Raw genomic sequence first — 144179 nt, forward strand, 5'->3', positions numbered from 1 at the left:
TCAATAAAATATATTTAAAAAAATAAAATTTCCTCAAATAAGCAAAACAAAAAACAAAAAACAAAAACAACCAAAAAAACAAAAACAAAGGCTTTTAAAGTTGATAGGTCCTTTCCAAATTAGCATCTAATTCAGGACCACAGTTCCACCTTAAATTTATTTTTCTCTGACATTGTTTTTATTTTTAAAAATTAAAAAAAATGACGCCAACTGTTGCAGAGACTGAGCCAGCTGTCTTGCAGAAGGTCGCCCTTTGGGCTGGTCTGTGCTGTCTGCCTTGTCCCTCGCTCCTGTATTTCTAACCCTTGTGCTTTCCTAATGGCAGCCTAAGGTTTTCCAGGTTCAAATCCAGCATCTCTGTCCGGGATGCAGCCTGTGCACTTCATTTTGCATCTCACCAGAAAACAGAGTAATATGTGGCTAACCCACTTGCCTCTGGTTGGTCTGTGTGTTTGAACACTGCTGATTAACATTCAGGTCATGCAGACATCAAGGAAGATTCTAGTGATCTGAAGTAATGGTCTTTTTAGCCTGTGAGACAAGTTCCAAAATATTAAACCGTTCACGCTGGTTGCAGAAATACATTACATGTTAAACAGGTAATCTCCGTCATTGATAATATCCTTCATTGATAATCTCCGTCATTGACAATATCCTTCGTCAAAAGACGAAGCGATTTGTGCAGCTGCCCTGAGTCCTGCCCAACTGGTCACAGAGGGTCACAGGACCAGAACCGAGAGCAGGCCAGCCCCCTTCCTGCCCTCCATCAAGTTTAACTCCACACACCCAGCAGCGCGGAGGCAGATCTGAGCATGTTTCCCGGGTCAGATCCCTTCAGTGCGTCCTCAGCTCCTGTGGGATAAGCTTCCAGGTTTTAACGTGGACACGTGGGTTTCCATGATCCGGTCCAATGGACGTCTAAGTCTCCCGGCCCACCATTCCCGGCATGCACCTTATGCTTTTTATGCCAGTGTCACACCCCAGACTGCAGACTCCTGGGGTCCCCCCCTCCACCCCACCCCTGCTGCCCGCTAGCACCCCTGCCCACCTCTTTGCCAGCTGCTTCCTTAGCACCAAGCGGAGGATTCACCTTCTCAGGTGCCATCTCTGATCTTGCAGACTAGCCTGTGCCCACACAGGACCCGGGCAGAGCGTCTTAGAGACCCTCCTGAAACGTTTGCTGAACACTGACCCCCCTTTCAACCGCCCCCCCCCAACCCCCAGGAGCGGACTTTGTGTTGTTCCTCTGTAGCTCCAGTGCCCGGCCTGTTCACACCAGACACTCAGTAAGTGTTCGCTGAAATGAACTCAGTGGGCCAGAGTCCTGCCTCTGGAGCCGGGCCTGGAAGGACAGGTCTGGGAGTCCTGGGAGGAAGTCTGCCATTCGGGGCAGCGACCCCAGGCCAGACTCTAGGAAGCGGGCAAGTAGCCGTGTCTGAAAGGCCTCGTTATGTTAACCATCAGAGATCCAAGTCAGGCAGGAGGGCCAAGCTGTCAGAATAAAGGTCAAGGGTTAGGTGTTTAGAACTCGCATGAGAAAAACAACCGAAACGAGAGAGGAGTACGAATTAGGAACCATCCCTCAGGAATCAGAACAGCCATCTAGTAGTTCCCCCCAGTTCCAAACCAGGACCCGACTGTCTATCCTCAGCCCCACTCGTCTGCCCTTTGTTATGCAGCTTCCTGGTGAGATCAGAGAAGGCGGGGCTCCTGAGGGGCTGGTGGGCCCAGCACAGCCGCCTAAGCACCTCCCGGTACCTCTCTCCTCTATCTGTCTGTCTGTCTGTCTGTCTGTCTGTCTGTCTGGATGCTGCCCACTCTCTCCATCCTATTTCCTCTCCTTCCCTCCTCCTTCCTGCTTTTCAGGGTTCCCCCTCCCTGCCTATCTATTCTATTTTTACTTTCTTTTTCTTTTCCCCTCTTCCCTCTTTCACACCACCTCTGGGCAGAATGTAGACCTGAAGTTTGTATTAATCTATCAGGAAATTTTATGTTTTGAATTTTCACTAGAAAGCGTAAATGTCACTCCCACATTATTTTTACTCTTAAAAGAAGGCCCAAAATTGCCTGGTACTCATTTAGACTTTTAAAAATATATTTTAAAATTGATTTTGGAGAAAAAGGGAGACAGAGAGATAGAAACATTGAGAAGAGAGAAACATCCATCAGCTGCCTCCTACACGCCCCCTACTGGGGGTGGAGCCTGCAATCAGGGCCTGTGCCCTGACCCGGAATGAACCTGAGACCTTTCGGTGCATGGGAGGACGCTCAACCAACTGAGCCACACTGGCAGGGTATACTCATTTAGATTTAATAGAACCTCTCTGCTAGAGTTTGAAGAAAAGCAAGCTACTGTGTGTGTGTGTGTGTGGGGGGGGGGGCGCGTGGGGAGTGGATATACTGACCCTGACACCTCCCCCACCCCCGCCCCACCTGCCCATCAAGAAGAGCAGCGCAGGGAAGGGGTGGGGCAACACAAAACCTCCCGGCATGCTGGGGGCCCTTTCACAAGAGGTGTCCCTCAGGGGACAGTGTTCTCCCAAAGGCTTTATTCCAACGTGCTCAGGTGACCATAAGCATCCCGGGAATTACAGACCTGGAATTTTACTCACCAAGGGGAGGCTCCAAACTGGTTTCTTCTTGAGCCTGGGATGCCTGGAATGCCTCAGATCACTCCCATTGTAGGAAGGATTTAGCATCTAACAGGGATGATCTGGTTAAGCAGGATCTTGCAGGGAGAGCTGGGCAATTTCATACCCGGAGAACATCTGTTGTCCCCCAAACTCACATTTTGCAAATGATAACCGTGAAGCACAGCGAGGTAAGGGACTCACCTCCCACTGCCCAGCTCATCAGTGGTGGAGCTTAGGCGAGAAGCCACCCCCAGTGTCCCATTAGGATGACAAATGGCCACTGAGCAGGAATCATGGACACATGTCTCAGCATCTCTAAAGAACAACCCATTTCATGCTCCAGAAATTAAAGATCAAAGCAAAGAGAGTCGGAGTGGGGCTTGCTGGGTTCAATTTAAGTGACGACATGATGCACCGACAACCCACGGCCTTGTCTCCATGTTGAAGTCTTTCCTTAGTAACTATTCTAGCCGGTCCCTGGGAGATGGGGGTCACCAGGTGCTCTTTTTGACGAATTCCTCGGCAGTACTCAGGGATTTGATAGCTTCCTTCTTTTCCCAGGAAGGGGAATTCTGTATAAAAGATCTTCCTCACGCTTACCTGCGTGCCATGTGGATGCTAGGAAGCGCACCGAGGGCCTCCCGCAGGCACAGCTATTGCTCTGCTCAGCAGGCGTGTCCCCTGTCTGGGTGGCTAGCTCCCTCGCTCCCAGCACTCAAACTTTCCTATTTCTCCCTCAACTTATTCATACAAGTCAAGCATTTGAGAGGCCGACGAATCTTAAGATGATCTATCTAGTCTAGTCGTGTTCAGACTCCGGTTTAAACATGGTCAAAACTAGTTTGTCACCAACCAGCACACACATGCACAGACACATTCTCCTATTATGTATGACGGACTTTGCTATTTCCTTTTACATTGTATTTAATTCCATTGAAAACATTTGTCTAGGTAGACATTCTAAATTGACTTTATGGTCCATTATTGGGGGTGTAGCTCACTGTGTGAAAAACACGAATTTAATTCAACTCTCTAATTTTACAAAAAAGGAACGTGAGCAGATTTAAGTAACTTATCCACACGAATTGGACCCAAATATGAATAGAATTCTCAGCCTAGTTATGCAGAGTGGTGAGTCTTGGTAGGTAGAAGTTGAGGCATCTAATTATTTTTTCCTCCTGATAGATTATTTAATATCTCTTTATGATGTCTCCTTTAGAAAGATAGATTCTCCCATAATCTACAGATAGTAGAGGAGATAATTTTGATAACAATGTTAAGAAGGATTGAGAAGGATAATTTAGTCAGCCAGTATTTATTCCTCAGGCATTTATTAAGTTTCTGAGATGTTCCAAGCACACTTCGGGCCTAGAGATACAAAGATGAGTGAGATATGGTGGAATCTTGGATCAGGGTGTGTCCATAAGCATGGAACTAATTTAATTTACATAACTAACTGGTCACGTGAAATTGGCAAATATTTAATGAATGCCTAAAATGGTGACTATTTTTGGAAATTCAACTTAGTCTAACAAGATGAGTATGTAAGGGGGCAATAGGTGGACGGTTCTAAGTTAAGACGGAAGGGGATGGTGATAATACCCAGCAGTAATTATGAATCCATCCTAGCAACCCAGGAGGCATCTTACTGCTAATTATGCACACAGCCCTATGACTCACCAGTGGCTCCAAGTTGCAAAAGTGATTATGAAGCATTTCTTATTTTGGCCAGATTTTCCAGTTGACAACGTGAAGGATGCTTTCTCTTTTAAGCCTTCACTGCGAGTCAGTCTATCGTGGGGCTTAGTGGTTTCAGCCTCAGCCTTTTCCTGTTCAGCTACATGCTTTTCTGCCTTCGCTGAGGGCGCTTGACAAGCACTTTGCCAAAACAAGCAATGACGGGAACACACCCCGATCTTCAGAGAAAGGACACCCTTTTCCATTCCCTGGAAACCCCATTCCTAAGCCAGTGGGAAGAGACAGCGGGGGGGGGGGGGGGGGGGGGGTGGGGTGGAGAGGAATCTGGGAGGAGGCTGCTGCCCCCTGACCTGCGGGGTTTTCCTTTCTGAGGGAGCCCGTGGCGCAGGGCAGAAAGGATCTGCTGACTTGGAGAGAGACAAGGGGGAGAGAGCAAAGCTGGAGCTGATGGAGGGCAGGTGTCCTGTTCCCTCTTTGGCCAGAGAACTGTTCCCTCTTTAGGTCCTTCCTCTCCGCAGAAAGCAAGGCTCCCCGCCGAAAGCCTGCAGGCTGAGGCAGGAAGAAAGGCGCTCACTACTTAGACTGGTGGGTTACCAGGATGTGCTAAAGGACATTCCCCCATTTCTTTAGATAACCAGTTATTTTCCACTGATGCACCTTAGGAAGTTGGGGAGGGTGAAAGGTGTTAAGGTCCTAGTTACCTTTCTGTAGCGCTTGCTGTGTGATTTGTGCTACAGATTCCAGTAGTCGGGCAGCGTCTGGACTCCTCCGTGCCGAGAAGCTGTGTGCTGTGTGAACAGAAATCACCCAGCAGGAAGGGTGAGTGACTTGTTAGCGTGTGATATTGTTTGGGGAGTTTGCACCCCACCTTATAATTGTTATGAAGGTGATTACTGTATAAGCCAAATGTTCCCTCCGGTGTCTAGCTCTTCCATCCTCCCAGTTCAAGGGTTAAAACAAGTCATTTTATTGTAGTTTTTCATCGTCATTTGTCACAGGAACTTCTCTCCTGCCCATATGTCAGTGCGGGTGAAAGAGAGGACATAAATTTCCTAAGTTAAGGGAGGCGGGTGAGGGGTGGAAACATTGGTTTGAAACTATGGAAACGAAGAGTAACAGGGAACAGGCAGGTACTTGACGTTGACAGATTGTGAAGATTAGTCATAGTTTAATGTATTCTGGACGGTGTAAAAATATCAATTTTTTTTGAAATCAAGAACAAAGATAAGTACTAAGTGCCATCTCAGGATGGGATCTGCCTTATCAAGTCAGATCATGTCCTCTTGGCTGGGAATATTTCCTCTCTCCCCCCCCCCCCCCCCATAAAGCATGTATTTAAATCTAAGGATATTTCTTGGTGGGTGTTTGACCCAGTTCTGTTGACCAGCCTACAGAGGTGCCTGGGAGATGCCAGTGTGGTCTGGTGGTTAGATCTTCTCATGCCTTTTTGGGGAAGAGACTTTTTTCAGTGTTCAAATTGTTGGATGTCAATTTGATTCTTTCTTAGAAAATTATAGCCCATAATTTTGGCTCTAGGATTATACGATACATAGATCAGGGCTGAACACATTACAGATAGCAGAGCCTGTGTTGTCTTCAGAAGAAAAAAATGAGTATGTTTCATGTCCATGAAAAATAACCTGGGACAAATTAAGTCTTGATAGCTGAGGGTGTCTATCTAAATATTTCTCTTCAATTCTGGCATTCTTACAAACAAACGTAAGCTTCATAATGATGAATTAAATCTACTGGATTCATGGTTCAATCTCAGAGCTGGGGGGGAAACTGGAACTCCAAAGATTTAAAAACCACATTACATCTGTGAGAATTGCACGTGGGAGTGTAAGGTGTTTTCACTGATGTTGGGACCATCTTGTCAATGATGAGTCGTCATATACAGATTCTTAAGCATGTGCTCAGCCTGGGACCCGCGGCTTCAGTTCCGATGGAGAGAATGTGAAGCCTGTGCAGAGCTGCACACCGTATGGACACCATCACAGGAGGGGGAGAACCCCAGTGTCCACTCATGGGGGAAAGGTCCTGGAAATACGTTTACAGAGCGTGTTCGATGGAGAAAGTAGGCACAAACTTTATACTTAACTAGTAGCCCATTTGCAGGAAGAATCCTGCAAGCAGCCGCTGCGGCCGTGTGCGCTGCCGCTGCCGCCACCATTGCGGCCCCCACGCCTGCACCCGCGTGCCGCTGCCACCCACCCCGCTCCGCCCCGCTCCGCCCCGCTCCGCCCCGCCCGGGCTTTCCCTCTGGCAGCCACCTTGCTTTCCGCTTTTCCTCCCTCTTCCTTCTAAGTTGTCTTCGGTCTTCACTCCTCCCTCCCTCAGCATATGCAAATTAACCGCCATCTTTGTTGGGGAATTTGCATACTTGCCCTGATTGGCTGGTGGGTGTGGTTTTGGCTGGTGGGCGTGGCTTGGGCGTAGCGCAGGTGCGGTCAATTTGCATATTACTATTTTATTAGGTAGGACTAGCGTTCCCATTGCAGGAAAAATCCTGCAATAGGGTTTCATGCTGCACTCTACCCCGCCCCGCCTCTGCTCCTCCCTTGTCCCCCGGCCCGCCTTCTCCGCCAGCCTGCCCACCAGTCCGCCCCGCTCTCCTTCCTTCTCCCCCGGCCCCGCCTCCGCTCCTCCCTTCTCCTCCCCCCGGCTTGCTTGCTTCTCCGAAGCTTTGCTCCCTTCAGCATCTCTTGGCTTCTTTCTAGGCTATCTTGATATGCAAATTAGCCGCCATCTTTGTTGGGGTAATTTGCATACTCGTCCTGATTGGTGGGCATGGCTTGGTTGATGGGCGTGGCTTGGGCGTAGCGAAGGTGTGGTCAATTTGCATATTTGTCTATTATAAGGTAGGATGGTCTCAACTTTAAGTGATACGTGACGAGTAAGGCCTAGAGAAAGGTGTAGTGACAGCCACCAATCTGGGTTTCTGGGGCGCTGTGCGTCAGCTGCAGGGTCAGCGGTGGCAGCGCTGAGCGAGAGGAAAACCAGCATGAAGTTGGCAGTAGTCCTCGCTGGGTCAGGGCCTGACTTCCATTTCCTTTTCCTGTTTCTTACATTTTCCACAACAAGTACATTACTGTGTTTCTTAACAATTCTCACCCAAGGATATTTTCCCATTGATTGTTAGAGTGGAAGAGAGAGGGAAAGACAGAGAGAAACATCCATGTGAGAGAAAGACATCGATTGGTTGCCTCTCGCACGCGCCCTAACCAGGGTGGGGGAGGAGCCTGCAACCGACATACATGCCCTTGACTGGAATCGAACTCAGGCCCCTTCAGTTCGCAGGCCGACGCTCTATCCACTGAGCCAAACCGGCCAGGGCAGCACACATCAGCTTTATACTGGGAAATAATCAGTGCTGGCTGCGCTAACAAGAAATAGCTTAGAAGCTTAACACTGACCTGTTTAAAATGTTTGTTTTTATTCCTTATAAATGTAGGAAGGCTGTTATTCCTGACGTAAAAGGCTGGGTCTTCGTCTGCATGTTCTGTTCCTCCGATGATCGTCCTCCAGGGAGAGTCTCTGTTTCAGGAGCGTTTGCCGGGCGTGGTGCTTTTAGGCTGCAGTGCCACTCGGCGTAACTGGTTGCCCTCGTGTGTCGTTGGCGCCAACGCTGCCGCAGTGATGATGCGAGTGTGTGACATGGGCCGTTCGTTAGCCAGCCGTGCCGGGGTTATGACGTGCACACGGAACGCCAGTCATTCCCGCGCTGCTGGGGTTCATCGAAGCAGCTTCCTCCCGGGTCTCCTTCCCAGCAGCCTCCTGCCCCTCCTGCCTGCGCCAGAGCAAGCTTCCGAGGGAGGCCCAGTTCACAGTTCTCCCGCGAGTGCCACCGGCTCTCAGGTTAGAATAAAGATTCCTCAGGAGGGCAGACATATGTAGGCCTCTGACTTCTTGTCTGTGCAACCAACTTCTCTCATCCTCCAGCCTTGCCAAGTACGACACAGTTTTCAGAATCCGATCTCTTCGTCCGTGTTCCCTGTTTCCCTCCTCCTCTCCCGCCTGTTCCATTGGCCTGGAATGCCCTTCGGCTTCTTCATCCGCCCGTTTGCTCTGGGCCCTCCCACCCTCCCACCCTCAGCCGCAGGTCGTTTCTTCTGAGCAGCCTTTGCCAGCTCCACGCGGCGGGCCCCTTCTCTTCTCGCACAGCCTCTCCCGGGTCCCCGGGGTAACACGTGTCACCCTGTGTTTCAGCGCTTCTTCCTGCATCTGCCGTGCCAGCCTTGGTGGCCAGGACCCTGTTCACCTCTCTCCTCCGAGCACTTAGCTCACGAGTAGCCAGTGAGCCGCTCAAAGCTCCTTAAAGCATGAACGAGCTTCGGCACCAGGCACAGGAGATCCCATGCCATTTTTTCCCACTGCTTCATCTGTGAAGGAAGATCACAAGGCAGGCCCAGGAAGAAGATGTTTGAAAAGTAGTTAGCATAATGCCTGGCACAGAATAATGCAGGTTTGTGTTTTGATTTTTAAATTCTTCTCTCTTTACCGCCTCACCTAGTTTTTATGTTCCCCGCACCTGGTGGCGCATGCCTCCCTGATACCAAAGTCCCCACCCGGTTAGTGCCTCCCTGTTAAACACACAATGAGGACTTGCCAGTCAGCCAACATTTATGCTGGTCACATGTGCAGCCGTGGCTTTTGTACCTACACCTCACCATCGCTCACCGCACAGTTCGCCTCCTCCCGGTACGTGTGCGTCCAGCTTGTTTCTGACCTTGAACTCAGTCATCTGCTAATCACAGAGAAACTATGACTTTCCAGCCCAAGGGTGGGCCTCCTTTTAGAAACGGCCTTCAGTGCTTCGAGCTGATCTGTCTGTCAGTAGCGGTGACAGGCGGCCCTCAGTGTCCCTTCAATGCGCTTTATCTGCGTTGTGTCTCGGTGCCCACGTGGCCTCTCTCCCGCACACTCAGCCCGCACAGGAAATCGTGCACAGGCACTGCGTGCTCACACGTGCCACCTGCCTGCCGCAGTCAGTGCCAGACAGTCGTCACCTTTATCTGCAACACAGACCTTGTTCGTGTAACCATCGGAATGGTTTCGTTTCCTTCCCCTTACGATTTCTGACAAGATAGGACATCCCCCAAGTTTGGGCTCATTAACTTTCTTAACAGTCCACAAAAGCAAGGGTTTACTGGCAAACCCTCGCTCGCAATTCTTTCTCAGTATAAACTCAGTTTCTTCAGATTCGCTGTTGTTTTAAATAAGCTGAAACAGAATGTAAAGAAGTTGTTTTAGCAAATCACTTTTTTGTCATCTGTATTTGATATTTAGTACATGTTTATTGTAACAATCATTTACACATTAACATTCAAGAAAAAAGTTAAAAAGAAATTATACCATATTTAGTGGCAGTAAGTGTTGGTTTTCTGGGAATTTTTTTTTTCATGTAACATGTAAGTAATATTTAAGGTTCATTTATTTGATTTTTTTGGTTGTTTTGAGAAATACATTATGATGAAGAGTCAAGATCTTTTATCTTACTATTGGAAACTCTAGTTTGCCCCCTGCTGTATGATATGTTTATTACAGAACTTAAACATTTCTTCAAGAAATCAAAGAAATGGTTTTGAAAAGGACAAAAAAACAAAAAACACCCATCAATCAACCAATGGCTATAATGTAATCTTGTTATCAGCAGTCTCTCTCAAATTTCCAGAAATTTTAACTTTCTTCCGAACTATTTTTTCTGCATAAAATCACTTTCTCTGTAACATTTTAGAATTTATTTTATTTAGAATTTATTTTTGAAAGGAATGTGAAGTTGTTTTCAGTAATTTTATTTTATTATTCTTTTTGCAAAAGGTAAATTTCTCCTGAAGTGCAACTGTCTTCATGAGTTATGCACTTGCATTTTTTTTGCTAAGTGTGGCATTTACACAAGCTTCTCAGAGAGCATTCAAAGGGCTGCTTTAAATCCAAAATTAGAGTGCGCCCACCAGCGTGGCTCAGTGTTTGACCGTCGACCAATGAACCAGGAGCTCACGGTTCGATTTCCGGTCAGGGCACGTGCCCAGGTTGTGGGCTCATCTCCAGTGGGGGGCGTGCAGGAGGCAGCTGATCAATGACTCTCTCTCATCATGGATGTTTCAATCTCTCTCTCCCTCTCCCTTCCTCTCTGAATTCAATAAAAAACACAAAATTGGAGTGCCTGCTCTGCACCAGACATTCTGTTTCACTGGAGATACACCAACGAGAAAAGCACGGTCTTTATCTCAGCAGCTCACGGACTGTCAGGCATCGGTGTGCTGAACAGTGTGCTGACGGTGGAGGAAGCCAGCAGGTAGGTCGTGGAGGACATAGCTAGAAATGCTCCCAGGAAGTGGGAAGCGCTCCCAGGAAGTGGGAAGCGCTCCCAGGAAGTGGGAAGCGCTCCCAGGAAGTGGGAAATGCTCCCAGGAAGTGGGAAGCGCTCCCAGGAAGTGGGAAGTGCTCCCAGGAAGTGGGAAGCGCTCCCAGGAAGTGGGAAGCGCTCCCAGGAAGTGGGAAATGCTCCCAGGAAGTGGGAAGCGCTCCCAGGAAGTGGGAAGCGCTCCCAGGAAGTGGGAAGCGCTCCCAGGAAGTGGGAAATGCTCCCAGGAAGTGGGAAGCGCTCCCAGGAAGTGGGAAGTGCTCCCAGGAAGTGGCAGAGCTTGAGGGAGCGTTGAAGGATGAGGAGGAAGAAGTGAAGCAGATGAGAGGAGGGGAGAGGGTTGCAGATGACGGAGGCAGGGTGGAGCAGAGGGACAGTGATGAGAAAGCAGGCCCTGCTCCAGAACCGCAGCTAGTCCACACGCCTCCCCTCCGGTAATAGACCAGGTCCAGGGCAGCCACTGTACACGTACTTCCCATGCAGAGTGATCGAATGGAGTCACGTTGGACGCGAGAGCACAGACCTTCTCACCTCAGGGGGGACTGAGAGGCTCTCCCAGGCTTTCGGCAGGGAGCTCACCTTCTTCAAGAAGCTCCTGCCCGCCAGGCTAGGCTCCCTGCCTTGGTGACCCCGCCGTGGCGGTGACTCTTGTCTGATGACAGTAGCACAGCAACGATCGTGAGGGCTGCCCGTGCGGTCCTGTGACCTGGGACCAGCCGGTCACCATCAGGAAGTGCCACTGGGTCTCATTCCCTACCGAGTGAAAGCCGCTCCTCAGGGGCCTTAGCTCCTCTGCCATGTGCCTCTCACATGTCCTTCCTTCATTAAATTTCAGCCATGTGCTAAGAGTACGATTTTTGGAGTCAGGCTATCTGGGTTTGAGTTTTAACCTCTGCTACTCAAGCTCTGACATAAAAATAAGTTTCCCTCAGCTTTAGCTCTTCGTCTCTGACACTGGTGTCATGCCACAGTGTTTCTGAGCATTCATAGGATAGTTATACCTTGAGTAATCAGTATAATAGCATTATATAAAAGGACGATGCAAAAATTTTATAATTCTTAATATGTTTCAGGCATTTAAAATATATACTTTTAATTTTAAAAATATTTAAGTTGAATACATAACGTACTCTGGATATATCCTGTGGTTTTGGTTTTTATGCCTTTCAGAATTGCTGTTAGGCAGAATTCTACTTGGCCTAGCTCAGATCTCACCATGTTCAAAAGCCTTCCGCAGTTCCCTAATTGAACTGATTATTCTTTCATTATTGTGACAGAAATTGGTGCCTCTGATACAGAACAGTATTACATCCAATGGGAAAAGACATTCTATAATTTACATTCAATTGACTTTTTAGTTTATAGTGAGCATTTACTAATAACATAACAATTATATTGAGAAATTCTATTATGGTCAAATAAATGAATTATTCTGAATTTAAATTTATGAATGAATCCATTTTCCTCTATTATATACATAACTAGAGGCCCGGTGCACAAAATTCGTGCATGGCGGGGGGGAAGGGTGTCCCTCAGCCCAGCCTGCACCCTCTCCAATCTGGGACCCCTCGAGGGATGTCCAACTGCCCATTAAACGGGCAGTCGGACATCTCTCTCACAATCCAGGACTGCTGGCTCCCAACTGCTCACCTGCCTGCCTTCCTGATTGCCCCTATCCGCTTCAGCCTGCCAGCCTGATCACCCCCTAACCACTCCCCTGCCAGCCTGATTGATGCCTAACTGCTCCCCTGCCAGCCTGTTTGCCCCTAACTGCCCTCCCCTTCTGACCTGGTCACCCCTAACTGCCCTCCCCTTCAGGCCTGCTCCCCCCAACTGCTCTCCCCTGCAGGCCTGGGTCCCTCCCAACTGCCCTTCCCTGCAGGCCTGGTTGTTCCCAACTTCCCTCCTCTGCCGGCTTGGTCACCCCTAACTGCCCTCCCCTGCAGGCTTGATCGCCCCCAACTGCCCTCCCTTGCAGGCATGCTCCCTCCCAACTGCCCTTCCCTGCTGGCCATCTTGTGGCGGCCATCTTGTGTCCACATGGAGGCAGGATCTTTGACCACATGGGGGCAGCCATCTTGTGTGTTGGAGTGATGGTCAATATGCATATTACTCTTTTATTAGATAGGATAGAGGCCTGGTGCATGGGTGGGGGCCAGCTGGTTTGCCCTGAAGGATGTCCTGGATCAGGGTGGGGGTTCCCTTGGGGCATGGGGTGGCCTGGGCGAGGGGCCTGTGGTGGTTTGCAGGCCAGCCACACCCCCTGGCGACCCAAGTGGAGGCCCTGGTATCTGGGGTTTATTTATCTTCTACAATTGAAACTTTGTAGCCTGGAGCGGAGCCAAGCCTTCTGCTTGCTTCGTGGCAGCAGCCATTTCTGTTGGGATTTATGTATCTTCTGTAATTGAAACTTTGTAGCCTTAAGCGGAGGCCTGGGCTGGCCAGGGTGTGCGGAAAGCTTGGCTTCCTCCATTGCCAGGGACAACCCTAGCCTCCTGCTCTTTCCAGCTCCGTGGCTGCCGTCATTTCTGTTTGGATTTATGTATCTTCTATCATTGAAACTTTGTAGCCTTGAGTGGAGGCCTAGGCCGACAAGGGCAGGTGAAAAGCTTGGCTTCCTCCATTGCCGGGGAAACCCAAGCCTCCCTCCTGCTCTCTGTGGCCATAGCCATCTTGGTTGGGTTTATTTGCATATTCGCTCCTGATTGGCTGGTGGGCATGGCTTGTGGGCATGGCTTGTGGGCATGGCTTGTGGGTGTGGCGGAGTGATGGTTAATTTGCATATTACTCTTTATTAGATAGGATGCTAAAGATGATATTCACCTAGAACACAGTGGGAAAGTTTTTTTCTGAAAGTGTGGTTGTGCATAGAATACTACATGCACCAAAGAAAAAACAAAACATTTTTTTCTTATCACATGTTTTATTCAGGAAACATATAAAACATCATTACATTAGTAATACATTGCATGCAGAAGCATCTAATTCAAAAAGGAGTTTTTGAAAATATTTTTTATGAAACAAGTTTATAAATACTCTGCTTCCTATAGTCTTTCTTTCCCTTCACCTGATAAAACTTTTCTAAGACAACCCATTTATTCATTTAATAATGCTGTCCCTTCAAGTAAACATGCAGGGCGGGAGATATGACCCAAACTATCTTCTGTTATACTTGATTATTTGTTGCATCTCCTTTCCCGGCTTCTGGATTTATTTTTAAGCTCTAACATAAGTGCGTGTCACCTTTACCTCTTAGATAAATCAGTCACGTAACTCTGAAGCAGTGAAGGGGAGATCTTGCTTGTTTGGGATGATGTTTTTAAAACACGCCCATTTCAGAGACGTGAGTCCCACGAGTGATGCTGACGGTCTGGGAGTGATGGAGGTTTCCTCCTCCCAGATGGCGTGGAGAGAAAATGAAATGGCTCTGGGTTTGCTTCCGGGGATTACATGGAGGGAGCATCCACCCGTCAGAGGGAGATTGCCTCTGCCAGCACCTTACATCGTTGCATATTGATAGACAGAAGAGAAAGCCCACAGAAAAATGTTCTCACCCTTCCCACAAGTGGTTTTTACCCAATTTGAAAATTTTAATCTGTCAGTACTATTTTATTCATAATTTTTCACACCTAATACTATTTTTAGTTTTAATTCCATCATCACCTCCATTTAATTATTTACTAACTAGAGGTCCGGTGCATGAATTGGTGCACAGGTGAGGTCCGGCCGGCCTGCCTGATCAGGCCGGCTGTGGGGAGGGGCCGCAGGTGGTTGGCCGGTTGGCCGGTTGGCCGGTTGGCCCCGCACCTTGGTCTAACTCCCGGTTGAACTCCTGGTCAAGGGGACAATTTGCATATTAGCCTTTAGAATATAGGATTGTTTCACAATTTTTGGAATGACTGGCCTATTAGAATAAAAATTCAGAAAAAAAATAGGTCAGGTTATGGCACGGGTCTGAATGCGCACAGGTACCACATGGCAGGTTTTTGGTCGAGTGTTAGAATGGCCACGACGCCAGGCTCTCTGGCTGTGCTGTGGATTTCATCTGACTATAGAGTCATGAAATGTAGCAGTGAATTGGCTGTGAATGGCTAAAGGAAGGAATGGCTGCAATGACTGGCAATGCATGTAATTTGGAAACGATTAGAAAACATGTAAATAACCTGGCAGTACTGTCTTAGCCATTCTACACTTTAACCTGTTTTATTTTCTTGGGAGAGACTTTTTCCTCCAAGTAGAAAATAGCAAAGACCATGCAACAGGCCAAATGAGATCTCTCCATGTCCGATGAAGTTCTGGTATTGAAGTTACAGTATTACATAGCACTCTGGCCAGAGCACCCGAGCGCTGGGTTCCAGTTTGTACCACAACTGGCTGGTTGTGGTCACTCAGTGTCTCCAGTTCTGGATTCCTTTTCTGTAAAATGAGAGCATCGGGCAAGAGTGTATGCGAGAGGCCCCAGATTTTACAACAGTTTTATTGTAAGGGACTAAGCACCAAAGTTACTTTCTTCCAGAGGAAAAGCCCCCGGAAATACATTTATTTCATTCACATGATCTTACGAGTCATCTTATAGTTACTACCACAGAGTTTACATAATTTACAGAACTAAATAAAACCATCTCACTAGAGCTTCTTTTCCTCAGGCCAGCTTTGAGCGCACTAAAAATAAGCCATCTGTACATGTGTTTCCCCGCACTCACCCAGCAGAAGTAGCAGTGTGGAAAGGAAATGCAGAGCTTGGTAATGGTCTAAATACTTTACTAATTACCTTGGGTGGGAACTCAAACATGTATCCCCAGAGTCTTATTCTAAGTCTTGATAGGAATTAGAAGCGCCATGAGACAGAAATCATGCCTGTCTCTTCCCTAGGTATTCACAGAGCCAAGACCAGCACTCAGCACAGAGCAGCTTTTCAGTTGTCGACTATACACACTTACAGAGGTGCCTTTGGACACGATCTAGGCACCAAATAAAAACTCTGTGGCTCCGGTCAATGGTACTTATTAAACCGTATTCCGTATGTTCTTCTGACATAAGTAGTGAGAGTAGGGAAAAAATTCTCTGTAATGGAGAAAACTCGGCTGCTCCCCCTAAGAACTATTTATACTGTGGTGTTTTCATTTTTTGTTTTGCTATTCGAATTGCTATTTACAATTAATGATACAAATCAATAAAGTGCAACAAAAATTAATCCATATTGATTTATGTATATATGTACAGATATATAGGTGCATATCTATACATATATATTGATAGCCCATTTTCAGTGATGCATTTAGCTGGCAAACTCTTTCCCTGTATTATCTTAAGCATGCCCTAAATATTTCATATCTTGAGAAACCGTTTGAAGAGACAAATGATTTTATTTTTTCTATTGCTAAATGCTCCATCTTCCTTTTCAGTTTCCTCTCAGAAATGTACACTTTATTCACTTTTTCAATTCAAATATTTAATAGAGATAATTCTCTAAAGACACAAATGTCTGGTGAATGCAGACAAGACTTCTTTTGCAACCTCCAAGGACAAGGGCGTCTGGGTTTACACGACCAGATGTACAGGCCCAGAGACCTCTAAGGTTCGCCTTTTGAGTATGTGCTCTTTATTAGGAGGTATCAAAGGACATAGCACATTTCTTCACGTGTTTTTGGCATATTATTGAAAGTCAGAAATAATTTTAAAAGGCTTATCTAAAGTTCTCAGCCATATTTATCCCCCAAAAAGATGTGATCAAAGAATGCCATTACATTTTAAAAATTTGAATATTTGTTGACTATTAAAATGTTAAATACAGTACATTATCCATCTTTGGTGGATATGTTGGTGATTCCAAGGGGCAAGGAATACTGACTACAAAGCGCTTACTGTTGGGAGTAATGTATGTTACTGTACCGTGTTACTCTATGTCGAGATGTCATTGGGGATGTGGAACCAATGGTTCGGCTTATGTGAATATCCGGGGGACTCACCATTTGTGTCACTTGAATTTCTGGCCCTACTAAAATGCTGCCACTCATCACAGGCCCCATGCAACCATCAGTCATGCTACCACTCCTCATGTCAGGCACGCCAGGACTAGACACTACTCTCTCTGTGTAGATGACGTTTTGCGCGTTGGCTAACTCAGCTGGTACGCAAAGATTCCCTTGAACATCGTAGACAGGTGTCATTACTGTTTCCGTTACTACCACATTGGGTGCAAGCTGCGGATCAAACACGATCGTGGTGGGCTGCATACACTGATCGGTGGTTGTGTAAGTCTCAGTCACCACAATATCCCCGTGCATCACGGGTTCAGGCATTGCCATTTCTGCTTGGAATTCAGCCTCTGAGAGAGTCATTCCTGAAGATTCATTCACAAAGTAATTAGGCCCGAGCAAAGGGAGATCCGTACTGATCGGTATACAGGCTTGGTGGGAGGGAAATGGTTCAATTTCTGTGTCTAAGCAGATTTCAGCGAGAGTTCTAAACTTGGGATCTAAAGTTTCCAGGTAGTCTTCATCTAGATCATCCACAATCCAACTGCAGCAGCCGATGGAGCCCACAGGCGACCCCACTCCCTCGTGGTCATAAATGAGCAAGCAGTCGTTGGCTGGTCGACCTTCATCTTCATCTGCATAGACATACGCTTTCTAAAATTAGAAGAAAAATTGAGAGTTAGAAGTTTCTCTTCCCTTTAAATGATCAGCGCCTTAGAGGCATCTGATTTAAGATTTTATGGAATGAACCTAGGAAAACCTTGATTCTTTGCTGTCTTGCTAAATAATTGGCATTGTTGAAGGAGCTCACTGTGCATTAATGGTGCATGGAAGTAGAATAAATGTGTATTTCTCTTATTTGAATGCTGACAAGTGATCATTTCTACATTTTATTCAGAGTATGAATCAAAGACAATGTGTTAACCATTTGGATTTGTAGTCTTTGTTTCTGAGATGGTCAAGAAATAATAAAACACATCAAGTTACATTCAAAATATTATTTAAGGAGATACATTTGATCAACTTAGAATAAAAGCAAGTATAAAGATGTAAATATCTCTGAGCTTCAGAGACTTGTATCAGAATGTCAGTGGAGTTTTATGTGGTCTGAGTGAAAAGAACTGGGATCTCTCTGGAGTAAGGCTAACAGGCGGAAGGCACTAGGAGGTAACCTACTGTGATTGTCTAATTATTTTGAATGACTGGCCCTTTAAGTGAAATCCTAGGTAGGAGCCATGAAAGTGGAAGCGGGTGGGTGGGAGCAGAGACCTGCCATTCCCTTCCCCTTCCTCTCATCCGCCATGGCCTTGGGTGGGTCCCGTGGTGGAATGCTACAGGGCCTGCCTAGCACCATCTGAATCACCTGATACAATCTGACCCCTTCTTTATTTTATTTACTAAAATGTTTTTGTTGGTTTTTAGATAGAGAGGAAGGGAGAGGGAAAGAGAGAAGAAACATCAATGATGAGAGAGAATAATTGATTGGGCGCCTCCTGCACACCTCTCACAGGGGATGGAGCCTGCAACCCAGGCGTGTGCCCTCCAACCCAGACATGTGCGCTGACCTGGAATCGAATCAGTGACCTCTTGGTTCTTGGGCTGATGTTCAACCACTGAGCCACACTGGCCAGGCCCCCCTCTTTATTTTATAAATAAGGATGCTGAAGGCCCAGAGAGGGGCAATGGCTTGCCCCACACCCAAGTAACTACAACTTTACATCCAGCTGTCCTTTAGACTACCTCATGCTGCTTTCCCTCTGGTCCGCGCCAGCATCTAAACGCACCACTAGGAATGGATGATTTTAGGTCTTGAAGTCCATTATTCATGAGATCAGCATCACCTTAGAACCTGGCGGGTTAACATTCTAAAAGGCAGGTGGGAGAGAGGAGCAGCCCCTGGCATGGGGCACGCGTCAGCTGCCAGGCGGGTGGTGCTGATGTTAAAGTGACAGCAAAGAGGCCTGGGCTTTGCTCCTCAGAGGCTGAGGGGGCGGAGGGGAGAGAGGGGCTGTGTCCCCCGGCCTCTGAAATCCAGGGCCCCTTGTGAGCGTAGAGCTGACATGTCTGGGGAAGGATGACCTCAGTGCTAAGAGAAAGGAGATGCATTTAGCTTTCGTTTGTCCTGCAAAGCACCGACTGTAGTGCAGGTGGACATTCATGGTAAAGCTCCTTTAATATTAATGAGATTGGTTAAACAGCATTTCTGTGACACGTGCAGTTTGTTCCCATTTGTGGAATGCACTCTGTAGTACTGATCACACGTTGAAATAATACTATTCATGCGCAGTCCGCAATCATATTTGTAACCAGCAATTTTAAGCCACCGCTCACAGTGACAACAGCACCCTTTTGGTGTTTGGTGAAGAGCAGTGATGCAGTTGGTGTGCTATCCTTGGGGCGCGAAACCGGCGGGGTGAAATCTGAGATAATGGACGGCTCGGTCAGTGACACAAACATGCCAAGTAGCATTCACAGGAGGATGTGTTTACCCCGTGTGCTCCCTGCTGGCCCAGCCAGTGCACGAGGGGCTCTCCCTTCGGAAGCTCATAGCCCCGGCCCTCCTCTAAGTGCGGGCCCTGGTGGCGGGTCCTGGGCAGAGGTGAGGATGGGCAGAGGTGAGGATGGGCAGGGGTGAGGATGGACAGGCGTGAGGATGGACAGAGGTGAGGATGGGCAGAGGTGAGGATGGGCAGGGGTGAGGATGGACAGGGCTGAGGATGGGCAGAGGTGAGGATGAGCAGAGGTGAGGATGGGCAGGGGTGAGGATGGACAGGGCTGAGGATGGACAGAGGTGAGGATGGGCAGAGGTGAGGATGGGCAGGGGTGAGGATGGACAGGGCTGAGGATGGGCAGAGGTGAGGATGAGCAGAGGTGAGGATGGGCAGAGGTGAGGATGGACAGGGGTGAGGATGGACGGGGGTGAGGATGGACAGGGGTGAGGATGGGCAGGGGTGAGGATGGGCAGGGGTGAGGATGGGCAGAGGTGAGGATGGGCAGGGGTGAGGATGGGCAGGGGTGAGGATGGGCAGGGGTGAGGATGGACAGGGCTGAGGATGGGCAGAGGTGAGGATGGACAGGGGTGAGGATGGGCAGAGGTGAGGATGGACAGGGCTGAGGATGGGCAGAGGTGAGGATGGACAGGGGTGAGGATGGGCAGAGGTGAGGATGGACAGGGGTGAGGATGGACAGGGCTGAGGATGGGCAGAGGTGAGGATGGACAGGGGTGAGGATGGACAGAGGTGAGGATGGACAGGGGTGAGGATGGACAGAGGTGAGGATGGGCAGGGGTGAGGATGGGCAGAGGTGAGGATGGACGGGGGTGAGGATGGGCAGGGGTGAGGATGGACAGGGCTGAGGATGGGCAGAGGTGAGGATGGGCAGGGGTGAGGATGGGCAGAGGTGAGGATGGGCAGGGGTGAGGATGGGCAGGGGTGAGGATGGGCAGGGGTGAGGATGGGCAGGGGTGAGGATGGACAGGGCTGAGGATGGGCAGAGGTGAGGATGGGCAGGGGTGAGGATGGGCAGAGGTGAGGATGGGCAGGGGTGAGGATGGGCAGGGGTGAGGATGGGCAGGGGTGAGGATGGACAGGGCTGAGGATGGGCAGGGGTGAGGATGGACAGGGGTGAGGATGGGCAGAGGTGAGGATGGACAGGGCTGAGGATGGGCAGAGGTGAGGATGGACAGGGGTGAGGATGGGCAGAGGTGAGGATGGACAGGGGTGAGGATGGACAGGGCTGAGGATGGGCAGAGGTGAGGATGGACAGGGGTGAGGATGGACAGAGGTGAGGATGGACAGGGGTGAGGATGGACAGAGGTGAGGATGGGCAGGGGTGAGGATGGGCAGAGGTGAGGATGGACGGGGGTGAGGATGGACAGAGGTGAGGATGAGCAGAGGTGAGGATGGGCAGAGGTGAGGATGGACAGGGGTGAGGATGGACAGAGGTGAGGATGGACAGGGGTGAGGATGGACAGAGGTGAGGATGGGCAGGGGTGAGGATGGGCAGAGGTGAGGATGGACGGGGGTGAGGATGGACAGAGGTGAGGATGGGCAGGGGTGAGGATGGGCAGAGGTGAGAGGATGGACGGCGGTGAGGATGGGCGGGGGTGAGGATGGACAGGGCTGAGGATGGGCAGGGGTGAGGATGGGCAGGGGTGAGGATGGGCAGAGGTGAGGATGGACGGGGGTGAGGATGGGCGGGGGTGAGGATGGGCAGAGGTGAGGATGAGCAGAGGTGAGGATGGGCAGGGGTGAGGATGGACAGGGCTGAGGATGGGCAGGGGTGAGGATGGGCAGAGGTGAGGATGGACAGAGGTGAGGATGGGCAGGGGTGAGGATGGGCAGAGGTGAGGATGGGCAGAGGTGAGGATGGACAGAGGTGAGGATGGACAGGGCTGAGGATGGGCAGGGGTGAGGATGGGCAGAGGTGAGGATGGACAGAGGTGAGGATGGGCAGGGGTGAGGATGGGCAGAGGTGAGGATGGACAGGGGTGAGGATGGGCAGAGGTGAGGATGGACAGGGGTGAGGATGGGCAGGGGTGAGGATGGGCAGAGGTGAGGATGGACAGAGGTGAGGATGGGCAGGGGTGAGGATGGGCAGAGGTGAGGATGGGCAGAGGTGAGGATGGGCAGGGGTGAGGATGGACGGGGGTGAGGATGGACAGGGGTGAGGATGGACAGGGGTGAGGATGGGCAGAGGTGAGGATGGACAGAGGTGAGGATGGGCAGAGGTGAGGATGGACAGGGGTGAGGATGGACGGGGGTGAGGATGGACAGGGCTGAGGATGGGCAGGGGTGAGGATGGGCAGAGGTGAGGATGGACAGAGGTGAGGATGGGCAGAGGTGAGGATGGACAGGGGTGAGGATGGACGGGGGTGAGGATGGACAGGGGTGAGGATGGACAGGGGTGAGGATGGGCAGGGGTGAGGATGGGCAGAGGTGAGGATGGGCAGAGGTGAGGATGAGCAGAGGTGAGGATGGACAGGGGTGAGGATGGACGGGGGTGAGGATGGACAGGGGTGAGGATGGACAGGGGTGAGGATGGGCAGGGGTGAGGATGGGCAGAGGTGAGGATGGGCAGGGGTGAGGATGGGCAGGGGTGAGGATGGGCAGAGGTGAGGATGGACAGAGGTGAGGATGGGCAGAGGTGAGGATGGACAGGGGTGAGGATGGACGGGGGTGAGGATGGACAGGGGTGAGGATGGACAGGGGTGAGGATGGGCAGAGGTGAGGATGGACAGAGGTGAGGATGGACGGGGGTGAGGATGGACAGGGGTGAGGATGGACAGGGGTGAGGATGGGCAGAGGTGAGGATGGACAGAGGTGAGGATGGGCAGAGGTGAGGATGGACAGGGGTGAGGATGAGCAGAGGTGAGGATGGACAGAGGTGAGGATGGACGGGGTGAGGATGGACAGGGGTGAGGATGGACAGGGGTGAGGATGGGCAGGGGTGAGGATGGGCAGAGGTGAGGATGGGCAGGGGTGAGGATGGGCAGAGGTGAGGATGGACAGAGGTGAGGATGGACAGGGGTGAGGATGGGCAGAGGTGAGGATGGACAGGGGTGAGGATGAGCAGAGGTGAGGATGGACAGAGGTGAGGATGGACGGGGGTGAGGATGGGCAGGGGTGAGGATGGGCAGAGGTGAGGATGGGCAGAGGTGAGGATGGGCAGGGGTGAGGATGGACAGGGGTGAGGATGGACAGGGGTGAGGATGGGCAGAGGTGAGGATGGACAGGGGTGAGGATGAGCAGAGGTGAGGATGGGCAGGGGTGAGGATGGGCAGAGGTGAGGATGGACAGGGGTGAGGATGAGCAGAGGTGAGGATGGGCAGGGGTGAGGATGGACAGGGGTGAGGATGGACAGGGCTGAGGATGGGCAGGGGTGAGGATGGACAGGGCTGAGGATGGGCAGAGGTGAGGATGGACAGGGGTGAGGATGGACAGAGGTGAGGATGGACAGGGGTGAGGATGGACAGGGCTGAGGATGGGCAGAGGTGAGGATGGACAGGGGTGAGGATGGACAGAGGTGAGGATGGGCAGGGGTGAGGATGGGCAGAGGTGAGGATGGACAGGGGTGAGGATGGACAGGGGTGAGGATGGGCAGAGGTGAGGATGGACGGGGGTGAGGATGGGCAGAGGTGAGGATGGACAGGGCTGAGGATGGGCAGAGGTGAGGATGGACGGGGGTGAGGATGGGCAGAGGTGAGGATGGACAGGGCTGAGGATGGGCAGAGGTGAGGATGGACAGGGCTGAGGATGAGCAGAGGTGAGGATGGACAGGGGTGAGGATGGACAGGGGTGAGGATGGGCAGGGGTGAGGATGGGCAGAGGTGAGGATGGGCAGGGGTGAGGATGGGCAGGGGTGAGGATGGGCAGGGGTGAGGATGGGCAGGGGTGAGGATGAGCAGAGGTGAGGATGGACAGGGGTGAGGATGGACAGGGCTGAGGATGGGCAGAGGTGAGGATGGACAGAGGTGAGGATGGGCAGAGGTGAGGATGGACAGGGGTGAGGATGGGCAGGGGTGAGGATGGGCAGAGGTGAGGATGGACAGGGCTGAGGATGGGCAGAGGTGAGGATGGACAGGGGTGAGGATGGACAGAGGTGAGGATGGGCAGGGGTGAGGATGGGCAGAGGTGAGGATGGACAGGGGTGAGGATGGGCAGACGTGAGGATGGACGGGGGTGAGGATGGGCAGAGGTGAGGATGGGCGGGGGTGAGGATGAGCAGAGGTGAGGATGGGCGGGGGTGAGGATGGACGGGGGTGAGGATGGGCAGAGGTGAGGATGGGCGGGGGTGAGGATGAGCAGAGGTGAGGATGGGCGGGGGTGAGGATGGACGGGGGTGAGGATGGGCAGAGGTGAGGATGGGCAGGGGTGAGGATGGACAGGGGTGAGGATGGACAGGGGTGAGGATGGGCAGAGGTGAGGATGGACAGGGGTGAGGATGGGCAGAGGTGAGGATGTACGGGGGTGAGGATGGGCAGGGGTGAGGATGGGCAGGGGTGAGGATGGGCGGAGGTGAGGATGGGCGGGGGTGAGGATGAGCAGAGGTGAGGATGGGCGGGGGTGAGGATGGACGGGGGTGAGGATGGGCAGAGGTGAGGATGGGCAGGGGTGAGGATGGACAGGGGTGAGGATGGACAGGGGTGAGGATGGGCAGAGGTGAGGATGGACAGGGGTGAGGATGGGCAGAGGTGAGGATGGACGGGGGTGAGGATGGGCAGAGGTGAGGATGGGCAGAGGTGAGGATGGACAGGGCTGAGGATGGGCAGAGGTGAGGATGGACGGGGGTGAGGATGGGCGGGGGTGAGGATGAGCAGAGGTGAGGATGGGCAGAGGTGAGGATGGACAGAGGTGAGGATGGACAGGGGTGAGGATGGGCAGAGGTGAGGATGGACAGGGGTGAGGATGGACAGGGGTGAGGATGGGCGGGGGTGAGGATGGACAGGGGTGAGGATGGACAGAGGTGAGGATGGGCAGGGGTGAGGATGGGCGGGGGTGAGGATGGACAGGGGTGAGGATGGACAGAGGTGAGGATGGACGGGGGTGAGGATGGGCAGAGGTGAGGATGGGCGGGGGTGAGGATGGACAGGGGTGAGGATGGACAGAGGTGAGGATGGGCAGAGGTGAGGATGGGCAGGGGTGAGGATGGACAGAGGTGAGGATGGGCGGGGGTGAGGATGGGCGGGGGTGAGGATGGGCGGGGGTGAGGATGGGCGGGGGTGAGGATGGACAGGGGTGAGGATGGGCAGAGGTGAGGATGGACAGGGGTGAGGATGAGCAGAGGTGAGGATGGACAGAGGTGAGGATGGACAGGGGTGAGGATGGACAGGGGTGAGGATGGGCAGAGGTGAGGATGGACAGAGGTGAGGATGGGCAGAGGTGAGGATGGACAGAGGTGAGGATGGGCAGAGGTGAGGATGGACAGGGGTGAGGATGGACAGGGGTGAGGATGGACAGGGGTGAGGATGGACAGAGGTGAGGATGGGCAGGGGTGAGGATGGACAGGGCTGAGGATGGACAGGGGTGAGGATGGGCAGAGGTGAGGATGGACAGAGGTGAGGATGGGCAGAGGTGAGGATGGACAGGGGTGAGGATGGACAGGGGTGAGGATGGACAGAGGTGAGGATGGGCAGGGGTGAGGATGGGCGGGGGTGAGGATGGGCAGGGGTGAGGATGAGCAGGGGTGAGGATGGGCAGGGGTGAGGATGGACAGAGGTGAGGATGGGCAGAGGTGAGGATGGACGGGGGATAGGATGGGCAGGGGTGAGGATGGACAGGGCTGAGGATGGACAGGGGTGAGGATGGACAGAGGTGAGGATGGACGGGGGTGAGGATGGGCAGAGGTGAGGATGGGCGGGGGTGAGGATGGACAGAGGTGAGGATGGGCAGAGGTGAGGATGGACAGAGGTGAGGATGGACAGGGGTGAGGATGGACAGCGGTGAGGATGGGCGGGGGTGAGGATGGACAGGGGTGAGGATGGACAGAGGTGAGGATGGGCAGGGGTGAGGATGGGCGGGGGTGAGGATGGACAGGGGTGAGGATGGACAGAGGTGAGGATGGACAGAGGTGAGGATGGGCAGGGGTGAGGATGGGCAGAGGTGAGGATGGACAGGGGTGAGGATGGACGGGGGTGAGGATGGACGGGGGTGAGGATGGGCGGGGGTGAGGATGAGCAGAGGTGAGGATGGGCAGGGGTGAGGATGGGCAGAGGTGAGGATGGACAGAGGTGAGGATGGACGGGGGTGAGGATGGACGGGGGTGAGGATGGACAGAGGTGAGGATGGACAGAGGTGAGGATGGGCAGGGGTGAGGATGGGCAGAGGTGAGGATGGACAGGGGTGAGGATGGACAGAGGTGAGGATGGACAGAGGTGAGGATGGGCAGGGGTGAGGATGGGCAGAGGTGAGGATGGACAGGGGTGAGGATGGACGGGGGTGAGGATGGACGGGGGTGAGGATGGGCGGGGGTGAGGATGAGCAGAGGTGAGGATGGGCAGGGGTGAGGATGGGCAGAGGTGAGGATGGGCAGAGGTGAGGATGGACAGGGGTGAGGATGGACGGGGGTGAGGATGGGCGGGGGTGAGGATGAGCAGAGGTGAGGATGGGCAGGGGTGAGGATGGGCAGAGGTGAGGATGGACAGAGGTGAGGATGGGCAGGGGTGAGGATGGGCAGAGGTGAGGATGGACAGGGGTGAGGATGGACGGGGGTGAGGATGGGCGGGGGTGAGGATGAGCAGAGGTGAGGATGGACAGAGGTGAGGATGGACAGGGGTGAGGATGGGCAGGGGTGAGGATGGACAGGGCTGAGGATGGGCAGAGGTGAGGATGGACAGGGGTGAGGATGGACAGAGGTGAGGATGGACAGGGGTGAGGATGGACAGAGGTGAGGATGGACAGGGGTGAGGATGGGCAGAGGTGAGGATGGACGGGGGTGAGGATGGGCGGGGGTGAGGATGGGCAGAGGTGAGGATGGACAGGGGTGAGGATGGACAGGGGTGAGGATGGGCAGAGGTGAGGATGGACAGGGGTGAGGATGGACAGGGGTGAGGATGGGCGGGGGTGAGGATGGACAGAGGTGAGGATGGACAGAGGTGAGGATGGGCGGGGGTGAGGATGGGCGGGGGTGAGGATGGACAGAGGTGAGGATGGGCAGAGGTGAGGATGGGCAGGGGTGAGGATGGACAGGGGTGAGGATGGGCAGAGGTGAGGATGGGCGGGGGTGAGGATGGGCGGGGGTGAGGATGGACAGGGGTGAGGATGGGCAGAGGTGAGGATGGACAGGGGTGAGGATGGGCAGAGGTGAGGATGGACAGGGGTGAGGATGGACAGAGGTGAGGATGGGCAGAGGTGAGGATGGGCAGGGGTGAGGATGGACAGGGGTGAGGATGGGCAGAGGTGAGGATGGACAGGGGTGAGGATGAGCAGAGGTGAGGATGGACAGGGGTGAGGATGAGCAGAGGTGAGGATGGACAGGGGTGAGGATGGACAGGGCTGAGGATGGACAGGGGTGAGGATGGACAGGGCTGAGGATGGACAGGGGTGAGGATGGACAGAGGTGAGGATGGACGGGGGTGAGGATGGGCAGAGGTGAGGATGGGCGGGGGTGAGGATGGGCAGAGGTGAGGATGGACAGGGGTGAGGATGGACAGGGCTGAGGATGGACAGGGGTGAGGATGGGCAGAGGTGAGGATGGGCAGAGGTGAGGATGGACAGAGGTGAGGATGGGCAGAGGTGAGGATGGACAGGGGTGAGGATGGGCAGAGGTGAGGATGGACAGAGGTGAGGATGGACGGGGGTGAGGATGGGCAGAGGTGAGGATGGACAGGGGTGAGGATGGACGGGGGTGAGGATGGGCGGGGGTGAGGATGAGCAGAGGTGAGGATGGGCAGGGGTGAGGATGGACAGGGCTGAGGATGGGCAGAGGTGAGGATGGACGGGGGTGAGGATGGGCAGAGGTGAGGATGGACAGGGGTGAGGATGGACGGGGGTGAGGATGGGCGGGGGTGAGGATGAGCAGAGGTGAGGATGGGCAGGGGTGAGGATGGACAGGGCTGAGGATGGGCAGAGGTGAGGATGGACAGGGGTGAGGATGGGCAGAGGTGAGGATGGACGGGGGTGAGGATGGACGGGGGTGAGGATGGACAGGGGTGAGGATGGGCAGAGGTGAGGATGGACAGGGCTGAGGATGGGCAGAGGTGAGGATGGACGGGGGTGAGGATGGACGGGGGTGAGGATGGGCAGAGGTGAGGATGGACAGGGGTGAGGATGGACAGGGGTGAGGATGGACAGGGGTGAGGATGGACAGGGGTGAGGATGGACAGAGGTGAGGATGGGCAGGGGTGAGGATGGACAGGGCTGAGGATGGGCAGAGGTGAGGATGGACAGGGGTGAGGATGGACAGGGGTGAGGATGGACAGGGGTGAGGATGGACAGGGGTGAGGATGGACAGAGGTGAGGATGGGCAGGGGTGAGGATGGACAGAGGTGAGGATGGGCAGGGGTGAGGATGGGCAGAGGTGAGGATGGGCAGGGGTGAGGATGGGCAGAGGTGAGGATGGGCAGGGGTGAGGATGGACGGGGGTGAGGATGGGCAGGGGTGAGGATGGACAGGGGTGAGGATGGGCAGGGGTGAGGATGGACAGAGGTGAGGATGGACGGGGGTGAGGATGGACGGGGGTGAGGATGGACAGGGGTGAGGATGAGCAGAGGTGAGGATGGACAGAGGTGAGGATGGACGGGGGTGAGGATGGACGGGGGTGAGGATGGACAGGGGTGAGGATGGGCAGAGGTGAGGATGGACAGGGGTGAGGATGGACAGAGGTGAGGATGGGCAGGGGTGAGGATGGACAGAGGTGAGGATGGACAGAGGTGAGGATGGGCAGGGGTGAGGATGGACAGAGGTGAGGATGGGCAGGGGTGAGGATGGGCAGAGGTGAGGATGGACAGAGGTGAGGATGGACGGGGGTGAGGATGGGCAGGGGTGAGGATGGACAGGGGTGAGGATGGGCAGGGGTGAGGATGGACAGGGGTGAGGATGGACAGAGGTGAGGATGGACAGAGGTGAGGATGGACGGGGGTGAGGATGGGCAGGGGTGAGGATGGACAGGGGTGAGGATGGGCAGGGGTGAGGATGGACAGGGGTGAGGATGGACAGAGGTGAGGATGGGCAGGGGTGAGGATGGACAGAGGTGAGGATGGGCAGGGGTGAGGATGGGCAGAGGTGAGGATGGGCAGGGGTGAGGATGGACGGGGGTGAGGATGGGCAGGGGTGAGGATGGACAGGGGTGAGGATGGGCAGGGGTGAGGATGGACGGGGGTGAGGATGGGCAGGGGTGAGGATGGACGGGGGTGAGGATGGGCAGAGGTGAGGATGGGCAGGGGTGAGGATGGGCGGGGGTAAGGATGGATGGGGGTGAGGATGGACAGAGGTGAGGATGGGCAGGGGTGAGGATGGGCAGGGGTGAGGATGGACAGGGGTGAGGATGGACAGAGGTGAGGATGGGCAGAGGTGAGGATGGGCAGGGGTGAGGATGGACGGGGGTGAGGATGGGCAGAGGTGAGGATGGGCAGGGGTGAGGATGGGCGGGGGTAAGGATGGATGGGGGTGAGGATGGGCAGAGGTGAGGATGGGCAGGGGTGAGGATGGACGGGGGTGAGGATGGGCAGGGGTGAGGATGGGCAGGGCTGAGGATGGGCAGAGGTGAGGATGGGCAGAGGTGAGGATGGGCAGAGGTGAGGATGGGCAGGGGTAAGGATGGACAGGGGTGAGGATGGACAGAGGTGAGGATGGACAGGGGTGAGGATGGGCAGGGGTGAGGATGGGCGGGGGTGAGGATGGGCAGGGGTGAGGATGGACAGGGGTGAGGATGGACAGGGGTGAGGATGGGCGGGGGTGAGGATGGGCGGGGGTGAGGATGGGCGGGGGTGAGGATGGACAGGGGTGAGGATGGGCAGAGGTGAGGATGGACAGGGGTGAGGATGGGCAGGGGTGAGGATGGGCGGGGGTGAGGATGGGCGGGGGTGAGGATGGGCGGGGGTGAGGATGGACAGGGGTGAGGATGGGCAGAGGTGAGGATGGACAGGGGTGAGGATGGGCGGGGGTGAGGATGGGCAGGGGTGAGGATGGGCAGGGGTGAGGATGGACAGGGGTGAGGATGGGCAGAGGTGAGGATGGACAGGGGTGAGGATGGACAGGGGTGAGGATGGACGGGGGTGAGGATGGGCGGGGGTGAGGATGGACAGGGGTGAGGATGGGCAGAGGTGAGGATGGACAGGGGTGAGGATGGACAGGGGTGAGGATGGGCAGAGGTGAGGATGGACAGGGGTGAGGATGGACAGGGGTGAGGATGGACAGGGGTGAGGATGGGCGGGGGTGAGGATGGGCAGGGGTGAGGATGGACAGGGGTGAGGATGGGCAGGGGTGAGGATGGGCGGGGGTGAGGATGGACAGGGGTGAGGATGGGCAGAGGTGAGGATGGGCAGGGGTGAGGATGGACAGGGGTGAGGAGCCCTGGGTTCTAGGCCCGACCTAGCCGAGTCCTGGGGCTGCTGTTCTTGAGTGCCCAGCCTTTCCTTCCCCAGCCCTGGCTTTTACTGTCTTCCTCTCCTTTCTGCGGAGGCACCTGCAGAGCAGGAAGGATGTCCTAAGGTGAGGACACAAATGCATGTATTTTTTCTCAGTCAGGATCTTGCTGCTTGTGGTTGCTAGGGGCAACAACGTGGGAGACGTGAGGAACCAGAAGGCGGAGAGTGGGAAGAGGGAGGCAGTGAAGGAGGAGCGGTGTGGCCCTTCTCCCCAGTGACAGCCAGTCATTCCCGGGCGGCTTCCCCGCGGCCTCTGCACTGTAAGGGGAGGGACCGCTTTCTGCTGCTGCTGGAGGTGGGTGAGGAGGCAGCACCCACCGCCTGGCTGCTGTGTGCGGCCTGGCCTGCTTCCTGGGTGCCGGGGTCGGGGGGCCGTGATGGGGGTGAGGAGGGGAGTGGGGGCGGTTACCTCGGAGAAGTAGCTGTCCAGGAACGCCAGGTTCAGGCCCGTGTCTGCCTGCTCCCTCGGGGGGCCCAGCGTGGAGCTCCTCCTCCGCAGGGTGCCCCCCACCCCGGCGGCCAGGCCGGTGCCCAGCCCGGTGCCCAGCTCCACGCCCGACACGCCCCCCTCCACCGTGCCGCCGGCCGCGTACGTGTTCGTGTAGATCTCTGTGGGGAGAAGGGGCTTCAGTGCTGCAGTTGTCGCTTTGTGTGTCCAGGAAACCACTGCCCGGCTGTCTGCGGGGCCCCCCGGCCCCCCAACCAGGCGAGGCACCCTGACATCACAGCCACCCTCCAGGCTGGTGACCACCGCGGGGAGCAGCTGCCTGAGCGCCTGGCACTGTGCGTGCACCTGGCCCCTGGACGGGAAGTGTGACCAGCCTGGGGGAGGCCCAGTGCCGCACCAGCCAGTGCCGCACCAGTCATGCCTGCAGTGCCGCCTCTGGCGAGCTCCCGGCCTCCACGGTTTGCACCCTCCCCAGGACCTTCCAAAGCAAGGCAGCCATGTGTTTGCTAAGGAGCTCACAGCCCTGGTTCACCCTGGTGCTGGGGACAGCTGGCTCCCAGGGGCGTTCATTCTCCCCAGCCTCTGACTTGGGACACTGAGGAGCCATCTCTGAGAGACCTGGGGGCTGGGGGAGATCTGGGGCTGGGTGAGATCTGGGGCTGGGATAGAGCTGGGACTGGGAGAGAAGGGGGGGCTGGGGGAAAAGGGGGGCTGGGAGAGAAGGGGGGCTGGGGGAGAAGGGGGGCTGGGGGAGATCTGGGGCCTGGCAGAGATCTGGGGGCTGGGGGAGAAGGGGGGGCTGTGAGAGAAGAGGGGGCTGGGAGACATCTGGGGGCATGAGGTCTATCTGGCTGGATAATTTTGCAAATTTTAAAATTTTGATGTCCACTCACCGGAGGAATCCATACGATCCTGCGTATTGGAAGCTGTTATTGGTACACATATATTTGACACATCCTGAAAAGAAAAAAATGTATTAAAAAAGAATGTTTTTTGTTAAATATTTAAAATGGACATCTTTCTATTTTCGTGGGCTGTGTGACTGCCAGGACGTGCTCGGTTTCCATGGAAACGCCCTGTCCGCGTACTCACCCTGTCCTCGGGATGGGCCCCTTCTATTCTCCAGGACTGGATCACGCCTTCTCCGCCCTCGGGCACCGGGGCGAACCGGGTGCCCAGGCCCTCGGGCTGCCTGCGCTTGCAGCAGCACATGAGCAGCAAGAGCGGCGACACTGCGAGGGGAGGGGCGGGAAGGGAGAGTGAGAGGCGGCTCCGCGTAGGGGGTCACGAGTGTCGCGTTTTGCGGGAAATGTGGCGTTATGTTTAGAACCAGAGGGTGAACACAAATGTCAGAGCATCATTCCCCCCTAAGAGATCGAGTTTATAAATACAAACCCACCAGATCACAGAGACCAGTGGTCGGCAAACCCATTAGTCAACAGAGCCAAATATCAACAATACAACGATTGAAATTTCTTTTGAGAGCCGAAAACCGACTTCTGCGCATGGGCCACGAAGTTTTAATCACACTGTACGTATGCGCCCACACGTGGTATTTTGTGGAAGAGCCACACTCAAGGGGCCAAAGAGCCGCATGTGGCTCGCGAGCCGCGGTTTGCCGACCACTGACATAGACTGTGGAGCTGGAACGAAGGGGATTTAGATCATGTGATCTGGGCCCTTTGCCGGCAGGTTAGGAAAGCACGTCTTTCCTCTCCTCCGAGATTCCTGAACTGGGTGGTAGCAGGTTTAGGCTTCAAATCAGATGTTAGGATTCCTAGTTCCCCATAAATGCATGCACATTTACATATGTGTATTTATTCACAAATAATCATCTGTGCCTGTGTATGTATTCATAAGCCTATCTATATGTAACTATGTATTAACATTCGAGTAAATATGTATTAACCTCCATGGCCATGTGTGTATGTGCAGGTCCCTGGATATGTATGTGTATGTGTACACACAACATCCTCTGTCTAAGAAATTCCTCGGCTTTTCAGGAAGTGGTTCACAGTCACTTCCACCAGAAAGACTTGGCCAGCCTTCCCGCTTGGACTTAACTGCTGTGCCTCTCACTCCTGAAGCACTCTGCTGCAGTTTCACCGGAGGCTTACTTTATGCTCTGCTATAGTATACGTAGGATTTGCATGTGTTCCCCATCTTCATGACCCTCACTAATTCTAGACCTCTTTAGTTACCGTTATTGAACACGTACTTGCCCTCACCAGTTCCTTTGTTTAGTTCCAGGTTTTCACAAAAATTGCCATAGATACTAAAAAGAAATGGCCAAATGAATGCAAGCCTGGTTCCCTTCTTATTTGGAGGAACTATTGCGAAGAGGGATTTAACCCAGGACTTACAGAGCAGTAGTAGGAGGCCCAGAGCCATCATGCCAATCCCTGCTGGTCCCAGGCCAACATTTGAACCCTCAATGCGGTCGCCAGGGACAGGCCCATATATGTCGCCGGTAACTGAGCTGCCATCCCCGGTGGAGATGCCCGGAGTGCTCGAATGCAAGCATGTTTGGCTGATGTCACAGTCGCAGGCCTCGATCTTAACTGTCTGTGGCAGTTCACACGCCCGGTTGAAGCTGTCCTTCACCAGGATTGGGATTTGGTAAGCCCCCGCTGACAGCAGCTGCTCGGCCGTCAGGAGGGCCGAGGTAGCTGAAAGGGAGGAGAGGAAAGAGAAAAGAATTAAATCACTTGCTGGTGACCGTTTCTAATACTCAAGCACGACTTAGGGCCTGATCCCTTAGTCACAGAGCTCCCTCTACTTATTAAGAAACAAAACAGAGAAACACTTATAATGAATTTTTCCTGCTGGATTGTTATTTCTACAAAGACGACCGGGCTGCTGCTGCTCACCCAGAGCAGCAATATTTGGTCCATAATATGAACACAATTGCTATTTGTCCAATGAAGGAAGAGTATTGAGCTGAAAGGAAATATTGGAAGTCTTCTATTTAGGATTACAATTTACACATATCCTCCCTAAGACTGTTGTTTATCTCTTATTCAGAATCGTTGCCCTTTCATTTAAAATTATTCCAATAACTATTATTTTTCTGATTCTTTGTGCTATTATTGCCTATTGGTTTTCTATAGAAACTATTGCTTAAATATTGATTGAAATTTATTTATCAACCCAAGGCAGTTTAAAGATGATTAAATTTATACCTAATGCATGAATAGTAATTAATTCATGACACTTAATAATAATTATTATTGCTTACTACTTTCAGTTAGCTATATGATACACCACCTAGTTGTACCAAAATGTAGCCTGGGCACAAAGTAAGGCCTGAATAAAGCAGTGGCCTAGTGGCATGTCAGGTGAAAGCTTATTCTGTTCTTCGACACCAACATTGAAACAGGGCTCTGGGAATATTATATCTAGTGTCATTATATATAAACTCGAGGCCCGGTGCATGGAATTCATGCACTTGCGGGGGAAGGGTTCCTCAGCCGGCCTCCACCCTCTCGCAGTCCAGGGACCTTGGGGGACGTCTGACTGATGGCTTAGGCCTGCTCATCATGGGTAGCGGGCCTAAGCTGTCAGTAGGACATCTTTAGTGCTACCGCCACTGCTGCTGCATTTGCCAGCCGTGAGCCCGGCTTCTGGCTGAGCGGCACTCCCCCTGTGAGAGTGCACTGACCACCAGGTGGCAGCTCCTGTGTTGATCATATGCCCCCTGGTGGTCAGTGCGTGTCATAGCGACCGATTGTCCTGTTGTTCGGTCGATTTGCATATTAGATTTTTATTATATAGGATAAATATATATATTACTGGCAAATCTATAATATCATTGAATATCATTACCAATTTCAATGTTGAACATTCTTCTTGTATTTTTTACTCATAGTGTTTAGGATCTGAATGAGGAAAATGTGGCTAGAAATTATTGTTTAAGAATGGACTATTGGACTTTATAGGGAAATGTGAATTCAGAGTTGTCTTGATTTTAATAGAATTGCTTTAATACGCTTAGCTTTCTAAAAGATTACAGTGGTTTTGTGGAGACGAGTGAAAAGGTTTTGTGGGGAAAACATTTCTTTCTTTGGCTAAGTTGCTAGTGGGGGCATTTTCCCCAGCATTAGTTTATGGTTTCTCCTTCCTGTGGATGGAGAAGCTTGGTGGCCTCAGAAAGGGGGAGTGTTTCCTCTCACCGTGGGCTCTGCCATATGACCTCCATCTCCCCCCCCCCCCGACCCCCACACCCCTGTCTCCAAAGTCTTTCCTATTTTACCAGGTGAATGTGAGATTAGGGAGCCAGCTTAGCCCAAATGAGGCCCTCTGAGCATTTCACTTTCTAATCGACATTTAACCTAAAGTATATTAAATATTATGTTGCCTGAAATTTACTCTTCAATTTAATCATAGTTTTCATTTTTATATAGCAACAATACAAACACACATACATTCTGGGATATTTATACTTTACATACTTCGGTTGATGCATTCCTTTGTATCTAAATGCTTCACATAATTCTAATTTTAATGCTGCATAGTACTACATCTTAATAATATGTACCACAGTTTGCCTAACAGTTCATCTAATATCGCACAATTGGATTTAAATTTTTATCCTTACAAATAAGTCTGAGCTCATAACTCTTTATAGAAACAACTAGAGGCCCGGTGCATGAATTGGTGCACCAGTGGGGGTCCCTCGGCCAGGCCTGCGGGATCAGGCTGAAACCGGCTCTCTAACATCCCCCGAGGGGTCCCAGATTGCGAGAGGGCTCAGGCCAGGCCGGGGGACCCCGCCGGTGCACAATCGGGGCCAGGGAGGGACACAGGAGGGCTCCAGGGCATGTCCAGCCCGTCTTGCTCAGTCCTGATCGGCCGGACCCCAGCAGCAAGCTAACCTACTGGTAGGAGCATCTGCCCCCTGGTGGTCAATGCACATCATAGTGACTGGTTGACCTGTCAACTATCTGCCCCCTTATGGTCAGTGCATGTCATAGCGAGTGGTTGAGCAGCCTTAGCATATCATTAGCATATTATGCTTTGATTGGTTGAACGGCCAACCGGATGATCAGGCACTTAGCATATTAAGCTTTTATTATGTAGGATTTCTTTGACCTCATATGCTTCTAAGTGAGTAGAAAATGTGTAGATGTAAATCTATGGCATACCTGAGTTTCAGAGACATTTAAGTGACTTGCCTGAAATAGTTTAGGCTCGGGAATTGTGACATCTGGCGAGTTTGTCAAGGATTCGGTTTATTTCAAACTAATCAAATATTTGTGTAGCACCCCATCTACCTAAAATAATGGCTAAACTGATCTTTACATACTACTATTTGTAAATACAGTATTGATAAAATATTTTTACTTTTATTTCAGTTCAACATTTTTCCAGATAGCCTAAGTGTGCATATGATTTTTTTTCATTTAATATGAATATGGTGAGAATTATGGAACAGAGATAGAAAATATGATATGGCCCTCGCTGGTTTGGCTCAGTGGATAGAGTGTCGGCTGCGGACCAAAGGGTCCCGGGTTCGATTCCAGTCAAGGGCACATGCCTGGGGTTGCGGGCTCAATCCCCAGTAGGGGGCATGCAGGAGGCAGCCAATCGGTGATTCTCTCTCATCATTGATGTTTCTCTCTCTCTCTCCCTTCCTCTCTAAAATCAATAGAAATATATTAAAAAGAAATATGTCATGGCTTGACAAATTACTGATAATTGTTTTTTGCTTTTGGTCTTTAAGTGAGCAAGTTTGCATTCCACTTACCATTTACTGGTTTGATATCCCATAAGTTAGCTGTCCCTGGTGGCTGGTCAACAACACAGAAGGAAAAGGGAGACCCGTAAGAATGATGGGTAACGTCTCTCGCGGATATAAGGATGGATGGAGCAGCAATGCAGATGGCGTTACTTTCAGCAACAATGACTGGACAGTAGTCATTGACATCAGGAACTTCAATGCAGATGGTTCCCGTAGCCGTTTTCCCAGAGCCATCTGGAAGGGCAAAGCATCGTGGGTGATGGGGTGAATGGTGTCAGGGAGAAATTCCTTCCTCACATCCCCTGGCGATGCCCCAGCACATGGGAGCGGTGCGAGGGCCTCCTGAGATGGCGTGACGGGTTCCTGCCTGCGTCACCGCCCTGAAGCACCTGGCCTCTGCTCAACCTCCCAGCCACGCTGCCTTCTTAGTTCTTTGGACAAGTTTCCTCCTAACTCAAGACTCCCTCTCATCCTAGTCACTCTTCCTAAAATGCTGTCACCTCCATCTTACTCTGCCAACTCCTCTGCACCCTAAGATGTGAAAGGAAATGTCCTTCCTGGAGAAGGCTTGCTGCTGTCGATTCCCACCCTGTCCCCGCAACCGAGACCCCAGCCAGCTCCGCGCCGCCATTTCAGGATGCTTACTGACTCCTGGGTTGTTGAAATAACCACAACTGAAATGAAATAACTATTTGTATTTTTTCTTTCCATTTTGACTGTTTAATTCCACCCATTAGATGCTATTTCTCTCTGAGAAGGTACTTCAGAAAACAAATATAAAAATACTTCATTTTTCCCCCCTAACATCTTTGGAATAAATTCTAGGTTATATAGTTTATCAGAAAGGGCAAGGTGCCAGGAATAGTAGGCTGGGTTTTAGTCCATTTTTCTACTTTATGTTCTGTTACGACGAATAAAGAATTATTTTGTTTTTAACTTGAGAAGGGTCTTAGTTTTATCATTTGTAAACTAGAACATTATTGGAGAAGTTAAACAACGTCTCTTAAAGATGGTTTTTGTGTGCCTCCGTGGAGAGCCATCCAGGTAATCAGAGGGAAATGGACTGGAAGGCTGTAGGTACCCTAATGGTTTTGTGCAGTAGGTTCTTAATTCCCGATTCAGCGTGGACTTTCCGGCTTAGGCTCTCATTGAGAGCCATCACATCATCCCACAGATGGCTGTCTGTCTTCCCTGGTCCTCCGGGGCTTTGTCAGGGCCGTCGGCTGCGGGAGCCCACAGCTCAGGGTCCTGCTGGCGGTGTTTGCCCGGTGTCGTTTGCTGTATAAGGAGCGGTGGCCGTCATCTTCGAACAGGCTGTCTGATTCGAAGGCGCTGTGCCAGGGCACACTCTGCTTATGAACAGACGATGGCCTTGTGTGTAGTCTTTCGTCGATACATTTTTGATAGTGTTTTTCTCTTTCTTTATTCACTTGAAATGACTGATTTTTATCCTAGTTTTTGAAGACTTTCACAGATGATCAATGGACATGGACGAACGTAGGCTCTGATCAGCATGCTGAGTCCACGCCAGAACAGGCCTTCCAGAATACTGACAATAAATAAGGCTGTGTTGCTTCTGTGACTGTCCCAGATGTGAAAAGCGACACTCACAGGATGGAGACCGGAATGTATGAGTTGTAATTGCTTCGGTGTTACCATGGTTTCTTTTATAATCTTACGCTGCCCATTTCTCTCTGTCGTTGGTTACTATGGTAAAGCTCAGGTATAAACTCAGGGCAAACCTGCAGTGTCTGTCTGTGTTCTGTTAGGAATGTACCTGGGACTTCCGTTTTCCTCCCTTGCCGGTTGCTGACCTTTGGTGTGTTGTTATGCAGGAGCTGGTTTCCTAGGCGGTGCTCCGGAGAATCATTAACTATTGATAAACAAATGTCTGTTGCTACCCACCAAGAGGAAGGCCCAATAGATTGTCCCACGTGAAAAGCAGCTCAGGGACAAGTTCATTCAGTGCATCTGTGCTGAGGACTTCTCTTCCAGTTTGGGTCTTGTATTTGCAATAACCTGTGCTTCTTGGTTCTTAACGTCTTATTTTGGGCAACGTCAGGCCTCTCACGGCGGCTCAGTCAGGGACTGCCGTGGCTCTGCCTGCGGCACTGCCTTCCCTGCAGCTCATCCCCAGTGAACTTGGGCACATCTTGCTGCACTTTGAGTAAACATTCCTAACACACCCTGCAGATCCCGCAAACCGCCTCAAGCGATAAGGCCATAAACAGAAAAGGAATTTTCTTTATATGCTTTAACTTTTATGCTTTACACTAGGTCTGATACAACTCTTTTTTAGAAGTAGGTGAGATAAATTATGACAAATGTAAATGGTGCTTATAAGTGTACTGAATTCAGTTCTTGGTCTAAGGCATTTAGAACTCTATAAGTCTGGCAGACACCCCTGAATGATATATTTTATTTGAGTCAATCTACTATCAACATTAGAATAATATTCAAACTTAATGCAAACTAATAATTTTATTAAAACATTGAATATAAATTTCTTACCATCTATAGCCAGGATCTCTGCTGTGTATATCCCATTGGTAATATATTTTGACTTCTTATCAAATTCCCTAGAAAATTGTATCTCGCCAGTCCTTGAGTCAACTTTTAACCAGTTGCCAGCATCGTGTCCTATGATATACCTGTTTTTAAGGAAATAAGTTCATCATTTGCTTATATGAAAGTTAATAAGTTTAGTCACATCCAATGCATTTAACTTATATATGGTGTTTGCTGCTTTACAGTAATATACAGTAATAATTGACTTGGATTATAAAATGTATGTCAATAAAATTTCAATATTGAACATATTAATGCACAGAGTTTTAAAATTTCATTTTTACTCCTCTACTTCTTTACATAATTGTTCATAAAACGTATAAGTCTATTTCCGGTTTGATTTTAAATTGTAGCAATATCAAAGAAATACCCTTTATTCATTTCACACGGATGTATCGGTTGTTGCTCAGTTTTAAGCTGTATTGGTTTCAGAGCACTTTATTGTTGGCCTTCAGAGGTTGTGGTATCATTTATTCCATTTGTGTGTGTGCGTTTTGTGGCTCGTAATTGATGCCAAGTGCTTGGGCGAAGACCTTTTGTCTGTACCAGGCACACTTTTAAGTTCCCATGGCCCTTATCTGACATACCCTTTTCCTCTATCCCATACTGACAGACTTCATAATTGTTGTTGTCTGTTAATTTGTTAGCTCATTAAATAATCAAAATTGTTCCAATCAAAGTAATTTATAAGTCAACAGATTGTGCACTCAAAAAATTTTGGGTGTAAGAAGGGAGACAAGGTAAGGATATAAAGAATGTTTGTATATTTCACTGTAATTATTTTCCAGACTATCTTATATAGGTCTAATTCATGTATAATATATATACCTTGTGCCCCTAATTCCTACTTTTCAGTTTTCTAATTCTGACTCTCTACATTATTTTAGCTTCTTCTATATATACTATCCTTCTTTATAAGATAAAGTAGAAGGTTGAAATTAGCCCCAAAGTTATAGATAACACAGGTAAAAAAAAAAACACAAAAACAACAACAAGCGGTGACTCATCTTTTATGATGTCTTATTGTTTACGATATGGTTTAGTCAGCCCAGGCCCAGGGTGGTACCCCTGGCCATAAAAGATCAAAGAGACTCAGAGTAACTGAAGGTGATTCTTTGATCTTACAATTGCTCCCTGGACACAATTACTCCTACACCCAGTTGGCGCCCTTACAGCCTGTAAAACACTGTTAACATTCTAAGAACATGTCAGTGCCACATAGTGTTCTATAACAGGTGAACAGGCAAAGCAAGACTCCAAAAATGTTTAAAACCCCACACACTAGCACATGCTCCACGGATCAGCACTGGACAGAAGCACGCGCTGCCACTCGAACACAGCAAAGGGTCTGCGGTACCTGACGTTCGTCGCAGGATTCCCTGTGTCCAAATCTACAGCCGTGTATGTGCCAAGAACATAATTCATTAAGGAATCCCCTCTTACTCCTTCTTGCACACTAAAAGTCATGGAGTTTGGATCAAATGTGGGTCCTTCTCTCACGTTAATGACCTGAATTCTCACAGGGGTTGAATGCATTCGGAATCGAGAGGCAACTGAGTGGTGAAATTCAGCTTGGTTTTTGACTCCAATGCTAAGATGAATATTAGGCATTTGTTCATAATCCAGCATCTGAAATGATAGAAATTAAAAACTCTGAAACAGCAAAAGAATTATTTTGACAGAATAAGAAACCATGGTAAGGACACAACACACCAGCATAAAGTCCAGGAGTTATGCAATTCTGATTGTGAATTGATAACATTTTATTTATTATGGCATGAGGTGTATCTCAGACATGTTATTCGCTTTATCTTTTAGATAATGAGGTGTATAGGTCATTTAGGCCCGTGAATTTAAATTGGACTCAAATCTGGAGTTTTGAACTTCTTATATAAAAACCCTGGAATGAAAAATGATCTTTCTTTCCAAATGAGGTATTTATGACAAATAAAAAAATAAAATTAGAATGAAAGAAAGAATGTCCCCAACTGTTAACTGAATACATAGGCCCCAGTTTCCTATGTAGAATTCACATCTGAGCATTTCTGAAAGTGTAATCAACAGATTAAAGGAGCAATATTAATATTTTTTTGTTAAAATTCTAATTGAGTAGCAATTCCTCTCAAAGTCGAAGTGAATGTATATACACACATACATATATTTGTATTGTGTGTTAGTATTTCAATACACATTTATCAATAAATAGCAAAAGGAAAGTTGTTATTGACAGAGAAATTTTTAATTTTCTTTTTTGTCTTCTAAAACTACAAGTTCCTTGAGAATGGAGATCGTCTCATTCACTCTCATATCCGTAGCACATAGTAATTCTCAATAAATTGGAGTTGAACTACAGCATTTATAATGCCCTCACACTAAGGAAAAGGTTATAGAAAGCTTAGTCAAAAGCCTGTGACTGAGGGTGGCTTGAGTAAAGGTCATTAGTAACACCATTCCAAATGCCAAGTCCTAGGGGAATTGCACATATGTTATCTAAACACACAGTTCTTCTAGCCATGTGCTAACACACATGTTAAGGGGTTCCACTCCATCTTAACTAGCCTTGTCATATCATCTTGATGTTTTCAAGCATATTTTCTGCTCTCTTTAAGAGACTTGGGAAGTTATGCAGGGAAAAAATATAGATATTTTGTCTACACAGCATCTAACACTACCTTAACCAATTTTCATGAAATTGAATCGAATAGTTTTCTTTTGCAATAAACTAAGTATGTCTTTATTTTTATTTTTTTTTAAATTATATTTCTTTATTGACTTCAGAGAGGAAGGGAGAAGGAGAGAGAGATAGAAATATCAATGATGAGAGAGAATCATTGATTGGCTGCCTCCTGCACGCCCCCCACTGGGGATCGAGCCCGCAACCCAGGCACGTGCCCTTGGCTGGAATCGAATCTGGGACCCTTCAGTCCGCAGGCTGACTCTCTATCCACTAAGCCAAGCCGGCTAGGGCCTAAGTATGTCTTTAAAACACTTTGGCTCTCACAGAAGACAATTATATAAGTCATAGATGGTCATTGCATGAATTATTTTTTTTGTGTTCATTAGAATGACAAGCGTAAAATGTAAAGATTTTTTCCATAATTTTGATGACCACCTTATAAATTTGTGCACCACATGATTTCCATGCTAATGGTTGTGTTTCGTAGTAAAGTAGTAATGTTTTAATTGCTCCAGATAATTTCAAAAAGAACAGAGAGAGACTCAATATGTAAATGATATGTCTGCATTTCAAGGAGTCTAAATGGCTTTTGAATAGACTGATAAAAGTTTCACAGGAATAGAGAAAAGAGGTGACAACATTGAATGATCACCAGGGGCCATACTAAGTGTGTGCGTGCGTCTGTCTGTATGTATGCTCATAGCTGCAAGTTCTGTCCATGTTGTTAGTAGAAATTGTGTTTGAGAAATTAATCTCCTTTATTACAAAGATGTTAATTTGAATCTTATTAGTTTGTAGTTTTGTTTCTAATTTGTACCTTTAGATTATATTGCAGCCCATTAAGTAAAAAATGGAAAGTAGTTTGAGAAACGCTAATTTATAAGAAAAAGCCAAACCCTGTAGATTGGTATTCAAGTTTCTCAGCAGACCGGCTCCCACTCAGCATCTCCTTTCCTGAATCTCATTGCTTCTCTAGGCGGATGCTCTGCACGCTCCACCGAGGTGCTCACATGCCCTGCACGTGCATTACGTGTTCTCACCTGTATGCGTGCTCACTTCATTTCCCACCTGAGCAGTCTGTTAAAAGGTCCTGTTTAACTTACTCCCTGTATGAAATACTTTAAGACAGATCTAGCTCAAAAGCATCCCACCTCTGATCTCAATCATTCTCTCATATTTCACCCATTTAGCAATTGATTATGTTTAATATGACATCTGTACTACTATTTATTATGTTTTTTTTTAATAATGTACTAGAGGCCCAGTGCACGAAATTTGTGCATGGGTAGGGTCCCTAGCGGCTGCTGGCTGCCGGCCAGGGCCTCCGCGGGGCTGGCTGGGGAAGAGGGACCACGGGCAGTTGGCTGGCTGGCCCCGCCCCCGGGTTGAACTCCTGGTCGAGGGGACAATTTGCATATTAGGCTTTTATTATACAGGATTTTTATTGATTTCAGAGAGGAAGTGAGAGGGAGAGATAGAAACATCAATGATAAGAGAGAATCATTGATGGGCTGCCTCCTACACACCCCCTATTAGGGATTGAACCCACAACCTGGGCATGTGCCCTGATTGGGAATTGAACCATGACCTCCTAGTTCAGTGGTCGGCAAACTCATTAGTCAACAGAGCCAAATATCAACAGTACAACGATTGAAATTTCTTTTTTGAGAGCCAATTTTTTTTAACTTAAACTATATAGGTAGGTACATTGTTATTAACTTAATTAGGGTACTCCTAAGCTGGCCTTTGCTAAAAACTCAAGGGGCCAAAGAGCCGCATGTGGCTCGCGAGCCGCAGTTTGCCGACCACTGTCCTAGTTCATAGGTTGACACTCAACCACTGAGCCATGCCGGCCGGGCTATTTATTATGTTTTTAACTCCCATATTATTTTCTAATGTGGGGCCTTGTCTTGACTTCTCCACTAGACATTGGGCACTGATAACAAAAGAGCCTTCTTACTTTTCTTGGTAATAAATAATGGGCGGCTTGGCTGGCGGTCTCAGCCTGACACAGGAAGCTCACTTAGGGCGCTTGTTCACAGAAACAGTGTTCAAGGCTGTGGGTTGCTTTTTGTAGACGGACCCTGTCTCTGAAAGTATTTTAAAACATCTTTAAAAGAAAAAGTTGCAGATCTCATACTGTACCTTGACGACTCTCAAAATGCCTTCATTGGTTCGTGGGTCTGTTTGAATCTCAAACCAATTCCCATCATTCCCGGAGAGAATTACATATTTCGCCAGCCAATTATCCGTGCCTTCCTCATCCAGATCAATTGCTTTTAACCGCATCAGTTCCGAATTCAAACAGTTCTCCTCAATGCTTGCTGAGTACTGAGTGACACAGACCAATTTCATAATCAGTGAATTTTCAAAAGAGGAAAGTTAGTTTCAAATCCTGAATTATTATTTAAAATACTAACAACAAACTGTGTCAGAGATTTTTACGTCATTATTAAATGACATATAGTCCATAAGAAATCTAAGAATAAAATGATTATAAGATAATAGAAGTGATTTTCCTGTGCTATATGTAAAATCAGGGCCAGACTGCATTGTTTCATTTTTCTTGCTTATTTTTAATTTTCCATCCCTTCCTCCTTTTCTATAAAAGGCCAGGTAATAAATACGTTGGGCTTTGTGGGTCTGCGATTAGTGCTGTCACTACTCAGTTTTGCTGCTGTAGCATCAGAGCAGCCGCAGACAACATGCAAAGGAATAAGCACCCTGTGGTCCAACAGAAAACCTATTTTTTACCCAAACAAGTGGCAAGCCAGGTCTGGCTCCGCCGATTTTGGTTTTATGCTTCTTTGTGCCCAAGGGTGAAAGTGGAAGCTGAGAATGTTTGGGACTCTGTTAGAATTGATTCAGTAAATCACTGGGCATATAAAAATCCATCACCATTGTTATAGGATTCCCAGAATGATGTTAATAAATTTCTACACTTCTTTGAATGGAATATATGGAGGAGATTGGTCTACTGCTTTCACAGAGGAGATCATTATGGAATAGTGACTCCAAGGCAAATACCCCAAATTAAGATTCATTATTATACATAAAGATGCTGAGGTTTATATAGCACAGCTGAGTACATCCATACCTGTAAAAAAACCACAACTAGTGGGAACATAAATTGGTGATTGGCATTTATGTGAAAGGATGATAAGAGAAACAGCTTACGGAGGTTTTCTCCAAGGTGGGGAAGTTATCGTTGACATCTAAGACCTGGATCCTACACGCACACTCCGAGGACAGTCCATCTGCAGCTCCGTCTCGGTCCGAGCCCCGCACAAGGAGGTTGTACATACTGTGTTCCTTGGTTAAGATGAAAAAGAATTATAAGACTTAGGTCTTGATTTGAATAAAACCCAACACAAATAATGGTTGGATTCTTTTTCCTTCCCTCCTTTACACTGGACGAAGGGCATACATGTGTTATTTCATCTCTGTATTCTCAAAACTCTGTATCCTTTATTTCTTCGCATTCATTCACGGAAGGCTTTACCTCTCTGTCGAGGAAGCTGGACATGGTGCGGACCTCGCCGGTGTACCTGTTCAGGATGAACATTGGTGCACCTGCTGGCTCCTGAGAGATGATCTTGTAGGCGATTTTAGAGTTCAGGTGATTGTCTTCATCTGCATCGGTGGCACTTAACTTCACCACCAGTGTGTCTAGGAATGAAGATGGAGATGGAGAGTGTTGGGGACTCTGTTAAAATCAGTTTGGTAAATCAGCTGGCAAAGGAAGAAAGAATGGTTGGCCTTCCCCTTCAGGCTCTCTCTTCTAGTTATCCATGAGCATGGACAGGGTGGGGCAAAAGTGAGTTTACAGTTGTTTGTATGGACAATCATACAATCTCTATATATAAAAGCCTAAGTGACTGGTCAACCGCTTGACACATCTACCGCTTGACTGGTTGACTGGTCGCTATGACTCTCACTGACCACCAGGGGGCAGACACTCAATGCAGGAGATTCCCCCTGATGGTCAGTGCACTCCCACAGCGGGAGTGCCGCTTGGCTGACTGGGATGAGTGGGTCCAGGATGGGCGGGAGTGGCTCCTCCACAGATCCCTGCAGGTTATGCCGAGGGACCCCACTGGTGCACGAATCCGTGCACTGGGCCTCTAGTAACTAATAACTAATAGTATAAGAATAAACTGTGTTTCACGTACTCACACCTATGAATCTACTTTTGCCCTACCCTGCCTTACTATAACTTTAGCTACACTATTGGTGATAAAAATCACAGTGGTTTGCTTCTATAAAACCCTTTACAGTTTATAAAGTACTTGCACTCCTTAAATGCTTTAAGTTACTTGTATTTCAATCTCCTAAAGCTTTTGTCCAAGAGGAACAGAAGTGGCACAGTGCGGAGGAGGAGACTGGCCTACTCACTCGCATCGCTGTTCTCTTCGATGCTGCCTGTGTACACGTTTTGTGTGAAGACCGGAGGGTTGTCATTTATGTCCATCACTTTGACTCTAAGCTCAAGGGGCCTTTCTAAGTCTTCACCCCGTGAATTCAGAGCCCGGCAATAGATCTGTGGAAAGTTGGAAAAAGACTGTCTTTCTCCACCAAAGGAAATTAAGTCACATGCTTGAAAATATCTAAGGAAACATGCAAAGAAACAATTTTCCCAGTCAACTGAGACTGTTTTTACAGTCTAGTAATTTCAGTATTGTCAAGACATCTGATCACGTGCTTATGCAGCACACGAGAGAATTCTGAACCATAATCTATTTTCATACTCTTCCTACCTCCTCAAGCCCTTTATTCAGTTTCATTCCACTGTGTTTTATCAGAGGTAGGCGTTAGTCCTGGGGTGAAATATTTTTTAAAGGCAAGAAAAACAATGTCTAAATCAAAGCACACTGCTGTGACTTACCAGGAAAAGGGGAGTTATCTCTCTGTCCACCACGGAGGTGATGTTAATCTCCCCCGTCTGAGGGTTAATGGTGAACACCCCGTATGGCGGCCGGTCAATGCCTACCCCAGAGATGCGGTACGTGATCTTCTGGCTCACTTCGCAGTCTGATCGGATCTATGAGAGAGTGGCGAGGCTTTAGGGCGGACTGTGAAGTTCACCGTGTGGTGGAATGAGCAGGGAAAGGCTCTGTAGCCACGTAGGTCTCATATTGAAACCCGGCCCCGTGGCATAGGCCCGTGTGACCTTGGAAAAAGCACTGATTTGGTCAAGTACTGGTTTCTAATGGGCTAATACAACTTACAGCCTAGGCTTGTTGTGGAGATTGAATGAGGTAACATATATACACCCACCCCAATGACTGATATAACACCCACACCCGACGCTAGATTTGTTATTATTCACGTTACGTTGTTCACTTTCCTGATTTGTTTTGCACATAGAGAAAGAGTTTAACAGAATTACTCAAAATCTTTACTTTTTTGTAAGAAGATTGTATTGTATTAATATGTACCCTGCTTAGACTTGGATTTGAGATTCAATCAAAATGGTAGATCACTTCATTAAGAAAATCAGAAGAGAAATACAGTGTTTAGAGATATTGGCAATAATTTTACAAATCAAAACCTACCATATCACTCACCCCAAACAGAGTTTATGGCACATATTCTGCTATCTAGATTATGTTTTCATAGGTTTACATCTATGGCTCATAAATTTAAACAAAGGTAGTTTAAAGTTTGAAATCTAACCTATATACTAAAGATGAGAACACTCAGTAAAATACTAAGACTTGTTACCCAAATATCCACAATTAAATAAAGACAGCTAGAAATGCAACTTGGATGAGCTCCACTCTAGTCCAAAGATCTTATTTATATAAACGAAAATCCAGGAAATCCCTCAAATGCAAATATAAAGGAAAGAATATACAATAGCAGTGGGGTAATATAAAGCTGTAAATGTGTGTTGAATGGGAACAATATCAATTTAAAAGCTTTCCCAAACTTTGAAAACATCTGCGAGAGAATACATCTCTTTTCTCGAGCTGAGATTGTATCTGTAATATCACTGCTGACGCCTCCTGGATTGGATGGACAACTTTAAGGACCGAGTTCTGATAAACCACTGCCCTTGACTGCAATAGTGCCCCAGGCCAAGAGGCCTAGGAAGAGCTAGCGAAGCTGTTAATGTGGATCCTGCCCTTCATGGATCAACTCTGACACATTCTTCCTCAGCGCTCCTTCCTTATTGAGAGCCACTGTTTGACCTACCGCTTGGGCTCTCCTGACTTCTGGATCTAGTGAGACTGCCGGGCTGGTCAGGAGAATATCGGTGTATGCAGACATGTGTATGCAGACATGTCCTAGAACGGGCAGGCGAGGAGCAGCAGACATGTGTATGCAGACATGTCCTAGAACGGGCAGGCGAGGAGCAGCAGACATGTGTGTGCAGACATGTCCTAGAACGGGCAGGCGAGGAGCAGCAGACATGTGTATGCAGACATGTCCTAGAACGGGCAGGCGAGGAGCAGCAGACATGTGTGTGCAGACATGTCCTAGAACGGGCAGGCGAGGAGCAGCAGACATGTGTATGCAGACATGTCCTAGAACGGGCAGATGAGCAGCAGACATGTGTGTGCAGACATGTCCTAGAACGGGCAGGCGAGGAGCAGCAGACATGTGTATGCAGACATGTCCTAGAACGGGCAGGCGAGGAGCAGCAGACATGTGTGTGCAGACATGTCCTAGAACGGGCAGGCGAGGAGCAGCAGACATGTGTATGCAGACATGTCCTAGAACGGGCAGATGAGCAGCAGACATGTGTGTGCAGACATGTCCTAGAACGGGCAGGCGAGGAGCAGCAGACATGTGTGTGCAGACATGTCCTAGAACGGGCAGGCGAGGAGCAGCAGACATGTGTATGCAGACATGTCCTAGAACGGGCAGATGAGCAGCAGACATGTGTATGCAGACATGTCCTAGAACGGGCAGGCGAGGAGCAGCAGACGTGTGTGCAGACATGTCCTAGAACGGGCAGGCGAGGAGCAGCAGACATGTGTATGCAGACATGTCCTAGAACGGGCAGATGAGCAGCAGACATGTGTGTGCAGACATGTCCTAGAACGGGCAGGCGAGGAGCAGCAGACATGTGTGTGCAGACATGTCCTAGAACAGGCAGATGAGCAGCAGACATGTGTATGCAGACATGTCCTGGAACGGGCAGGCGAGGAGCAGCAGACATGTCCTAGAACGGGCAGGCGAGGAGCAGCAGCAGACATGTGTGTGCAGACATGTCCTGGAACGGGCAGGCGAGGAGCAGCAGCAGGTGGGCGCACAGAGCCCTGTCCTGCTGGAGGCCCGGGTCTCCCCGGATCACTCAGGATCCTCTGCGCTGTAGCCGCTCCCAGAACGTGATAGCAAAGGGGGCCTCCGCAGCCCAGGCGGGCGACCCCCCCCAGCACCAGCTCCCTGGGTGCCGGTGAGCGGGGAAGCCGGCGCCCTTGGCATGCTGAGGGCCGCCTGCCCTCCCCAGGCCTTCGGCGTCGCGCCACTTACTCTGGCGATGGGGTTCCGCTTGGAGTTGTCCTCTCCCTCTCGACACGCCGCCGCGAACTTGATCCACTCGCGCTTCTGTCTCCTGACAGTTTGCCACTTGGTCGTGCCCTTTTCCACGTCCAGCTCTTTGACCTTGAGCGGAAGAGGGCACAGTGCCGCGTCAGGCGGCTTTACCGAGGAGGGACATCCGTTCACGGCGAGGCTCGCCCACAAGCGGCTCCGGCATGGAGTGTGCGGAACAAAAAGTGTTTTCCCACCTTCCCGCTCCAGGTAGAGAGCTTGGGCATCCTCGGCAGCCACTTCTTTTTGGAACCGTCTCACTGCTAACTATATGTGCTAGTGAACACACTTTGTTGGCTGAGTGGAGCCCGTAATGTGATACTGGATAATATGGGGTGTGTATGTAGTCTTTCTTCTTTCAGTCTGTCCGCTGATGAGCAGACATTGGTCCAGACATCACGGAAACATCTGGCTTATGCCAAAAGGTCCTTGGTATTTGGCCCGGTCCAAAAGCATTCATGAGGGTGTCTAAGCGGACCCATCTACCTTCCCCCACGTGCCCATGCCAGCTAGGCTACCAAGGCAAGAGGGTTATTATTGGCAGTGCAGCCACAACATAGTGATTGGACTAATAATACATGATAATATTTTATGTCTTACTCCTGTAAACCAACAGCATACATAAGCGTTAGGGGCTGTTTGAACCCGGGATGTTTCCTGAGCTTGGACAGGGCCATATCAAGGTCCAGTTGGCATGGACCACACATGCTCAGTGATGTTTAGGGTAGGGCCACATTGTAAGGAGCACTCGGTGTGGACAGATGTGTCTGTGGCTATGGTGGGCAGGACCCAATGTTGCAGTAGGTAGGGACCTTGCCCACCTCACCATTCACAGAGCTCTGACCAGGCTTTCTGGTCTCCAGAGGTTAACAGCTGTAACTGTGCCAGGTGAGTGCATTCCTGGGAGGTTGTGCTGGTGAGTGTACTTGACTCAAAGAGAGGAAGGATGCTTCTTTCTGTTGGTGAGGACACCACTCTGGCTGTGCATCCAAATAGATTATTTCAGATGAGAAGAATGTTTTAACTGAAATGATGGTGACCACCCTAATCCCATGGGCACCTATATGGATCCTCAATACTGGCTATGTGTTTTCATCGTCTCTGCTTGCTGTGTGTTTTTATAGTCTTAATTGCTGTTGTTGGAGGGTGTTTAAGAGTTTTACTAGTATACTATTAAAGACTTTAGAAATGTTACTACACGCATGAACATTTTTGTGTACATGTACACACATGCACACACACACACATATATTTTTGTAACTCTTTATGTACTTGTTGAGACATAGGTAATTGTATGTTTGTTTTAGCTAAAGCTTCATTTAATTACCACTTTGGGGGGAGGAGCTGCTCCATGGGATGGAGCTTATACTTTCAGGAACCAAAGCATTTACATTTTTCTCCATTTTGATGCAACTTCCTAAAGGGTACCACCTATTGTCTGTTTTGTCAACAGAGATTACGCAGTAATTATATTTTCTTCAATTATTTGATATTATCAGAATGAAAGGGTAACTGCTATAATAAAATAAAGTCCTCCCGGAGAAGATAGCTTTACTTTCCGAGCCCACTCTATGGCCCTGGGTTCTGTTGTTTTATTTAGTTGTGATTACAGACCTTTTTGCTTTTGTATTTTTCCTCATTGATTGACCATACAGTTATGCTAATGTAATTGTCTAAAACTCCTCTTCCAATTCTAACGTGTTACTTTGCTTCTTTTGCTTCGCTGTAGCTTGGGAAACAGAAATAAGCTACTAGTAAAGTTTGAGAAGCAGGAGTTACTATGATGCTGACCTGTCACAAACCTTGCCTGAAAGCAGGGACATTTAAAATTATGGGTTGCAAATATCGCTGTTTTCAAATATTCTGATTTTTGATATATTATGCATTACATGACTCAGTTTTTCTTTCCATTCTAAATTGAGAAGGTAGTTTTAATAATTATATCTTACCTCAACAATAAATTCACTGTTTACTTCCAGCGCCACCTGTTATAGAAGACACAGCATTAGCATAAATTTGCATAGTTTAAAGGAAGTCGAGTCATGAAATTATTGACAACGTTCTCTGATTAATTCATTTCTTAAATATACATTTTGCTAGTGATATGCAATAAACATGGGTAATACAAAATTAATAATACAGGTTTTTCTCCACAAAGGCTTTTAAACTTTTAAGGAAGCAAACACATAACTACAGGAAAGTTAGGATATGTGCTTCAACAGAGGCACCCAAATTCACTGGATAACTTGAGAGGAAGGAAAAGCAGGCAACCCAAGTTACCCAGTGGATTTCAGGGAGGCCTCACGGGAGAGTGGGGTGTGGAAGGGGTCTGCAGGATGAAGCTACTTTGATAAGAGAAATTGATGGGGGGAAATTTTTCAGCCAGAATAAAACACGAACACAGGTGTAAGGGAGCTAAGTTTCCGAGGATGTTCCAGGAATGGGAAATAATATTATTAGCTGGAAAGAAGAGGAAATAGTGAGGAGACACGGAAGACAAGGTTAGGAATGTCAGTTTGGAGGCAGATCATGAAGTGCTTTATATACCAAACTAGGGTGTGTGGGCTTCATTGAATAAAATATGGGGATTGACAATAACACCGTTTTAAAAACACATTGTTGATATGAAGGGAAGGTGACGAGGATAAAGTACTTGAAGTCAAGACACTTAAGAATGAGCAGTTGCTGGGTAAGACACAGTTAGAACATGAACATAGATAGGGCTGATTGGAAAGGAGAGAGAATGGAGACATTTCCAAGGAACCAATAGCACTTGTAGATTGTGGGTACAAGGGGAGGACGTAACTGAAGTTGGCTTATTGGGACAGGGGGGCACTTTTAACAATCAGAGAATTCAACAGGAGAGGGTCACTGCAGGGAGATGATGCCGAGGTTTCCATAACTAATTAGTTAATTAGTTAATTTCATTGCTTCTAAAATTTGGGATAGACATAAAAGATGAAGAAGTGGAAATTTATCTAAACAGGAGTGCTATTTAAAGTTGCAGGAGGTGAGGATATTCCATTAAAAAGTTTAAGAAGATCAATAAAGTAGGCAGAGAACAGACTCTTAGAGGAAATGCTTATAATTGTGCAGGGGGCAGAAGAAAGAAGTGTAAGCAGAGAATAGAGAGGGCGAGGGACCAGGTTTGTGGGAGCAGAGCAGATTTGTCCACACGAAAAGGTCAGAAGTGGCAGTGGCGGTGGCTGTGGTGGCTGTGGCGGTGGCTGTGGTGGAGGGTTGGTAAGCAAGCTGAATTCAGAAAGAAGAGATGCAGATGGAGAAGAAGTAGCCAGAAAGAGGCAGGATGAGTGGCGCGCAGCGATAAGAAGTTAGCTGAAGAGGAACTATTTCATGGTTCATGTCTCGTAGCAAGGTCAAGGAGATTGGGTACTGAGACGTCCTGGGAGTTTACGCAGGAATCAGTGCGAACTTTTGCAAGTGGCATCAGTCAGATTGCAGGAGTCAAGGAACACGTTATTGAGAAAGTGGAAATAGCAACCATACATAACATTTTCAAGTTAGGAGTTAAAAGATGTGAGAGATCTGATGCAAGTTGAGGAGTTAATTAAATCAAGACATATTTTTTAGGTTGGGGAACCATGACCAAATATACAGTCCCCAGGGAGAGGAAAAGGCGTTTGTGGAGGAAGAATGGTAGATGGAGATAAGAGGAAGTGAGGAGCGGCATAGGCAGAAATCAAGGAGTTCCAAGTGTAAACTAAGAATAGGAATGGTTAATCACAAGTGCAGGGAAGCGGGTGGTGACCACACGATACAGATAATGCATTGTGGGGTTGTGCGCCTGAACCCTGTATGATTTTGTTAACCAGTGTCATCCCAACAAATGCAATAAGAAGGAAACAATAAAGTGCAAGGAGGAGCCCTAATATGAAGAAGACAATCTCTTCCTCTGGAACAGAAGGCTGGAAGGACACTCTGAAGAGAGACAACCGTCGTGAGGTAGAAGTGCAGGATAAGTTTTTACATAGCTTTTCAGAATTGGAGTGAGCAGGGATGGGGAAGGCGGGGGCGGAGGAGACTGTTAAGAGAGAAACGACAGGAAACCAACAAAATGCCACGAATCAGAGAGGAGCAGTAGGGTCACCCAGCATTCCTGAGTTAGGGGACACTTGAGCAAAGAAAATTGGAAATAGAGAAAATAATCTATTATCCCATAGTGGATGGCCAGTTTGAGGACCGGCAGGCTTGGGAAGTCTGTCCTGTGCCTTTTCTAGTGGAGCTTGGCGACCTGCTGTGCGAGGAGAGGAATGTGAGGGCTGTCCGGGAGCTGGAGGCTGCTATCAAGGTAGAGTGGGGACTGGGGAGGAGATGAGATACTACTGCGAACTCCAGAGAGCCAGGGAGCAGAGGAAAAGCAGGGAATTCCAGGGCACTGGGAGGAGGGAGACACTGGGCCAGGTGGAGTGGGTGCAAAGCAGATTTCGCAGATGTAAGAGAGGGTGAAGGGTATGGGTAGGGATTTGGAAGGGCAGCTGAGTCCAGAAGAAGGGGGAAAACCAGCGATGAGAAATGTAGCAGTAGGGCCCAGTGTTTCCACTTAACTCTTTTTCTTTCTCATGTGTACTTTTATTAGACAGTAGAGGCCCAGTGCATGAAAACTCATGCATTGGAGGGGGGGGGGGCATCCCTCAGCCCGGCCTGCCCCCTCTCGCAATCCAGGAGCCCTCAGGGGTGGGAGGCACTCAGGGGAAGGCGATGCCCCCATCACACCTCTGCTGCTGCCACTGCCAGCAGCGCAAGCCTTGGCCGACCCTGGTTACCTGAGCCTCAGGTCAGCCCTGGGCGGCTGAGCAGCCGACGTCCGAGGCTTGCCTGCACCTTGGGCTGGCCCTGGGCGGCTGGGAGGCTGAGGGGACTGGGCGCCACCATCTTGTGTCTGTGGGCACCGCCATTTTTGAGGGCATGAAATTAGCATATTCCCTCCTTATTGGCTGTGGGTGATGCCATCTTTGTGAGGGTGTGATGGTCAATTACCATATTCCCTCTTTATTAGATAGGATTAGTAAAATAGCTACACCAGGAAAAGAAATTCAGTATTTAATAGGAGATGGTCTTATTTGGTGGCATAGGGTGTTTTATTTCATAGTAAATATTGCCTTTGGGGTTTAGATAGTCTTTCGGTTAGAAAAGTAGATGATTCTGGAAAGTATAAGGAAAAGTAAAAATCATATAGAATCTGACCACTTGGAGATCATCATTGTTAATATTTGGAGAAGTTTAGAATTTGTCTTTTTCAAAAACACATACTTAGACAAATTATAATTTGTTAACCCCAAATAAATGATATTATACACACAATTTAGTAATCTTTTCCACTCAGTTATTATCATGGTTAAGTTTCATGTCAAGGAAAGGTACATGTAGACATCATACATTAAAAAATTTTTGTTTTTTTTCTCCTGAGGACATGTTTTTCCATTGCTTTTCAGAGAGAGTGGAAGGGAGGGAGGGGGATATAGATGGGTAGATAGACAGACAGATTTGGGAGAGGAGAACCAGCTCAATACCTCCGCAGAATGACTTCAGCAAAGAACATACGTGTGGAAGCTGCGTGCCTAGTCAGTGATTCCTTTAAAACTATGTGTACACGTGAACCTTGGAAGTGCTTATGTATCTCGGGGATATCTGTGCTCCTTTAAATTGGTAGATGTTTCTGAGTCAGATCACTTATATCTAGAAGTGGAGATACAGCCCGAAATTGTAGATCAGCGTTATTAAAAACCATGTGCTATAGACACAACTGCTTTAGACTTGGGGGCAGAAGAACTGAGTATGAGTCTTGACTCTGTTTAGCAGATGTGACCTGGATCAATCCCCTCCCCTCTCTCTGACTCAGGTTCCGATCGAAGTAGAGTGAAACGTGAAGGTACCAGGTTTATAAAGCGGGAAGGAGAGTGACAGAGAGTTTCCTCCGTGCGTCAGAGGGTGCACGCACAGCACGTGCTAACATGGGAGGGTACCAGTCAGTCACTGTGTAAGCTTGGTACTGGCCTCAGCACTTCTGGGGGGGGGGGGGTTAAGGGGGGGGATGGAGTGATGGGTGGGAAGGGTGCAGGGAATACAGTCAGAGATAGTGTGGTAAGTGCCTGTGACAGACGGTTACTAGACTCGGTGTGGTGAGCACATCATCAAGTATATAAATGCTAAATCACTGTGTTACACAATGAAACGAATATAATATTGTATGCCAACTATACTTCAATAAAAATAATAATTAAATGCTTCTGCCTTGAAGGAAAAAAAAAAAGAAATTAACCACATCAAACAGATTAGTGCTCAGCTGGAAAGAATAAAGGAAGTGCGCTGAGTTCCTTTGACCTTACTCCTGTCCTCTCCACAGAACCCGTGTGAACCGAGGGGTAGCAACATCCATGCAGCCCTGAGGTTCCCCGAGTCTGAGCTCCTTTCCGTCCTGTCCCTGTCGCTGCCCCTGGTGTCTTCTCAGGTGGGGGGAGTGCAGTGCTGTGCCGGGTTTGCCCTCAGACAGATGTGGTGCCTGAGGGAGCCCGTGTGGTCCATTCTGGCACTCTGCGTTCTGCTTAGCCGGCCCCGCCGATGAGGCTGCCAGCGGCCCGGCCCTCCACCCGCCTCCCTTCTGCAGGCCTCACTGAGAAACGGGGCGGCTTTCCTCCCCCGTTGGGGTCATCACCTTCCGAAGCTGCACCGGCGTAGCTGCACGAACCTCCGTTAAACTGCAGAACAGCGACGGTTCCTGGGTAAATGCAGACAGGCCTGCCTTTCAGAGTCACCTGTTAGAGCTATGCCGCCGCCTACCCTCCGAGGACGCGGCTCGGCCTGGAACCCGGCTGAGACACAGCACACGACACGGCTGACCCGTCACCGTGGAGACTGAGAGAGGCAGAGGCTCTGCAGGCGAGGGAGCAGGATTGGCCCAGAGATGCTGGCACCGAGTGGTCCAGCCTCCGTGCCTCGCTGGGGAGAGGGTCTCCTGTCCTCCTTTCCCCGTGGGAGCCCTTCCACTGACCTGCACTCACTACAGTAACTGCACTCGGTCCTTTCCTGCAGAATAAAGTGCCCGCAAAGCTAACGGGTATGCGTCTGCGCTCATCCCGAGAACATGATGAAGACGGGCCGGAGCCCTGCCCGGAGAGGAGCCACGCGTTGGAAGGGGAGGAGAGCAGCCACAGGGGAAGATCCGGGGCCGCAGACACTGCAGAGCCCAAAGCCGGCCCTCCCTCCGGGGCGATGGGGAGCTCTGGACGGGCACTGAGTCCCGCTCCGGGCTGTCTGCATCAGCTGGGCTTTGAAAAGCTCGTTGTTTGTAAAACGGGGCTGCTTCTGTTTACTTCCGGGCGTGTTCCAGAGGGAAACAACTTTGCTAACTGTAAAACGGCCGGCTAGGCGGCCTGGTGAGACCGGAATGCCGTGAGAGGCCGGATCCAGAGGTGTGTGCACAGCCTGCAGCGGAGGGAGGAGAACCAGCGCTTCGGCGTCTCCATTCCGAGCCTCAAGCTCACTCGGAAGTTCACTGCCCACGTTAGAGTCGCTGTTAGCATGTAGGTGGAAACATGGTGAAGTGACTTGGCAAGAAAGGCAGATTGGAAACAGCATCCATTCATTCACTCGTTCATTCAGAAAATGTCACTGGTAAAATATTATGTGACGGGCACTGCCCTTGGTGTGCAAGGTAATTTCTGGCCTGTGATGGTGTCTGTACATTCTGGGGAGAGTAAGAGCCAATATGCTATAGCCATCCGGCTTTTGGCAAATTGCTGAAGTTTCTCTGGGCCTAACTTCCTGTTTTAATACCGCCTCCTAGAGAGACGATGGTTTTGTATGAGATATGTAGAATCTAAGTCGTTACATGTGCTTATTGCAGTATTAGCAGACACACTATTCTCTGACCTCCCGAGTCTACCTAACGTAGCAGCTACTGAACAGGCCTGTCTCCATCTCTGTGCCACCTGTTTGAAGTCAGTTTTCACCGTCATTTGCACGCCCAGTACCTTATTAATAAGCAGTTCTCTCCTGAATAATACTTGTAAAATAATGGAGTAAAGCAATCGCCATCCTCGTGGGGCTCAGGTGGACATGCCAAGGCCAGGCCTAATTACACCACCTTTGTTTGTAATTGACATTTCAGCTGGTGAGCTGTGTAATTTTCGGTGTAGAAGGGAGGGCAGGCGTTTCCCAGGCTGGGGATACCGGAAGGTTTCACCGTCACTCCCTCCACACCCCCTGTCTCAGAGCTGCTCTCCTGAGTGAGGACTCCCGCCGGGTCCCGCCTGGGGAGGGGAGGGAAACACAGCTGCAGCCCAAACCCCAGGCTCACTGCTTTGTAAGGAGCTCCTCCCTGGAGACTCAGGACTGGAAAGGCGTCGCGGACTATCCTCTAACCAGCGAGAAGTGCTCTCAGAAAGCAGCCCCTCCAGAGAGGAGAGGAAGGATGCATGGCAGAGCAGCGTTTTCATGCCACAATTCTAGAACAAATGTTATTGGCAGGACTGCCTTGAAGTTCTAGGGCCTGATATGGTAATAACACTGAGCATCCCTTGGCATGCAAAGCTCTCTTAGTCCATCCTGCACTCTGCAGAGATTCGAAGGCCACACTATAAGTCATCCACTTGGTTTCAAATACGTGTTGTAATTCCTTAGTCACACCAACACAGAAACACCAGAGGTGAGATTTGCCTCTGTTTAACCTTTGGTGCGATGAGGACATCAGTGATGTCTGTAACAAGCCGTCTTGGAACCCATCATTTCATGCTACCGAAGGCGTTCTGTTTCGTACAACCCAAACCCCACATCAGATAAGATGGTTTGTCATCAGCCTCCACTTCTAGAAACTTGCCTGAAAGTAAAATAAATAAATACAAATTTCTGTTTCACCTGTCAGACTCAGTGTTTTATGTGAGAACTAACCTGATAAGTGGCTAGGTCAGTTCTAAATATGTTGATCCATTTTGATACCTGTTTTCAGCTTAGAGTAGATAACATCTATACGTGTAGCCACCTACCTTCTTTACTTTCCAAGAATCAGAACATTTAATTGAAAGGTTAACATCTCATGCATAGCATGAATGATCACCATTTGTGCACAAAACATCTTATCTGATAAACGCTACGTGGCTGTTTGTATGATCTTATCAACGCAATAAAATACAAGCCTCTGGTAGCTATTAACTGTTCTGCCTTAAGTGATTCCTTCCTAGTAAACTTACACACTCCATAGCTTTGCCTAAATCTTTAAGTTCTCCAACCAAAGTTGTGAAAATATATGCGAGTCAGACCTGAACTTCTACGCTACACAGCTGTTCAACGGAGACCATTGTAGAGTCTCGGAGTTTCTGTCTGGGAAGAAACTTAGCGACAGGATGTCTGACCACACATTCTCCCAGGGCGCACAGGGAGGCTCTGAGGAGCTGGAGCCTTAGCCAAGGTTATGCAGCCCCTTGAGGAGAATCCGTGACTTCCGTCCGGAGCTTCTGAGTCTTGGTTTAGTGCTGATGGCACCTCACCACCCCTGTGTGTGTGACAGCGAGGGACAGGAGGGGCGCCCTTGGGAAGGAGGCGCTGGAGGGCTCACGTGATAGAGTGAGATGCTCTGTAGCTGAGAGCCGGGGTAGCTTTTATAGGTTCAGTCAGTCAAAACCTTGTTTAAAGTACTCTTTGTGGTTAAGATAGAGATGACACAGAGCCACCGTCTCCGAGAGCCTGCCACACCCTCCCTGGGTAAGCTGCAGTAATGCCCCAGAGAGCCTTTGATTTAGTTAATGAAAAAGGGGCCGAGCTGAAGGTCAGGAAATGAAAGACAAGCAGGAATGCCCCTTTTCTACAGCATCCGGAAGAGGATATTGATCCCCCTTACACATTCTTGCACTTGTCCCGATCTTGACACATGCTAGAAATCTCTACGTCCTGATTGCAAAAATTATTAGTTGATACCTTAAGAGATCTATTAGAAATACAAAAAGAGCTTAAGTCTATTACAATTACCATGAGATATGAAACAGAAATACTTTAATATCTGTGGAGGGAAATTAAGTATCAAAATACTAAAATTATGAAGGAAAATAAATCCATACTACCAAAAAGAGATTCTACGAATCTGAAATATAATACTCTTTCAAGATCAAGGAAAAGAAAATTTACTCTTCAATTAAGTAATATTGTCATAGAATATACCTGGGCAGAAAGGAATAGGAGGCAAAATTTAGTGCCCAGAAGTTGCCTCAAAAATCTTGATACATACAATCAGTTTTCCTTACAGGAAACAAAAGGTATATCCGAGTCAAAGCATGGAGGTACCCCATAGAAGTGCTGTGAGAGGTCTACGCTAATAACTCTTCATTTCTATGAAAGATGGCATCAGATTCTTTCTGCTTCCTTTAGTAATGCAAGGAAAGGATGATCCTTACAGCAGGGCAGTGCACTTCTATCCGTACTGTTTTAGTTTATCATTATTTTGCATAATGGTCTTGTTTAATAATATGTCTTCCAAGTTCAGAGAATGGAATGTCCTACCACTGTTCCTTTTAAACTTGGGCTGTGCACTGCTTTTGAAGTTCATAGACATGGACTCCAGAAGAATGGTACCTGCTGGACCAACTGGATACGGTGTATTCCCATATCTGTCCAGCTTCAGCTCTCTGCCTTTTAGAACGGATGCTCAGATATGTCCTGTGTAATGCCTTCCTAACAGTAGGGTGGGAATCATTTTACAAACTCATGTCGTAGCACCACTGCCAACATTCCTGGGACACTGTGCTGCAGCCAACTATAGGTAATTTGCCTTGATATACTTTGAAAAAAAATACGTGCAATTTTCTAATAATTCACTTCTCTTATCTTTCCACTTACTTTTCTTAACTGTTATTTTAAATAAGGAACATGTTTCATTCACCCTTTTGTGTCCAGCACCTACCACAGTACCGAACACAAAATCAGTGGTTAATAAATAGCTATTTATTGAGTAATAGGCAAAATATAAATACACGGTTTACCTTAAAAATGCAAAGAAGGAAAAAGGAAACACATTCCTTGTATCATGTTAAATTGTACCAAAAATTGATAAATTTATGGATGGGGTGAAAAACAGGAATTTCTTCCTTGGTATATACAAGAAGACACCTTGGGGATGGACAAGTCAGATTGAATTGTTCTGTCATTTGACCATCAATAGGCTTGAATCTAAACTAACCTAGTTTAATTGGTCCTTTAAATAGAACTTTCTGATTGAATTGGCAATAGTTTGGCGAGTTGGCCAACCTTATCTTTGTTCCTCTAAGAACTGGCACTAGGAGCCGCCTTCCTTCTTCTAAGGGCAGGACACCTGCAAGCATGATGCCTAAGGAGACAGCACTTCATGCCTGGAGCACCCAGAGGTTGGAGGAGAGTAACATACAAAACGTCACATTTACTTTAAAGAAACAGGTTATCTAACTGTTTCCTTCCTGGACCATAGAAACGCTTTAATAATCCAGAAGGGGTTCCTTGAGGGTTTGGTTTTCTCCTTTTTTCCCCATTTCTGATCGGAAAAAAATGTCACATGACTTAACTGTTACACAATTAGTTGCAATGTCATTTTGGCCTCGCTAACATTCTCCCACCGTGAAAGAAACACACAGGGAAATAACTGTTTAAAAGAAATGGGCTGGATTCACTTTGCTTCCCTTCAAATTTAGAACCCATTTGCACCAGGGATTTTGACAGTCATCTGTCTGATTGAAGTATAAGAACTATGCTTAATAAAATATACTTAATAAAATAGGTGCATTACTTGATTTCTGAGGATAAATTTTAGATTTGTTCTAGCCTTTCACCTGAATTAGAGGATGTCTTTGATTCTGTTTAAGGCCAATTCAGCCAGATTCTTGCCCTGCTTCTCTACAGCACGTAGCCCCTCAAGCTGGGAGAGACCCCTGAAATCACCAGTGGCTGAAACTGTCTTTGCCGGCAGGGTGGATAAATGGATGAAATCCCATGTAGAATGTCCAGGGGACGGAGGAGACAAGGCATCCGGCTGTCTTTCCCTCCCAGGCCTCACATTCCACTTACCAGGAAAACCATCAAGAGGCGAATGTTCCTGAAGAGGAGCCAATCCATGCCTTCGGGTTGCTCTGCACACAAACCCCAGCAAGATTCGAGTTTAGTCCTAGTCCCCGGGCTCCTGGATCCAGCCCGCAGCAAGACGTGCCTGGAGACGCCCTTTAGGAAGGCATGGGTGCTGCCGCTGCTGTCTCGGGCAGAGGAGTGAAGATGTTCTAGAATGACTCTGTCTCTCCACCCCAGTCTCCGCGGCTGGTCTGGAAGGCTGGCATTGTTTGGGCTCCGGGGAAGCACATGGACACACCTTGATTCTTATTGCAATGAAACCCTTTGTTGGACACCAAAGAAAAAATCTTACAGTGTGAAGACAAGATTTACGGGGAAGATACCAAATGAATAATAAATTACTCACAACATGAAAAATAATTAAAATGCTAGGGCCTATCATCATGCTGAATAAAATTAGTAGGCTGCCTCTTACTGCCAACATTGTAAAAGCAAAATTACACAGACTGACAACACACACACACATGTCCACTACCAAACCAACTTCAAGGGATGCGTCTGCGCGCAGGGCCTTGTGAAGGGCACCGGCCTGAAGTGTGGTGCGGGGAGGAAGACGGGAGCGAAGCGCTCACCTCTTCATCCGGGCGATTCCTGCTTCCCTCCCCAAGAAGTCTGCTCCTGGCACTGCATTCTTCATTTGAAAGTTGTTCTGGAAAAATACGGTTAAGACAAGAGAGGCTGACTTCACCAGTATGTTTGTTTTAGCCCCTTTCCCCTGAATATACAGTCGGACCCATATGATATAACATTAAATTGCTTTAAGATAACCACAGTACTGAGTCTGCTCACTCCTTGTGGCATTACCACTGGTAGAAAAGTACATCCATGGGAACACTTGTTTAACCCACATGAATATTTATTAAGAAGAGACTGACATCAGAAACCTGAGAATTTCAGGGAAAAAGACCAGAGCAGCATCTGGATATTTCTGAAAACCATTTCCCTTTTTCACTCTTCACTCCCTTTTTGTTAGTGTGGGTTGGGAATAGGGTATATCGCAGCAACCTCAATAAGCATAAAAAGAGATGTAGTCCAATGGTCATTAATATGGGTGGGTCAGAGAATTTCAAAGGGAGACTGTACCCTGCCCTCACTACCCCGTCATGCAATTCAGAACAAGGAGGGCTCTATTTCTAGTGATGGAATGTCTTCCAAACAGCACTTAGTGTCTTGAGAACCTCAGCTTAACATTTTTGGAGAATAGGAAAGAGTCAAGGCAATTAGAGGGCTGGCATAGTATCTTAAAATAAAGGGAAATGAATTATATGTTGAGATATTTATGAGAGAAGGAAATTATATATAAGCAATGGGAAAAAATGAATTGTTGCAAAAAGATAGTATTTGAATATACTCTCTGCCCAAGCCGAATCTTATGTATTTGGGGATATCTGCATAATTCAAAAATATCTCTGCTGACCAGATAGGGCTTTTTGAATTGATTTTAGAGAGGAAGGGAGAGGGAGAGAGAGATAGAAACATCAATGGTGAGAGAGAATCATTGATTGGTTGCCTCCTGCACACCCCACCCTGGGGATCGAGCCTGCAACCTGGGCATGTGCCTTGACCGGGAATTGAACCCTGACCTTCTGGTTCATAGGTCGACGCTCAACCACTGAGCCATGCCAGCCAGGCCACGTTTTAAATATATCTCTAGGTGGTTCTCTAGATTGTCTAGAATGCTAACAGACATACAACATTCACTGGATGGTTTAGCAACCCACCATTTCATTATATCCTAGAAGATAGGTCTTTAAACCAAGAGGTTTAAACCTATCCAACTGAGCTTTCCTCATTTTTCATTTTCATGAATTTTTACCCAGAGGTTTGAATGTGACAATTGTATCTACCATAGAAACCTTTTCTTTTACATCTTAGGCCCATGGGGAGCGGGCCTAAGCCGTCAGTCGGACATCCTTAGAGCTGCCGGGGAGGCAGGAAGGCTCCCACCACCGCCTCTGTGCTCGCCAGCCAGCCCCCTGTGGGAGCGCACTGACCACCAGGGGGCAGCTCCTGTGTTGAGCGTCTGCCCCCTGGTGGTCAGTGTGCGTCATAGTGACCGGTCGTTCCACCGTTCAGTCAATATGCATATTATCCTTTTATTATATAGGGTAAATACCTTGACTTTAAAAATAAAGGATTGTAAGAATTTGCACTGGGTGGGTGAGTTGGGGGTATTCCTTGTCTGACTGTGTATATTTCTGTCACTAGAAAGATACCACAAACAGCTATGGAGATGGTTTGGATCTTGTGGAGATTTAATGTGCAATACTGCTTAAGTTTTGAATTATAGAAACACTGGGGAATACAACGTGTCTCAAATAAAAAGCTTAAAAGATACGTAGCTGATACCCTCTTTCTATGTGCCACCCAGTTTATCATGACTTATGTACATACAATTCTTTTTGGTGTCTGCATCTAAAGGGGAATATGAAAAGTTGGCAGGGAATCTGTAGAAGTTTCGGGAATATGAGAAGATGGTAGAGAATATATAGAAGCTTCAGTGTTTCTAGTACTATGCTCTGGGCCATCAAGCAGATGTAAGTGTGGGAGACCTTTGATTGCCCTGGGAGTCACTGCAGAACAGTAGAGAATGGGAGAATCCAACATGGGATTCTTCAATGGCTTTATGTCTATAAACAATAGGCCATTCAGAGCCTCAGAGGTAACTAAGGCATCTGGGAGAAGTCAGTGGTTCTAATGATGGTTTTGTTTCCATACCTACTTCCAAGCAGGCTCAGCGGCAACCTACAGTAGTGTGTTATACTAACATTGTACAGAAAGTTGACCATTGTTTAGCCAGCTAATGAAAATGATTTTTGTTTTATTCCAGTTAATGTTGAATTAGAATAATTTAATTTGCCTGAGAGAATTAATGAAACAGGTCTAAATCCCTATGTGTTAGTGTTTTTCGCAAGGGGAAAATGATGTTCTTCATTTGCTGTCACAGATGGAGATATTTCACAAGGGTCTCCATCCTTTGTGTTTGTACTATGATTGGTTGATTTCTCTTGAAATATAAAATTTTCATTCTACCTGAGTTGCTGTTCATAGGATGAGTTTCAAAGGAAAGAAACAATAAGCAGTAGAACTAGTACCTGTTCATTTAGGTGATTCCTCCAGATTTCTCCATTTATAACCCCTAATCTCAATGGGCCCTCAAATTCAAATCTGGAGATTACCATCATGAGCAGATGCAGAGTCTGCAGTAACTGAGAAGTTGCCACTTGAAGCTCTGGCACCTCATTTATATCTACTCCTTGAGAGAGTTGGTGTGATGGTCCCAAAAATAGAATCCCCAAAGGATTTCAATTTATTTTTAAAAATATATTTTTATTTATTTCAGAGAGGAAGGGAGAGGGAGAGAGAGATAGAAATATCAATGATGAGAGAGAATCATTGATTGGCTGCCTCCTGCATGCCCCCTACTGGGGATCGAACCCGCAACCTAGGCATGTGTCCTTGACCGGAATGGAACAGGGGACCCTTCAGTCCGCAGACTGATGCTCTATCCACTGAGCCAAACCTGTTAGGGCAGGATTTCAATTTAAACCCTCTTCAAGCCAAAGCTTGATCATGGTTCTGATCTTAGATAAATAGCAGCTACTTCTGTTTCTCTTGTGGGGCTCTAGCCATCACATAATGCCAATGTTTGAACATATGCTAGAGATTATTTAATTCAGTCTCTCCTCTCTGACTTCTCTCCTATACACTTTAGAGGTAGACACACAGTTGATTAGTGCTGATGATAGGGAAAGCATACTACCTCCTGCTTTACAGTCAATTTATATAAATGCCAAGCCACTTTCTAATATTGGCTAGCTATGTGAAGGCAAAATAGAAAAGAATTGATGGCTAAATGTTATATATATATATATTTTAAAATATATATATATATAACATTTAGCCATCAATTCTTTATATATATATATATATATATATATATATATATATATATATATTTTAAACACACACCTGTTTTATAGTTCACCAAATTATTGAGCTTAATAGCTGGCTCTGGAAGCAGAATTTTGTCCTATTACTTATGTTTCCCTATTTGCGTTTGCTACCAAACCAGTAGCATTTCATCTGCTCATGGGAAAGTGCACGTCGACTTTCAGGGATGCTCTTGGTGTTTCATTATTGTTCTTGTGCTTCTGTAATGTGGTCTCATCCTGCTTCCAACATGGTGGGACATTTTCATTCTCTACAGCGTATCCATCTAAAACGTAGTAAGTGCCCTAACGCTTGTATTTTTAAAGGAATGCCATACAAGACAGCTCATTCAACACGCTGCAGTACAAATTCTTTTTTGAAAAACAGAAATGTAATCTCTACAGGCCAAAGAGTATGAACATGATGTTAGGGCAAATTTTCCATCTAATTATGATGGTTTAGGACTAACGATGGATATTACTGAAATACCCAAGGGCATATTAGAGGAGAGGAAATTTAAAAAATATTTATGGACCTAGACTATGTTTGTCCAATGCAGTAGGCAAGTAGGTTCTGGAGTTGACTCAAGCAAAAGGATTCCCATTGGCATGGGCCTCGGGAGATGGACGGCAGGTAAACACAGCCTGTCTTGGCTTTGACCTAGAGCAGCTGCTGTGCAAACATGCCTGACTGTTCACCTTAAGATAATGGCACTGAAGGTAAACAACCTGTCTCCTCATTAAAGCCAATTTAGGTGTAGAGATAAGGGTGCCAGCACACAAGGTTATTTAGTGGGTGTTAGAAATCATGGAGGTTAAATGTCAGTTCCCTACAGAGTTCTGGTAATATCACAAGGATGTTAATTTACACCCTAAAATCATACACCCTGACAGAGGTGCCTTGTTGATTCTCTCTGTGACTTCACGTCCTCAGTGTGGGATGTCATTAAGTAAGTGCAGAAAGAATTACCTGGCTTCTAGCTTTGTTTTTTTTAAAAATATTTTTATTGATTTCAGAGAGGAAGGGAGAGGGAGAGAGAGAGCGAGAGAGAGAAACATCAACATCAATGATGAGAACCATTGATTGGCTGTTTCCTGCACGCCCCACACTGGGGATCAAGTCTGCAACCCAGGCATGTGCTCTGATTGGGATTTGAACCATGACCTCCTAGGTTGACACCCAACCACTGAGCCACACCAGACGGGCTGTTTTAATTAAAGTGTATTACTGCAGACTTATTACATACTTGCTGCATACTTATCCCCCCTGTGTCACTGATGTCTTTATTATTGACTAGAGGCCTGGTGCACGAATTCGTGCACGGGTGGGGTCCCTCTGGGTGGCCTGCAGGGATTGGCTGAAACCCGTAGTCCAACGCCACCTGCAGCTCCTACCTGCTGCTCCCGCTCATCCCGGCCCCACTGAGCCTGCCGCGGGCTCACGCCCAATCGGTCCCCATCAGGAGAGGCTCGCGCTGCCACAGTAGCACTCGCCAGCCATAAGCCTGCATCTGGCGCCCTCCCAAGGGGAGTCGCCTGCGGGATTGGGCTGAAACTGGCTCTCCGACATCCCTCGAGGGGTCCCAGATTGCGTGTGGGTGCAGGCCAGGCTGAAGGACGCTACTGGTGCACTATCGGGCCGGGGAGGGAGGGCTCCAGGGCGTGACCCGCCCATCTCGCTCAGTCCTGATCGGCTGGACCCCAGCAGCAAGCTAACCTACCGGTCGGAGCATCTGCCCTGTATGTCATAGCGACTGGTCGACCAGTTGACTGTCTGCTCCCTGGTGGTCAGTGCACGTCATAGCAAGTGGTTGAGCAGCCTCAGCATATCATTAGCATATTACGCTTTGATTGGTTGTACGGTTGTTCTGCCGTTCGGTCTATTTGCATATTACCCTTTTATTATATAGGATTTATTATATAGGATTTATAAACATTGTTGATATGTAAGAGAAATTAATCTCTGCCATGTCTATGGCAACCGTTTTCTACATAAAAATATATATTTTTGCAAATGACTCCTGCTCATGACGCCAGGGGCAGCAGTGCCACAGGGTGACACTCACTCAGGTGTCCCCCGGCTCCTCCGCTGGCAGTGGCAGTGCCCCTCTTTGGCACAGTTGTGATGTGTATAGAGTATCTTTGATGCTCTGAATGGGCTGGGCCAGTGATCGGCAAACTCATTAGTCAACAGAGCCAAATATCAACAGGACAATGATGGAAATTTCTTTTGAGAGCCAAATTTTTTAAACTTAAACTTCTCCTAACGCCACTTCTTCAAAATAGACTCACCCAGGCCGTGGTATTTTGTGGAAGAGCCACACTCAAGGGGCCAAAGAGCCGCATGTGGCTTGCGAGCCACAGTTTGCCGACCACGGGGCTGGGCTGAAGTTGTTTGGGATGAAATTCAGGAATGAGAAAGTCAAAGGCTAGGCAGTGCTTCTTGAAATATATTTCTTGGATCAATTGCACCAAATATCATATGATCCAGTATGCAGGAAAGGCGGGTTCTTGACCCCAGATTTGCTGAGTCAGCATCTGGGGATGGACCCTTGAATTAGTTCATTTTTAACATGCTTGCTGGGTCATTCTGAGACTGCAGACTGAAGTTTAAGAACTACTGAGGCAAGAAAATTAACCTGGGCCTATTGGTTCCTCAGGGAAAATGGCAACAGGTAAACGTGGACTTTTAAAAATATGTGATCAGTTTAGCATCTCTTCATGGAAGAGTTAGCCATTTCTGCTTTTTAAAAAAACGACATATTTTTACTGATTTCAGAGAGGAAGAGAGAGGGAGAGAGAGATGGAAATATCAATGATGAGAGAGAATGATTGATTGGCTGCCTCCTGCACGCCCAGCAACCCTGGCATGTATCCTTGATCGGAATCGAACCCAGGACCCTTCAGTCCACAGGCTGACGCTCTAACCACTGAGCCAAACCAGCTAGGGCCATTCTTGCTTCTTTTTATGTGAAACACTCCCTTTTCCCCACTGTGTCACACTTTATCCTACCTAATAAAATGGTAATATGCAAATTACCATCACTCCGCTACGCCCACGATTGGGCCGTTGGGAGGCTGGGGGCGGGACTCGGGGTGGCTGATTGGACTGGCGGGGGGCGGGGAAGCTGGGGTGAGGTGTGAGGTTGACTCCTGCCGGCCCCAACGGCCAGCGCTGCGGGAGGACCCGTGGGGCTGGCGGAAGGTGCCGGTGGCTGATTGCGTGGCTGTGGCACCAGTTTTCCGCCAGCACCAGTTTTCCTCTGGCCACCCGCCCATCCGAGTTCCTCCCGCCAGTGAGATCGGCCACCCTGAGTTCCTCCACCCGCAGCGCTGGCGGGAGGCGTTTTCATCGGCGGGCAGCCAGAGGAAAACTGGTGCTGGAGGAACTCAGGGTGGTCGATCACGCTGGCAGGAGGCGCTCCGATCAGCGGGTGGCCAGAGGAAAACTGGTGCTGGAGGAACTCAGGGTGGCCGATCGCACTGGCGGGAGGCGCTCTGATCGGCGGGTGGCCAGAGGAAAACTGGTGCTGGTGGAAAACTGGTGCCAGCAGCCAGGTGAAGGAAGGTCTTTTGCACGAAACTTCGTGCAACGGGCTTCTAGTTGATTTATAAACACTGTTCATATGTAAGAGAAATTAACCTCGGCCATATATGTGGCAACTATTTTCTACTTAAAAATATCTTTTTTGCAATAGAGAATGATTATGTTTTTATATAGAACAGGTTATTATAAACAATCCTGCTATCTACTAGTTCCTTATTGCTGTGTTAACAAATGGTTACAAACTAGTGACTGAAAACAACACAAGTTCATTATCTTACAGTTCTGAAGGTCCAAAGTCCAAGTGAGGCCAGCCTGCATTCTTGCTCACCAACACTGACCCCAAAAGTATTGTCAGACTTTAAATTTTAGCCAACTTGTCGGATAGCTACTTGTATCTCATATTCATTTCCCTGATTATTTTGGGTTCAATATTTTTGCATAAATTTCTTGATCATTTGGAATTTTTATTTTGTTAAATGCATATTGAAGTTTTTTTCTATTTTTATTTAGATTGCTCTCCTTTAAAATAGTTTGTAGTTCTTTACATCATCCATATCTATGTGTTGGATACATGTATTGCAAATATTTTCACTCATTCTGTCTTCTTTTTAAAATGATAGTTTGTAATGAATAGATTTTCTTATTTTTGAAGTAATCAGTTTATTAGTTTTTTCTTTTATGCTTAGTGCTCTGGTATCTTATTTAAGAAAGCTATCACACACATAAAATATTGCCCTTCATGGTTAAGTTTCAAAGTCATCTAGAGATAATTTTTGTAAATGGCATGGGATCAATTCAATCTTTATTTTTCATATGTACTCTTACTGTCCTGACACATTCATTGAAAAGAGTATGCTTTTCACTGCTTTCTGCACTACCAATAATAATAAACCTGAATTGTGCATTAAAAAAATAAAATATTAAAAATAAAAAGAAAGTGTGCATAACTGTGGGTGTCTCTTTTTCATCTTTTTCCTTTTGTCTATTCTTATGTGAGTTCTAAGCTGTTTTAACTGCATAGCTTTACAGTAAGTCTTGACATCTGATAGAGCAAGTTCTCCCGCCCTGTTCCATTCTAGAATGCTCTGGCTGTGTGGCCAATGGCATTTCCTGTATGTTTTAGAATCACCTGATTCACAAGCAAACTGGGACTATGATTAGGACTGCACAATTTTGAGTCATGTATTGGAACATACAAACAAGGAGCATTCTTTTATTTAATATCTTAAGTAATTTTAGGTTTTACTTAATAAAGTTTTATTATTTTTTCATTGTTAAGGTCTTACAGAGACCTTTTTGAGGCTTATTCTTTAGTACTAGTATAAAGACATATTTTTTTAAATTGTAGTTTCTGACATTTATTTTATTTCATATAGAAATACAATTGAGTTTGGCTCTTGATTTTTGTATTCAGCAATTTTGCTAAACTCATATGGATATTGAATATTTTATTAAAATTTAAAAAAATGTTTATTACTTTTTTAAAATTAAAAAATTTAAATTTATTGGGGTGACATTGGCTAATAAAATTATGTAGGTTTCAAGTGTATAATTCTATAATGCACCATCTTTATAGTGCATTTGTGTTTACCACCCAAAGTCACCATACGGTGTATTTGACCCCCTTTACCCTTTCCTACCTACCCCTCTTTCCCTCTGGTAACCACCATATTGTTGTCTGTAACTATGAGTTTTTGTTTGTCTTGTTCATTCATTTGGCTAAACCCTTATTTTTAATTTGATTGATATTAAAAATTCAAGATTCTTTTGGATTTTAACTACATCATTATTTAATTTGACAATAAAGATAGTTTTGTTTCTTTCTTTCCAATCCCTATAATCATTCTGCTCTACTTTTGAATCATTGGTAAGATGTTAAATGCAACGTTGGTAGTGAGCATCATTATTTTATTTCTCTGTTTCATAGAGAAAGCTTTTAATGTTGTACCATTAAATATGATGTTTCCTTTCTGGATTTTATAGTTTGTATAAAGTTAAGAAGTCTACTCATAATTTACTAAGAATATTTATCATGAACATATATTTTACTAAATTTGTCTTATACCTTGAGAAGAGGCTTCATTGTGCCAAAGAACAATTCAGAAAAGGAAGTTTTATTAGGAATGGTGGGAATTTGACAAGAAATATGATTTAATCTGGGAGCTCAGTTCTCACACAGACTGTCAATGCAAGGATGGATTTTAGAAAAATTGAGTAGAGAATGGATGGCATTTATTCGTGTATTCAAGAAATAATTACTGTTTTTGCTTGTCACTGTCCTGACCTCTGAGCATCACACATTAATTCACAATTTGTTGTTTAATTAGTTCCATATCCAACTAATGACAAGAAAATTTTTTGGTGTATCTTTATAATAAGCTAGGTGCAAGCGCATGTCTTAGAGATTGAGTGAATTGGCATGATGGCTAGAAATAAGTTATTAAAATATTGGGGTTATGCCTATAAAAATGATGTCTTTAGTAATTGACTCATAGCCCTTCTTTCTGCAAGTAAATAGACATCAAAACCAATTATCTATTAAGGTCACTCCTAAGTGTGTAACAGGAAAGCTCAGTCATGTATTAGAGGAGAGTGATTATATGTCTAAACACTCTGTGGGTATACGCATCTAATTAGCATCAATGTCACAATATCATAAAGGTACATTAGCAATTACAAGGAGGACCTGAAGACTTTCCTATTTCATCCCATTGGGTTTTATTACCCAACCTATCAATATTTTAGCTTATATAGTTTACAGCAGAATGTTCAAGAAAGACCTGTCAAATCAGGAACTTCTGAGGGTTCTTGTAGCCTATTTCGCCAGACAGTGGGGCAGAGGACACCGCGGTTGTAACAGGCCCGGGGTGCCCCTCCATATTTTGCCCTTACCATTTCTGTGCCCACTCACCCACATTCTCACTGCCAGCGCTTGCGTTCTCTGTTCTCTGGTGCCACCTCCACTTTGCCCGTCTGGACAGCAGGCACGGCGGATTCTGTCCCCGGAGGCAGCCCTTAACTATTAACTGGTGGTAGCTTGGTCCAAATTCACAGTTTCCCTCATTTCTGGGATGGTTTAACTCTCAGTGTCTGAGTTTAACTACCCGGGTTCCCAGGGTTTTCCCGGGAGGGCTGAGGCTCAATGGCCCCTGGTGGTAACTGGCCGACCGCTCACATTCCATGGGCTGCCTTCCCTGTCCTGTCTCATCTCCCCTGTCCTGGCTCATGCTCCTTCACTTCCCCTCCCCCTCCAGGTGGCCCTCACATTCTCTTTCAGGGTCTACCTCTGGGTGAACCCAACCTGAGTTGTGATCCAAAGAAACTGACACACCCACATCAGTAATTTCTCAAGCAGAAACTGGCATTTATTTTTAAAGTGATACCTACGAATTTGATTGCAGAGAAATAGTTTTCTTTGAAAAACATGACACATTACATTCTGGGTCCAACCTGATATGAATCAGAGTAAGAATCGGAGCTTGACAGTTTGAGCAGTTCTGGAAATGAGTCAGGGGCTGGCCGAGGTTTTGGGGGAGGGAGGATGACTGGAATACACCAAGTTTGTCATAATTAAGCTTTGTTTGTAAAACGGAGAAAAGTAAGTCCCAGGGGCAGCTGACATTTGTCTTATTTGAACTCAATCACCAAGCACATGCCCAGAAACTGGTATGATTTTTGAACTTTTCAACTCATCTAATAGTCTCCTTTGTACCAATAGTTATTAGACTGAGTTTTTCCAAGACATTTCACAATGAGATTTGAATTTAATTGATTGCTCAGGGCCCCCTTTTCCAGGTTCTTTTTAAAATGTTGCTTTACTAAACTGCCTAAGGTTTTTGTTTTATTTTTGTTACTTACTGGCTACCAACCTGTTGCTGACGAACCAGGGAGCAGGAGTCCCTCCTAGTAAAGCTAACTATCGGTTACCGACAGCCACTCACTCACCTGGGTTACCTCAGAAGCTTCCTAACTGATGTTGAGTCTGTGATTTCCTCCCGAGAGTTCCAGCACCGCGGGGAGCGGGCCCTTTAAGATACAGACCCGAGCAGAGCACCTCTGCCCAGCTGCCCATTTCCTGCAGAGTACATCCATCCGGGTTCTCCCGGGGCCTCATCCCTCGCCACCTTTCAGACTCCATTTCTAACTGCGTCCTTGCTCCCACTCTCTCCAGCCGCCGGGGTCTCCTGCTTCTTCCTCGAACTCCCCCAGTGTGCGCCTGCCCATGTTCCTCCTGTACAAGAACACCCCCATCCTGCACTCCCTGGCCTCAGCCGCCCTGCCTTATTTTCTCTTGGCCACTTACTGCCATCCGCCTCGCTATGTGTCTACCTGTTTACTGTCACACCTCCTCCGGCCCCTCCAAGTGCTGAATACAAGCTCCACGACCAGAAGGATGGTTTTGTTCACTGTCCTCTCATCACCGCTTGGCACAACTATTAGGCCTTCATCTGCTGTGCGAATAATCGCATGGTGAATGAATGAACAAGTTGGTCAAGGACAGAATTTCTGAGGAGATGATACTTAAATTGCTACCTAGAGATGAAAGGAGGCAACCATATGAAAGTGAGGAGGAAATGTTCCCTGCAGAGTGAAGACCAGCTGCAAAGGAAGGTCAAAGCAGTTCCTCCGCCTGTCTCTTCTCACCTGCATCACAGCTTACCCGAGTCCAAACCACCATCTTCCATGCCAGACCAGGCAGGCCCCTATGGGCTATTCTTGGAGGTGCAAAGAAAATCCATTGGAATTCTTAAAATAGAGAATTTATTTAATGTAATTTATATTTCCGAAGGCCACCTGCCTCATTGTAGAAAACTATCTGAAGATAAATGGAAGTAGAGAGACTACTTAAGGGGCAGGTCTGGCAGTGTGGTGGCAGATGGGGATGGCGGCTATCAGATGGACTGAGATAGATGTTGGTTGTAGAATCAATAGGACCCAGTGGAGCAAATGTAAGGGGTGAAGAGGAGGATGAAATCCGGGAGAAGTGCTCAGTTTCTGGCTTGAGCAATGGGCCAGTGGGGTCTTAGTCACTGGGATGAGGGATATTTGGGTGGGAAAATGATAAGCTAAATTTTGAACATCTTCCAAAGGGGCTTGGATGAGGTCTCATAGAAACAGTGTAGAATGTTGAGAGGAGAGGGCTTGGGACCAAACTTGAGGGGAATATCACCGTTTAAAGGGTGAGTAGGTAGGGAACAAACAGTTAGAGGATGACCAATACAGCATGAGCAATATCCTGAAAGGATAGTGTTATAAAAGCCGAGAAAGAAGTGTTTCAAGGAAGAGAGAATTTCAGATTCTTCCCGGAAGCTATGGAAGACAAGGAAGAAAAGTGGGCCCTGTGTTTGGCAATGTATAGGTCTTGGACAGACTTGACAAGGGCCATTCTGATGGACTGATGGGTGAGGGTGGAAGTCTGATGGGACATGAGAAAGAAAAGAAAACATCTGTGCAGGCGTCTTAAGAAGTTTGGTGAAACAAGTAAATTAGAAGTGAGGTACTGGTACAAGGAGGGGTGGTTATGAAAATGCTCCAGGAGAGAGAGAGAGAGAGAGAGAGAGAGAGAGAGAGAGAGAGAGAGAAGTCCTCGAGCACAAATGGGGATTGTCTTTTTATAAGAGTAGGACACTAACTCCATTGTGATAGGCGGGGAAATGGGTGTGCGTACAGGTGGATGTGTAGGTTTCGCAGAGGAAGCTGAGTGGATTCGAGATTGAGGACTTGTTTTCTCAGTAAACAATAGGGTTAGATCACCAGCTAGGAATGAGAAGGAAAGAGGAGGTGTGGGAGGTGTGAGGACAAAGAAGGTATGGAATAGGAATGCCGTCTAATGAGAGGGGACGCCTGTCAAAGAATCAGGATTGTAAAGCTGCAGTAGATGTTACTCTATGATTGAGATCCTGTGTTTCAAATGAAAAAGTCAACTCCCTTGAATCATCTGTTTAGTTGTTGGTGTGCAGACAGAGCTGGAGGGTGAGAGATTTGGGATATGTAAGTGGGATAGCAGGGCCAGGAGGTGACAGAGAGGTGACTGGAGTAGGCCTCCTAACGCCCGATTCCATAAGGAGGGAAGTGGAGCTAACAGCCAGTGAGAAAGTGGTGGGAGTCCAAAAAAATTCCTGGGAGTTTGGATGAAGGGGAGGAATTGCAACAATTCCTTAATGACTTAAGCACGTGAGCTGGGAGGATGAGGAGGAAGTAAAACGGAGGCATCCCCATGCTGCCATGCTGGGTTATGATAAGGAAGGGGGTGGCTGAGGGGGAGTGGGGAGGATGGGGGTCTGGGGACTAAGAGTCGGGTGTCAAGTGCCTCACCTATGTGGTCACTGAGGTTACTGTGAACACCCTCAGTAATTGGACAAGTCTGTGGCCAGACTTCCGTGGGCCAGAATATGAGTCTTCAGTAAAAGTGGGGACGTTATTAAGACAGAGGTCAGGAAATGGCACGTGGAGAACAAAGGGGGGGGGGGTATAAGCAGGCCCCATGTGTCTGAAAGGCTGAGGTTTGTGCAAGCCGGAGGCGATAATGGTCCAGAAAGTGGCCGGAGAGCGAAGAGGAGATGTGCCCCATACAGATGAAGGGGTCTGACTTCAAACGCAAATAAAAAGAAACGCCATTCTAAAAGCAATGAAATGCTAGTGTACGCAACAATAAAAATTAGAGCCGCCAAGAAAGAAAGGAAAAGCATAAAGATGCTGCAAGTACAAGCTGTGCATCAGTGACGTATTCGTGCGGGCGGCACAGGCTGTGCTCTGACATGATCAGCAGCGCTCCGGAGAGGATTTCCTCAGTAACCATGAGCGAGAAAAGGGCAATAGACAGTGAACATAAACGTTACCGTGTGAACCGTTAACAAATTCTTCACTTATATGAGCTGAAAATAGTAACTGGTTTGATAACCTCTCATTATTCCTCTGTCCCCCAGCCCCCTGACAATCCAGAAAAGATAATAAAAACCGTGTTAATCGTTTTATTGCTGTAAACATAACTCTTTGGAACTTACAAACCAACTTCAAAGAGCCAACAAATGACCAAGCAAGGAACTGGTACCCAAATAATTCACCAACTTTTATGTTGGAACTTGAAGGAAAGCACCTTGTTTTCAGCATTATCAAAGATAACCATTAGAGTTTTAAAGTATTTGTAAAATAGCAAAAGAAAAATCAGTTAGACTAAGTACAGCTTGATGATGAAGTGTTTAGTAATTCTAATATAACTAAATGGAGAGACTGTAGGCAAATAATAGGTTACTGTTTTAAAAGTATTTGATGGATAACAGGTTGATTCATTCATACTTTTGTGCTAACATAAATGGAATAATCTGCAACTGGGAGGCAGGATCTGTTTCCTGGGTGCTAGTAATCTAGGTGGACTGGTGTATTCCATGCAATGTGAAGTAGGCCTTAAAATACTAAAAATTCCAAAAAGGTTGGAATTTATTAAATGGGCATGAGAAAATGAGGCAGTACTTTTAAAAGTTTGTTTGGGGTTTCAAATGTCTTTCCCAAATAGCTATGGCCATTTTATCCAATAATCATAACACCTTTAACCTCCTACTAAATTGGCTGACAGTCAAATGTTGATATAAATTCAGAAATGAATTGTGTACATAATTAAAAACATCAAGTCAGAGTGAATATGTAATTTTTGAAGCTATATAATTAAAATTCTGTCAGAACATGTCTTGAATGAAGATTATGAGACTAAGAACTTTATACATGAATATAAAACATGTTCAGATGAAGACCAATACATAGCTCTAAATACAGACTTTTTTTTTTCTATAAATGTTTCAGGGCAAACACAGATCAAGCAACCTAAATAGAGGTTAATGATGTGTAGCAGATATATCTAGAATTCAATGTCAAAATAGCGCAGGATGGTGTTTTGGTTGATATTAAATAATCAAATAAATATTTGTAATGCACTAATTTTTGTCCCCAAGGATTGCCTCTTTAGAAGTCAGGTACTTTGTAAACTTTAAACGCTGTTTTGAGCTATGTATACATAACATTTAAGTCATTATTTCTTCTCTTTTGTTAAGACAAAATGATCTGAGATCCAGCTTACGATGTGGATTTGAATGATGATTATTCCCTTATAAAGTAAAGTCTACTTCCTCAGTCTATGGGACGACCTAAGGTCTATGACTCAGAAGAAAGCACCTAAAGGGAAGACTGGAATTCTCCCCAAAAGGCTGTTCACTGAAAAGAACATGCCTTCAAAGGACTGTTAGAATGGTAGAGGTCTTAAAAGGCAATTTAAAAAATTTAGGAATAAAAAGAATATCAATGTGTAATCCTAAAAAAGAACCCCTCAAAACAAAAACAATTTAATTTTAAAGTATCTTCCTAGAAAGATTGATGAATAATACTGCTATTTTTTCTTGTATTTTCCATGGTTTTATGTAACTGATGGATCTTAATATCAATAGTTATTAAAGGTGGTCACTCTGGCATTTGTTAGATAAACTAAAAAACATACTTGAAGATACCAGGAGTCTCAAGAAAACACTTTCTTTATGATATATCATATCAAAGGAACAAGTCAACTACTTGTGATCACTCCCTTTAATTTATTAACTAATAATTGATTAATAATGATGTTTTCTTCAAACTCCTGGGTCCCAGTATACTCAGGTATATTCGAATAAATGCCCTTTGACTTTATTTCTGGAAAAACTACCCATCATTAATAGAACCCCCAAATGGGAGAAAGAAATAAAATAAAGACTCCCTGTGAATGACTTTATTTACACCTCTGCATTTGGCATGCTACAGAACATCACAATTTTACATAGTCAACAGAGTTCAAATAAGACGTATATTGTGGCTTTGAAAATATTGACATCATCTGCTAGAACATAGAGCAAAACAGCTATAGGTAAAATAACGCATTCCCAACCCCTTTTGACAAGTGTTGGAAGTTGAATATTCTTTGATCCGTAACACCTTGGGAAGCTTGAGTAATTGGGGGTAAGAATCCTTACAAGATGTTGTCATGTCCAGTTGTACTTTAATGAACTCATATTGACACTGGATTTAGAAAAGAGAAGAAAGTCCCTTTACCATGCAATGGTAAATTTACTTCTGGCTAACAATGCTTTGATTCTATTTACAGACTTTTAACCAGATAATACTGTATAGCAAACACACAGAAATGTACATTACTAAAATTTGAAGCTAGAAAAATATGCCATAGGATATAATTTGGAATCTATAAATTGGGGCATGTATAAACCAAGAACATATTGACAAATCAAATCAGAAATGTAAAGTTTATGCTAGTGCGAAAATTCAGTTGGCAGTGGGATAGAGTAATGAAATGGGATTGTCTAGTACAATTTCATTTGTGTTAACACAATATCATCAACTCTGTTAAAAGTTCCTAGTTGATCCCTTCAAAATAGCAGCAGAGGGCTGTTCAAAAAAGTGGTAAATTCAATTCAAACTAACAGTACAGTATTACTTGACTGAACAATTCTAACTTTCCCCAGTAAACATTTTACATGTTCTAAACACTTTTTTTAAGGATAACCTTTAAGAAATTCCCCCAAAGCTTAACCATGCAGCTCAGCTTAAGTAAACCATTCTAACTGAGAAGCTGTATAGTAGAGAGCTGAATATAAATGAATAACACTTAACTAAACACACAATCTGAAAGTACAGCGCAGTTCCTGTCTGCTTCCCGGGAAGGTAACCTACCACCCGTGCCACGTGTTACCCGCTCCAACCTGAGAAGCACCCTTGGCAGCTTTCCTGTATTAAGTCGGAGCTGCAGCAGGAAAGGGAGACGTGAGCGTGAAATCCTGCAACCTCACCAGTGGGCGATACCAGTCACTATGGCGTCTACACTAAACACAAACTAGAAGCAGAAAAGTCTTGACATAAGAATTCTAGCTGCAGCTCCATCTCAAGATTCAGACTCAGACCAAACGGGTCAGTTTACCCCAAATGGATCTCGCCCTATTGCCACTCTCTTATGGAATTCCCTCCCAGAAAACATTCCCGAATCTGCGGTTTGTTTGACCTAGTGCAGTTATTAAGGTCGGTGGCTTGTGGACTTGACTAGGGGGCCAGATTCTCTTTAATGGCTAACCGTGGTCTGAATATGTGGTTGGGTTTTTATTTATATTATCTGTGAAATTGACAGGGTATTTGGCACAGATTTCAAACTCTTCCCACATACATGAACTCATATTGCATGTTCAGTTCTTTTTAAATATTGCAGGAAGTACATAGCAAGTCAAAAAACACACCAAGAGATGCATGCCCCCTGCATGTGAAGGCCAGTGGTTTAGCCTGGCTGCGCGGGATTCCCCCCACATGCTGGAGATGCACCGCAGGTCACACAGAAGCAGAGAGAATGCTGTCTCGTGATTCCATTGGGACTAATATCAGAAAAGCGTGTGCCCATGCTAAGGAGCGCTCTTGCCCAACCACCCGCGTCCCTCTGTTTTCCTCCGTGTGGTTGGAGGAAACTTTGCTCCACACTGTCCTTAGCACCTGGCTGTGCATCCCAAATCCCATTGTCAGCTTTTTGGTGGTGGGAATTGGAGCTAACCCTCAATCCCTGAGGACAAGCGTGCTGGGACCCTGGCTACTTAGTATACTGCACGGTACTGTACTTGGTGATTCGACTGCGGGCTGTGCTCGGGGAAGTGGATCCAAGGGCCTGGCTAAAGTGATGGTCAGAGGAGCTCCGCATATGGCTGATGGTGGCCGTCCCCGCCATGCTGCTACTCAGGCCCCCGCCTCCCCCCAGGGTGCTCAGCCCGATGCCACCACCACCCATCCCCGCTTCACTGCCAACCAGGCCACTGCCGACCGTGCCACTGCCACCAAGCATCCCCGCTGGGCCGCTAAACCCGGTTACGCCAGAGCCAGAAAGCACCCTCTCGGTCACAATCACATTGTGGGCATTGGAGAGCTCGGGGTGCAGACCGAAGCTGCCCACCATGCCCGAAGTTGGTCGGATTACCCTTTCTGTCACGACCACGTTTGAAGACTCTCTGGGATCAGGGATGGTCAACGTGGTGGGTAGACTTGAGCCTGGTGCTATCACCCTTTCTGTCACTATGACGTTGGACCCCTCTCTTAAGTCAGGCATCTCTAGCATGCCATGCAGATCGGCACCAGAGATGGGGCCCACCACCCGCTCTGTCACCACCACGTTAGAGGCATGCCGATTATCATGGATGTGGACAGAGGGCTTCAGAGTGCCGGAGGTGGTGTAAGACTCAGTCACAGTGACGTTACCGTAGCCCAGGGGGTCGGGAATAGACAGAGGGTGCTGAAGGCCAGGCCCAGAGGGGTAGGCACTCTCAGAAATGACCGTGGTGGTGCCATAGTGTGGGGAGATGGGTGGGTGGCCGCTAGCCACGGGCTCTGTTCCCTGCTGAGGGTAAATGGGTTCAGTGCACTCAGGCCAAGGGAGATCGAAATCTGGATATGATTCGACATTTTTCCCCAGGCTGATATCGGCCAGCTTCTTAAATTTAGGCCCCAGTGTATCCAAGAAACTGTCATCAAAGTCTTCTCCAATGAAGCTACAGCAGCCCACAGAGCCAGCGGGGGAACCCACCCCTTCAATATCATATATGAGCAAACAGTCATTGGACGGGCGTCCTTCGTCTTCATCGGCATAAGCATATGCTTTCTAAATTTGCAGAGGAGAGAGAAAATGAAGTCATGAATACATATCTAACAACAATAGAAGTCTTTATCTTAATTAATTCTTACAGGGCATTACCAAAGAAAAATAGAAAAAACAAAATTCTAACATCTACTAGAGGTGTTCTGAAAATCATAGAACTGCATGAAAGAATTTGCTTAGAAGTTATTTTAACTGTAATTTTAATGATACATTTAGATTTTTAAAATTCATTTAGGTGGACTTGATAATGGTGTACTTTGGACACAAAAGCACACACACACAAAAATCACATGAATTATTTTGTAACCAAGTTAGGAGGAGGTACTTAAAAATGCTGAATCTGAAGTACACAAAATTGTGCGTTTTTTTAGGTTTATTTATAAAAGTGGGATTGGTAGGAAAGAGTAATTGGAGACGTGAGAGCAGGGGTCCACCTGTGAACAAGCTTATTTGCCACGTTAAGGAATTTAGACTTGATGCCATAGACAGAGCACAGCGGGGAGCAGTGGCTGCTTCTAAGTGGGGAGTACCCGGCCTACGTGGAGGTTTAGCTGTAGTATCAGCAGCGCCATAGATCATCCCGCGCAGAGGCTGGGAGCCTAGCGAGGGGGGGGGGGGATGTGTGTGCCCAAGCCCCACGGGGAGCAGTGGGAGCCTGGGGTATAGCTGTGGGTGCTAGATGGGGAGGAGGGCATGGGGCGGAGCCCTTACCTGGCAGAAGTAGCTTTCCATAAAGTCCATGTTCAGACCTCCTTCTCTACATTCCCTCATAGAATTTCTTCTTAATGTTCCAGAATATTCCTGACAGATCTCAGGTGGTCCTGATGATTTAACTCCATCCGCTAGTTCAAATCCTGTCATTCTTTCTTCTCCTTCCATTTCTTGCATTTCTCTGCCACCATACTCATTTGTATAAACCCCTGAAAGTGAAGGTCAAGTTAAATTTATCTAGTGTGCTGTAGAGTAAAAATCAGTACCTTACTTTTATGTGTGGTTCTTCATTTAAGTATGCATTGTGAGCAAAGGAAAAAGGAAAAAAGAAAGTGATACTTAAATACAGGAACTATAAATATATTTGGTTCAAAATAATAGTAATTAATTTGGTAACTTGGTAATTATTGTTAATTATTTGTTGGTAACTATATGTTGAACTAGAAGCAAGGGGCTGTATAGTGGTTACAAAAACCTATGCTTTACATATTTTTATTTAAAATTTTTTTCAATTACAGTTTACATTCAATAGTATTTTGTATTAGTTTCCGCTGTACAACATATTGATTAGATTTACAATGCTCCCCCGGTTATTTCCAGTACCCAACTGGCACCATACATAGTTATTATGAGGACTTTGATTTTAAATTAACAAAAATTGGGGGGAAATGACCAAAATTCTAAAAGTTAAATGGTATAAGAACACCCCAATGTGCTGTATTAGAAGCACAGGGCCCCAGAAGAACACCCCAATGTGCTGTATTAGAAGCACAGGGCCCCAGAAGAACACCCCAATGTGCTGTATTAGAAGCACAGGGCCCCAGAAGAACACCCCAATGTGCTGGATTAGAAGCACAAGGCCCCAGAAGAACACCCCAATGTGCTGTATTAGAAGCACAGGGCCCCAGAAGAACACCCCAATGTGCTGCATTAGAAGCACAGGGCCCCAGAAGAAGGCTCAAGAACCACGGCTTTCAGAGAAGAAGCCATGGCGGTGGCGAGGGGAAAGGTCTGCATGGAGTCTTGAATTTGCACGTGGATGTGGGGGTGAATAGAAGCCTCACATATGCTAAGCAGGGGAGCTAAAGCCATGGCCTGGCTGATGGACGTGCCATCGACAGGGGCAGTATTGACACGGTAGGTGTCCCATGCTTTCCTATTTTAAATATCGTGATGGTCGGAACTGTGCGTGTCCACACGTCTGTCACTTTGGTGCCTCTCACTGTGCTTTGTGGAGGTCTGTGTAAATATTTGTACACTTAATGAGAGACTCAGTGTATAAATAAAGCCTGCTGGATTGACAAGTCTTAGAACTGGTTGGATATCAGTGAGCAGGAAGATATCAAAGTTTCTACTTTTCAGGTGGGGGGGGGGGATGTTGGTGTCATTAACAACAATGGATGCATGAGGAGGAGATATGGTTTTAAACACTAGCATGTCCATCCTTTGCATAAGGTCCAGTTCTACGAGTTATAAATATTCCTGTGCTTCTTACATTTTAAAGAGTCAACGTGGAAAAGCCATGATTACAAGTTCGAGAAAGGCTGAGAGAAAAATAAGAGAATCAATCTGTATTTACCTTGAAAAAAAGAAAAGATGGCACAACTCTTCAAAGATATGAGTTTCTAAAAATCAGTTGTTCTTTTTATTGGCATCAGTTACTCGCTTACTGTGAAATCCTCAGTCTCCCGGGTTCTGCCCGGGACCTGGTCTAGACCTCTGTCGTCGGGCCGGATGGACCGATAGTCTCACTCACGTGCCAGGAGAAACTCCGCCCCGTGCACACGCCTCAGAAGAGAGCGTGAAGAGATGTTGATAGTGTCTCGTCCACTTACTTTCAATCTGAGAAACTGGACGAATCTTTTCAGGTCAACATTTAGGTTGATGCTGAGAATGGGTGCAGTTTTTAATTTTGTCATGATGACAGCTGAAGCCAGCATGATTCTGAACCATTCATGAATTGTGGAGGTAGAATCTTGTCTCAATAAATGAGCACAGATCTATCTTAATAGGTTCTTCTTTCATTGTAATTAGCATTTTTGGGGTACATAAGATTTAACCCCATGCCCAAAATAGACTTGTGGTTATAATTCAGTTATTCTTTTCTACTTATGGACATCCTAATCAGGCCATTTCCTAAGTACTCTCTGATGATTGAAGAAGATATAAGAATAACAATTACTGTAGCTTTTCCCTTTTTATTTAGTATGTAAATTAGTCATTTTAAAAGGAATAATAGAAACAACTTTAAAGACAAAATATAATAATTGAGAAATAGTGAGGTATGCAAAGAGAGAACAAAATTCCTTCTGAGTCATTTGAGTTGTTAAAATAAGAGGAAACTGTACCTGAAGTGTCAATACATTGGATGCCTCCTGCTGGTATTTGTGTTACAGGGATGGTGGTGATAATCTAAAAGACAAGAAACAACGTTTTCCCATCTGTAATGACTCTTCTTTCTCTAGTTACACATTGGGTTAGTTCTCAAATTACCTCTGATGTTCTGAAAGAGCATCACTTAGGAAACGTTTGAAATCCACGTAAAACAGGAACTGCATTCAGAAAGCCTTCCCTGGTGACGTCCATCTAATTGGAGGTACCTGTGTTTTCTCTTCACTGCCCCCCGCCTCCCCCGCCCCCCCCCCGCCCCCCGGCTAGCCCAGAACAAAGGCCAGCACAGACTACCAGTGGTCACCGTCTGGTTTCATGTGCAGAAGACGGAGTTGAGGCGACTACCACAGGTCGTTTCTTACAGATTGGCACTCACCCCAGTCTCAGGCCCTGGTCCTTCCACTGCCCACGGATGAATTGCCCCTTCTGAACATTCAGGAACAGGCTCGAAGCCGGCTCCGCCACCGGGGGCGCCTCCACAGTCACAGCAGATCAACAAGAATGGGACCACTGGGGGTGACAGGGGAGGAATATTGGAATTAGCAGTGGGGCCACATTAAAACAAAAACTTGCTTTTTGTGATTAAATTTGAATCCCTAATATAATGCCATTTGATCCTAAAATTATTATGAAGGCTATAGAAAATGAACTGTATAATGGTGAGATGCTAAAATCAATGTGAGCTTCAGTATACTAGATTGCAACACATTTTCATTTGTTATATCAGATTCAGATTACAAATAGTATTGTAGTATGATCATAGATTATTCTTCTCCCTGTTGTCACTCAGGAAAATAGGGAACGAGAGGGAAAAGAAAGCTAGTAGGCCAGTCCATATGTTTGGTGTTTTGTGTTCCCTCTTCCATGTCTTTATTTTTCTCCTCCCACACATGCCTGCCTTTTTATTTCAACAGTAACATCTTGTTCATGCTTCAAGCAGTTATCCTCTTTGAGGCTCTTATTTGCCCTTAAATATCTTTTCTTGAAATTACTCATGCGCAAATAGAGAACATTACGCTGCCTAACACTGTCTTTTCCTATCCATCAGAAGTTTCTAGCCCAGAGCTTCCTACATAATATGATCTTAAATAGCGATTTGGAAGGAATGGGTGGATGAGGAAAAGGATGTGTAAATTTTTTAGACAATGAGGAAGGAGGAAAAGAAAAAAAGGAAGAGGGCAGGTGGGCAGGGGGAATGGAGTAAGGATAGTGATGAGAGAGAGGGGCATGCTGGGCCAGCCCGGGTTCCAGAGAAACAAGGCCAAGTCTGTGCACGCCTCTCGGACCTGCCTGCCACTTCCCACCCCCCACCTGGAGTACAGCATGTTGTCCCAATAGTGTTCATAGGAATAGGTGTTAGTGAAAAGCCCACACGCAGGCATTCCTTGCAGGCTTTCCTGGCCATTTCAATCAATTGCTTCTCATTGTCTTCTCTGCTCAAAGAGCAATGGGACCTGCCTATTATGGGGCAGCCATTACATTGAGATGGAATGCGAAAAAAGTTTTTATCTTCCACTGCCAAGTAATAAGATTTTAAAAGAATCTCATAAATCTAGCACTAGATGTAGAAATATCTTGATAATTGAACACAATAAGAATTTTTAAAATACATTTTATCAAAAGATCAGAAAATGTCTCCCAATTTTAGGCTGGGGGTGGGCTGTTAAAGTACTTACATCCTAGGACCAAGAATCCCATGATGAGCAGTCCAATGCCAGCGGGACCAAAATGTACATTATCTGGAAACATGGGCACGCCTACTGGTTCTTTATAGTCATCTGTTCCGCCACCCCCATTGATATTGCCATCGCCATTGCCATTGATGCCTTCGGTGTTGACAGTGACATCGCCAGTATTAAGTTCACTGGTAGTAGTATCAGTACCAGTTCCACCTCCATTTTCGGTGTTATATTTTGGAGTGGTTTCAGAAGTTTGCCAGCCAGAACCTTGAAGATCAATATTAATTGTACCAGTACAAGTTCTTTGAAGACCATCTGTAACAAGGTTCAAAATGGAAGAAATCGTTCATAAATTTAGTGTAATCATTGTTGGACAATATGAAACTATTTCCTTTTTGCATCATTAGTTATTTCTATGTCTTTATTCCCATTCATTCAGTAACTTCCTCAGTTCTCCCTTGTTCATGACTCCTTTTTAAAATCAAACTGTTATGACTATTAGTGCTCCTGAAAAACTGTCTCGTGTAGAGAAGCATAGACAGTAAACACCACATTGTCTCTGCATCGGCCAGTGCTGCGTTATAAGCTCTGGGGGAGGCATTCCTAGACTACTTTTTTTTTTCTTTTTTGCACATTTCTTATATTAGAGCTAGGTTTTTATTTTTTTTTGGTGGTTGTTTTATTGTATTTCTTCTTCAATTATGATTGTGCTTTTCCTTTTATGGGCTGACAAAATGAACAGATTGGGAGCAGGTTAGTAAATCGTTTCTACAAAAATTTCTTAGTGAGAAAGCAGCATATTATCAAACTCACAGCCACCAACCACTCACAGGAGAGAGAACTGGCGCTGTTGGAGGTGGGGAAATTTTCATTTCGATAAGAAGGTGAAACACGTTTGTTTCACAAGCAGATATTCCAGTGTGCTTTCTTCTTGTCCTTCAAAGTTTAAGTAAGTTATTGTGTTCCTTGACTAAACACAGGGGTAGGGAGATTTGTTATTTGTTTCAACTTAATTGCTCTACCCTTGCTGTTTATTTCATCTAGTCAACCAACCAACCAACCAACCAACCAACAAACTAGTATTTCAAAACAGTAGACTAATTTTTGAATGCATTTGATACAAAAGGTAGTGCATCAGAATCCATCTGCTTTTCATCAGCAGGTACCTGGGGCTGAACCAGAGCTGTAGTAATGACTGCAGAAGGGCTCAGGGTACCTCTGTGATGATGAGTATGTTTTCCATCTCATTGTGGCAGTGTATGTATTAATACATCTGTCAATACCTATTATCGATATTGCTTTTGATATTTATTATAGATAATGCTATAAGTAACATTGATGTGCATTCAGCCTTTTATATTTAGGGATTGTCCTAAAGTTATTGAAACTGGGTAAAAATAAAGGAATGATTCTGTTTGACATTGTTGTTCTTATCTCAGTTACATTAATGTAAGCTCTGTTGTCAGACTTTGTCCATTGATGTAACCCTAGTACCCGGTACAATGGCTGACATTTGGTTAGGATTCAATATATAGATTCTGAGTAAATGAATAAAGAAGTCCCTGAAAGTACATAACAGAAACAAGTTTAAATCCAATCTATGATATCAAATCCCACGCCCTTTCATCTCAGCTATGTTGATTCTAATGTTATTGGTTTTGGTCTAATTTTTATCATTTTCATCACCTGTAATATTTATCCCCCTTTTTGGTGAGAAAAGGCATGCTTTCTGTTTACCATAAGCCTAACAATGTTGTAAGCAAAGTTTCCAATTTCCCTTCATGTCTCCAATGAAGCTTGATGTTGGATGTAAAACTGGAGTAAGCTAGCAATTACTTGAGGTCATTTCAGCACTGAATCAAAATAAGGTTTATCTTTAAATGGAATCACATTTCTGTTTGCGATATATATGTTTTAAAATTACTCTTATTTTGATTAATTGCGGAAAAAATTATAATTTGGTAAAAATTCTGAATTGTTGAATGACTTTAAAGGAATGCTATTTATTATTTTTTAAATCTGCAAAGCAAGTGGAAATAGTCAACCCATTTTTAGGATAATTGAATGAGGAAAAAAAGAGGGAGAGGGAGGGAGAAAGAGCAACTGAAGTAGCAAGCATTGCTTAGCAGAATTAGTCTTGAGGAGCTCTCCTCCTTTAGGGACCGGCCTAAATTAATTTTGTTGATTTTGAAAAGTAATATAAGCATGCTACCTCCAAATTGCTTACACAAAGTTGTGCATCAACTTCCCAAAGATTATATAAAGTTAAGTTAGCTTGACTTCTGGCCTAACTATCCTATCTAATAAAAGAGTAATATGCAGATTGATCATCACTGCAGCACACAATATAGCTGCCCCCATGTGGTCAAAGATCCTGCCCCCATGTGGACACAAGATGGCCACCACAAGATGGCCAGCAGGAGAGGGCAGTTGGGAGGCACCCGGCCTGCAAGGGAGGGCAGTTGAGAGGGACCAGGCCTGCAAGGGAGGGCAGTTGAGAGGGACCAGGCCTGCAAGGGTGGGCAGTTGGAGGTGATCAACCCTGCAGGGGAGGGCAGTTAGGGGTGACCAGGCCGGCAGAGGAGGGAAGTTGGGGGCAAACAGGCTGGCAGCAGAGTGGTTAGGGGGTGATCAGGCTGGCAGGCAGAAGCGGTTAGGGGCAATCAGGAAGGCAGGCAGGCAAGCAGTTGGGAGCCAGCAGTCCTGGATTGTGAGAGGGTTGTCCGACTGCCCGTTTAGGCTGGGATTGGGCCTAAACGGGCAGTCGGACATCCCTCGAGGTGTCCCAGATTGGAGAGGGTACAGGCTGGGCTGAGGGACAACCCCCCTCCATGCACGAATTTCGTGCACCGGGCCTCTAGTTTGAATATAATTTTACAATACAGACAATTTAAAAATTGCAATTATTTACATTAATAAGAACTAACATTTATTGAAAGTCTAAGTGCTTTACATGTAGTTACTCCTTAAATCCATATTGTTATTGTTCCATTTTGCAGGAGAAAAGACTGAGGGATTAATGGGTTAAATGACTTCTCTGAAATCCCATATCCAGTAAGTGATGGCACAAGATACCAATCCAGTCTCACTCCAGAGCTCATGGTCTTATCCACTAAATTATACTACCTTTCATATCATTAAAGATTTGATTCTGTAATAGCCAGTATGATAACTTTTGTTGAAAAAAGCATTACTTTAAAATACAGTAATTAAAATTTACATATATAAATTCTAGAAGGAAAAATGTTAAATTGATCTCTTACCGTCTATAGATAGAATTGTTCCTTGGTATTTTCCATTAAGCATATTATATTGTTCCATGGTAACTTGATTTCTCAAAGTAATAATGCCCGTTTTTGAGTCAACAGAGAGCAGGTCAGCTGGATTATTTCCCATGACGTATCTGTATTTGAAAGATAATAGTATAAATTAATGTCAGCTATCTAAAAAAGCAGAGAGGGAGGGGAGAGAGAGACTTTATTTATAAAACACGTCTCTAGTCAGTAGTTATAATCCCTGAATACAGTTTTCAGTTATTAGCTACACTTTCTCCTTTTTTTCAGGGCAGTCCCAGCTATTTGAGGACATTGGGAAACAGACAAAGCTGTCAATTTCAGCAAAAAGAATGATTGAGCAGCTCTTTCCGATGGAATGTCCCTTATGCCCACTTGGTTGGCAGAGTAATCCTTGGATGCTTGCAGTCTCATTTTCATTTGGTTTAGGTAGCATGGGAACTATCCTGGAAGACCCAAATCCTAGGACTTCCTGAGCTCATTAACAATTCTAAATTATTCTCTTACCAAAGAACTTACATCTTTATCAGCGTGGCCATCATCCCCTCCCTATTTCCACTCCCCCTCTCCACACACACAATGACTGACCAGGACTTCTTCTGAATTCCAAACTACGTAAGTCCTTTTCTGATGCTTCTGTCCTATTTTCTATTGTCTTCCTCTCCTCATCTTTCACTTCCATGTCTTTTTCTCTCTCATTACATATGATAAAAGAATTACTGGTTAGCAACTCTCTGTCTCAGGTGTTGTGCTAAACTCAGGGAATAGAACTTGGAGAGGACACAGGGGTGGGTGTTGGGGTGGAGGAATGGGAGGCGACCTGCCCTTGGTGAGCTACATCTGCGGGGTGAGCGTTTATCAGTAGTGGTGGGACAGTGTGATGAGAGCTGTAACACAAACACTCACACAGTGTGAGAAGAATACGGAGAAAGCACTTTAAAATCTGATTTGTGAGATAGTTCCCCTATTGTTATTCTTGGTCATGTTTAAAACATATGTGCACATATACACAGATTTTTTATGATCAAGTAAAAATATTTGGATATACAGAGTTTAAAAAAATTATGCAGCATGATTTTTCTTTACTCTAAATCATTTTTCATGCCAAAGTTATTATTGGCCAATACTAAGTGCTTATTAAAGTGAAGAAAATAACTAAATCTAATTGGATTCAATCTGGGCAAATTTGCAATGGGAAAATTAGTCCATAAAATTCCGGGGTAAATAATCTTGGGATGTGGTAATCAGCTAATTGGTCCATAAAATATATAAACACAGGAGTGTCAAAGTTTAAAGATATAATATTTTTACATTTTGCATCTTTATACTTTTACATCTTATATGTTGCACAATTTTTTATATTTTTGTAAGTTACACACTTTAATAATTCAGTAGCTAGTACTTTTTATGTTTAAATGATGGCTTCAAAATAATGAAAAATATTTAAATTCATGCTTAATATTTCAGAAAAGAACATATGTACTTCATTCAATATGTGATGAAAATTTGTTGGAAAATGTCAGTCTTACCTAACTTTTGTTGAAGGTCCACCAGTGTCCAGGTCAGTAGCTATAAAATCTCCCACTCTAGAATTCTGTCCCATATTACTAGTTACTACGAATGTCTTTGAACCTGGACGGAACACTGAGCCTTCAAGTACATTTAACACAGTCACAGAGATTGCTGTTGCTGTGAGCTTATATTGGGACATAATTGATTGATGAAATTCAGCTTTGTTTCTAACACCAATACTGAGTTGCAGACTCTTCATGTCTTCATAATCCAAGGGCTAGTAAATACAGAATGAAATCGTTTTACTACAAAAAGAAAATAATTCTAGAAGAAAGTCAAATCCTTTGATAATAGGCAAATAAATGCTTATGCCTAAAACTATGATATTAATTAAATATAAATACATACAATGTATTCTTACTTTGTCTTTAATACAAACACATAAAAATATATATAGTGAGAAAAAAACAAATCTTGTATCCTTTGTTGAAAAAATTGAAAATGTATGACATGAGTCCTCATTGTCCAGCAAATTAAAATTTTAAAAATGGTATAGATGGTCAAATCCTTGCATTCTGTAGTGCAAAGACAGTCTATGTTATCCTGTATCATTTTTGTTTTTCAGAAAGTAGTTCTGTGTATGGGCTAGACACATTGTAGGTTCCATTATTTGACTGGTTTTATCCATAAAGAACTATTTAGAAGAATTTACTTCTACAAATATGACTTCTTTTATTAAGTCAGGTACTAGAATGTAGCATACAAATAATAAAGAGAAATTCTTATTTTTTCAACATATTCTAGAATAAATTATTTCACCTTTTGGAAATAATCAAGTAGTCATTTTCACTAAAAAAAGATGGTGTTAATATCCATTACTCCTACAATCCACAAACAATGCATTATGCCAAATATATTTTCCTAAATTTTCACATAAGAGTCTTTAGGTGACCATGGATTCACACATTGTACTCTTAGGTAAATTTTTAGTCTTTGCCCTAATGTTGGCTGTACTTGCAATTTCAAGATTGGCTATAAAATCATGTATACATATACATTACACACAAATACACAAACTTATTGCATATAGTATATAATCATAAAAAGAATTAACATACGATGTTATGTCTGGGAGAAAAATAAGAATCATTCCCATTTTACAGATAGAGGTATGGAGGAGAGAGAGATTAATTTTCTAAAGTAATAGAGTAGTTTAATGTGAAATAGTTTAGGATTGTTTCCCAGCATGGAATCCTGGGGAGTATAGTGACAGAATATGGACTTAGCTAGAGAGATGTAGGTTTGTGTGCCAGCCGTACCACATACAGTTAAGTGAAGTTTGGCGGGTTACATACTATGTCTGGACCTCAATGTATTTATCTGCAATATGGGCATATAGCTGATTACAGGGTGCTGTGAGGAATAGACTAAAGCCTCTGCCCAGGGCCTCCCTAAGAGGAAGCTATAGACATGGTGACACTTCACGATGACATGAAACAAATGACCACACGTTCCCGGGAGGACAGACTGTCGGAGGCTATTTCCGAGGACTATTCTGAAGGAAGGAAATGGTGGAGAAGGAGTTACATTTTCCTGTGAAGAATCCATATTGCACACATCGCATATAGTTTATGCACCACTATTGCAACTTTTTAAATTGATTTTTAGAGAGAGAGAGGAAGGGAGAGAGAGAGAAACATTGATTTGTTGTTCCACTTATTTATGCATTCATTGGTTGCTTCTTGTATGTGCCCTGACCCAGGATCAAACCTGCAACCTTAGCATGCTGGGAAGACACTATAACCAACCGAGCTACCTGATCAGGAGGCTATTGAACATTTTAAAAATAGACTCGATAAGGCTTTAGCACAGGGTGAAAATTTCACTACCAGCTCCCGAGGAGTCAGACATTTCCCCCCTTCACATCTCAGAGGGAATTCTACTGCAGTTGATTTGGTGGTTCGTTAATGTCAGGGGGACACAGGGAAACTCTAGGGACTTGGACCAAATCTCTAGTGTATTTATGTCCATAATAAACCTTGGTCAGCAGCCTCAAGGAGGTGGGAACATGATTCTACAATTACAGTTTTTTAATGTTAATTTCATAAAAACACAATGGAGGAATAAAGAACATTTGATTTATATAGTGAATATTCTTAATGCGTAATAATTGCCATGGACACGTTTTTTTGTAAAGGCCATGTTAAATCTGATTTAAAAATATTTTTAAACATAAAAGGCATAATCATATTTTGTTGTAAGCATAAAGTTAATTTCATGTTTAAAAATTCTTTCAATTCATATGATCTGCAGGGGAGAACTGTATTGATAGAGTTTCGAGTTAAAATTCAATGCCTATTTTCATGAAATTATATAAGCAATAAACCTCGCCATGTAAAAGTTCTATATCACATACCATTTAAAAACAGTAATTTTTTATCTTTTCACCCACTCGAGTTTGTGTAATCTTAACATTTAAATTTAAGATTAACATTTGGAGAAAGACCAAGAGAACAAAATATTTAGGATAATTATACCATACCTTAATAATCTTTAAAGTCCCCACATTTGTTCTTTCGTTCATTTCTATGTCAAACCAATTCCCCTCATTTCCAGAGATGAAGAAAATGACAGCCATCCAGTTAGCTGAGAACTCCTCGTCCAAGTCAATGACTCTGATTTGGAGCAAATTGGAGTTCAGAGAGTTTTCTTCGATGCTCAGGGCATACTGAAACGAGAAGCAAGAAGCCTTAGCCCACACTGTGAGGGAGACAATGACACTAGACTTACACTGAGTGTCCATAGTTACTCATGATTTAGAAAGGGGATCTATGTTTAGAGTCTCTCTTTTCACCGTTCAAATATTTGGCCCCTGTGCATTACATACATAAGCACGGACAAAGGACATGTCTACCTTGGCTTATATGTGACTAAGGAGAACATAGACATCTGTAAAGAGGATTGTCCAAACACATTTTGGCATGTGACGAACTGAAAGTCATTCCTTTCAAAGACAAGCACTTACCGAAGACAGTTCCATGTATGGGATGTTGTCATTGACATCGAGGATCTTGATGCTGCATTCGCAGTCTGCTGACATGCCATCTGCCCCGCCGTCGCGGTCTGAGCCTCTTACAGCAAGGGAATATTGGCTGTATTGCTACAAACACACATGACAGACAATATCACAGTTGGCATAGACAGTCTTTATTCTGTCTCATGCAGAGTTCTTTTAAAACGTTGGCTCATGATTTACATAAATCTATGGTGGTGATAGGGTACCACCGATCATTGAAAACTCATATATCTCACATGAATCAACATGAAAGACACCACGTCGAGTCCCTCAAATGCTTCTTCCGCCTCATTGAAAAGAAGCAACATGCTTTAAAAGTCTCATTCCTTATGTTTTTGCTCAGAATTTGAAAACGTTTCTGAAGGGCAAATTGGGTCGAAACGATCAGGAGGGAAGAGTTGAAAGTTTACCAAGAATTTTGGCATGACAGTTCCATATCTTTCATAACCAGTCCCTGATGTGCAAGAATAAAGAGACCCAGATGGTTTGCATTTCTGGGGGCGGCAGGTTGTGGCAGTGGAATTATGGATGTTCTAGCTCCTTGATTCTACTCAATGGTGCTTCCATTTTCAGAAGCTGGTAAAAGCTGTGACTCCTCCAGACACAAGCATATTTGCTTTCTCATTTAAAACCGCGATACGATCTTAGAGGCGTCATAGTTAGAGACATCTTGAGGTCTCTCCATGGACGCCTGGTTAAGAATATCTGGAGTTTTTTCCTTACTGTTTAGAGCTCTCACTGCTAAAACTCTTTAGACATGAAAGGAGTTTCATTGGGTTCTTTAAGAAAGTTCAAGAAAGAGCTAAGTAGTCAATTTCTTCTGATAGTAACTTTCAAACAAGTATAAAAAGAGAGGTTACCTAGAAACTGATGGCATTTAGATAATTAAAGAGTGTAGAAATAATCTGATTTATCCTAAACCTCCAGGTCATCAATAGGAGTTTGTAATTTTTAAATAACTATAATTATTAAAATAAAATTTAATTGAGTATTAATTAGAAAATAACACTTTCTCATGTATATTCTTACAGTACATGCAGGTTAGCTATATTCTATTTTAAAATAATGAAAAGTTGATTTTTTACATTAAGTTATGGGACCACATGGCATGATAGAAACCATGTAATGGTGATTCTAATTTGGTAACACTCACTAATTGTTTTCTTATTCATAAATGAAAAGATTGATCTGGAAGTTATTTAATTTCTATCATTCTGTTTCTGCGATTAATTTCCCAGAGTAATCAGTGGGTTGTCAGCAGCTGCAGCATAGGAAGAAAACAAAGATTTCTGTTGTCAAATGAGCTTAGGATGTGCCGGGTTAAAGAAAGAGAAACAAGTTTTCTAGCCTGTGAAAACTCGTGGAGCCTCGACCACGTTTGCATGCACTGACTCACCAAGATGGGGGCTAGAAGAGCAAATGTCTTTTAAATTTATTTCACTAGAGAACTCACTTTTTTCATAAAACGGAGCTTTTGCCTCTACTGCTATGCATATTTTTATGTACTCTCAGAATGTAGTTTTCTCAACTTAAGGCAAATCCTAAGTAAGATTAAATGAAACACAAGAATATAAAATGTATGTGAGGAATCCCCATATTTTCATTTTAAAGGCTTTTTATGTCATTACCATTATGTGAAAAGGTTATGTAACTAAATTTTTTAAATATAGTTTCCTTTTTTTTCTTACTTAGGTACTCTTGCTTTTAGATTCAGTTCCTATGAACTAACAACCCATTAGAAGAAAAAGAAATTACCTCTCTGTCTAGAAAGTTATTCATTGTCCGAATTTCTCCAGTGTATCTGTTGATAATAAACATGGGTGAATCAGAAGGTTCCTGGCTGATGATCTTAAAGGCGATTTTTGAGTTCAAATTATTGGGTTCGTCTGCATCGGTAGCATTGAGTCTCATCACCAGCGTATCTAGAATCAAGGAGAATGGGTTGCAAGTGGACAGTTTGTATGTATTTTTCTTATTGTTTATAATTACTTTTGCAAGAAGAGGTTAGGTTAGTTGGTTCACATAATGTGCACTCTACCATTTTTGTTTTCTACTTCTTCGACATATTCATATCTTAGCTCCTTTCTTTACCTTTACATTGAGAAAAAGTTCACATCCAAGAACCTAGATATTACTGGTAGTTAGGAAACAATGAAATGCTTTATTCTGCCTTTCCATTTCTTATTCTAGTGTAATGATTTCTTTTTACGGCTTTTGTGGTGAAACAAAATGATATTAAGGCCAGACTAACTGTTTCTCAACTAACACAGCACTTTCTAGTGAAAGAAAGGGGAGAAGCAGTATGAATGAGAGTGGATGGGATTGCCCTTCAGAGCAGTCAGCTGGGAGGCTCCATTCTCTTCCCAGGGCCCCTGCCCCACCGTGCCAAGTCCTTTTGGAATGTTCCCTTAGGAATCTACTGCAGAGCCGGTATGAGAGTCACAAGAGAGAATTCCTCTCATTGTTTTGGAGCTGCTTGTTGCCTGTGACCAACGAAGCTGCTTCCCCAGTGGAAGGGAAACCTTTATGGAGACTTCCTCATGCCTCTGTCTTCTGCTTGCTTTTCTAGAATTACCTCTTACATTGGTGATGTGGTGCATTGACATAATTTAGCTTCTAGCGGACTGGCTGTTAAGAATGATCTGGAAGCCCATATATTCTTGTTTATTTCAGAAAGTTGACTACTTACTTGCATTAGAGTTTTCTTCTATCTGTCCTAGGAAACTAGACATAGAAAATACTGGAGGGTTGTCATTTATGTCCAAAACCCGGACTCGGAGCTCCAGGGGCCTCTCTAAATCTTGGCCCTGTAAATTCAGAGCCCGGCAGTAGATCTAGAAGAAGAAAAAAGGAATAATGATATGATGCCACAAATACTGAGTTTTTACTTTGGACGCTCTACTAGGCACTGTGTAGCTAAAAGAAAAATAAGACTTTATTTCCCACTGGAGAGGTAGCACAGCAGTACTTATAATCAACAAGGGTGGCACACCTGTACTCAAAATACCGCTTAAGAAAAGGTAACATGATCAGTTACAAAAGGATGAGCAACAATAGTATGACATCATAGGGGATGGAATGACTGAGATCAATCTTAAAAGAGGTTTTCAAGCTGGGGATTAGCAGGGTGTTCCCGGCAAAGGGATTCATTAAGGGAAGAAGCAAAGGGATGAAAAGCATCGTTTGAAATTGGGAAGAGGGGCTATGGGGGGTTGAGGCTGTGGTAAAGGAGAGTCACGTGGGGCTTCCAAGAAATGTCGCATTCACAATCTAGGTGGGGGATGGGTGTTTTTGCTATTGTTATTATTACCAGACGTATACATAAATGAATGTGTACTATTTTACCTATTTTGATATATTTCATTTAAAAACCCATTATGCTTTAACCAAAGTTAATAGGCTGGCATGCTGATTTAGAAGGTTTTGGGGAAAACATTGTGGGAAATAAGGCAGTAATATATATTTGGAATAGAAGACTAAAGAATTAAAATAGTCTTGGGAATACAGACAAGCAGTGAGAGTGAAAGCAGCAAACATAGATGACCATGGAAGGTATTTTTGGATATGGGTTGATAGTGTTTTAATAGAAGAGGTTACAAAATCCAGACAGGTTGTCCTTCTTTACTTTTTAAAACAGTTTTATTTATTGATTCTAGAGAGATAGAGGAAGGAAGAGAGAGAGAGAGATTGAGAGACACAGAGAGAGAGAGAGAGACCTGACTGGTTATGGAACCTGAAATCCTTGGTATATATAAGGATGATGCGTAGCCAACTAAGCTACCCAGCCAGCGCCTATTTCTTTATTTTTAATTTTAAGTATTAACAAGTGTTGACCACGATGGGAGCAACTCACAGGACAGCAGGATACATGAAAAAACAAAGTTGTACAAGAAGGTTCTTGAAGAACTAGGTAATTATGGGACAATGGGAACTCGTGAGATATATTGGAGAAATCAGAAAATGCATCTTGCTTTTGGAACATTTCTGAGCAGGCGGAGAGAATTAATTGTAGGAGTTTGTGGTGAAGAGCCTCAGATTTTTGTAATGAAGTTGGTCACGAGGTCAGCTGCTTAAAATAGAAATGAGGTTAAGGGTTGGAAGAGCAAGCACTTACACTTTGTCACAGCTAGTAGAGAAGAGAGGAAGAGTCGGGTAAGGAGGAACTGAAGTCTTTCCAAGGCACATTCTGTGCTCCGGGAGCTTGAGCAGTGTGTGTTTATACTCAAGCACGCTCACTCAGGAAGGGCTCCCGTGGCGCCTACAGAATCACCCCTAGGCCCTGGAGCTAGAGGGGACCAACATTCCCAACTTAATTAAAGACAGAAAGTAAACACTGAGCACGTTCCCTTCTAGCAAATGCTCGAGCTTGCCAGTGGCCCAGACCGGAGGCTAGCGTTTTTCCTAAGGCGCTCATGCGAGACGCCCCTCTGTCTCTCTGTCTTCCCTGTGTGTCTCTGGGGTCATAGTTGCTCATGAATTAAGAGACAACCAAAAAATGCCCAATTCTGAGACTCTTGAAATCAAATCAAGTATGAGCTGAGCTTCAGATATTCTCCAAATAATTTAGACCTGAATATATACACTAAGTGGCCAGATTATTATGATCTCTGAATGCATAATAATCTGGCCATTCAGTGTATATCCTATATAATAAAAGGCTAATATGCAAACTGTCCCCTCGACCAGGAGTTTGACCAGCAGGCAGGCCGGCCAACCACCCATGTCCCCTCCCCCTGGCCAGGCTGGCCAGGCCCCACCCATGCACGAATTCATGCACCGGGCCTCTAATACACACACACGCACACACACACACACACACACACACACACACACACACACTCTGAGTGGCCAGATTATTATGCATTCAGAGATCATAATAATCAGGCCACTCAATGTATATTGACACGGCACCCACTTACAATGAAAAACGGGGTGACTTCTCGGTCCACTATGGATGTTATGTTAATTTCACCAGTTTTTTGATTGATAACGAAGATTCCAAAAGGTGGTTGATCAATTCCTACTCCAGAGATGCGGTATGTAACTTGCTGGTTTTTAGCACAATCTGAATGAATCTGCAAAAAGAGCACAAGTGAAATTATTTCAGGATGCAAAAAAACCTGCTATGTTTCACATGTAATAGCTGTCTTTTTAGAGAGTTATTGACTGTCCTGATATCCCACTTATTTGGGGGAAATTCTGGAAGTAGAGAATTATTTTCCTAGATAGTGGTATGGTTATAGTGCTAGTATTTTTCAGTGGTAACTGATAATGTAATAGAAGACATTCAATTGTATTTTTACCAAATAATAAAAAAGTAAAATATCACCCTAATATATCTGTCTATGCAATCATCATTCATGAATGCATTCATTCATTCATTCATTCAGCATTTCCAGTTTGACGGTATGATTTTCAGGCTCTGTGCTGTTATCGGTCTAGAGTAGGGAAGTCCTTGCCCTCTTGAGGAGCTGGCCAATGTTGTCATTATGTAACTTTGATCTTCCATTTCAAATGTGAAGGTTGAGGTGGACTTAGGTGGGTAACAAAAGATACCTGACTACATGGAAAAGCTCTTGATTCTGAAATTGGGGAGGTAGTCCTAGCAGAAAAGTAAAGAGAGCACCCCAAAGAAATGGTTCCAGAAACCAGGACTCTGTTCGTTGGAATAAAGTGTTGTATGGGGAGTGTCTCTGTGTGTATCTAAGTGAAAGTGTTACGTTTGCCTGTGTAGGGATATATATTTGTATATGAGTGAATCCGTGTGTGGGTTTGTTTCTGACTGTGCCTGTGTGTGTGTGTGTGTGTGTGTGTGTGTGTGTGTGTGTGTGTGTGAATAAAGACATGTAAGGGAAAGTGAAAGGAGAAAAATTTTTTGAAAAAAGGTACATTGTGAATGTTCATAAACAAGCCAAAAGTGGAATTTAATTCAAACAGATTGTGAGGTAGAGAGAGCACATGTTGAAATTGTTCCTGTAAATATGATGAGTGGTAACGCACTATATTTTTAAAATCCAGAGCCTGGGGTAGCACATGATTGTGTATTAATTTCACCAGTAAGGCGAGTCAATGTTTAACCATTTACCTGACTGCCTACATTTCTTAATTTATCTCTTTAATGGCTTCAACTTTCATGATCTGAATGACGGTTATTCTGTCTTCTATCATGACTTCTCAGTGAGATGTGTCCTTAAACTACGTAAAGGGCAGGGTCTTTGGAAACGTTACCGTCATCCATTTTGATTGCCGAGTTGCCGTTTTGGGGGTTGAAACTTACTTTGGCTATCGGGTTCCTCTTTGAGTTGTCTTCACCTTCCCGGCAGGCTGCAGCGAACTTGATCCACTCGCGCTTGTGCCTCCTGATGGAGTGCCATCTGATGGTGCCATTCTTAGCGCTGTAATCTCTGACCTTGAACGGGCAGGGGGAAGGAATGGTACCTATTAACTTTTATTCAGAATTCACATTCCACTAAAGAATCTGTGGGAGGGGTCACTGTAAGGTCAGAAAGGGTGCTTCTTTGGGAAGATGGGTAATTTTGATTCTCCGTTAACTTTAGCTCAACACTAACTCTACTTATAAAGATGATTTTTGTGTGTGTGTGTGGGGGGGGGGGGGGGGTGAGGCACAGGGGTATGTTGTTACTCCCAAAGCATTTTCTTTGTTTTTAATTTGAAAAAAGTAAATTTGCTATATGTTACCTGGATTCGAAATTCACTGTTAACTTCCACCAACACCTATAAAAAATAAGATAAACACAATAGTTAATTTTTAACCAAATGCTTTACAGTTTATGTTATCAAATCACTAAAAAGTCAAATCTGCGTCAGTAAAATTATTTCCTCAGTCTGGATAGCAGGGGCACCGGCTTATCTCTCAGGTCTGATAATGATCTTAAGGATTCTTTTTCTTTTGGTTTTTACTTTTCAATTTTGCTCTCCTTTTTTTAGTTACTTTTATTTTTAACCTCTTTTTTTAAAAAATAAATTCTATCCTATGCAGATACTTGTAATCATATGAGCTGGGACGTTTGAAGCTATAAGCCAGTGGGGATGAGGGCTGGAAACTTGGGTTCTCTTAGTAAACCTTGTGCCTGAAGAGCTGGGGATGTTCAACAATACGTTATGGCACTAAAAGTTTTGACTACAATATTAGCATCTGAGTGGTCCCAGGTGGAAATAGGAATAAAATGTTTGGGGGTGAAGAAAGAATACAAAGCAGAAAGTGTCCAGAGAGCTTCCAAAATATTTGCTTCTTCACATTCCACTTCTAAATGGATGCTTTTCTATTATTCTTGAAAAATCTTAAGATGGTAAGTTTTGTACTTGCTTGGAAATATCTATATCTATATATATATCTATGTATATCTATGTATATATCTATATCTATATCTATATCTATATCTATATCTATATCTATATCTATATCTATATCTATATCTATCTATCTATCTATCTATCATCTATATAAACAGGGAATATGCTAATTAACCGGGTGTCACGACCGCTCAGGAGGAGCTGCACGCCAGATGGGCGGAGGGGACTGCGTGCCGCCCCCAGCCCCAGCGGCCATGGGGAGGCTGGGGCGGCGGGCGGGCCGGAGCAGAGACACAACACACAGGAGCGCCTGCCCCCACCCCTGCGGACACAATGCGGCCGGCACTACGCGGGTCAGGCGCGGGTCCCGGCCCCCCGCGGGGTGCCTCCTCACGCGATTTCAATCGCATGCTAGGCCTCTAGTGAGACTATAAAGTTCTAAAATAAAAGCAAATCGTTTTCTCTGTGTAAAAAATGAGCTCATGTTGGATGTTTTACTGCTCGCACTAGACAATAGATGATGCGAGTGCCTCCTTCCATGGCCAGGAGAGGGGTTTCGGGGTGTGGGGCAAATTGCTGGGCAGGCAGCCTCCATCGCCTTTCCTCCTGCATCAGTGGGGAGCGAGCCAAGCAGAGGCTGCAGGCCCAGCTCAGGCCGGCCTTGATCTTTACGAACGATTTGAGGCATTTCTAAAAACACAAACACTTCTGTAATACATTTAATATATCAATATACTTAAGACATTGTAAATATCTATCTGAAAATTAGGTGTGAATTTGAAGGCTAGTTTGCATTTATTAAGTTTTAAATTGCACTTAGAATTAGTAAATACAGCGTCAATCTTTAGTTCGTATTTCTGCCTAAATAGGACATTTTTAACTTCTCCTTGAACTTTTGTTAGACTTGCAAAGTATGAAAACTGTTATTGCAAACAGGCTTTATCTGTGTTACTCATAAAATAAAATTATGGTTTGTATTTTAAAAAATACTGATATATAATAGTAATTTGAAAATATAGTAAATTACTTTTTATAGTGAATTTTAACTTCACCATTAAATTAAAAATAAAATTTTATTGTTTACATTTTTAAAAATCATCATAATTGATAATTCAAGAAACTTTATATTATGGTTAATATGAGTAGTTTAAAATTATAATATTTTTATTATAGGAGTTACATACTCATGGTATATATTTAATGTTAATCATGATCATTATCACCATTACAATTCCCTAAATGATAACTAAATACTGGACAACATGTTTAAAGAAACCCATGCAATGCATCTTCACAAGTACATGTGGTCAATACTATAATTACCTTCACTTTACAGATGAGGAAATTGAGGTTTCCATATTAATTTATGGCTAACTACAATCCAATACAATTCAGTCTAAATTTGTGCTTAGGGATGGGTTTTACAATTAAGTGCAAGATAGCCTATTTCACGTAAACAAAAGAAAATATACTACAGATGACTGACATTACAATTTTGAGAATTCAAAAAAAATCCTGATTTTAATCTCATATTATCCTTGTGATTAGGAATCTAATCTCATATTATATACAATAATAACAACAATAATAGTAATACTGGTGTGTGTGTGTGTGTGTGTAAGAAAAGTAAATGGCCTACATGGTTTTGAGAAGGAACTGAAATGGCGTTGTAGAATCCGACCTGGGTGCGGAGATGAACCCAAGTTAATGCAGCTGTGTGCTTCTTGCTACCTTGAACTCATGAGCGCTTGGTCCTCTGGTTTGTGGGTGCTGGGTGGGGGGTGAGGCACCTTATTTGCCTGCCATTTCTTCACAGCTACCGATTGTGTGTTCACCTGTTATCTGCCGGGCACTTCCTCCGCACATGAAGTGTCAGTGCGCTGTTTGCTTTGGAGAACTGGCCAGATGACTAACCTTCTGACTTGATGAAGCTGGGTCATTATTTTTCCCACGAGACGCAGCTTAGGCAGAAGACCAAGCAGGTTTCACCATACCGTCAGGCTCTTAATTAGATTAGTAATTAAAAAACTGCCGGGTCTGCTTAAAAATATGTTGTGTGGACATAACCATATTGCCTTTTGCTCAGTCTAAAGTAATCTCTGAAACATAGTCACTCTTTGACTTTGAAAGGCAAAATAAAGAGATAAAAAGAGCATTTGGTACGGTCAGAAAACTTTCAATGTACTTCCTAAATTCTCTGAGCTTCAGTTTTCTCATTCATAAAATGACAGGAGTTGCCTGGATTATATACAGTTACCTTTCAAATTCTAACACCAAATCCCTGTGTGCAATAGGAAAATATTCAAGTTTCTTGATCATGGGAAATGGATGCTAAAATTGTGAATTTAAAAGATGACCGACAGCAGTGGATGGGAGGCAGTGGGAAGAGGCAGCGATTACAGGCCAGGAGCAGTTGAGTTTCTGCATCACGTCAGTCCAGGGATGGGGAGCAGCAGGGGCAGTGGGAAGAGACGGGGAAAGATCAAAGGAGAGATAGTGCTTGATTGAAATCCGCGGGGTCTGAGAAAAGGTGGGATGTGGGCGTGAAGGGAGGGAAGAGTCTCGGGCGGGGGCAGCTGGAAACCTGGCGATCAGGAGCAAGGCAGAAGCAGGATTTGGCAGGTTAGAACAAACCTAGATGCTAGAGATATGCCCGGGGAAGATGTTCAGCGATTGAAATATGTGTCAGCACCGTGAACAATAGTTCGGGCCTGATACACAGATTTGAGAGGCACCTGCTCAGGTAAGATGGTTTCAATCGTGGGAGAATTTGAGATCCCCAAAGTAGAGAACACAGCAAAGCAACAGCTCGTGGCTGAGGATGAAACCAGGGGAATTCCTCTATTTATGTAACTGGGAACAATGACAATAAACAAGAAACAGCAAAAGAGGGAGAAAAGAAGTGGCCAACGAAATAGGAGGAAAATACAATGCAATGCCATGGTTATCAAAGGAAGGGAGAACTGAAAGGCAGATATAGTGTGAACATGGGTCCGATGATATAAAAAAAAGGGTGAGCAGAGTGAATCCTGAGAAAATCCTGAGGTTTTCTGTGACCTTCAGGAGTTCTGTGATCTTCAGGAGAAAGCCTTCAATTGGGTGGAACAAGCTCTCCCTGACTGACAAGCTAGAGAAGAGGACATAAGGGTGCCACTTTTCTGGGAGAGACTTGGTGGTATAAGGAAACAGAAGCAGTAGCAGCATTAGACTGTGTCCAAGGAGGTATTTGGGGAGAGGGAGATGCGGATTTTTGAAGGCCGAGAAGGGAGAGGAGGAGATTTTGAGTTGAAGCAGGGAAGGTTGAGAAAGCATTGCCTGGAGGTATTGTGATGGCCAGGAGGGGGTCCGCAGAAAGAAAGGGCTCTGAAGACAGAGGGTGGGGAAGAGTGAGGAGATGGAGGTTAAAATCAATGGATTAGGAGAGGGAAATTGAAGGACATCATCCTGGATGGTCCAGACTCTGTCCCTCGAGTAAGGGTGAAGTTATTTTTCTGGTAATTGGGGGAGTAGTTTGGATTCTGAAATAACTTGGGAATACATTCTAAGGAGGCTGTGAAGGAGATTTATTAGAGATGAATACAGGGCTCTCAAGCTTACTGAGCACATCTCAGCTCTCTTGCCTACTGAATATGGGCATTGGGTAAGTCACTCAGCCATTCTGTGCCTCAGCTTCCTCATTTGTATATGAGACTAAAGCCTTTTTTTAATCCCAAAATTCTAAGAGCAATAAAGAAATCACTTGAAGTGACTCCTCAATGACTCTTCCTTTCATCTCTAATTTAGAAGCCAATCCACATATAAATAAACAAAACAAACAACCAAACACACACACACACAAAACACCAACAACCACAGAATACAAAATTGATGTTAATTTCAATGATTCTCTAATTATACTCATTTTTGGTTCTTTTAATACTGAGTTTTACATTTCTTTGTATGTAAAAAAATGGCCTTGAAAGTAGTAATTTATAATTTTTTCGAGGAAAACCTCTTCCATTTCATACTTGTGAGTTGGTCTTCCAGTTACTTGACAGTTTTTGTTAAGCATTAAGTCCTAATGTATAACTCTTATCGCCACCACGAGAATGAACTTGAGACGAAGCTAAAATATAGCAACTTGCTTCTTTAAAAAACGTCCTCTTTTGTCTTTCCTGTGCATTACTTGCACAAAACCTACTAGTCCGGAGTTGATTTCTGAATAGGTTGAATTATTTTATTTGTTCATTGGTTCATTTACTTATTTGACAAATATATATTGAACTAGAGGCCTGTTGCACAAAGATTCGTGCAATAGGCCTTCCTTCCCTTGACTGCCGGCACCAGTTTTCCTCCGGCACCTGGGACCTGGGCCGCAGCAGAGCCAAGCCTTCAGCCTTCAGTGGAGCCTTCAGTCTTCAGTCTTCACTCCATGCCTGCGTATGCAAATTAATCTGCCATTTTGCTGGGTTAATTTGCATACTCACTCCTGATTGGCTGGTGGGCATTGCGGAGGTATGGTCAATTTATATCTTTCTCTTTTATTAGTGTAGATGTGTATTATGTGGATCCAAGGCTGTAATAAGACCTTTAAGGAGCTTAAACCCTATAAGTATTATGGTAAGTAAGCCTTAGATGAAATGTAAAATAAATGTAATAATACACCATTTAAAAAGTGCTAGGGAACCTCAACATGATGATTTCCATGTTTAATACCCTGACATGTTTTTGGAGTGTGTGAGGGAAGGGAAATATAAACTATCCCCAAATTCCCTCCTGACGCCTCCACGCTGTGAGATTGGACACCTCTGGCGCCCTCTGGCATGGGCGCACAGCACTGTGGAAGGTGCAAAGCCAGTGAGCCACAAGCTCCCTCCCCAGTTCACAGTCAGGGAGCTGCAGCAGCAGCAGCCGTTCGTCAGGGGATGTGGCTTCACAGTGGACAAGTGTGGAGCACGGGGCTCTGTCCTCACAGACAGTTGAGGGCAGGATCAGCAGCCACTGGCATTTAAACCACTTGGCCCTGTCGGAGGCCACGAAAGGAACTTGCATGCCCAGCATAGTCATCGGGGGTGGCGTGCCCCAGCGTTCTGGAAGGGAGTTCCCTCATTGATGGAGCGTGGCCGTCTAGCTGCCGGCCCAGCATGCCTCCTGTCCCCCCCAGGCAGTGCCTCTCAGGACAGGGAGATCGGCCACCCTTTGGGAATGCGCAGGGAAGAAAGAGTTGCCAGAATTCAGGTGCTTTGGGGGTGGACAGCAGGCTGTTGTTCTAGACTCAGGAGCCTTGTGAAATAGGTGTCTCCTGGCCCTGAGGGCCAAGCCTTCAGATTCATCAGGGCAGCCTTGTCCCGTGCGTTGGGTTTTCTGTTGCCTAACCCAGGCATGGCGCCATGTTCGACTGGGTGGCAACGAAAGCCAATTAAATGGTGAGACATTTACCCATCCCCTTTGCCTAAGGCGAAAGGAGATGCTGGTCCTAAATGTGTTGGAAACCTGCAGTCGAGAGCGCCGTGTAAATGGCAATGATCTTGTTCAATTCAGTTTGCAAATTTTACTAAACAGGCGAGCAGAAACACCTCTTCATTTTCTAGAAAAAAGTTTATTGGAATGCTAATATCTGTAATACGTATCATCGCAATCTCTGCTCAAGAAAGCATAAGGACGCCCCTGGGTGCTTGTCTTCTGTCCAGTGTGTAGCAGTGTGCTAGCTCTCCCCTGTGCTCGCATCAGTAAGCAGTTATGGGGATTGAAGATGTCCAGGTCAAACAAGCTGATGAATTATGTAATAAATAACTCCATATGTAATAAAGCATATGCAGCGGTGGGCAAAAGTAGGCTTACAGTTGTGATACAAATAAATAATACAATAATGAGTCAATAACAATTCAAGAATAAACTGTTTCACATGCAACTGCAAACCTACTTTTGCCCACCCCTCTATTATTTTTTGTGTATTTTCGCGTGAGTGCTGAGAAATACTCAGATAAATGCCTACTTAAATACTAAATACCTCCCGCTAAGTTGAAAGAGTGGAGTTAGTTTATCAGGTGATTGCAGGTTTGTTTGTTTTTTTTAGAGGAAATATTAACCATGGAAAGAGAAGAAGCTAGGCCAGTGATCGGCAAACTCATTAGCCAACAGAGCCAAATATCAACAGTACAACGATTGAAATTTCTTTGGAGAGCCAAATTTTTTAAACTTAAACTTCTTCTAACGCCACTTCTTCAAAATAGACTCGCCCAGGCCGTGGTATTTTGTGGAAGAGCCACACTCAAGGGGCCAAAGAGCCGCATGTGGCTCGCGAGCTGCAGTTTGCCGACCACGGAGCTAGGCTGATGTGATGTACCGAAGAAACAGGATCATTCTTGGCACCAAAGAATGGTTTATTTGCGTTCGTTGCTGCGGAAGTTGGCCTTTATAGAAAAAGACTCCTTGAAAGTGCATTGATTGGACCTGGCAAAGTTACACGTAATGTTTAGAAATCATTAGGACTACAAAAACTCTACTGGTTCTAGTTTGCTTTCCCATACACAGTGACAATGCCACACCTCATACCATGGTTACAACCATCCTAAGAGACTTCTTATGTTGATGCATAAGTAACACTGTTCTCTGGCCTAGAATACCCCTCCACACACTGATATCATGGAAACAAAAAGGAAAGAAAAATAAATGCAGAACCAATAACATTTATTTGGCTCGCCGTGTTATAACAGGTGTAAGCTCTTGTCTGTCCCAGAGACTGGCCTAAGTAATGGAGTCACCCTGTAGCAATGTTGGTCGCTAAGAGCAGGCTCTTCATCTTCATTCTCCAGAGCTAACCCGCTAACTTCAACAAGGTCTATCCCTTTGGGTGTACTGAGCAGACGGCTGCCCAGCTCTCACATGGACTTGCATTAAAGAGACCACCAGTCCAGATGTCTTAAGGGCTTTCAGAATCGTCCAACTAGGCTTCCTTCCGCAGGCTTTCACTTATCAACGTGGAACAGAGGAGGATGTAAAGACTTTACAGAATTTCCTTCCTTCCTTCCTTCCTTCCTTCCTTCCTTCCTTCCTTCCTTCCTTCCTTCCTTCCTCCCTCCCTCCCTCCCTCCCTCCCTCCCTTCTTCCTTCCTTCCTTTTGTAAGAGCAAACATTCACAGCGAGGCCAGAAGACAGGTAAGGGGAAGAATTGGCTATGGTGGTGGTTAATTTTCAGAAAAAGAGTATTTCAAAGCAAACATAGACTGCATAACTCCAAAGGACATTTATCTGAATATTTGGTGAAACCAGTAGCAAAAAGGAATTGTAATTTTTACAAACCTTAGAAAGTGAAGTGTTTTATAAAAGTGTTATAATAATGTAAAAGTGAAGCATTTTAATTCACCATAGAATAAGTACTTTGAAAAATAATTTTCACAAGGCACATGAGAAACTTGGTTGATTCGAAAGTAAAATATGGCAAAAACCAAACAAATAAATGAATAAACAAATAATCCACACAAAAGAAACCTATCAAGACTCAAAAAATAAAATACAAATGTCCAGAAACCTCTCCAAGGAGAGAAAGTTCAATAAGGACACATTTGGATAAAATGATACATTATACTGAAGAATGACTAATTGGAAAGGGACTGTTTAAAGAAACTTTATAGGATGTAATTAATTAAAAATAATCATAAAATAATGAAATAACGTATCTTACAGATTCAATGAAAGTTATTCAATGAATAAACCTTGAATCAACTGTATCATAGGACTTAATAGACCAAATTGCTATGAAATGAAAAATAAAGTATTTTATCATTTCACAATGTACAAATGCTCCTATGTTCAAATGACGTACTGCATAACACTCATTAATCCCTGTCACATCCCAGGTTATGAGATCACCTGACCCTAAAGATCCATTAAAACATCCATGGAATAGAGCTCACGCTTAAAGGGCAACCTGACATAAAATCACAGGGAAAAAAGGGCAACTGGTGCTAATGCTACAGCTTATTGATGCTCATTGGCAGTGAAATCCACTGATGGTGACATATCTTAATTAATAAACGGAACTAAAACTAACCAGCATGCTTTGAATCAAAGATCTAACTTGTTATTATGAAACCCAGCAATCCAGTTTGAAAATTAAGCAAGTAGAGACAAATATGAACCACAGCACCACACACATCCTGCCAAATTGGATTGCGATTTAAGCAGCACTTGCTCTGTGGGTTACATTAACCTTTTACTGTTAGACTGCGATTCAAAAATGTTTGACATCGGTGAAATTGAGGCAACACATTGGCGCTGTACTGAGGGTTGTCTTTAACAAGAGAAAACTAGTAACGTGTAAGTTATTAGTGATAAAACATTTCATTCCATTTGTCTGATCATCAATGTACAGCTTGTATATCATAGTCATTAGTGATTTTCCAGGAGCAAGAACTAGTATTGTAATAATTATACTTATTTCTTAATTATAGCCCTACCGTCCCATACTATGTCATTTCTAAATCTCCCATAATGTCATTTTTTTTAAGTAAAAATTGTTTTAAATAAATTCAGAGTGAAGCAGTGTGGGGTCTCGATATTAGAGATATGGACCCCAGCCACGTATAAAGCCGATGAGGTTAATTGGATAGTGAGGCCGGTCACAGACAGCTATGATTTGAATGTATACGGATCCCATTTTTATGTTGTAAAAATTATAGTGAATCTACCAGCAAAGATGCCAAAAGAATGAAAAAAATGTTTACGTTAGAAATCAGGACACGCCTGTGCCGTGGCTTTGGAAGCCCAGCTGGGAGAGAATCTGAACAGCAAAGTGCCGTGACATAGCAGGTGACTCCCCCAACTCAGTGTTTTCTCAGAGGGACTTAGCAGCGACTTCCATGTCAGAGGTGACATATGACGAGTTGACACTGACGCCTTACTGTGCTCTCCAGTCTTCAATTAAAGAGAGAAACACTGTTTAAAAATCTAGCCCATAAAGTCACCTTGTCATTAACACGCTCTTGACGGGCCTCGGTTAGAAATGACACCGAATGGCCCTTTCTGCAAAGCCCACACTGGCCTGCAGCGTGAACCGTCACGCAGGGTTTTGGGCAGAAGCCACTCACCAGGAGGGTGACCAGCGCCGCAGCGGTCCCGAGGTGCCAGCCCATCGCTGCCGGGGGGCTCTCTTACATCCAGGCCGGGCGCCTGCTGGCTCTTCTCTCTGGGTTTGCTCCCCCACTGGGCCGCTGGCTGATGAAAAGAACTTCTCAGTAGGTGTTCTTACATGCAGGCTTTGAGGTGTTTCTGCCTTTGCTGGGAGAAGGACCGCAGGTACGTATAACCAGTCTAGATCCCCACCCTAAAACCTGGGCTGGTCTCTCTAAAATGCTTGACAAGATCATCATCGCTCGCAGGTAAACGCTGCGGGACACACCCTCCTCCCAGCTGCGAGGCGCTCGCGGGAGGACAGGGACGACTCGCTCCTCCACTGCGGGCGGGTGGCAGTGGCAGGCGGTGACAGTCAGAGACCCGAGGGATTGCAGCGGGCAGGGGCTTCCCAGCCTCGGCTCTATCACCGGCTGCTGAGCTCCCGCCCTGCCAGAAAGGCAGGTGCAGTCTGATGTAAGCTCCTGTTCTTCAGAGGGGCCATGAGGCCCGGGCTCATGGCCAGACCACAGGCGCAGTAGACAACCATGAACTTTCCCTCTCAGTGGGTGCTAGAATGGTCAGTCATTTTCCAAGTTCTCTGTGGGGCAAACCATTCGCTCATGTGAAGAGTGAGGGCTACTTAAAGCATTAGTTCACACGAGCAGGCTGTGCTACTTACAATGACGAGGTCCTCTGCCTACGTCCAGGGCAGCCTCTGCTTGTCTCTCTAAATGATTATCTTCGCTCCCCACCACGTCTTCTCTCTTTGAAGTGTTGCCTTTTCCAAGCGGGGTAGGAAACAGTACACTGTCATGGTCAGAGGGAAAGAAAGCAATAAACCCTCTCATTAAAGCCGTGCTGGTAACTTTCTAAGTGAGGATCAGTGCCCGACCTGCCAGTGGGAGCGCAGAAAGCTGCCCGTCAGGTGAGGTGGGTGAGAAGTCAGCGCGGTTCCCAAGCTCGGAGCCAAGGACCGGGGAGCGAGCCAATTAGAACATGGGGAGCGCCTGCAGAGCAGCTGCCCACACACGCAGATGGGGACCCAGCAGCCTGCGGTTCGTGGAAACAAATAGCCACGCTCGCAAGGCAGCGCCTGACAGCGTCCCTGGGAGATGCGCCCTGCACCCCGCGATGTCCGGATGCATGTTGTGAGCGGCAGGGAGGCGATGCGATTCCAAGAGGCAGATGGGACCGAAGAGCGATTGGATTGGGTAAAAGTTGGTCATGATCAGAAGGATGCTAGAAGTGTCCTCGAAAGGAGGGCTAGTCAGAGCTTCTACAGAACTGTCATTTCACTGCCGCCATGTGACAGAGAAGGTGACTCAGAAGAGGTGTGAACGCCAAGCTCTCCATCCTGGAGCTTAGAGGAAAGGAGATGGGCGGCCCATGCTTGCCGTGAATACGTATGCTTATAATAAGAATTGGTTGATATTAATCCTATCTAATAAAAGAGCAATATGCAAATTAACCATTACTCCACTACACCCACCAGCCACACCCACCAGCCCATCAGAGTGAGTATGCAAATTAACCCCAACCAAGATGGCTGCAGCCACAGAGAGCAGGAGGGAGGCTTGGGTTTCCCTGGCAATGGAGGAAGCCAAGTTTTCCACACAACCTGACCGGCCAAGGCCTCCACTCAAGGCTATAAAGTTTCAATTGTAGAAGGTAAATAAATTCCAACAGAAATGGTGGCAGCCACGGAGCTGGAAGAGCAGGAGGCTAGGGTTGCCCCGGGCAATGGAGGAAGCCAAGCTTCTGAAGCCCTGGCCGGCTCAGGCTTTCACTCCAGGCTACAAAGTTTCAATTATAGAAGATAGATAAATTCCAACAGAAATGGCTGCCACCACAGAGCGAGCAGGAGGCTTGGCTCCGCTCCAGGCTACAAAGTTTCAATTGAAGAAGATACATAAATCCCAGATACCAGGGCCTCCACTTGGGTCGCCGGGGGGCGTGGCTGGCCTGCAAACCACCACAGGCCCCTCGCCCAGGCCTCTCCACGCCCCAAGGGAACCCCCACCCGGATCCAGGACACCCTTCAGGGCAAACCAGCTGGCCCCCACCCATGCACCAGGCCTCTATCCTATCTAATAACAGAGTAATATGCAAATTGACCATCACTCCAACACACAAGATGGCTGCCCCCATGTGGTCAAAGATCCTGTCCCCATGTGGACACAAGATGACCACCACAAGATGGCCAGCAGGGGAGGGCAGTTGGGAGGCACCAGGCCTGCAAGGGAGGGCAGTTGGGGGTGACCAGGCCGGCAGAAGAGGGAAATTGGGGGCAAACAGGCTGGCAGGGGAGCAGATAGACATCAATCAGGCTGGCATGGGAGTGGTTAGGGGGTGATCAGGCTGGCAGGCAGAAGCAGTTAGGGGCAATCAGGAAGGCAGGCAGGCGAGCAGTTGGGAGCCAGCAGTCCCAGATTGGAGAGGGTGCAGGCTGGGCTGAGGGACACCCCTCCTCCCCATGCACGAATTTCATGCACCGGGCCTCTAGTAATAAAATAAAAGGAAACAGGCCAGATTTCCTATTAGTTGAGAAAGACAGAATGACTGTTAAACTATAAAAAAATTAAAAAACACAACAAAAAAGAAAGCGAGTGTCCAACAATGACTTGTCTGAGCAAATATTAGCAGGAGGATTGTACGCCCAGGAATGGACAGCAGAGATGCATGAACCTACTCTCGCATCTTTTCAGTGGCAACAGGCCCTCTTCACCCAAGACCAACCTTGGCTCCAGCCCTAACTCAGTTCCCTGCTCCAACAGCCCCAAGCAGCAGCCCCTCAGCCCCCCCCCCCCCCGAGAGGAGGCGTGGCGGAACCCCAGGGTCGCAGAGCAGCGGCCGTCCTGACCGTCACATGCTATGGGGCCCAAATGGGAAGGGGAGATTATGAACCCCTCCTCCTTCACCCCTTCCTCTGCTGCTTTCTCTTTCCTACTCACTTTAATGTCCGTGGCACCTCACCACCCAATAGAACTTTCTGAAATGGGGACATGGTCTCTGTCGGTGCTACCCAGTATGGTAGCCTCTAACCACCTATGGCTATTGAGCATTTGAAATGTGCTGTGACTGAGAAACTGAATTTTTAACTTTGTTTAATTTTAGTTCATTTAAATTTAAGTAACCACTCGTGGCCAGTGGTTGCACAGTTCTTTCGTCTTCTATCTGATTCTTTGCCTCAGCTCCTGCTGTTCTTCATACATTCAACTCCTTCTCTAACTGAGGGCACGCTAGCTCTGTCCCAGTTTCCCATCAGCACCTCGGGGTTCCCTTTGCTTTGGGTTCCTATTACCTCAGGTGGTCCAGTCCTTTCTCCCGACTCCTTACTGATCCCACTCTCAAATGCTAACGAGTTGAGATGCTTTGGAACACAGGCAGCACGAAGCCCTCTCATTTCCGTGTTCACGTGTTCCAGCCTCCCTATCCGCAAGCTCACACACACGGCCACATCACTGTGCTACTCACGTGTGCTGCTTCCCTCCGGCCTCCTTCCTGCGCCCTGTGCCCACTCTGAACGTTGGCATGGAGTGTGCCCCCAGCAGTTCTCCTTTCCTGGAAATTTTATGGAATTTGGGGGGTATTTTTTTGTTTGGAACTTCCCTGGTAAACTGACAGATTTTCTCACAGGCATCGAGACTTTCCTGGGTAGGGACTTTTCTCTCTCATAAGGCGCTGCAAATTCTAAAGGACATCTCAAGCATCCACATTTCTACATTTGCTCACAGTTTGGGTTGCTGTCATGCCTTCATAAAAGACGAAATAGTCAGCATCTTCAACTCAATGTGATGTTTGTAATGGTCTAGAATTTTCTAAGCCTCATTAAACTGACTGTTCTATCTCCCTCCGTCTATACAGCACCCATAGCATGGACTCATACATTTCCATGCAATATGCTTGTATGTTATATGTGAACCTCTGATTTTATATGTGTGTCTAGTCTATCCTAATCAGCTCTCAAATTGTGTAAAAATAAGTGAAACAATAATAAATCCTAAAAATCGAGAGGAAGTTGAGGTAACATGTTAAGGGTACTATAAAGAGACATTTTGGTACTTGTGCTATGTTAATGTCCCTAGGGCTTGTATTGGTTCCAGATCTCGTTCACATTGTTTAAAATTAGACTATTCCTAAATGAATCACATAGACATGGCTGCTTTAGATTACAAGAGACTTACCTTTAAATATATAATAATCAAATGCAATGTCTCATCCTTCATTGGATTTCTAATCTGAACAGGAAAACTATAGGAATAATTTTAGGGATATTTGAAGAAATTTAAGTATGGGCTGTTAAGGAGTTACTATCAATTTCATTAGGTTATGTAGTAATATGTTTTTATTTTTAAAGATACATGCTTAATTATGCAGAGGCAACATTTTTTTTATGGTAATAAAATGACCAAATCCAGTAATAATATGACCAAATATCCTATCTAATTAAAGAGTGATATGCAAATTGACCATCACTCCAAACACTCAAGATGGCTGCCCCCATGTGGTCAAAGATGGCCACCCCCATGTGGACACAAGATGGCCACCACAAGATGGCCAGCAGGGGAGGGCAGTTGTGGGTGATCAGGCCAGCAGGGGAGGGCAGTAGGGGCAATCAGGCTGGAAGGAGAGCAGTTAGGCATTGATCAGGCCGGCAGGGGAGTGGTTAGGGGGTGATCAGGCTGGCAGGCAGAAGCGGTTAGGGGCTATCAGGCAGGCAAACGGTTGGGAGCTAGCAGTCCTGGATTGTGAGAGGGATGTCCGACTGCCCTCGAGGGGTCCCAGATTGGAGAGGGTGCAGGCTGGGCTGAGGGACACCCCCCCCCTGCCCCCCGTGCACGAATTTCATGCACTGGGCCTCTAGTTAACAATTATAAAATCTAAATGACAGTATATGGTTTTCTCTTTGTTTTTATATTTGAAAAATTTCATAATAAAAATAAGAATAATGGACTAAAGTACTGGTTGGCAAATTATAGCCATAGGCTAACTCTGACTCATGGCCTGTTTTTTTGTTGTGTGTGTGTTTTTTTAACACAACCATGCTCATTTGCTACTGTGTTATCGTGGGTGCTTCCCAGGGCCACAGCAGAACTGAGAAGTTATGACAGAGAGCATGTGGCCTGCACAGCTGAAACTAATGACTTCTCTGACCCTGAACAGAAGTTTGCTGACCCCTGGACTGGATGAATAGATTATAACTTGTCATACAAAATATGACTCGTTTGTAAATTAATCTGTTTTAGGAGAACTGATAAGATTAACCAAAAGAGTATGAATAGAAATCATGATGACTGAAAGTAACCACTAAAACTGAAGCAATTAATCACTGAGGAAAAGATACATTTTCATAACCAAATTGTATTTTTAGCTTTATATTTTCAGAGAGACTTTGTTTAATTGACTAGGATAAGCTGCAGCCTAACTCTTCTTCCTTTTACACCAGATTCAAGGAAAACCTTAATTTATTTCTCTCTAGTCATTTCTAAGAATAAGAGTTCAACCATGTCTCCTCTTGGAGTTGTTTTCTCTATATCGAAAGAACATTCATGAGTGGAGAAAATCTCAAGTGGTTTTGAGGACATTGGAGTCTATCTTAATACTTAAATATTTTATGATAATATACGAGTAATGAAAGAGACTAACTTATTATTGTCTGTTCTTTTAAAAAAAATGTTCTAATTGGATATCCCTTGCATGTTCATGACTGTGATTGATGCTGTGGAACATTCAAAATAATGTTGAACTCTGCCCTTAACGAGGTTACACTGTAGCTGCAAACGCTCTGAGAAGGAAGCAATACTATTCCCTGTCGAAGACTCCCTACTCACACATCTCTGTATTTGCTACCCCACCAGTGCACTCCTTAGATTGCAAGCTCAAGTTCTTCCTTTTACTTATAACAAATGATCATAAGTTCAGTTCTACGCGTTTTTCCTTTGGCCTACTGTATGCCTTGCACTGTGCTAGGGACTAGTTATAAAGATGCATACGCCATGGTCCTTGACCTCGAGTGGCTCCAGGTTCGCTGAATGAGAAAAGCAGACTTTCCCCAGCTTGCTAGATGGAGGCATGCAGAGGGCTTTGGGACCCTCAGCCAGTTTTGCTGGTGACGTCAGATAGATCTTATATGGCAAGTCTGTGAATAAGGTCATTTTGGTCGATGTCACTTCCTGAATGTTGATGAGATGCTGTAGGAACTTAACTCTTGTTTATATCAACTAGCCTACGGTAAACTTGATTTTATTATACGTCATCTCACTTAGTTTCAGGACCTATCCATGATGCTAAGTGAGAACTTACTGTACTGTTAAGTTACATGATGGAATTGATTTCTAAATGCTTGATTTCTCCTTTCCTTTGTTGCTCACCTAAATAGACTCATGTTGTACTTTCACATTTAAACCTTCTTTTGTCTCAACTTGGCCTTCCCGTCTCGGTGTCTGCCGCTGTAGATCTTCTCCTGCTCCTCCTCACGTGGCGTTGCTGGGCCACATCCTAAGTGACCACTCACTCTCCCCTTCGGATTTGTTTTGTATTCATTACCCAGAAGGGTATTTCTGAAACATTGCTTTCCTTATATCATACCTCTTCTCAAGAAACCACAGTGAGTCCATGTTTCCTCGCAGGTCAAAATATCCTCATCTGGCAACTCCTCGTGTGAGTTGCCCTATCTGGTGGAAGCAGACCGCAATCCCCTCCACTGTCCTGAGGTTTTCTGCCATTGCCTTTCATCTCCGAAGAGCCTGATTTGGATGATGATAATACCAGTATGTTTTAGGGTAAGATATTGATTGATAGAGTATTTTTCCTTTAAGGGTTGTGTGTACAGTCAATGAGCAGGTAAAAAGTTTACTGCATCATTTTCAGAAGCTGTTGTTGACAGCGGTTTTAAAAATTCAATCCCACCCTCCTAGGGATTGTGCTAGTTGACAGGAGAGATAAAAATAGGTAATAGAAGTTTCTCTCTTTACAAAAAAGACTATTCTCGTGATTGGATCTCAGAGAGGTGACGAGTCTTGTCTCTGTTACCAGGCTTACTAATGCACGTGCTACAGGAAAGGCCTCTATGTTTTATGGTCCCTGCTAGAGGAAAATCATATCCGCATTACGGACACTGGAGAACACTTCATGGAAGAGGTGGATATGGACATTTTCAGGGTGACTACATTCTCAACAAGGGAAAATGTAGATGGAAAAGAAGGCAGAAAGCATGCATTTTTCAGGCCAGAAAGGAGTCAGATTGGACCTGAGTGTCCGGTTTGAGAGACGTGGCAGTGCCGATGAGTTAGCACACGTGGAGGAGGACAGTGGATGCGCTACTGAGGACAGTGGGTGACAGTCTATGGCAGACAGTGACCACTGTGGGCTGTAGAGCAAGGTGCTGGCCTAGTCAAAGCCGTGTTTGAAGAATTTGTCCTGGAAACTTTGTGGTGAATGGATAGAGAAGAGGCACTAGACTGGGGAAGATGAATTTGGACACCAATTGAAATTGTCTCTAGGAATCTAAGGTGGTTCAAGGTTAGAAAACTTAATATAATATTTAACAATTGTAATAACTAAAATAAAAAAATATTCTTCCATGGGTGTTTTTAAAAGCTTGATATAATTTATCATCTATTTTTAAATGAAAGAATAAAATATAAAGGGATAAAACGGTCACTAACTTGATTGAAATGATGTATCATAGCCCTGGTCTGTGTGGCTCAATTGGTTGAATGTTGTCCTGTGCACAGAAGGGTCACTGGTTCGATTCCTGGTCAGGGCATATGCCCAGGTTGAGGACTCAGTCCCCTGCTGGGTGTGTGCTGCAGGGGGCTGATGGATGTTTCTCTTTCTCTCTCTCCCTCTCCCTTCTCCTCTCTCTCTAAAAACAAACAAACAAAATCACCACAAAAAACAAAACCACACAATGCTGTATCATTCTAATACCATTGTGATTAACCCAGTTATGAACAGCCGGAACGGAGCAAAGGGAAGGCCAGAGGTCATAGGCATGTACTTGCGGCAGCTTCGCCAGGAAGCTAAGGCCTTACCCTCCCCAGGGAGCCACTGGTCTATTCCCTGCAGATCCTGGGGGAAGGGACTGGACAGAGAGAAGAACAGACTCATGCCCAGTACAGTTGGGGTGACTGCAGGAAGGTACTTGTCTGTCAGTCACAAATGGGACCAGGTCAGTGGCCAGAGGAGGCGTGTCCATGCCCAGCGCTGGAAGATTTGGAATGTTTAATCACCTAAACAAAGGAGCTTGTTCCCTTGTGCTTGGGCGCTTGTTGCAGGGTGCTCTCCTGCCTTCACCCACATGACTCACAGCCGTGTGCACCCCACACCGTGGATGATGGACTGCAACCAGCCCGATGCTGCACCAGACCCAGCTCCACCGTGGAGGGGAAACTGGGGCCGCTGGCTCTGCTTCTGACCCCCTGGACGCCCAGCTGCACGCCTCCCAGGACTGGATTAAGGGAAGGGGGCTTTGGAAACAAAGGGATGTGATGCCACACAAATAAAAGTCACTCATCCTCCCGTGCAAGTCTCAGAAAATTCTTTTTCTCAAGATATCTATCGTAAGGACCCCACCCCAAGCACTCAGCGGGGAGAGGGATACCCCTCATCCACCGCTAACAATACAAAAATCTACCATTATGCTTAGTATGAAATGGTAAATATTTTTATTAAAATCAAGAAAAAGATCCCACTATCATATTACTTAATATTTTCTGTAAGTATAACCAAATATAAATATTGGAAGATATTTAAAATTATGACTATCACAGATCATAAATTTTTCTACATGGGAATTCCAAGAGAACCAATTTAAAAATATAGCAAATGACATAAAAAGTTATTAATGTGGCTGAGTATCTAATTTAATCAAAAATATTCAGTAATTATTAGGGGCTATAGTGAAAGAAATATGAGAAGATAGTTTACAGTAGATTACTTCATAATGAAGCAGAGAAGAAAGGTGTAGAACCTACAAGATGAAAACTTTTAAGCTTTCCCAAGGGACATAAAGAAGACATAAATAAAAAGCTATACCTTATTTTTGTACAGAAAGGTAGGATATGATAAAGAACCCTCCCCCCAATTATTTTTTTTGAAACTTGACAAAATAATTTTATATTCCTAAGGAATAACAAATAATCAAGACTAGAAATTAAAATTATAGTACATGAAAAATATAATAACAAGTGAAATAAAACCTGACAAGGTTTAAACTGAATGCTACAGTAATAAACACACTTTGGAACTGGAAAATGATTTAAAGGATCAGTGAAATAGGTTAAGGATTCATGTATGATTAAGAAAAGATCTCTAGTGTGAAATATCAATGGGTTTTCAGATCACTGAGAAAAATGTACATAATTCAAAAGATGATGTTGAGCAAGTGGCTAGACATTTAGAACAAAATTAACATACTCCTTATACCAGAAGAAAATCCAGAGGAGACAAGATTTAAATGTAAAGGAAGTTTGTCATAGAAGAAAAGAGATGAGTGAAAATTTAAATATCTTGAAATTGAGAATGTCTACCTAAATCCAGAACCTATAAAGGATTGAAGAATTTTAGAAGAATGACAACCAAAACGTGTACATAAGCAGCTGTAACCAAAGGAGGGGCAGGGGAAGGTGGTAAGCTGGAAAAAAGATTTTTCACATGTGTAACAAAGAAAGACCAACTCCCATAATATCTAATGAGCTCTTGCAAATCTGTAAGAAAAAGTTGGCAACTGAAATATAAGTAGGCAAGGACATAAACAGATATTTCACTCAAAGGGACAAAAAAGTGGTTAATAGGCAACAGAAAAGATGCCCAACCTTAGTCAGAATTAGATAACAAATACAAATACAAATTAGACAACAAATACAAATATTTCACAGATCAGATTAGCATTTAATAACAAAACCATTAGATAACAGCCATTGCTGTGGAAGAAATAGGAAAATGAAAATCGTCTCCTTGACTGAAAGTGGATGTGAAAATTGGTACAATGTTTTAGGAAGGCAATGTGATAATAGCTAACAAAAATCTATACATACACTTTGATGCAATAATTTCTTTTCTCAATTTAGCGCCAGATGCATTGGGTACAACTGATTATAAATGCTCATTCAATGAAGGCGCTGGCCTGGTAGCTCAGTTGATTAGAGTGTCATCCTAATTCACAAAGGTTGTGGGTTTGATCCTCAGCCAGGGCACATATAAGAATGCATAAATAAGTGGAACAATGAATCACTGTTTCTCTCCCCCTTCTCTCTCTCTAAAATAATAAAAATATAAAAATAAAAATGTACATACAAGGAAGTTCTTCACATTATTGTTGTAATAGTGAAAAAATGCTAATAAAGCAAATGTCTATCTGAGCCGAATTTGTTAAATAGATTAGGGTATATTTGTGTAGTGAAATAATAAAAAAAAATGAGACCGATCCTATATACCTATATGGAAAGCAGAACAAGTGAGTTTAAAGCTTAGATGTAGAACAGTGTGTACACACTCTTGTATAAAAAATTTATTTTGTGTACACACATTTTTATATACGCATAGAAATTTTCTGAAATTATTTACAAAAACCTGTTTATTGGAAAAGAAATGGTATGCTTAATTTTGTATTCTTCTAATTGATTTCTATATTTTATCATTAGCAGGCCTGTATTATGGAACAAAAGTAAAAATATACTAAGCTTCATAATTGACCTTTTAGAAGTGAGCTATGTTAAGTGTCCATCTGAAGATAGGTAGGGGGACGGGATTAGAGTTACATATGTGACAGCTGTCAGTGTGAGGTGACAATGAAGCTGCATAGTGGAGGCCAGCACTGAAGAGAGCATGAGGAGAAGGACGTGGGAGTACCTGGAGGGACAATTTGCATGTTTACATCTGTTTGGTCAAGGGGAAGAAAAGTCGGCAGGACACACAGACAGAAAATGCCCTTCCAAGAAGTGGCAGAACCAGTTTGGGCCAATGTGGTTTAAACCTAAGGAAGAATGTTGAGATGAAAAGCTCCCGGACAGTCCTGAAGACAGGGAAGCAGGAGCCAGACATTCTCCTGATTTCTCCCCCAGCGCTCCGCTCCCACTCTGCTGTTTCTCTGCAGGCATGTTCTTCTCTAAGCACCCACTCCTGGTGGGCATGATCCCGCACCCACATGCCTCTTTCGTGTCCGTGTTAGGATGTGAGTGTTGGAGGTGGAACAGTCCCCGGGGCTGAGGGTGTGGCCAGGGAAACTGCAGTTTATGAGGGTGTGAGCTGTACTCTGGATATTACGTACACGCGTCCGGAGAAGTTAAAAACGCCTTAACATTGGAAAGTATGTCTTCTTCCCTGTGCTTCCTGCCATTGCTTGGCACCCCATATATGCCCAATACATGTTTTAAGTGAAATTGAAGTAAAGGCCCATTTTCCAGAAATTCTGCCACCTTAGTTCTTATAGCATGTTTCTAGTCTCCATAGAAACTCGCTTTCATCGCAACTTTTGAAACATAATTAGTATTTGTTGCATTCATTCACTCATCTCTTGATCTCCAACAGTGATTCCCCCCCCCCCTATTTTATTTAACAACGAGGATTTCAAGAATAAATCTGTGGTTGCCATACATGAGCAGTGCATATCTTTTGGCAATTATAACAGAGTTACAACAAGAAACCTGGCAACATGTTTTTTCGACATGTTTCTGGTCCTTGAGAGGGCTTTCCAGCTCAAGCAACTGCAAACATCATCAAATTCCGTGATACAATCAGCGAGGTGCCATGAAATGCTGATGACTAAGCCCTGGAAACGCACATGCAAGCAGTCGAGCTGGTATATTATGAGTCATGGAAGTGCGGACTCAGAGCCGGTGGGAAGAACACCCAGGGAAACCTGCATACACTCGAGATATTGATTAACAAGTGAGTCTCTAAGAGCAACGCCCAATTCTATCAGGAACCTTGTGTCAGTATTATGTCATCAGCTTTTACTTCAGACTAATCTTATCAAGGGGCAACCTCAGGAACTTAATAAAAATACTTACATTCTGAGCGATTAAATTTGATGATGATAAAGACTTTGCACAATTTAAAAAAAAAACAATGGAAAACTATTTGTTCAGAAACGAAGAGTTCTGAAATGTCAATTTTGAGGCCTTATTTACCTTTACTAAAGCCACATTTTTATTAGAGTGTGTAGGCCAGGAAACCGTATTATTAGTAAGTGCCCAAAGTGGATTGGATGTAATACAGTTGAGAACCTCTGCCATAGAAATTTGGATAATAAGATTTTATTCCTAAATTGTCTTGGTGCCTGTATCGCAACTGCTCTAAATGAGTAGAGACGCACTGAGCCTGAGAGCATTATGTTATTTATTTAAACCATTACTGCCAGTTTCTGGCATTTAGAGCAAGGGCGAGCACCCTGAATATTTCTGTAATTACTAGACATCGCTTGGCCTAGAGGGAAAGAGGCAGACTTCGGAGCAGGACAAACAGGTCAAATCCGGGGTCTTCTGCTCTGTGGTCTTGGCCGAATCGATCGCTGTTCATGAGTTTCCGTTTTCTCACCTGAAAAGTGGAGATAATGGTATCTGTTTAATAAGCAAGGGTTTATGGGAATTAAATAAAGGGCAGGGGAAGTCACGGTGAGCTTGTGGCTCTCCAGTTGTTTGACAGAAGTGGAATGAAGCCCCTGAAGAGAAGTGCAAGAGAGAGACGCAGAGGGGCACGCGGGAGCCAGCCTGTGCGTGGCCTCGGAGCCGGCAGGAGTCATTGGAGCCGGTGATGGTAGTTGTCCAAATCTAAAACACTTGTCTCGTGGTTTTCACTTGATTAGAGTCACCTAAGGAGTTCCTCGCTCTCTCCTCGAGCAACCTCAGCTCAGGCTCACTCTCTAAGAATCCTGAGGACGGGAGGGACGGTGCTCTGAGAAGTCTGGGGAGCATGGAAGGGACACAGATGGTGCTGACCTCCTGGCCAGCAGGAAGGGGTGCGGACTCCCTGTGGAGGCGGCCAGGCGTGGGGAGAGTTCCAGCCACTGGCATGGACGCATCAGTACATATTACTGCCCACACGTTGGTCTGGGATCTGAAGATGTGAAGGTAAGTGAGGTATGCATGCTAGTAACGAACACTGTGTTTTTTAAATATGCAGGAAAAATGAATTAAGATGTTATATGAGTTAAATGTTAGAAACTTCTCTAAGAGAAATCTGTAAGAGAAATTTGTACAGAATTCTCTAGGAGAAAACACTAATCTGCTTTAAAGAGTGAGAAGAATCTTCATAGAAAAGTGGACCTCAATGGGACGCGGGGATGTCTGTGGATGGAGAAGATGCGGGGAGGGGAGTGCATCACCCTCGAGGGAACAGGTTGTGACCAAGTCACAAGGAGCCAAAGCGTGGGGAGTTGAAAGAGACAGCGCTTGGCAGGTGATCCGTCTTGGGATGGTTTTCCTGGTTCCGGCCCTGCCTTATTTCACTCCGGGAGCAGCCAGGTGACCTTCCTTTCTGTTACTCGTCTGCCAGGAGTCTTAGGGTGCCCCGTACAAGCTGCTTCTCCTCAGCACAAGTTGAGAATGAAGCTCCGGGTGGGAAAGTTTCATGTCCATTTTATTTGTAAAACCAGAACCCAAAACCACTCTCTGAAATGCTAGGTATTCCTCTCCAAACATCTGTTTGTTTAACAATTTATTATTGTGGCTTATCTGTTGCGTATCTTCTTGCCAGAGGATCCAGGCCCGTGTGTGTGTGTGTGTGTGTGTGTGTGTGTGTGTGTGTATGTGTATGTGTGTGTGTGTATTGGTGCATATGTGTGTGTTTGGTGTGGGTGTCTTTGCTATAAACTCCTCACAATATACCAAACATTGTCCTTCTCCCATCACCTTTTGTCTGTCCTCAGGACATTTGGGTTTGGGGAAAGTCCCGTGGGCTAGATATCCCCTGATGAAATCACATGACTCTCCCCCTTATTCTAGAAATATGGGCTTTTGGGCATAGAATGAAACTTTGCCCACACACCTGCTTAGGCCAGTGTTCCTCCATGCCAGGACCCTTTATGAAAAGCAGTTTGACCTTTAGCAGCTACTTCCTCTTTAAAGAGAGCATTTCCCAGAGGCCTCTTTGCTATGAGGCAAGTAGTCAAATAGGCCACACCTACATACAGCATTGTCTGATCCAAATCTCAGTAGGAAGTTCTCTGGTTCTCAAATGCCCCCTCCTCCACCCACACTCAACTCCCAACAAACACTCACTGGGTCTAAGATTACCCATCAACTAGTAAAACAAAAAATATTCCATCCGTGGAGTAATTTAAGAAAGTGATGAGTAACGTTATAGAAACATGGCAGTTACTGAAATTCAATAATTTATTTATTCATTCAATAAACGTGGATTAAGTTCTTCTTATGTGTCAGGTGCTATGCTAGGCAGTAGAGATCTAAGATATCCACAAGGAGATTGTAATTCAGAGAGCGTGATGCTTTTGTAGAGAAAGTGACAGTATTATTTTATATGTATTTTACATTATTTTTTCTTTAAGTCAGTGGAGCCCAACCTATAAGCCAGGAACTTATTGCAAGGAGCCTGTCATATCTTACATTATCCATCAGTGTCTGTGGACTAAATAACTGATGGGCCCCCAAATACCTGCTCTCCATTTATTATTTAGAGTGAACAATTAGTAGTACCTCCAGAAACTTATTCAAATTTTCAAATGTTTATAAAATATTTCAAATATTTATAAAAAGTATCCTATTTGTAAAACATATTAAAATTAATAAAATTAAATTAAGTTTCACTTTAGTCATTGTGCATTGAGTATTTTCTTGACAGATATTAATTAGCAGTATTACAATCCAATGAAGCTTTTATATAAATGCAAAATACATAAATATTTAAAAGGGGAATCTTATACTTCTAGAAAATATATTTTTATTGATTTCAGACAGGAAGGGAGAGAGACAGAAACATCAGTGATGAGAGAGAATCATTGGTCAGTTGCCTCCTGCACGCCTCACACCAGGGATTGAGCCCTCAACTAGGGCATGTGCCCTGACTGGGAAACGAACCCTGACCTCCTGGTTCATAGGTTGACGCTCAATCACTGAGCAGCAGGAACTGGGCAGAATCTTATACTTTAAAAATAGAAAACCCTTGAGAACCATTTAAACGGTTATAATGAATTAGCCTAAGATATTTTAAAACAAATAATGAGTAACTTATTACTATTGTTTTTTTCACCCACAGGAAATTTTTAAAGAGTTTTTCAGAATTTAATGTTATTATTTAATTTATTCCACTAGTATTTATTGATGGCTTAAAACTAGATGCAGTGCCTAGCATAGAATATTGCATAAAACCTGACAAATATTGGTAAGATTAACTATTTAACAAGATATATGGATAAACTAATTTCTCTGCAATGAACCTACATTTCTCATGAATTTTTACATAAAGTTATTAATGTTTTGAATAAAAATTAATAATAGTGTCTTCAAGTATGAATGCAGAAAAAATGGGATACAGCAAAACTCTTTAATTACAAAAATAGGGAAGAAACTTAGATTTCCTATTATTTGCTACTTGACCTAATGCTTGAATTACCCTCTGGTATCATGTGTGTGATGCAATTGTTAAAAACTTTTAAATTTCCAGACTTCAAAATTAATAAGTGCATTGAAATAGTTCCTAAGAGTATTGTTTTATATTCCCAACTAGTAATAGAATTTAAATACTGAAAATGGAAACCAAATATAAAATAAGAGATTATGGTAGTGTGATTATCTGCCATTTGTATTTTACTGCAGCACAGGTTGCAGACCAAGAGATTTTGAAATGTAATGAAAGTACTTGTAAACTTTCTTAACTCCTATATTTAAAGTGTATTTTAAATGAAACATCTAAATTTTTAAGCATATGTTATGAAATTAATCATTCGCCTTCTTTTGAAACTTACTTATTTATTTAAACTATTTTTTACTGATTTTTAGAGAGAGAAGAAAGCACTGGGAGAGAGAGAAAGATTGATGTGAGCATGAAACGTCAACTGGCTGCCTCCTGCACACCCCCTACCAGGGGGCGAGCCCATAATCTGGGCATGTGCCCGACCACCTGCACGGGACGACACCCAACCAACTGAGCCACATCAGCCAGGCAAGCATCTTCATTTTTAAGGATTATATATATATATATATGTATATATATATATACACACACACACACACACACTCACACATATATATGTATATATATATATGTATGTATATATATGTGCGTGTACATATATAATATATATATATATATATATATATATATATATATATATATATATACACACACACACACATATATATATGGTTTATTTAATTGCCCTTGAATTTCAGGAAGTTGTAGCACTTAAAACGAAAGGTTATCAGAGCTTGCTGGAAGATAAGTGGGTGCTTTATTGGCCTGGGCTGTGTCTAGAACCAGCCACTGCTTGGTAGCCATGAACTAATGCTTAGCGGTGACAGACCCATCTTCTCCAGCCAGCTGCTTGAATACTAAGCTAAGGGCCTGTTACTTACTAGGGGCGAATAGCACATCAAGACGGCATTTGCAGAATCTAGCCTTCCTGAACTTTAACGGGTGATAAATTGTGATGTTGATGCTAAGGTTTCCTAGACCCCACCTGAGAGCAGTAGTGGGACAAAGGATGACAAATAGTCACCCAATTCTCTCAGTGGGGTCAGGATTTAATTTAGATGGTAAGCCCTTGATTTGAAAATGATTTTGAAATTGGAGGCACTCCTAGAAGCTGAATGGACTTTTTTTTTTACGGCCTAACTACCCACATTCCCTTCGAGATCCCTCCCTGATTTAACCGTGACCATCAACGTCACCTCGCACTCAGCCTGTGGTACGTGCACCTGGTCAATCGGAATCGAACTTGTGGGACTCAGTCAGGAAGGACTTCCCCATGGTCCCAAGTCCGCTGCTGTCTTATTATTACCGTACCACCTGCCACACTTGCTTTATACCAATATTACTATTATTTTGCTAAATTAATAGGTCTAGTAAATGTATGTTCTCAGCAAGAACTTGTTAGACTTGTTCTATTTTTTTCTGAGTAGGTAGGTGTGACTCAGAAAAACTTCACAACGTCCTTGTGATTTCTCTGTTGCAGCTTAAATTACTCAACAGAACTTTAATTTTGAAGACCAAGCATTTCAAACGCTTCAAGCACATGGAAACATAAGAAGATAGGTTTTTTATTTTTTTTTTACTATTTAAAAATTGGTGACATTAACAATGAGTTTTTCTTGGCAAATTCAACGCGAGTCGTCTTTGATTTTTTTTAAAGCCTTCCGACCTTGAGCAAGGTCGCCACAGGTCTGGGTCTCAGCACTCCCTTCCACCAGGTGGGATGCTCTGGTCAGTGATATGAGGCTCCTTCTCCTTCTAACAGCTTGTGATTCTAGGAATACATGCTTTTGTAATAAGTACGTGTTATAAATTTAACAGAAAGGGAACTTCGGGATTGTGGTAAGTACAGCTGCAGGGTTAGTTCTTCTCTTAATGTCTAATTCCCGGATGGTTTTCTGTGTGGTAAACTTTTCCACCCTCTGTAATTGCAAGTTGTTATTTATGATACCCCGGTCTTACCATGCGGTGTGTAGTCAATATATCAGAACAGTCACATGTCAGGGTTGGGAAGGATCATGGTGATTGCCTAATGCTACCTCTACACAAGAAACCCAGGACCTGAGATGGCTGAGGACTTATCCAAGGTCAGCTTGGGTCTCCTGACTCCTTCAGTGCCTCCGCCCTCGTGGACTTAGTCTCTCAACGTGAGATTTCATCAATGTAGCCATTCTCATTTTAAAAATTATTAAGAACATTATTAAAATAAAATACCATTCAGATATAAGATTGAAATCACTGCAGCCTAACACAGCGATTTTCAACCTTTTCCATCTCATGGCACATAAACTAATTACTAAAATTCTGCGGCACACCAAAAAAGATGTTTTTTGCTCACCTGACAAAAACAAGCAGGTATGATTGTGATGCATTCGCACCGACAGCTGTTGTTGTGTTGCCGTTGTCATTGTTCTATTTGACAGTCTGAGGGAAAAGGGGTCAGGGCCCTGACTGAACAGTCAGGTACAGCATGCTTCAACAATGGTTGCCGCACGCCAGTGCCTCTTGCAGCACAGCGGTTGAAAATCGCTGACCTAACGTGACGATCAGGATGGTAGATGAAGATATTACCCAGGTAGCCCTAGAGAGGAACTGAAAGGAGTTATATTATCTTTACAAGTACAGAAAGAATGGAAACTTCAGCCAATAATTGAAACATAGGATGCAAATATTGTTTATTGTTTTTCTAAGTGAAAGAAGGTGGTCTTTGTTGAGATTTCTTTGGTGGTGGCGGTTCTGATTTCTAATGCTTGGGGTTTTAAGATTCCTGCATCCGGGCACATAGCGAGGGTTTTGTAGAGGTGGGATTTTTTCGTTGTTATTCAGTTGACAGTGATGGCATTCACATACATATTTTCCCTTTTTCTTTAAACAACTAATAGAACGATACACTAGTAAATTACTAATAATAGAATGATGTACTATTAAATTGTTTTTTCCATTCATACCAATCTGTCCTGAGATCTAGATATGTAATTTATTAAAAGTATTTATATTTAACTAGACATATTATACTAATTCTTAACATCAATTTATTTCATTTAGATAGCCATTTACAAATTTGGAAAATGTGTCTGTCAAATGTATTCACTGTGAATTGCATCTTGCAGGTATAGGACTATAAAGTAAGTGAATGCAACCAGAATCACATACTATCTAATAAAAGAGTAATATGCAAATTGACCATACCTCTGCTACACCCACAAGCCATGCCCACCGGCCAATCAGGAGTGAGTATGCAAATTAACCCAACCAATATGGCTGCGGCCATGGAGCAAGCAGGAGGCTAGGGTTGTCCCCGGTGATGGAGGAAGCCAAGCTTCCTGCACACCCTGCCTGGCCCAGGCTTCCTCTGAAGGCTACAAAGTTTCAATTATAGAAGATAAATAAATCCCAACAAAAATGGCTGCGGCCATGGAGTGAACAGGAAGCTTGGGTTTTCCTGGCGATGGAGGAAGCCTAGTTCCTGGCCTGCCCTGGCCTCTGCTGAAGGCTACAAAGTTTCAATTGTACAAGGTAAATAAATCCCAGATACCAGGGCCTCCGCTTGGGTCGCCAGGGGGCATGGCCGGCCTGCAAACCACCACAGGCCCCTCGCCCAGGCCGCCCCATGCCCCAAGGGAACCCCCACCCTGATCCAGGATACCCTTCAGGGCAAACCAGCTGGCCCACACCTGTGCACAAGGCCTCTATCCTATTTAATAAAAGAGTGATATGCAAATTGACTGTCACTCCAACACACAAGATGGCTGCCCCCATGTGGTCAAAGATGGCTGCCCCATGTGAACATAAGATGGCCGCCACAAGATGGCCATCAGGGGAGGGCAGTTGGGAGGGACCAGGCCTGCAAGGGAGGGCAGTTGGGGGCAATTAAGCCTGCAGGGGAGGGCAAATTAGGGGTGACTAGGCCTGCAGAGGAGGGAAGTTGGGGGTGACCGGACCTGCAGGGAAGGGCAGTTGGGGGGGACCCAAGCCTGCAGGGGAGAGCAGTTGGGGGGGGACCAGGCCTGCAGGGGAGGGCAGTTAGGGGTGACCAGGCCTGCAGGGGAGGGCAGTTAAGGGTGACCAGGCCTGCAGGGGAGGGCAGTTAGGCATCAATCAGGCTGGCAGGGGAGTGGTTAGGGGGGTGATCAGGCTGGCAGGCAGAAACGGTTAGGGGCAATCAGGAAGGCAGGCAGGCGAGCAGTTGGGAGCCAGCAGTCCTGGATTGTGAGAGGGATGTCCAACTGCCCGTTTAGGCCTGATCCTACTGGGTTCGGGCCTAGACGGCAGTCAGACATCCCTCAAGGGGTCCCAGATTGGAGAGGGTGCAGGCTGGGCTGAGGGACACCCCCCCATGCATGAATTTCGTGCACCGGGCCTCTAGTTGATAATAATAACCTATGAAAACACTTAAGTTACACATAAATAAAAGTATACTTCGTTTTGTGAACATAATTCTATGCAGTAATATAAAGTTATATGTGTCTAATGTGCGGGTCAGAGCCATAGACCCGTTACACGTCAGCCTGGGTTCAGGTCCTGGTTCGGTCATTTCCTATCCAATGTGACCCTGGGAAATTTCTTTGCCTCTCTCTGCTTTAGTTTCCTTCATGGTAAGATAGGGCTAATACTAGCACCTACCTCACAGTGTTAAGGGAATTACTTGATTTAATATTTGGGCCAGCTCAGAGCAAGTGCTAAAGAAGCATTAGGTGTTATCACTATGACACAAAAATGTGCACAATAGAAGAAAGAACACACATATGCAGTATATATTTCCAGTTTTTCTTAAAAGTGTGGTTGAATTCACTGGAGTTAATTCTGTGCAGGATGTAGTTGGTGTATTCTGTCCTTTCCTCTGGGGTATCATATTAGTTTATATTTCTGCAGCTTATATGTGTGTGCACTAGGTCAGGATGTAAAATGTGCTTCCTGTGATAGGTCAGGGGGAATACAAAGATCAAAGGGGCTGTCCTGGGAGCCGGGCCTCCTCAGCTGGAAGTTGCTTCAGTGCTGCCTCTGTGGCCCCCCTCCGCGCCCCCCCCCCCCCCAAGTGAACAATGAGCAGTAAAACTGGCTCTCGGGCTGGGGAGTGGAGATAATGGTGTAAGTGGCTTGGGAGCGCAGGTGATGCCCGAAGCCTCCAGGTGCAGACAGGGCGGGACAGAGGCGGTGGGTGGGGAGCCTGGCCGGGTGGAGGCTGGAAGCGGAGGAGCTCAGGGCAGGCAGCAGCTTGTGCTCAGCCTCTGGGCTGGGCTGTGGGGCGGAGGGAGAGGCTCCGCTGAGATTAGGCTGGTTGGTCCCTGGAGGGAGGGATGCCGCTGAGCAGGGAGGCAACGCCTTTCAGTGCTCAACACTTGCATGGCAGGAGGTGCCACTCGGGGAGGCCAGCGCTGCTGCCAGCTGGGTGGGGAGAGAGGGACTGAGGGGGGCAGGGGTGGGGGTGATAGAAGTTGGGGGAGGAGACAAGACAAGGTTGGAGTGGGTTGAATAAGAGTCAGGACACCCTAGACTCCTTATGACTCAAGGTGATGCGCGGTAGGCAGGGCTCTGGAGCCAGGTAAGAGCTAAACAGCACAATGGCAGCTCCCAGGGGCTCTGCTCTCCACTGCGGGCACCGGTGGGTGGCGCAGGGGCGTGAGGAAAGCTCTATCCACGGAGCCAGCACGCCTCTGCTGCTGGCGAGGAGCTTGGTCTGACTGTGAAGTTCATGATGAGCAGGAAGCATGAGGGTCACGTGTGGTTTTCAGGGAGACCCGCTTGAGGAATCACACCCCTGGGTTTCCAAAGCCCCTTCCCAGCAGAGAAGACATGGAGCTGGGGGGTCAGTAGAGCTAGAAGCAAAGCCATTGTCCAGCGTTTCCTGTCCATGTGGCAGCCGCTCCAGTCCGCAGCAGGCTGGTTACAGTCCATCCGTCCATTGGGTGTGGGGGCCACAAGGCGGGCAAATGCCGGGGAGCAGGAGCAAGAGAGCCCCTCAAGTCAGGAGCCAAGCGCAACAGGCCAAGAGAAACCAAGAGCCCAGGAGCCCACGAGGGAGAATTCCTTTAGGGGGTTAAATGTCCCCAATTCCGTGCCCTTGCAGCGGCCACACCCATGCTGGTCAGTGACTGTTCCAGGTGTGACTGACAGCCAAGCACCTTCCCATCATCACCCTGACTTTACTGGGCATGCGTCTGTTCTCCTCCCCATCCTGCCCCTGCCCCCAGCGATCTGTGGGGACAGAATGGCTCCCTGGGGAGGGTAAGGCTTTAGCTTCCTGGTGACGCTGCCCAAATGACATGCCTGCAGTATTTTGCCTTTCCTTCCTCCGCTCCTGTTTTAGCTAGGTTAATTACCACAGTGTCCCTCAGGCACTTACCCCATGAGAGCAGTCACCTAAAGGTGTAGACTGGTTTGATGGGATTCAAATGTGTTCTGTGGGTCAGTAAATATCACACATGGATGGGCGATGATGAGGAGTGTGCAGGATGGCAGACAAAGACAGTGCTCTCGGTGCAAACAACCTCAGGGTCCCCACGTAACTGAGTCAGGGACAAGAGTGACAGCCGAGGATTTTAATCGTTGGTAAAGTAACCAGTGAGCTGCCGTACAGGCCCAATATGCATGCTTCCAAGTGGCGTCATTTCTGTAAACTAGTGAAAAAAAGGAAGATTATTACTAGCTAGAAGAGTATAGTTCTTTTTTCTTCCATTTCATTTTTTAAAATATATTTTTATTGATTTCAGAGAGGAAGAGAGAGGGAGAGAGAGATCGAAACATCAATGATGAGAGAGAATCATCAATGGGCTGCCTCCTGCATGCACCCCCACTGGGGATCCAGCCCGCAACCCGGGCATGTGCCCTTGACTGGAATTGAACCCAGGAGCCTTCAGTCCGCAGGCCGACACTCTATCCACTGAGCCAAACCAGCTAGGGCTCCATTTCATTTTTTAAATTAAATTTGTTGGGGTGACCTTGGTTAATAAAATTATATAGGTCTCAAGCATACAGTTCTATAATACATCATTTGTATATTGTATTGCATATTTAGCACTCAAAGTCAAATCTCCGCCCATCATCAGATGTTTTGCCTCCTGCAGCCTTTACTGCACTCCGTTAGCCTTTGCCCACCCCTTCCCTCTGGAATCTTCCATACTATTGTCTGTGTCTACGAGTTTCTGACTTTTGTCTTCCTTGTTCATTTTTTGTTTTCAGTTTTAGAGCCACACTAGAGGCCCGATGGACAAAATTCGTGCAAGAGTAGGCCTTCCTTCCCCCAGCTGCTGGCACTGGCTTCCCTCCGGCACCCGGGACCTGGGCTTCCCTCACAGCCCCAGCTTTGTCCAAAAGGTCGTCCAGAAGGACATGCGGTCTAATTAGCATATTATGCTTTTGTTATTATAGATTTGAGTGGACTGTATAGAAAGGTGCAGTTCTTCACTTGGGATCTGAAGTCTCCAGACTGAATGCTTCCTTTCTGCTCTCCACACTGGGCATATGCTCGCTGAACTACATATCCTTCTCCCGATGCTCAACACTTTCCCTCCCTCCTTGCCTTTGCTCCTGTGGTTTCATCTTCTTGGGTGTCTTTCCCCAGCCCATTCCCTTCCTCAGCCCGACAAATTTGTTTTTATTCTTTAAAAGCATCTCAAATGGCCCCTTCTCTTTGCAGCCTTTCCTTCTCCCGAGGAATAACTAGTGTTTTAACACCCATTTTTATTATAATACCTGACACATTCTCTATGTAATGGCCTGCTAATCTGTCTGCTTCCATTCTAACTCATAAGAGCAGGGTCTCTATCCTATTCCTATACATTTCCCAAGTGCCCAGCAAAGGGACAGGTTACTAGTCAGGGCTCATGAATATTCAATGACCGCCTGGCCTGTAGAAATAGGAAATATAGGTATAATTCAAAGATACGCATCCTCTGAATCCTGCCTAAGGCTTTTTGTTTTGTTTGTTTTTATACCATTTCATTTTGGAATGAGCTGATTTGACAGAAAAGTCTGATTAAGCATTTTAAAATTTTAAATGGAGGTGATTTTTTTTTAAGAAAAGAAGGAGTTTTCTTCATTGCTTTGTAATTCCAAATCCTTGAAGAGCAACTTGTTGAAAATAGATTCTTGGCCAAGTGCTAAATGAAAATTATGTCTTCTTTTCTAAAATGATGTTTATCACTTTAGGAAGTGGGGCATGACTGTTTTCAGTTAACATTTTCACGTTGATTCTCATCAAATGCCTCTCTATAAGGGCTATGAGTGAAGGGTTTAGGGAATTAACATAATGAAGCATTTTCTTTCGTCCGGATGTCTTCTGGGGCATCCCTCGTTCTGCATCGTTGTGCATGTGGTTCAGAGGGCCTGCCTTCTCTCTGGTTCAGGGTGGACCGCATGGGGAGTGCCTGCTTGAAAATGAAGCTGACAGCAAGGCCAGCACAGAAAAAGGGGAAGGGATGGGAGAAGGGAAGGGAGTGGAAGGGAAGAAAAGGGGAAGAAAAAGGAAAGGAAAAAAAGAAAAGAGAGCATAGATGAGAAGAGAAAAGAAGCAAAGAGAGAGATTGATCAAGTACTGATGATGTCACTGCACCTCCCCCACTGGGCAGGTGCCTTGACCAGGAATCGAACCTTGACCTCCTGGTTCATAGGTCCACGCTCAATCACTGAGCCACGCCATTTGGGCCCACCTTTATTTTTTGCTGTCCTTGGTTACATGATTCCCTCATCCCCAGTGTCTCACAATTTTTAACCTTCTCTCTCTCTCTCTCTCTCTCTCTCTCTCTCTCTCCTTTGTGTGCTTTTACCTTCTGTTCGCTCTGATTGACCACTTATCTTCCGCGTCAGCTCGGGCTGAGCTCTGGAATCCTTCCTGACTCTAAGTCAATAAATCTTCCCATGGGCTCCTGGAGAGTCTGGGCATCCCCTGGCAGAGCCTTTGTTTCGCTTTATTTCGTTTTCAGTTTCCCCTGGAAAACAAAGCGAGACAAAACAGCAGTAAATCCCTTAACCTCCTGAGTCCTCACATAATGCTGGTGAGAACTCATACATGCTAAGTAGAGGAGTAAATCGGTGAACTAACAAATGCTTTCTAATTGTTTCAGAGAAAAAAGTAATGTTGAGAATTAACAAAGAGGTGCAAAGAAATCTCTTTCAGCCCCATCCTCCTAAAGTAACCCTGGAAAATCACTTTACATTTTCTGGATTTGTTGTTGATAATTTTTAGCTTTAAGTTTTTTTTTGTTTTTTTTTAAAGAGGATTTAGAAGCAGATGAAGTTAAATTCTCAAACCGGGTCCAAAACATCATCTTCCCAAAATCTAAACTCAATGGGAAACTTGCAACCGCAGAAGAAAGCAGCGCTCGGATGCGAGGCTACTTTCTGGTAGAGAAGAAATCCAACGCATTCAGGACTGATGTGTGGGTGGGTCAACCTGACAAAACAACAGTAAATCTGTCAGACTCCCTGAGTGCTCATTATGTGTGGGCATCAAGCTCATCTCTGGAAGACATTCAGTGCCCTAGAGTTGAAGACAAATGGGAATGAACTGAATCACCCACAGAGGCTGCTCGGCTCCCTCATGCAGGGAACTTGTCTCTCCCCGCACTTCCCCCCGCCCCCCGAGTCTTCCTTAATGCTGTTGCCTCTGCAGGGAATGCCCTGCCTCATTCTCTGCCCCTCACTCACCCACCTGCTTCTCCTCCAGGCACAGAGGCTTCCTCCTTCCCTGGGTCTTATGGATGTGTCTAACAGTCAGGACACATGTAACACACCTCTACGGCAGCTCCCATTCTGGCTGAATTGCAGTTCATTGTTTACATGTTCCCCTGTGCTCACCCCTCTTTTACACACACACACACACACACACACACACACACACACACACACACACACTTAAATGTAAACTCCTAACCCGCCCAGGGCCAGTGTGGCTCAATGGTTGAGCATCAACCTATGAACCAGGAGTTTCTGGTCAGGGCACACCCCCAAGTTGTGGGCTTGATCCCCAGTGGGGAGCGTGCAGAAGGCAGCTGATTGATGTTTCTCTCTCATCATTGACGTTTCTATGTCTCTCTCCCTCTCCCTTCCTCTTTGAAGTCAGTAAAAATATGTTTAAAAAAATGGAAGCTCCTACAGGAAAAAGGTTGTGGCCTTTCATAGTGTAACTCACTGCATGTTCAGAGATGGAAGGGACTCCTATGGGCGAGTTCATACAGTGCCCCCCCCCCCACCTTGTGAAAGTTCACATTGCACCACTTTGCTTACATGAAACCCCTCATTAGTGCCTGCTTTTGCTAAGCCAATGAAATCCCAAGAAGATTTTTGCTTAAAAATAAAAGTTGAGAATAACATTGAGTGCGTGTTTTGCAGTGAGGGCCATAGAAGCAGTGGGCACCCGGAGCGGTGAGCGGCCCGCCCAGCGCCTTCCCGGAGCTACGGCAGCATCTCCGCACCACGCACCGTCTCTGCGGCCTGTGGTGAGTGGCTGTGCTTTCTTCCCATTATCTTGTGCATCCCGAGGTTCAGCAGAGCCTGGAAGAGCGCCGGGGGGTTACGCTGAGTGTAAAGTTGGGTGTAATTGGGCATTTGGATCGCGGGAATGAAATGGAGACACTGTGCGGTGTTGATTTGGGGGTCAGGAGACACTCAAAAGCTGTCCGTATAACTTAATGGTAGTTGCCTTTTTGCTTTATGCCATTTGGGTTATGCCGGGTTTCACGGGGACACTGTACTTGGGGGTACCTGGGAAGCCTGTACGTGGAAAATGCTGCGGATTGTTTCCTGGATTGAGTGTGACACTCTGGGAAAAGGCAAGAAAGAAAAGAGCAGAGCTATGTGGGCACTCAGGCGTTGAGAATGCGATTATGGAGCACCATTTACACAGTCTTGAATTGGGGGTATTAGAACAGAGTACTTACACGTCTCTTTAAAATAAAGAGTTTACTATAAAAGGACATTAAACTAGAGAAGAAAAGAGAACTGGCTCAGGAAAATGGGAAGACTTACCCTGCTGTTTAAAATGCTCCCTGAAGTTCATTCATGAACAGGGTGTGGACGGGAGACCTGGCCATGTGCAAGCTTGCCCTATCGTATCCAGTAAAAAATAAAGCAGAAACCGACCTGGTGTGATTGAGATCTTGGCGTAGCCGAAAGAAGGTTAAAGAGACCTGGTTTTCTTAGCTAGCTGGAGTTATAAAATGTGGAGAATTACCAGAAAATAAGGGCCTAGACGCATTCTTTTACTTTTCCAAAATTAGTTGGCAAATTCATAACTATGTTATGTTGCATATTTATGCACCTCCTCCAAACTCTGAAAGAATACCAAATGATATGGCTATTTGATGTTTTTATGTCTTATCTTGCATCAGAATTACCTTATCCCGAGAGACATTCATTTTCTGCATCAAAAGTCAATTTTTATGACCTTGTCAAGACAGATGTTTTCAGATCTCTGTTTGTATTCCTACGTCCACGCCCGGTATCAACTTCATTTAGAATTTCTGACAGCGGCATTCATCTAAAACCCTGCTCCTGAAATCCTACTGTCGGAACCTAGATGGCAAAAGCCCACCCATTTGGTCATCACCACCATTTTCAAGAAGTGCCCCAGCCCTCCCAGGAGCCCTTTGTCAGACTCCACTGCGGACCCACGCCCGCGATGCCTGGGTTCTGCGAGCCATGGCCTGGGAAAGGGGTGATGCTGGCCGGAGGTGGGCTTGGAGAGGACAGGGAGGCTGAAACCTCACTGCACCTTCTCATTCTTCTCTGGAACCCTCCGCATCTTCTGCTAAGTGATCAGTTCAGCTCGTGGGCATTTTTCTCTTCTTTTTTATGCAACCAATCTGAGTTGCTCCCCTAACGCAAAGCGATCCCTGATGGAGAGACCTTGGGCCAGGCCTCTCTGGAGGGCGCCGACACTCCCCCAGGCCCAGCCGGACAGCTCATCCAGGACTGCTCTATGCAGATGGTGAGGGACTGGCAAGAAGCTCTGTGCATACACTGTCAGATTTTTTTAAAAAACAGGGGCACTGTTGTTTACCTTCAGAAAAGGAAGCACTAACTCAACCACATGCTCATCTAAACAGCATAAAAGATGATAACTTCAAAAGAAAATGTTATTTTGGGAGGCTATAGATGAAAGATAAAATAATTGGGCTGAGGAAGAATTACAAATTTGCTATTTTTTATTGTTTAAAGTATTACAAATAGTAGGACATATGTCTCCTTTTTTTTGCCAATTGACCTTCCTCCGGCCTCCTCTACCCGCCCCCCCACCCCTCACCCGGCACATTCCCTTACCCCCCTCCCAGTGTCTTGCATCCGTTGGTTATGCTTATATGCATGCATACAAGTCCTTCCTTTGATCTCTTACCTCCCTCCCCTTCCCCCGCCAACCCTCCCCAGCCTTCCCACTGTAGTTTGACAGTCTGTTCGATGCTTCTCTGCTTCTGTATCTATTTTTGTTCATCAGTTTATAATGTTTTTTTTTATTATCCATAAATGAGTGAGATCATGTGGTATTTTTCTTTCACTGACTGGCTTATTTCACTTAGCATAATGCTCTCTAGTTCATCCATGCTGTTGCCAATGGTAAGAATTCCTTCTTTTTTACTGCAGCGTAGTATTCCATTGTGTAGATGTACCACAGTTTTCTAATCCACTCGTCTGCTGATGGGCACTTAGGCTGTTTCCAAATCTTAGCTATGGTGAATTGTGCTGCTATGAACATAGGGGTGCATATATCCTTTCTGATTGGTGTTTCTGTTTTCTTGGGGTATATTCCTAGAAGTGGGATTACTGGGTCAAATGGCAGTTCCATTTTTAGTTTTTTGAGGAAACTCCATACTGTTCTCCACAGTGGCTGCACCAGTCTGCATTCCCACCAGCAGTGAAGGAGGGTTCCTTTTTCTCCGCATTCTCTCCAGCACTTGTTGTTTGTTGATTTGTTGATGGTAGCCATTCTGACAGGTGTGAGGTGGTACCTCATTGTCGTTTTGATTTGCATCTCTCGGATGATTAGTGACTTTGAGCATGTTTCCATATGTCTCTTGGCTTTCTGAATGTTCTCTTTCGAAAAGTGTCTAGTTAGGTCCTTTGCCCATTTTTTGATTGGATTGTTTATCTTCCTTTTGTTAAGTTGTATGAGTTCCCTGTAAATGTTGGAGATTAAACCCTTATAGGAGATAACATTGGCAAATATGTTCTCCCATGCAGTGGGCTTTCTTGTTTTGCTGATGGTTACAAATTTGCTTTTTAGGAAAACTTTCATTCAGGAAAAAAAACAACACATGTCAGTTGGGATTTTACAAATTTGATAATACAGATTGTAAATTTCAGAATGGGATTTCTTAATAAAAAGCAACAGCAGGATCTTGTATTCTGTGTGAATACTACTTTGTTGGCTTAATCTACACACAGATCTCATTCAAAAGAACACACACACCAAGCGAAAACTGCTTACCCAGTGACGCTGCTCAGGGAGGAGTTACTCCCTGACTCTGTTCAGCTGGGTGTGGGAGGTGACTCCCCGTGGCGGGGCGTGGAGAGCAGCCACAGTGAACACCCATGTGAATGTAAAACAATTAGGAAAGAGTCACTCTGAATCAGCTGGCTCTCAAGAACAATCTGGGATTTATTAATCTGCCCTAATTGACATCACTTAAACTATAGATTAGGGAGTGGGTAAGCAAGTGAGCAGGGAGAAGACTAAATCAGAGACAACTCAGTGTTTAAGTGTTCTGAGGTGATAAGGATGGATAGACCAAAATGAATATGAATAAGAAATATTATTGGTAGGCACTACCATAACTTTTCTTACTAATCATTATTTTTTAAGTGAGGAATTATTAGTATTATAATTTGTAATGAATTTGGGCTTGTGAAAGCATAGATAAAATTTTCAAATATTAGATATTCTTAACACTTAAATTTTATAATTTTTTTCTAGTAAAGAGACTTGTTTCAGTTTTTCACTTAGACTGTGCAAAGTCAAGTTAACCACATGACATAGTTTTCTTTCAGAAGTCAAAAATAACTTCATTTGAAAACATAATTTTCTTTGCCAACTTTCATAGTTAAAGGGTTGTTTTTTAAAAAAATATATTTTATTGATTTTTACAGAGAGGAAGAGAGAGGGATAGAGAGTTAGAAACATCGATGAGAGAGAAACATCGATCAGCTGCCTCTTGCACACCCCCTACTGGGGATGTGCCCGCAACCAAGGTACATGCCCTTGACCGGAATCGAACCCGGGACCTTTGAGTCCGCAGGCCGACGCTCTATCCACTGAGCCAAACCGGTTTCGGCTAGTTAAAGGTTTTTAATGGAAACATTAAATTATGTACTACCCTGTTTAAAAATACAATATTTGCTTGAAAGTTGGGACCAACAGAAATTGTTATAAACAGTTGCCTACAAAGTGCATGGAATATTTGTTTTCAACATTATGAATCAGAGGTCAAATTCTACTCACTGAGCTGTACTCATTGTACTCATTGGTACAACTACAGGTAGTTTTGGGAGGGAGAAAAAGGCACAACCATCGCTTTTTAATTCACCAATGCAATTAGTTAGGAGTGTTCCCAAGTCACAATTCTTTAAAGACTTAGAGTACTGTTCTAACTAATTACAGCAGAGGCCAGTGCTGAAAAGTTGATCCCATTATTGTATAATTCAAAGAGCAATTTTTCCTGTAATAACAATTACTTGCTTTGATCCTGAAAATACGCTGTATTGAAAACAAAACTCATGGGATTTTGTCTTCTTGAGAAAAGTTTGACTGACTCAATTTTCATATTCAGAATTTTGTATCTGTTCACGTTATCTGGAGCAGAGCAATAGTTAGACTTTCAGAATGCGTTTATGGTGCTATAGAATAATCTCTCGCAGAAAAGACACAGTGTTCTGTACTCAGAGTGGGGCAGATAAGAAACAGTTGCTTTTAAAGTTCCGATTGGAGGCTACTGAGCCCATTGGAAGTCATTATTGACTCGAGATAAGGAGACCTGTGTTCTTGTACTGAACACATGACACATCCCTGAAATAATCTGAGTTTCATTTTTCTCGTGGTGACTATGGAGAGAGTCACCAACCAACACCCACTTATCTAACAGGGATGTTTTGTTTACAATAGTAATAACTGAGGAGAATGTTGAACTTGGAATCTATAGTGCAAATGTAAAATCTTTAAGTTAAATTAACATTCTTCAATTTAACACATCAGAATTTTTAACCTTAATATTTAGATATAATCCCTATAATTTTATAATCTGGCTAGTTTTTCCCTTCAATTTTTCAGGAACTACCAAATGAGTAAAGTTCATCTTTTATTGGAAAGAAAACATAACATTAAAGGCATAGACCTTTTAAAGGCATAGAACCAATTTTTATGAGTATATATATATATATATTTAGGGCTTAACACACTTTACACTTGAAATATGTACAGATTATGTAAATTATGCCTCAGTAAACTTAAAAAAATATGGATACTGTAGACTGGAAGACAGCAGGTTAGAAATAACATATATATCAGCCAAGGAGATTGACGTACAGTTCTCGGTAAAACAAACAAAATGGCTCTGAAGCACATAAGAGGAATTTTGTCTCACTGAATTCATGTAACTCATTATATAACTTTGTTGTTAATTAAATTTTTAACATATAGCATACATAAAGTAAAATAAAAGCATTTTAAATGTGACTTGGTTGCAACAACCCTGTTTAACTGCCATTCAAATCAAGAGACGAAGGCATTTCCATGTGCCTTGTCCCAAACCAGCCCCTTCAACTGTGCCGTCTTCGAACAATGGAAAGAAGCTCTTCTGCTTTTGAATATTACAAAGTAAAAGTAGAAGAATATCCATTCTTTTGTGTCTAGCTTATTTCATTTATTACTAGAAGCCCGGTGCACGAAATTCGTGCACGGTGGGGGGTTGTCCCTCAGCCCAGCCTGTACCCTCTCCAATCTGGGACTCCTGGAGGGATGTCCGACTGCCCGTTTAGGCCCGATCCTGGTCGGGCCTAAACGGTCAGTCGGACATCCCTCTCACAATCCAGGACTGCTGGCTCCCAACTGCTTGCCTGCCTGCCTTCCTGATTGCCCCTAACCGCTTCTGCCTGCCAGCCTGATCACCCCCTAACCACTCCGCTGCCAGCCTGGTTGATGCTTAACTGCTCCCCTGCCAGCCTGTTTGCCCCCAACTTCCCTCCTCTGCCAGCCTGGTCACCCCTAACTGCCCTCTCCTGCAGGGTTGATCACCTCCAACTGCCCTCCCTTGCAGGCCTGGTCCCTCACAACTGCCCTCCCTTGCAGGCCAGGTGCCTCCCAACTGCCCTCTCCTGCTGGCCATCTTGTGGTGGCCATCTTGTGTCCACATGGGGGCAGGATCTTTGACCACATGAGGGCAGCTATATTGTGTGTTGCAGTGATGACCAATCTGTATATTACTCTTTTATTAGATAGGATAGAGGCCTGGTGCACGGGTGGGGGCCAGCTGGTTTGCTCTGAAGGGTGTCCTGGATCAGGGTGGGGGTTCCCTTGGGGTGTGGGGCGGCCTGAGCGAGGGGTCTGTGGTGGTTTGCAGGCCGGCCACGCCCCCTGGCAACCCAAGGGGAGGCCCTGGTATCTGGAATTTATTTTCCTTCTACAATTGAAACTTTGTAGCCTATAGCAGAGCCAAGCCTGGGGCTCCCTCCGAGGAGGCCGGCAGCCATTTGTGTTGGGGTTATAATTGAAACTTTGTTGCCTTAAGCGGGTGAGCCCAGCCAGGGTGTGGGGAAAGCTTTGCTTCCCCTGTTGCCGCCGGCAACCCTGGCTTGCTCTCTCAAGCTCCATTCTGCCGCCATTTGTTTGAATTTGTTTACCTTCTATAATTGAAACTTTGTAGCTTGAGTGGAGGCTTAGGCCTGCAACGGCTATGGAAAGCTTGGCTTCCTCTGTTACCTGGGAAACCTTGCTCTCTGTGGCTGTAGCCATCTTGGATTGGGGTTAATTTGCATACTCGCCCTGATTGGCTGGTGGGCGTGGCTTGGCTGGTGGGCGTGGCTTATGTAGCGGAGTGATGGTTAATTTGCATATTGCCATTTTATTAGAGAGGATATTTGTTAGGCTTACCTGGATAGTAAACAATATAAGAATAAAATTTCCAAATTCATAAACCATTAATCTCAACAATTGGACCATGACAAATTTATCTTACAGATATCTATGCATATGTGTAGTGATGATTTTGAAAAGGTATTTAATCTGCATTGTAATCACAAAATCTGAAAATAGCAACAAAAACATATCTATAGAGGACTTATTCAATATTTAGTGGTACCTACGTAGAGTGGAATATCATGGAGCCATTTGAAAGAATGAGCCCATTCTTTTAAGAAGCACATTTAAATTTATACATGTCTGCATACATGTAAATTGTCTCTGGAATAATAAAATAGTTGGTTGTTTCTAGTTAAGGAAGATGGGTGGTGAGGAAGTTGTATTTTTCTTTTGTTAAATTTAAATCATTTTTTATTTTCAATTACAGTTGACATACGATATTATATTATATTAGTTTCAGGTGTACACCCCAGTGATTAGACATTATCTAACTTACTAAGTGATCATCCTGATAAATCTCTTACCCATTTGATGCCACACATAGTTATGAGGGCATTTTTTGCTGTATTCCCTATTCTGTACTTCACATCCCAGGACTATTCTGTAACAACCAGGCTGTACTTCGTAATCCCCTCACCTTTTTCACCCATCCCCCCATCAAACCCTTCCATCTGGCAACTGTCAAAATGTTCTCTTTATCTGCAAGTCTGTTCTGTTCTGCTTGTTCATTTATTTATTTATTTATTTATTTATTTATTTATTTATTTATTTATTTAAAGATGCAGTTGTTGATAGATATGTATTTATTGCCATTATAGTGTTCATCTTTTTTATCTTTTTTATCTTTTGCTTAAAGAAGACCCTTTAACATTTCATATAATCCTGGTTTGGAGGTGATGAACTCCTTTAGCTTTTTCCTGTCCGTGAAGCTCTGTATCTGTCCTTCGATTCTAAACGATAGCTTTGCTGGGGAGAGTCATCTTATTCGAAGGTCCCTGCTCTTCGGCCCTTTGAATATTTCTTGCCACTCGCTCTGGCCTGCAAAGTTTCTGTTGAGACATTACTGACAGTCCTGTGGGCGCTCACTTGTGGGTGGGCAGCAATTTTCAGTTGGTGTTCCATGGCACACGGTGGGCTCAGGAGTTTTTAAAGCATGCAGTTCCTCCCTATTTACTCAGGGCACTGGCCTCTTTCCCTTCGGCTGTCGAATAAAAAAATGACGACAGCCAGCACAACAATAGCCATTTGGTGTGAATGAATCAAAATTACGCCTCCTTTTTGTCAGGTTGGCAAAAGCCCTATTCTTTGTTGTGCCACAGAATGTTAGTAATTAGTTTATGTGTGTCCTGAGATGAAAAGGGTTGAAAATTGCTGCTCTAATGGAAAATCTGACACTGAATGGAGGCTCTAGAGGCCACACCTTGGGTGTGACCAGCCTGTTCCTCCCCCGGGCCCAGGAGGGGAGGGAGGTCCCCTTAGTGTGCCTGCCTGCCTCTCCTTTCCTTGTTCACGTCGGCCAAGTGCTGTATATGCACCTTTATTTTTCAGGAGGGTCAGGAAACAGGTAAGTGTGTCCCCAGAGCAAAGAAGCTAACATTCCCCATTTAACTAACACAAAATCATCAATTCCTGCCGCGAACTCAGTTTTTCATTGTGTGATGTTAGCTGAGCACCAGAAATTACCTGGATGCTGTCTGCAATGCCTTAGTAGCACAGCCCATGAACTATAGTGTCACAACGCAGTCAGTGTCCTGTCTGCTTTCAATGATAGTTATTATGTATTATGTATTAATTACGTATTTGATGCCCTTTCACTTTTAATGTGAAATGTGTTCCACTTGGTTTATGGCAAAACGGACTCTTTGCACAACGTCACTGCTATTCCCTTTGTCTGTCTCAGGTGCGTAAACCTTCTCCCCTGGGCAGATGATCTGACCAGCCCTTCTTTCCATTCATGGCAAAATTTTGCTGCTTCTTCCTCTATGTTACTTCGCAAAAAATATTTCCTCCTTACTACTTCCATCAACAAGAATTTTTTATTTTTTGGCCTGTAGAACATTCTCTCTCATATTTTTTTTCTTCTGGTCTGTGTTCTTTAATTTTCCTCCAAAGCTATTGTTAATTACTTATTTGAATACTTTCATTGTTACTTCTATTTCAACTTTCATTTCTCTCTTATTTCTTTCAAGTTACCCATACTATACTTATGCCTATTTTCTCTTTCTTATACTTCTTCCTTTTTAAAAAATATTTTTTTAATTGAATTCAGAGAGGAAAGGAGAGGGAAAGAGAGATAGAAACACCAATGATGAGAGAGAATCATTGATTGGCTGCCTCTTGCATGCCCACTACTGGGAATGGAGCCCACAACCCGGCATGTGTCCTCGACTGGAATCGAACCTGGGACCCTTCAGTCGGCAGGCTGACC

At 45.1% G+C, this 144179-nt stretch overlaps 2 protein-coding genes across 2 annotated transcripts; both read right to left on the minus strand.

Annotated features, from left to right (window-relative positions):
* Positions 1-16559: 16559 nt before the first annotated feature.
* On the minus strand, positions 16560-60825 carry DSG4 (desmoglein 4; the record flags this gene model as incomplete). The annotated part of the gene is made up of 16 exons (XM_079783471.1): positions 16560-17330; positions 30170-30369; positions 31102-31165; positions 31301-31440; positions 32572-32877; positions 35955-36182; positions 38460-38599; positions 39874-40145; positions 43339-43524; positions 44371-44505; positions 44696-44862; positions 45589-45733; positions 46079-46234; positions 48676-48807; positions 50685-50720; positions 60778-60825. 16 exons carry the CDS (start codon positions 60823-60825, stop codon positions 16560-16562), a joined length of 3126 nt encoding a protein of 1041 aa, XP_079639597.1.
* Positions 60826-77147: 16322 nt separating this feature from the next.
* On the minus strand, positions 77148-109183 carry DSG1 (desmoglein 1). The gene is made up of 15 exons (XM_079783491.1): positions 109014-109183; positions 99331-99366; positions 98909-99040; positions 97551-97706; positions 95321-95465; positions 94387-94553; positions 92581-92715; positions 92098-92283; positions 89573-89832; positions 88014-88153; positions 84748-85065; positions 83448-83581; positions 83029-83092; positions 80681-80889; positions 77148-79972 (listed from the first exon to the last, which is right to left on the minus strand). The coding sequence occupies exons 1-15, from the start codon at positions 109056-109058 to the stop codon at positions 78914-78916; spliced, it is 3186 nt and encodes a 1061-aa protein (XP_079639617.1). The 5' UTR covers positions 109059-109183; the 3' UTR covers positions 77148-78913.
* Between the last annotated feature and the right edge of the window lie 34996 nt (positions 109184-144179).

Source organism: Cnephaeus nilssonii (genome assembly GCF_951640355.1).
Source record: "Cnephaeus nilssonii genome assembly, chromosome: 11".
Lineage (NCBI taxonomy): Eukaryota > Metazoa > Chordata > Mammalia > Chiroptera > Vespertilionidae > Cnephaeus > Cnephaeus nilssonii.

Coding starts and splice junctions, on each gene's coding strand:
- DSG1 (XM_079783491.1), bottom strand. CDS start 109,058: ATGGGCTGGCACCTCGGGACCGCTGCGGCGCTGGTCACCCTCCTG. Junction 99,367..109,013: donor CGGCGCTGGTCACCCTCCTG/GTGAGTGGCTTC, acceptor TATTTTTTATAG/GTGTTGGTGGAAGTTAACAG. Junction 94,554..95,320: donor AGAAGAAAACTCTAATGCAA/GTAAGTAGTCAA, acceptor CCTTGATTCTAG/ATACGCTGGTGATGAGACTC.